Below are 144,179 nucleotides of genomic sequence, written 5' to 3'. Positions count from 1 at the left end.
TGTCATACTATTTATATGACAGCATGCAGGTATTCTATATCCCTGAGAAAACACCGAGTGGACACAGGGGGTATGTTTGAACAGCCTAACAAGTGTCACACAGTTAAACGTTTCACAGTAAGTTTGCAAGACGACGCACATTACTGTTGGCTTGCAGGCGGCGAGGAAAGATAGCCAGCTTCCCGAAGCCGTCACACAGTGTAAGGTATGCAGCAAGTGGTTTCGAGGCAAAATGTCATCAAAAATTATGTTTAAGTGTAGATGTTCCTTGTAAAAGCTGGGAATTTTCTCGTCGTATAGGCATAACTATCTACTGTATGCGTCTATTATAGCAAAACGTTCCCTTTCCTCTGCCGTAGAGACGTCAACCGTAACGATAATTCATTGTGAAAAAAGTCCTTAGCAAGCCCTTAAATCTGTTTCCCAAGGAGTAATATTGTCTGCAAGCTTACTCCTTGGCTTCCCTGCAGGGAGATCCACGTGCTGTCGCGTGACAACTCCGGTGTCTCTTCCCTTGCTAAGTTGTTTGAATGCTATCTGCACTGGCCTGTCAGAAGTGTTATCGCCGCCTGGTGTCACAACCTGGTGGCACTTCAAGAGCAGCCTCTCTAGGAAACCTCAAAATGTATATTATCTGTCATAAATAAATCCACAATGGAGTAATGGAGGCAGTATTGATTTAATCATTGCATTCGTGGAAGTCATTCTTATACGGTGGAAACAATCCCAATGTTCTAGCGAAAATCTGTACTTGAAGGGGACATTTTGTCATGTTACAACTCGCAGCAGACTTTACACCATGTGACTGCTTCACTAATGGAGCTAGCCAACCCCACTCCCGCCAGCCAAGCTTGCTGTCTAGTAAATTTATAAAACTTATTTCGTATGAGAGTGGTTTAATTAAAAGGCACTTTGACGCCAGGTTCCAGACTTGAATCTGCTTGGAATGGCTGAGCCTACGGAGACGCCACAGATTTCAGGCTGTCACATTAGATGACGGAATGACTGATGAGTGGTCTGTAAAGATTGTATTCAAAGAATGATACACACCTACAAACGTACAAGCAGCCTAGAAGTTGACGGAACTTGCTCTGGAGCCGTCACGCAAGCCAGTAAGTTAACTTTGAGCAGGTCTTACTTGGTGTGCTGAGGGATTAAGATGACATCCCGAGAAAATCTCTATGACCACTCATTCGTCTTCGATATTGTGAAACAAATCTTTTCTACCACAACCTCTTTAGTTTCCGTATTCTGGGCGGAGATAGTATGGACCAAAACAAGTAACAATAGTCTGATTAACATGGTCTCAAAAACTCGTATCTTAAGAGCGATGGGCACGTCTTCAGTACAAGAGATGTGTTTCAAAGTAGAGAAGATAAGCTCGTGCTCGTAATTCTTAAGGTATGCACTTTAAAGCGCGTTTTTACCGGACGCTTTTGGTCTTGTTTTGGTCCTTACTACCACCTGTGATATGGAGAGCAAGGACATTGCAATAGATCTGTCTCATAATATCGAAGATAAAGATGTACTCATGGCTGTTAACGTTTTCGTTTTATAATTAATGTTTACTGGACAATATTCCTTCGAATGATCGTTCATGTCATTTCCCAGAATATTGACCCATTTTTCCTGTGACATCCTATACGTAATGCTGAAAGCAATAAGAAACTAATGTACCATTTTTCCATAAACTAACAGTTTCAAAGTTCGTGCTTCTGTTCTCGAGCTCACAAATGAGAAGCTTGAATTACATAAAATGACTTAATTGATACGGAAAATGATCAAATAATAAACATTTTATGGGGCTACTGAGTCTAAACGGATCTTGTTGGTAGCAAAATACACGAAAAGTGTCTGCAGTGTACGACGGTACAGAGAAAGTCAACATTAGAAAATTCGTGTTTCCTCCGGGCTTGGCTGTTAGCGTTATTAGTTAAGTATCTTCGGCCGAGTAGGGCACACATTTTGAAGTATGGAAGCACAGCGCATTATGAACAGGAACTACGAAGCCTCCCAGGGGGTTGCATTTGTCTATAAACACGTGCAACCGCCTGATAGCCTACAGGCAATGTCCCAAACTCTGTATTTTAAACAAAAACCTTTGTTGTTAGGTGTGGACTAAATTGTTGGGAAATAAAAGGAAATAGATAAGTTTTCTTCTGAAAAGTACCTGAACTTTCTGCAGTCAATGTTTCCCTTCATGTAGAAAAGTCACCTTGTTTCCGTGATTGGAGAATGAAATTATTTGGTATTAAAAATACTGTCAAATACTAATGAATAAAAGTTAATTACTGGAACCATCAGATATAACGACAACTGGATCAACAACATCTTTTGTTAGTTCAGCTACGTATTTCCTCTCAACTGTAATGCACTATGTTGGTCTACATACTGGAAATGAATCAAATAATGTGCTATTGTCAATTCAGCAACGGTTTCCATTACGCTGTTGATTTCTGAATTCGCTCACGAGAATGGAATTAGTTATTGCTAAAAGGACTACGAGCAGGCCACATCTGTTAACAGCATATTTAAAATGGCTTTAATATTTTGTACAACGCTTAGATTTGTACGACACGAAATATTACAAATTTATGAGAAGAACACGAGCTCATGGCTATCAACAACAGAAAGAAATGGTGGTCTCTAGCACACATTCCTTCATGTTTCCCTAGATACTCTATGGCCTTGGTGTAATAGACGCCCCTGTATTTACTCATAGAATGTGGTGTAATACAGACATTCAAGAACAATTACACATTATATTTTAAAAATAAATAATTGTTTCTTATCTTGGAGTTGGCCTGAGACCCATGAACAGGTCTGCTGTCAGCATCATTGGCCGTTTCATCACCGTTTCCGAAGTACTACATTAGAGTCTGAGGAATTTTCTTATGTTTCATTATAAATTTGATATTTTTATAAAGAAATTGTATCTTTTACTGTAATAGTGCGGGTGCGCTAGATACTTTGTACAACAATTACCTCGTCCAGTCGTGTTTTATATTTCGTAATGCAAATTACTAATCTATCACGTTAGAACTAGTTTTCCCTTTCAAGAGGATTATATGATTATATTATCTACGTTTATCGTAAGGTAAAGCTATTTTCGAATTTGTTAGCGACTATAGTTTAAAAATGAAAAGAAACCAGTAATTTTCACCGGAGGTTATTCTGCTGCTTTAATATACATCTCGTTCTATACTACTGGCCATTAAAATTGCTACCCCAAGAATAAATGCAGATGATAAACGGGTATTCGTTGGACAAATATATTATACTAGAACCGACATTTGATTACATTTTCACGCAATTTGTATGCATAGATCCTGAGAAATAAGTACCCAAAACAACCACCTCTGGCCGTAATAACGGCCTTGATGCGCCAGGGCATTGAGTCAATCAGAGCTTCGATGGCTTGTACGGGTACAGCTGTCCATGCAGCTTCAATACGATACCACAGTTAATCAAGAGTAGTGACTGGCGTATTGTGACGAGTTGCTCGGCCACCGTTGACCAGACATTTTCAATTGGTGAGAGATCTGGAGAATGTGCTGACCAGGGCAGCAGTAGAACATTTTCTGTATCCATAGAGGCCCGTACAGGACCTGAAACATGCGTTCGAGCATCATCCTGCTGAAATGTAGGGTTTCGCAGGGATCGAATGAAGGGTAGAGCCACGGGTCGTAACACATCTGAAATGTAACGTCCACTGTTCAAGGTGCCGTCAATGCGAACAAGAGGTGAACGAGGCGTGTAACCAATGGCATCCCTTACCATCACGCCGAATGATACGCCAGTATGACGATGACGAATACACGCTTCCAATGTGCGTTCACCGCGATGTCGCAAAACACGGATGCGACCATCATGATGCTGCAAACAGAGCCTGGATTCATCTGAAAGAATGACATTTTGCCATTCGGGGACCCAAGTTCGTCGTTGAGTACAGCATCGCCGGCGCTCCTGTCTGTGATGCAGCTTCAAGGCTAACCGCACCCATGGTCTCCGTGCTGATAGTCCATGCAGCTGCAAACGTAGTCGAACTGTTCGTGCAAATAGTTGTTGTCTTGCAAACGTCCCCATCTTTTGACTCACCGATCGAGACATGGCTGCACGATCCGTTACAGCCTTTCATCTCGACTGTTATTGATACGAGGCCCTTGGGATCCAGCACGGCGTTCCGTATTACCCTCCAGAACCCACCGATTACATATTCTGCTAACAGTCATTGGATCTTGACCAACGCGAGCAGCAATGTCGCGATACGATAAACCGCAATCGCGATAGGCTACAATCCGTCCTTTATCAAAGTCGGAAACGTGAGGTACCCATTTCCCCTCCTTACGCGAGGCATCACAACACCGTTTCATCAGGCAACGCTGGTCAACTGCTGTTTCTGTATGAGAAATCGGTTGGAAACTTCCCTCATGTTAGCACATAGTAGGTGTCGCCACCGTCGCCAACCTTGTCTGAATGCTCTGAAAAGCTAATCATTTGGATATCACAGCATCTTCTTCCTGTCGGTTAAATTTCGCGTCTGTAGCACGTCATCTTAGTGGTGTAGCAATTGTAATGGCCAGTAGTGTATATGCTAACTGCTTCAGTTCTGAAACGTAATTAGTATATATTTATATCAACAGATTGAAAGATAATCGAAGGGTTAGTTTAGCATTATTTGTTTACTGCCCTGTAAATCACTGCACCAGCCTCAATGCAGACTCACTATGAATGCTGTTCTCAAACACGAAATGAGGTAGTTGACGTTTGTAATCAGCTGGAAATAGCTCTGACACTGTGAAATCATATCCTCTGATGTGAACCCTGTCTCCTCTAGAGGAAGTAAGGGATCTGTCACCATTCAATCAGTTGACCGCGGTTGCTACGTCGGTGGTATCATAGGTAACGGCGACCTGGACGTGGTAGACTTGGACCAGGAGGACTCAGGGTCTCTACGTAATCAACAGGTTCGAGGTGCCGTCTTCCACTGGATCTGAAACTGAGCAATTACACTTGCTTCATTTGGTGGTAATCCTGCCTTACACTGTGTTAAACAAGCAGAGAAAGGATAGGTGTACGGGTATATTAATTGTCGGCAGTTTAAATTGACGACGAATAATGATACACCTTAGGGACAAGGCAGCAGGACACAGGATAGAACGACAGGTGCGTATTCCGGCAACCATTGAGAGAACAGTTTGCGACCTACTACACATTCTAGGGTACCCTGGAACAAACTATGTCGGTCGCCTGGCCTCCGATGTCGTACCCGGATCATATCTACGAATGTAGAGAAGGTTGAAAAGACTAGACTTACTCAAAGAATTGTAACGAAGCAAATGATTTGCAGCATTATCATTAGAATTGATCGTGGCCCCTCGGTCCGGAGTCGAGTAGAAGGACTGAACGAGATACCTCGAAGGTTATATGACAAACTAGGCTGCGACTTCCTGGACTTGTGCAACAGGTTTGAGAACTGTAGGGTCCCCGTGAATGGGTCAGGTAAGCATTACACATACATTGGCACGCACGCTGTAAATGGTGTTCACACAAGGGGCTTTTTGACTAGGCGACTGTGCATCCAGTACAGGTGATGACAACTGTAGAACACCTGGAAGTACAAGATGTAAAGGAATACCCCCCCCCCCCCCCCCCCCCCCACACACACACACACACAGACACTCGCGCAAGCGCGCTCGAGTGTATGAAAATCCTAGTAGTGAACTGTTGAACCACTCGCAATAAAGTGCGAGAGTTTGATGCGCTCCGAGTGAAGTTGTATAGTATTAGGTACATGAAGCGGGTTAAAGCTAGAAGTGACAGCAGTGAGATTTGTGAGGAAAACTGAAATGTATACCGAAAGCATCGGCTAATGGGAAATGGAAGTGGTATTTGTCGCTGCAGCCAAGAAGCTCAAATCCATCGAGTTAGAAAATGAAGCTGCATGTGATATTGTTTGGTCAAGAGTCAGTATCGGTGATGGGCATAAAAGTGTAATGAAATCCCTTTATCGGCCACAAGACCCAACTCCTGATGTAGCCGAAAACTTTAGAGAGAACCTCAGCTAACTTGTACGTATGTAAACTCAATCACATTGCAATCATCGATCGAGACTTTCATCATTCAATAACCAACTGAGAAAATTAATTAGTGATGGGCGTGAGAAGAAATTCTGAGAAACATCACCAAATTCCATCTCTGAAAACTACTTAGAACGAAAAATCTGGAACCCCACTTATCATGAAAACAGATCTAATAACAACAAATTGATCTGACCTCTCGGAGGTTCTCCACATCAAAAATAGTATCCGTGATCAAGAGGTGGTTGCGGCAACAGTGATTACCCCAGTACAAAGGGCAGCTAAAGCAAGTAGCAAGATTCATAAGTTTCGTTAACTAGGCAAAGAAAGCAGTAGTGTTATATCTCAATGAGGTACTTGAAACATTAATACAGGACATTGACATGTAGAATACCTACCGATCTAGTACAAAAGAATAGTGTGCCACGCAGTAGATACGTATGAACCCAGCAGAACTGTTCACAATGGGAGGGTCTCTCCATAGGAAACAATCACTGTAACGAAACAATCACTGTAACGAAACTTCTAAAAAAAAAGACGCTATGCATGATAAGTGTAAAAAAAGTGCAGTCTATAGATAGAAAGATGCTAAATGAAACGCGTTTTGCTGTCAGGAGAGCAGTGCATCGAGCCTTAAGTGACTATCGTAGCAGAACATCGTCAAAGGACATTTCACAGAACCCAAAGACGTTCTGGTCGTATGTAAAGACTGATTATGGCAACAAAGTTAGCGTCCATTGAGAGATGGATGAGACTGGAAATAAAATTGAGGGTAGTAGAGCAAAAACAGAAATGACTAACTCCGTTTTAAAATATCACTTTACAAAGGAAAACCCAAGCGAGCTGCCACAATTTAGTCCTCATACCACTGAAAAGATGGGTGATAGAGGCATTAGTTTCAGCAGTGCTGAGAAACTCCTTGCCCGATGGAATCCCTGTCAGATTCTATACTGAATCTGCGGATGAATTGGAAACTCTATTTACTATAATCTATGGTAGATCCCTCGAACAAAAATCTGTGCCCGGTAGTTGGAAGGAGGCACAGGTAACAATCATTTACAAGAAGGGTAGCAGATATGGTTGACAAAGCTACCGTCCAATATCCTTGACAAAGATTTGTTGTAGAATATTAGAACATATTCTGAGCTAAAATATGATGACGTATCTAGGACAGCCATACCAGTCAGCAGGGAATCCGAAAACAACGATCACAAGAAAGTCAACTCGCACGTTTCTCACATGATATACTGCAAGCTTTCGATCAACTCAGTCAAGCAGACGCAGTAATTCTTCACTGCACTAAACATTTGACTCTGTACAACATCTACGCTTATTATTAAATGTCCAATCGTGGGGGTACCAAGCGAAATTTTTGAGTGGTGTGAGGATTTTTTGCTAGGGACGATACAGCAAGTCATCTCGTATCGATAGTCATCGTCAGATGTAGAAGTGAGTTAGGGTGTGACCGGGGAACTATATTGGGAAACAAGGTATTTCTTTTGTATTTAATGACCCTACGGACAATATTAATAGTAACATCAACCTTTTTCAGATGACGCTGTTACCTATAATGACGTACCATCTAAACAAACTACACACATATTTAGTTAGACACTGAGAAGTTGGTGCATAGATTAGCAGTTTGCTTTAAATTTTCAGGAATGTAAAACTGTGCACATCGCAAAACGAATAAATGTATTACAGTATCTTATAATATCTGTGAGTCACTGTCGGAATTATTATACAAATATCTGGGTATAAAACTTTATAGGAATATGAAAAGGAATGATAACATAGTTGCAGTCGTGAGGAAAGCAGGAGGAGGGAGACTACGGTTTATTGGTACAAAATTGAGGAACTGTATAAGCCTACAAAGGCGATTGCTTGCAAGTAACTCTTATAAACCGTCCTAGAATATTGAACAAATATGTCAGACCCGTATTAGATAGGACTAACAGGGAATGTTAAATGTATACAGAGAAGAGCAGCACGAACAGTCAAAGGTTTGTTTGTGTCACGGGAAATATAAATAAACTGAGCAGGCAGACCTTTGAAGCCAGACGCAAACCATCCAGAGAAAGCCTGCTTGCAAAGTTTTAAGAATCAGCGATTATAGACAACTGTGGGTATGTACTACAGCCACCTACACATCATTCCCGTAAGGATCGTGAGAACGAGATTACATTAATTGCGCATGCACAGAGGCATTGAAATAGTCATTCTGTGTCGAACGGAAGAAAACTCTAATAACTGATAAGTGTCATTTACCCTCTGCCATGTACGTCACAGAGGTTTGGAGAGTATAGATGTATAAGTAGATGCAGAAAGCAAATATTCTGTTTGTATTATTATGTAACATAGTTGTATTTGGTGAACTGGGCTTTGCTTGAAAAAAATAAAATAAAAAGAAGTCAGTAGGCTCATCAAGTTGCGAAGGGAAACACACTCAAGCAATCCTAATGCATAAGACAATCTTGCTGTTGTCATGGTTGTTCTTGATTTGAGCCAACGTGCTACTATACTATCATTGTATAATTTTTTGCTTTCCTTTCACTTTGTTTTCAGTATCACAGTAAGTGTTTCTTTGGCGGGATCTGGTTTGTTTCACTGTGGTAGAAGTCTAGTGCTGTTTAAAAGAATTGTAGTTTATCTTTGGTTATTTGCTTATAATTTTACAAGCTAAATTTCCTAATGTTTGAAGACTAAGTATATGTAGTTACACTCGAAAATGTGGATCGAAGAGTATGTGTTCAGTGTTCTAACAGATAAATCGTATTAAAGTGAAAATAGCTGCCAGACGACGTGATAAGCCCTGAGCCCAGAAACTGCCATCTGCTGCTGAACTCAGTCTCACTTTAAATTGTTCACTGCGACATTATCACCACCGTGAGCCATTTGACATCCACTGATGGATAAATATCTCTAAGGTTCTCAATATGTTAAGCTCTTCTACTGTGCATGTAAATGTTTCTGCTCCTTGTTTCCTACGTGATCTACCCGTCCTCATTGAGGATTCAGCTCAGTCTTACCTCATCTCTTGAAATACAGTTAGGAAGTTCCTTGATATCTGCTAAGAAATTCGGGAAGTGCCCTCCATTAAAGACGTTAGGAGGCTTAAGGGTACCGAGTAGCGTAGTTCCCACTGTCCAGTCCAGACACTGACATGTGCAGCTTTTCTTACCCGTAAGGTATTAGTGTTTTGGATCATTTTTCTTTTTATCAGACATGTCAACTGAGGAGCTGCTGCTCACTGATTCGCACTCCCGGCAGCGTAATGGTTAGTCTGACCCCCTCTCGACCAAATGCATTACTTGTCAGACAATGATAATCTGATATGGAAGGTTAATTATGCTAAGTTTATTCTTTATGCTCTTACTCTACTAGCGACCTGTCCCACTTTCGCATGAGCGGCACTGGGTCTCTACGACCGGCCGACTTGTCTGGCGTGGTCCCCGTTAAATTATATGCTGCACAAGTAATCTTCGTGAGTCGATATACCTGTTACTGAAAACCGTATCAAAATCTCTGTTTGATGACAGGAAGTAGCAGTACTAATAATTTTAAACGCGTTTTAAATTGAAGTCCTCTGCCGCGTTTTTTGTATTTACATGATGGTCCAATGAAATAATGTAGGGATTTTGATACTGCTTAAAAGGCTTTCCAACAGTATCATTTGATATGGAAACAACTATAAACATTTTTGAAGTACTCAGTACAGGTGCGCTCTAGGCATTTGTGGTTTTTCGTATGGTCTCCACAATTTGTCGTGAATGCTGCCAAGCCACTCGTGTGGATACTACGTCATCTTCCCTTGCCTTTGATCGTTCATATCGCACTGCCTACCTGCATGTAAACCCTATTCTGGAAATGGTTCCTTTCCTGACTGATCTTGTTAGTTCCCATGCATTTGATGGTCTTATATACAGTATTACAAACATTGCACTCACTCTATCGCAATGTATGCTGCATGCAATGAAAAGAAAAAAAAATGTGAATCATATTTTCATACCTGTTCGCATATGCTTTTCAGTTCGTTGGCTGTAAGTGTCTTTTGAGATATCCAGTATATCAAGAAGGGGACGGAAAAAAATGTGTAGGAGGCTATTGAGAAGAAAGATCTAATCACTGAGTGATACTTGAGGTTTGTTACAGATGCTTTGGTGCTTCAGAAGCCTGTAATTTAAAGATGATACGTACAGCCCATGAGAGATGCTCAGACCACCGCAGACAAAGCCGGCTAATCACATCGGAGGTGGCAGAGCACTGTATTGACACTATGCACTCTATGCTCTATGAAAACGGTGAAGTTTCTGCATCAACTTCATCTTCCTGGGACCAGAAGTGGAAGAAGCAATTTACATTCGGTTGGCGACGAATTTAATGAATAGAGGTACTGGCTTCATCTTGGACAAAACACGAAATCCGGCGCTTTCCGTAATATGTCCACAAATATTTCACAAAGGGGTAGCACGCAGTAATACATCGATACCACCGTGTGCATCGACCGTGCAACCATGGATCTAATTTTATGCGTATGTTGTACCTCTTTGCCGACGATCAACGTCTCTGGTGCTTTGTGTAGCTGTGGCTGCATGCGCAGGGGCGCGATCCGCGGGTTCTTAGGGCGGAGCAAGTGCTGGGGCGTCAGTCGGCCAGCTCACTCTGAAGCTGGGTGGACGGTAGTATCCGAAATATCAGTAGAAGAAGAGAAGTTTATGTGATTGCAAGTACGAAATTCTGTGGAACAATCAATGCGCCGTGAAAATATGAAGTCCAGAGAAGGCGAATAGGTCGAAACTCATGCGAAACACAGGGTGAGAGAGCGAATCACTAGAAAATCAATTCTCACCTGAAAAACTGAACAAAGAAAGTGGGTTGGTCAAAAAAAAAAAAAAAAAAAAGATTCGCTGGCAAGGGTGATGAATAGATCTTTGGGATCATTTCAGATTCGCAAATTGCGGAGTAAAGCATAAATAGGGGCAATATTAAAGTCTGACAAAGAGCCAAACGGGCCAACAAGTTTCCGTCCTATTTCCGTAACCTGCCTCCCTTACAAGAAATTTGAAACAATGAATCTATGAAGAATGGCAAACAAAAATGTTAAAAAACTTGTCCCTGGCCAAGTCGGGTGCAGACCAGGAAAATAATACTATAGTCAGATACTAAATCCCACTCATCACACTGAAGACGGCTTCGAAAAGAAATTAATAAGTGCCGCTGTGTATGTTGACATACCTGTTGTGTGCGATACAGTAAATCGCCGACTACTTACGCAAGTCTATGGAATAACGAAGAACATTCCAGTGACTTATACGTTAAGACGTTCGCAGATCTATAGAAGATTCTACGTAACCATCAAACGGAAGAGATGTGGAACTGCAACAAAATTAATAGAATATCTAAGGGGCTCTTCATTCTCTTATTCCGTATAATACGTAGATAGATGACCAGCCACACTAGCCGGAAATAAAAACGATTCATACATGTAGACGACTACGCCATTACTGCTCAAAAGTAACATTTGAATAGGCTAAAAGAAAAATGACAGAGGCTTTGCAAACTTCAGAAAACTTCCGTAAGGAAAATCTGCTATGACCTCATTCAGGAAAACCGGAAGTACGTGTATTTTTTGTTAGGGTGTTAGTTTGACGTGATATTCTCATGTTTATCTGATCAATATTTAAAAACTGTTACATTTCATTTTATCTGCTGCTAATATCTTTGCTACCGAAACAGGATGCAAGATACCAGTACTTTCAAGGTAGAATCAATACTTCTATACCTTCCAACTTCACTCATCTGAATACACACCGGTATTACGCAGAAAAGTGGGCGCCTCATATCTTCCTGCAGAAAAAGTTTAAAATATGGAGCATGTGATGTACCGATCGCACGTTCAGATTCACAATTTTCTTCCACTAGGATGTAATCTGACTGCATTACATCATGTTAGCAGTGTGAACAACCGGGTCAGCAGGACTGTGCAAACTATTTTTACGTGGCAGTATATTCAAAGACTGTCCTGTAAACTGTTTTACACTAAAGAGACAAAGAAACTGCCGCAACACGACGTGGCATGCGCTCGACTAATGTCTGAAGTACGACTGGAGAGAACTGACACCACGAATCTCTCATGTCTGTCCATAAATAGTTAAGACTACGAGGGGATGGAGATCTCTTCTGAACAGTAAGTGGCAAGGCATCCCAGATTTCATGGATAACGTTCATATCTGGGGAGTTTGTTGGCCAGCAGAAGTGTTTAAACTCAGAAGGCTGTTTCTGGAGCCACTCTGTGGCAATTATGGATGTGTGGGGTGTCGCATTTTTCTGCTGGAATTGTCTGAGTCCGTCGGAATGCACAATGGACATGAATGGATGCAGGTGATGAGACACGACGGTTACGTGTGTGTCTCCTGTCAAAGTGGTGTCCAGACATATCAGGGGTCCCATGTCACTCCAACTGTACACTTCCCACACCACTGCAGAGCCCCCACCAGTTTGAAAAGTCCCCTCCTGACATGTAGGGTCCGTGGACTCATGAAGTTCTCTCCATTCGTACACGTCCATTCGCTCGATACAGTTTAAAACGAGACTCTTTCGGAAACACGTTTCCAGTCCAGGAGGGGCGTAAAGTTTTTTGTCGAGCAGTCATTAAGGATACAAGAGTGAGCCATCGGATCCGAAAGCCCATATCGATGATATCTCGTTGAATGCTTCGCACGCTGACACTTCTTGATTGTCCAGCAATTTGCGGAAAAGTCGCACTTTTGCCACGTTGATCGATCCTCTTCTGTCGTCATTGTTCCCGTTCTTGCAGGATCTCTTCCCAGCCGCAGCGATGTTGGAGATTTGATGTTTTATCGGATTCCGGAAATTGACGCTACACTCGTAAAATGGTCGTACGGGAAGAGGCCCACTTCATCGTTACCTCGGAGATGCTGTGTCCCATTGCTCGTGCGCCGACTGTAACACCACGTTCAAACGCACGTAAATCTTGATAACTTGTCATTGTAGCAGCAGTAACCGATCTAACAACTGCGCCAGACACTTGTTGTCAGATATAGGTATTGCCGACCGCAGAGCAGTATTCTGTCTGTTTACATATTTCTGTAATTGAATACGCATGCCTATACAATTTTATTTGGCGCTTCAGTGTGCTACTGAATATTCAGATCGCAATGGTCAGTCAAGATGAATGACTAATGCTGCATGAAAAGTACAAACAGTATTCACTGCTGCCAATGACTTAATTTGTAATCACTTCTGTATCTCATTTCCTCTTGGTGCGGTGAGGGAGTCTTATTATTTCTACCACTTTGGGGGGCTTTAGCTAGCTCATGAAAGAGAAGCTTACTTTGGGGAACGGAATATTCATAAATTACTTTTTTGCGGAAAGCCATTCTCTATGCTGGTACAGGTCAGCGGAGGATAGTCTTCCTTGACAGTCCAACAGGGGTGTCGAGGAGGCTGGGTGGCTGGCCGTAAAAGTGCATTGTGCGAGAAGCACAAGAAATCCTGTTTTGCTGAGGTACGTATCTGAAAGGCAGAGGAAAACACAAGCCCATGAAGTATGAGAGCAGCAGTTAAGCCGAGATCAGCTAGCTGAAATGTTTGTTCGAATTTTAGCAAAGTGTTTTCCGGTTGGGTCATAGAAAGAACTTTAGTAGCAGGCCGACTTCCTATGTGTGCATATATGTACAGTTTGTTGGTAGCCAGGATTGAAAATCTATCATGTACAGGGAAAGATTTTCTTCCTTCTTCCCCATGCCACAAGAGAAAGACGTTATTTTGCTTAACCACAACAAAATCTGCATGAACAGGAATTTGTTGAATTTGTTTATTAAGCTGTAATTGATCGGAACTCGCAAGGTCCACAGCAATTGGTAACGAGAAAGCTACGGTGACACGACCAACTAAGTTTCATAAAGTTACAGGATACTAGTTTCAGTTGATTCTAGACAGCAACGGAAACTGGCTCCAGGTCGTTGGAGAGAACTGCAGAGAGCGATGTCACCAACTTAGAGCAGAGTACAGAGGCCAAGTTGAACTTTCATTAGCAACATAGTTACATATCGCTCGTGTATGTACCCACTCACTTGTGACTGGGATATATTTGGTGTTAGTGATCTCTTGTCCCCTTGTTAAATGTTTATATTCTTGATTCACTAGGTTAATCATTTTTATGTCTTTTGGCAATAAAAAATTGTTAAAGTGAGCATTAGTTTCCTTTCAGATTCTGGTGGATCTCTTCATAAATATATCTGTGTGAGATCTAGTACCCATATTTTCATGCTTAATTGGGACTACCCCCAGTTATTTTCGCTTACAAAGCCGTTATGCAAAACACGACCTGTTTTCTTTAAATTTTCATGATGCTATGTGGAACTTATCTTTCTTCTAGGTCACCGGGGGTGGGATCTGTAGCATCTTAAGGGTGTGCTAAACAGTTCAATTGACGCCTCACATTTCACGCTACCTGAGGGCCCATTCGATGTTCTTATATCGCTGTAGCAGTATTTCATGGCTGATGCACGCTGAAAGTCCCATAGCGTTGCAGGTGGTCGAGGAAAAATCCTTTGAAAGTTAAGAGATCTATGGGACGACCACTGGTATTGGCCATAAACATAAATATAAAACGGAGATAATGTGACAGAAGAGTGACAGAACCCTAAAGCCGCAGAACCTCACAAGAGAAGGAGTACAGGAAAACTGCAAAGTAGTCACACTCGGCGGTCTGTTAAAAGACATGCGACCATGTTTCCCATAGTTTTATGTGTTTACTGATAAGGCGCATTACAGGAAGGTTTGATAATATCGAATAGCAGATTGTAGCGTACAAGACCTGTTTATATAATCTACTGTAGTGCATCACTGCAGTGGGAACTATGGAGTAATAAGACCAATCACGTGATACTGAATGAAATAAAAACATAAAAAAATAGAGCGCTTCAGAGTGTCACCATATGATCTGTTGCTGGTGTTTTTCGTTGCATGAACCTAGAGTTGAAGTGTCTTGATTGTTAGTATGTGATGCAACATTTTATTGCGTCACCTCATTTTATTCTATGTTTTGTGAATTGTACCAGTGTCCAGCCCCACTAATAAAAATGGGAATGCGAAACTACACGAGAGGAATTCATGGCGGACTGCATAACGAGCCAGTAGACTGATGACACAAAATGGAAGCGACACCGCAGCGACGAGTTTGGGCCGTATTTGACAGAACTGAAATGTTTATGGTTTCTCTTTCTGTTTCAAGAAGTAAATTGGGCGACAGATTTAAAGATTTACGAAAACCGAGTGGAGGCAGGAAATAATAATTTTTTCCCAAGAATATTCACTGACGAATGAGTATCAGTACAGTACTATCATTTTAGATTGACAGGTCATACCATTTAGCAAAGATGAGTTTTGAAACCCAGTGAACAAATATGCAGAGCAAGGGAAACTTAAGTATCCGTTTAGTAAGATAAATACGAAAGTTGGTAAAGAGTTTTACTATCATCTTATGAAAATACATTATAACTTAACGCTGAGGTCAGCTGGATCCACGAATATGAAGCGAGCAACATACACCAGCAAGGATTTAATTGATAGATGATTTGTTAAACTATGTGATCTGAAGGACATATTGAAGTTTGTAACCATTAACAATCATTTAAACCTTTCTTGCAACAAAAATATCATTTTTATATATAGAAGTTGCATTTTCGATACTACCATAAAGAAATTAATTGCCAAAATACGAAGAGAGGAGAAAAATACTGTTGAGGTCCCTGGCGAAGACACATCTGAGCTGACAGGACTGTGCTGCCCCAACTGTAGGGAGTCTTTCAGTGCTAATAAGACATCTCCTAAAGTTGATGATGACCGCGGTGACCCACCGCGATGTACCGCGCTGTCGGGAATCTTGTAGCTGAAAGATCCTGGTCCCACTAGGCACCCCTTCGGAGTGCTTGCAGTGGTGACCATGAACAGAGGCACCGGACTGCCCTCAAACATGGCAGGGACGATGATGTTAATGAGATAAGCAGGCCGAGATATACTATTGTTCGAAGACTCACAGTCTATCCATCGGTGATGTGATAGGCGGTGGCCATTCCAAAATGTCACAGGTGGCAGTTCCTGGTTACTTGGACGTTGCAATCTCGGGAACGGCAAGTGTTCACGAGCAATACTGAAACATTTAACGCATAGATGTAACCACACCATAATAAGCATTGAACGGAGTGCTTCGATATGAGCGCCATCGATCCTAATGATAAACTGAATCCACATCTGAAGAACTGCGTTATTTATGGTGTCGATGATTATGATGATGATGATTGGTTTGTGGGGTCCTTAACTGCACGGTCATCAGCACCCGTACGCATTCCCAGTCTGAACACAGTCCAATCTCGCCACTTTCATGAATGATGATGGAATGATAAAGACAATACCAACACCCGGTCCCCGGGTAGAGAAAATCCCCAACCCGGCCGGGAATCGAACGCGGGACCCTGTGATCCAGAGGTAGCAAGGCTAGCCACTAGCCGCTTCTTTACTGGTCCTCAGCGGTCCTCGGTCCACTGTGTTTGCTTTTCAATTTGTAAAAAGCTATTCAATACATTATCAAGTCCCTGATAGGCGTCTTTACATTAGAAGTGTAATGTGTTGCTCGACATAACAAGAGCTAGCGAATAAATAACGAATACATTCTGCAGAATGTGTAACATCTGATTGGTGTCGACGTCGCGAAGTGTGCTCATGTCCACAACTGACGAGCACTACTGACTTTTTTTTGTCCTACAGAGCCTGGTGTTGCCTGTGGCTGTGCTAGTATGAACTAACAAAAACTTTAATTACTCTCTTTCCTTATATATGGTGTAACAACACCTAAAATCGTCCAATATGTATTCTTATGACATCAGATATTAAAATTATGTTAAGTATTGTATAATAGTATTGTCTAGTCTGAAGAATATCTCACTGAAACTTTCAGAATGTACTACATTCTCGGAAAAGATGACGTCCCCAATGCCACCCTAACTTCCACAACAGATACAAACATTCTTATCTTCAGAATGACGTTCTGTGCTTCGAATCCATAACTTGATGGAGTGAACAGGTGGTACAGTAGACTAACAAACGGTTAGGTTAAAGTGACGGAAGAGTGTTAATGTAAAAAATATTTCATCAACATTCGTAACTGAGGAACATATTTATGCAGTAAAATCTCCGCTTCAGTTGGCAGTAACTGCTTAGTTTATTCTACAACGCACTTCATAGCAAAAAAGCTTCATCTTCAGGTGCCGAGCGGGGTAGCCGCGCGGACTAGGTGCCTTGTTATGGTTCCCGCGGCTTCCCCCGTCGGAGGGCATGGGTATATGTGTTGTCTTTAGTGTAAGTTAAATTAAGCATCGTGTAAGCTTAGGGACCAATGACCTCAGCAGTTTGGTCCCATAGTACTTACCACGAATTTCAAATTTCCATCTTCAGGTGCCAGCAAATAATTATTGGTACATAATGTGTGGCGTTCGGGCCAGTCTGTTAATTCTGTGTCGGGTTGCCCAGGTGGGCGCTGTGGTTGCCGGTTCAACGCTCCCATGCATCTATTTCATGCGGATATGACCCCCGTGACTAACTGGCCCCACCGCAACACATTTATGTTCCTATAATTACTTGGTGGCATCTGAAGATGAAGTTTTATCCTTCGAAACAAGTTGTGGAATAAATTTAGAAATTACTGGCATTTGATGTGGACATCTTGTTCTATAAAGAAAGTGCTACGTATATTTCGTATCCATAAATTCCAAAACCACAATTGTTTTTATGTTTTAGGAAAAGTCAAGGAGAAGCCCACTGATGTCGCTAAAACTGGGACGAAACAGCTAGTTACCGCTTGTTAGCGGATCCTATTTCTCGATCATTGGGGAGATTAATTGACCGTTCGAGAAACAAGCAATTGGCGTTTCTTCTCCATCCCCAAGTACGCCCTGTAACCAATTCAGAAGCGTTTCCTGTGTCGCAGAACAGTAGCTGGGCAGTCACGCGAGCTTGCGGCGGCGGCGGCGGCGGCGACGGCGACGACGAGAGGGCATGAGGCGGGTTGCCTAACTGCAGGCGGGCACGAACACGCGGTTGCCGCCCACCGCCGGCCCAGAGCGACGGCGTCTTATCCCGCCACCCATCGCGCCGACGCCTCCATTAGGCCCCGCTAGGCGGCGGCGCCACCGCGTCCCGACGCTGCAAATTTTAGGCGCGGAGCGGCACAGCGAGCCGACTCGGAAATTAAGCCCGCTCGCAAAGTAAAGAGCACGTAGTGGCGCCAAGCAGCGTGATCTTTATTCATTATGCTCGGCCCCACCGCAGCAACTGCCCGTATTAAAACTTTGTTTTCGGCTATACATAGGCAGCCTGCTCGAGATAACACTCCCATTTCCTGGTGCCAGCAGATTTAACCTGCGAACCAGAAGGTAGAAGAAATTTACTGTGCAACTTGATATTGCAGGTAGTTGGAAGCAAAAATTAACTAAACGATGCTGTCGTATCATGATGAACCAGGTACCATAAATGTATGAGTGTAGCTTGAACTTTTACGTTCCCAGATGGTTTATAACTCTAATGGTTTGTTTCTTGGAAAGTTAAACCAATTTAAGTACTCCTAAATGTGTAAAATTATCTCTGTCGTTGACGTCAAATAGATGCGTCCTAATGTGAAACATGGTGTAAAATCAGCATGCTAAACAAAAGAAAGTGGCTCATAGTGAAACATATTCTTTCTCTCACTGACAGCATATCTTTTCAAATGATCAGCGTTTCTCGAAGTCACAAGAAACCAGAACGATTGCTTTCGTCATTTAATGTAAGTAATTGCATATAGCAGAGAACAAACAGCAGTGGTGCAACCTTTGACCGGATATCGAGGCAGAGCAGGTAATATTTGAGGAGAAAAATGCAGGACTTTTGAGACTCGTACTGCGCAGAAAGGTAACGAAGGTGGTTTAACATCGTATTATTTGGTATTGGTTGTAAAATTTCTGTCTTATTACTATTAACGTAAGCAAAACACACTCCCTCTATCAGGTTTTAGAGAAGGGCCGACCACGGCATGCCAAGATACATGCGCGCAGGGATTGCTGCATCAGTATCTTCACGCCGGCATGCCTGTAAATTTATCAAAAAGTGCTTCTTGATATACTCTATAATGATTCTCAAATGTCGATCGATGTAATTCTGCAAACCAACGAGAACAGTCGTTTTGTTGCCTCTTCCTCCAATGAATTTAGAAATTCAGTTGGAATGTGATCCATCCCTTGTGCGTTATTTGATCTAAAGTCCTACAAAAATCTTTTAAATTCTTATTGTAATACTGGATCCCATATCTCTCCTGAATTATTAAATTTAGCTAAATCTTTAAATTCTTTCTGCAGAGTATTGTAATACCGTTTCCAAGCAAATGTGCAGTACCCTGCCTTATATGACTTCATATTATATACTGAGAAATATCGTCCCATGGGCCTGACGGTTTTTACTATTTTGGTTGGGGATACATGGCTTGGTGTCAATGGTTAGACTTCCATTATTATTTTCCTTGGTGACTTATTTGCTATTACTATGCTGTATAACAGATTCACCCTATTGTATCTGTAAGAAGAATATGTAGTTTATTACCTACGTATTATATTATGTAATTTACTGAGTAATTTTCTGTCCTTGACATTATATTACCCACTTCATTTGACTAGAATAACTCATGATGAATTTTGGGACACTACACTGCTTGGTTTATTTTTGCGTTGATTTCGGGAATCGTCAGTGTCTGGACATTATGTGTCACGCACAAGTTTTATTTTAAAATATTTTATTTTTGTATTTGGTAGAATTTCTTTGGCTCATAAATGTTATCTTGGTTTATCTATATTTATACGCTTTCGTATTAACTCTAGTGCTTATGTCTCTGACTATTATATATCAGGTATTCTACGTTTCTCTCTGTCTGTTGTCTTTTGTCTTCAATTCTTAGTTTGCATGCGCTATGTTACTTAGATCTCAGTTTGGTAGCAATGAATAGTAGACTGAAGTTTCAGGTACATCTACATCATACGCTACCACCATACGTTGTGCGACCGTGTGTACTTCTGGTACCACTAACTGATACCCCCTTTGCTGATCCACTCCCGAATAGCGCGTAGAAAGAACGATTGTGGATAAGCCTCTCTATTAGCTCTAATGCCTCGATTATTTTCATCGTGGTCTTATCTTCGTAATTGAGCTACATCTTCATTTGATTCTTCCTATTAATCTGTATGGCATCTTCTTTTCCTACTATTTGCTTTATGTGGTCTTTCCACCCAAAGTCGCCCTGGATAGCTGCTCCCAGACATTTTACGGTAGATTCTACTTTCAACAATTTATCAAAAATGGTCAAATGGCTCTGAGCACTATGGGACTTAACATCTCAGGTCATGAGTCCCATAAAACTTAGAATTACATAAACCTAACTGACCTAAGGACAGCACACACATCCATGTCCGAGGCAGGATATGAACCTGCGACAGTAGCGGTCTCGCGGTTCCAGACTGAAGCGCCTTGATCCGCTCGGCTACACCAGCCAGCTAACAATTTATCATCAATAGTGTAGTTGGGCGGTAAAAGATTTCTTTTCGTGTGTATGCGCAACATATTACATTAATCATTTTGGATCAAGCTCAACTGCCAGAGATTGGAACTTGTGTTTAACGCGGTGAATGGATACGATTTTCCACATTGCTCACACCTTATACAGCCCCTTTGTATGAATGTGTTCTGTTAGTTTCCTTTTCATATTAATAGTAATTCCATTATATATCTATTCAGTAGTTCTTAACGACCTGAAAGGTACTTGAAGTCCAAGATTTTACTAATGGGCTTACTACACTGCTATACTGTTCACCTATACCCGTACTGTATATCGAACGAAAATTTCAAACGTAAATTTTCAAAGAGATGGCAAAGTACGAGAATCATTGTGTCTCATACACAGCGTGCCAAGGAGTTTATTAGAAGCATGTCGTCGCTTGTGGCGTTAAAGTCAGCGCTTATTCACTGCATTCCGTTTCACTGCGCACTTACGTGCCTTCCATTACAGAGAGATGAGTAGACACACATGTGGAGTTTTTTTGGCGAGGAACGATGTGTTTGCCTGTGCTAGGCTACTTTTTATGTCCTCCTTACTTCGTCCGTCACGGAATATTTTGTTTCCAAGGTAGCAGAGATCTTTAACTTTGCCTACTTCGTGGCCATCAAATTTAATGTTCAATTTATTACTATTTTCGTTTTTGCTGCTACTCGTTAATTGCATACTTCCTCTGTTAACTCTCGCTTCATATTCTGCAATCTTCGGAGGAAAGTTCGTTCTATTCAGTACGTCCTGTCCTGTAATGCTTCTTCACTTTCAGTGAGGATAGCAATGTCCCAGCGACCATCATGAATCGACATCCTTTCACCCTGAAATTTAGTCCCACTCTTGAACATATCTTTTATTTCCGTCATAGCTCCTTCAGTGTAGAAATTGAACAGTTGGAGCGAACTTGGCAAAATTTCGAGCATCTTGTACCATGTTAACTTTTCCATGTTGACAGATCCTCTCAACATCCGGACGGCCTCTCTGGTGCCTTCACCATTCCGAAATGAAAACTGATCTTCAACTAACAGATCTTCAGTTCTCTTCCCTTTCTTCTGCATATAGTTCTTGTCAGCAATTTACGTACATGAAGAGCTAAGCTCTTTGTGCGATAGTTCACGCACTTTTCTGCTGTTTCTATCTTTAAAACTGTGCGGGTGATGTTTCCCTAATATCTCATAGTCGCTAGTTTTATATACTCCGCACACCAACTTGACTAGTCGATTGGCTGCCATTTCCACCAATGATTTTAGAGATTCTGATGGAATGCTGTCTATCCCTTTTGCCTTATCTGATATTAAGTCTTCCAAAGCTCTTTTAAATTCTGATTCTAATACTGGATTACCTGTCTCTTTCGTATCGACTCCAACTTATTCTTGTGACACATCATCAGACATTCCCGCCCCCGCCCCTCCTCACACAGGCCTTCTATCTACGTTTACTGCCTAACAGCTATCTCCTCCGAGTTTAGCTGTGGAATTTGCATTGTATTCTATTGTATTCAGTTTCCTCACTTACTTTTAATTTCATCGATGGTATTTATGATTTTTTCTTTATCCTCAATGAGTCCTACAGGCGATCATTTCTTTTTCGATTTCTTCACATTTTTCCAGCAACCATTTAGCTCTGGCTTCTCTGCGCTTCCTATTTATTTCATTCCTAATGGACTCATATTGCTGCCTTCCTGTCTTTCCTTGAGAGCCTTTTCACTTTCTTCTTATTTCGTTGGTCAACTGAATTAATCTCTTTGTTACCCAAAGTTTCTTAGCAGTTACCTACCTAATACTTATTTCTGTCTTCCCAATACCTGATATGGCTCCTTTTCGAGATTTGAACTCCTCTTCAAATTAATTGCCTACTGTGTTATTTCTTATTACATGTTAATTGAACTATGGACTTGTCTCGTCACTCCTTGGTACTTCGGTATCCCACTTCCTTCCACACTCATCGTTCTGGACGATTCTCTAAGGTCTAAACATAGCTGACAAACAAATTCTGAACGAAGCGAAAATTTGACTACAGCAATAAGAGAGGCATTCAGTGACTCAGAAAGTAAAATTTTTTCAACTGATCTGAGTCCTAAGAAGCTTTCCTCTCACGTAAAATCAGTAAGCGGTCTGAAATCATTTATCCGTTCGACCAGTGACCATACTGGCACAGATACGAAAGATAACAGAGTGAACCCCAAAGTACTGAATTCGGTCTTCCGGCATTGTTTCACCTGGGAAGATCGTAACAGACTCCCTCATTTCACTCTGGTACGGACGACAAAATATCCGATGTTTAGGTAACCGATCGCCGAACAGAAAAACAAGTTCAATCTCGTAGTAGCGGCAAGGCATCAGAGTAGATGAGGTACCCCGGGCCGTTTCTACCATTAGGAAGACTAGGCGGCTGCCTAGAGCAGCAAAATCGTATGGGCAGCAAAGTGCAGAAAAAGTTAATTGGAAATCAAACACCTATAAACTTAAGCAAACGAGGAGAAAAAATGGAAAGAGGAGAAATTAAAATACGAAATTGTATTCAAAAGCGTACGGGACGGTTTCTAAATAAGTCTGTACTTACTTTCGATGAAAGTTAACACATTGCCTCAACCAACGTCATAAAATAAAGCAGCCACTACGGAAACAACAGAAAGAGCCACTGTCTTAGACAACCACAAAATCAGTCCTTCAACAGGATTCGAACTTGGATCGATCTCAGACGAATGATCTGAAGCTGATCGCTTAGAACACTGTGGCTTATAAAATCTGTAGAATTCTGAATAGGAAATGCAAAGAGGGTGACATTTATTTACTCAATCGCAAGGAAATGGCTGCTGAAAAAGCCAAGGTCCATTCCTCATTCTAAAAGTATTCCGATTAAAACAGAAATGAGATAACACGTCGATTATCTAGGTGGAATAGTTTGCTGCTTCCTAATGTATCCCATCAGTATAGCGTAATTTTGTAAATTCAAGGAAAAATTCGTCGTACCAGAAAAAAATTACACACCTTTATTTGTCCATTTCCTCGCAATTAAATAAAAGAAGGAATTGATGCCAAATATGCACTGGCATACTCAGCTGAGGTCTAGTTTAAATATTCAGCAAATTCTTCCTATTACACACATTTTGGGAAATGTTAAAAATTGAGGACAAAGAAATAAGGAACTGATGATTTGAATCAGCTTCAAAGCGGATGATGACAAAACATGAAAACACAAAATAGTCCCAAGACAATGAGGGCGGCTGGTCACCTTAGTTTAATACTGAGAAGTATAATAGAAGACCTGCATTATTGTGCGTTTGGATGTTGGTGTTGGTGGAATGGTGGGGTGGGGTGTGGTGGGGGGAGGGAATTGGGGAGGCGGATGGTAAGATAAAGTGCGTGAGTCATTTTTCAGTGTTCGAGTAAGGCGGAAAAACCTAGCAGCGGTTCTGCAGATATCTATAAGACTCTACAAAGTTTATGCAAAAGAATTTTTATTTCTCTTCCAGCTGCAGTTTGATGACTGGAGCAACTAAAGGCTATTGAAGAAAGCGCAGTCATTCCGGGTTCCAAGTATGGTTGCAGGGCATATACGTATAATTATAGGCCTATATCTTTTACGTCAGTCAACTGTAGAATTTTGGGACATGTTTTTGCTCAATTATGACGCTTTTGATGAACGAAACTTCTCTATGTAAATCAACATGAACTGCACAAACAGAGATCTTGTGAAACTTGGTTGGCTCTGTTCTTCCGTGTCATCTATAGCCCTGCAGACAACGGCGTTCAAGGTCCTGTAATGCTTCTTGATTTCAAGAAGGCATTGGACACAATCTTGCATTGCCGTTCAGCGAAAAAAAAAAATGCAATTCAGGAGTATCGGATCAGATTAGCGACAGGATTCAAGACTTCATTGCTCACAGAACTCAACACGTTGCTCTTGACGGAACCAAATCAATAGATGCAAATGTAACTTCCGAGCTGCCCCAAATAAATGGGACAGGACCATCACTGTTTGCAAGTTTTCCTAGTAGAAGGCTTCGGTAGCTCTCGCAGATGATGCTAATTAGCAACGCCAGAAGACGGTATAGATTTGCAGCTTCCCAACCGAACTGATGAACGGTGCAATCTCTGGCAGTTGAGCTTGAACCAGAATGATTAATGTAATATGTTGCGCATACACACGAAAAGAAATCTTTTACCGCCCAACTACACTATTGATGATAAATTGTTAGCTGGCCGGTGTGGCCGAGCGGATCTAGGCGCTTCAGTCTGGAACCGCGAGACCGCTACTGTCGCAGGTTCGTATCCTGCCTCGGACATGGATGTGTGTGCTGTCCTTAGGTCAGTTAGGTTTAAGTAATTCTAAGTTTTATGGGACTCATGACCTGAGATGCTAAGTCCCATAGTGCTCAGAGCCATTTGACCATTTCTGATAAATTGTTGAAAGTAGAATCTACCGTAAAATGTCTGGGAGCAGCTATCCAGAGCGACTTTGGGTGGAAAGACCACATAAAGCGAATAGTAGGAAAAGAAGATGCCATACAGATTCATAGGAAGAATCAAATGAAGATGTAGCTCATTTACGAAGATAATCGAGGCATTAGAGCTAATAGAGAGGCTTATCCACAGTCGTTCTTTCTACGCGCTATTCGAGAGTGGATCAGCAAAGGGGGTATCAGTTAGTGGTACCAGAAGTACACACGGTCGCACCACGTATGGTGGTAGCGTATGATGTAGATTTACCGGAAACTTCAGTCTACTATTCATCGCTACCAAACTGAAATCTAAGTCTATAGCCGCTCCAGAATACCATTTACAATAGAATATCAGGTTTCGGAATCTCTGTCTGACCATGACTTAATCCAGCTGGAATCTTCCTGTCACCGGGCTTTTTTTCGCATATACCTCCTCCTCTTGTGTGTCTTGAACGGAGTATTTGCCGTTATTGGCTGAAATTTGTTGCTGAAATCAATAAATCTTTGTCCTGACTTATTCGTACTACAAAGCCTTTGTTCCACCGTAACCCTTTCTCCTACCCCTTCCCCAACAAACGCATTCTAATGCTGTTTGATTATTAGATTTTCATCACCCTTTACGTACTGAATTACCCGTTTAGTTTCCTAATATACTTTCTGTAACTCCATTTTTTGCTTGCGAATTCGGCATGATACCTGAATTATAATGCAGGTATACATGCCGAGCAGTAATTATTATTATCAGTGTTGATTGCCGAACGATTCTGATGAGAACAGCTGTATCACTGAACTGCTCATTGTAACTCACTCTCTGCCCTACATCCCTATTCATAACGAATCCAACTTCAGCTTCGCCATTTCCTGTAGCAGTTGATATTATCAATAGTCGTCGGATCAGAAATCCTTGTGGTCATTCAATGTCACTTCTCTGATCCACACCACATCTAAATTGACTCTTAGCATCTTCATTGTAGACTGTCTAGGGTCCCTTCCACGTTCAAACATCTAGCACTCTACGCTCGCGCTAGTAGAACGAGAAGTTCCGCGTACTTCTTCCAACTGAGTTTTGAATTTGCGCAGAATCTGTGCCTCGTTTCCTGCTCTTCTTGGCTTCCTTTCCTTTGCTAATGGCTTAATACACTCGTCCACCAAACAAACCCGCTTGTCCCTGACCTCCTTAGAATTTCAAAGCGGTTGCTAAGCTGGATTTAAGATTTGTCTTCTTTGTGGTGCCTTTGATGCAGTAGATCTCAGTCATCTTCCTTTACTGTTTTGTGAGTAAATCAGCCTAGATCACTTTAGAAGCGACGTCACACAACACCGGTTGTTAAAAATATTCTTTAACAAGAAGTCTTTTTCGGTCAGAGTCCATTTTTCAGCACAGATTTCGTTAACAGCAAATGTTCCATTGGAATATACTAGCGTGAAGAACGGTCAAAGAGTCGGTTGAAACACACATGAGAATTCAAACTGTGGACTCTGTATTCCTTTTTGATATTGTTTTATTAATTTTTTTACTATTATCCAAAAGTACCGAAAAATTATTTTGACGGAAGATAGTAGCTTATTAAGAATACTTTTAACAGTAGCTTGTAGTGTTACATTATGCCTTTTTAAATGTTTACCATTGTTATGGGCCACAAATAATGGAAATTAATTTCGAGTCTCCATCGCGTTTTTTTTAACAGCTATGGCCTGTTTCGACCAAACTGTGCAATCCTCACATTTACCACCAAAATACATGATTACTGCTGCACCAGAGTCAACTGGTGTGCGTCATAACGATGTGCTCGAACTGACATCAGTCGTATCAAGAGTCCTGTATGTTAGTGTTGAATATAAAGATGGCCAAATTCGCCTAAATCTGTTTCGAATAGTTAATAAAATATAATATGAAGTTCTTTATTTGGTAAAAGATTGGAAACTAAAATCGGCCATATCTGTTTGAAAGAGGCGATCCACGAGATAGATTAAATGATTAAGGGAGTCTGCTGAAATCTTAAATCAAGATTGCCAGAGAGATATTTGATACCCCCTCCTCCAAAATACGTATTTCTCAAAAGAAATGAATAAGATTAGGTTTTGACGTCCGGTATTTCTAAGCTACTGCGTCACCTCGCTTGATCGCCACACTGCATGTACAGGGTAATTGAAAAGTGCACATGACAAACATAGTGTAGAAAACACAACTTTACTCGTGTGTCTTTATCCTCCAAATTACAAATTGATTGGAGAACCGTGGTCGCAGGTAAAAACAGTACTACAGACACCTATGAGCAGAAGCTTGACTACTACCTGATTAATAGCATGTTGTTCCGCCTTTGGAACATAATACAGTGTTGATTCAATGTGGGATGGACTCCACATGTCCTTGGTAGTTTTTCGACGATTCATGGCAGTACATATCTATGCACTGGTCACTCAATTCCCAGTCCGTGGCCACGGAACTGGCCCCCGATAAGATTCCAGAATTCTTGCACAGGCTTCCGATGAAGAAAATGCAATGAGCAAGACGTGAGTTAGCTGTCATACTCCTCAAACCACTGTGCCACGATTCTGAGTGTGTGACAGGGGCAGTTATCAAGTGGAAAAAAGACATCACGATCACGGAAGACATCAGGAATAGAGGGATGCAATCGGTTCGCAATAATTTTCACGTAGTCCACAGCTGTCATAAGCCTTCAGTTGTTAGCACAGGTTCTAGTTCAAATGGCTCCAAGCACTTTGGGACAACATCTGCGGTCATCAAATGGCTTGGTGCATATGGCTCTGAGCACTATGGGTCATCAGTCCCCGAGACTCAGAACTACTTAAACGTAACTAACCTAAGGACATCACACACATCCATGCCCGAGGCAGGATTCGAATCTGCGATCGTAGCGGGCGCGCTGTTCCGGACTGAAGCTGCTAGAACCGCTCGGCCACAACGGTCGGCAGCACAGGGTCTGCGGAAGCCTAGGCGAACTTCCCGCATTGCCAAACTGGCTGCGTCCTTGTCACTTCCAAGCTGATGTTCGCCTGGATAACGGGGTATCAGGAAACTGTCAGCGATGTGGTATGTCAATAGTAATGATTCATCCGACCACGCTGCATGTTTCGATTTATCGACAATACGATCGTTGACCCCTTTCCCACTGCAGTCGTAACTGACGTAGCAAAGGCGTCTGTTGTGGATTACCATGTTTAACAATTTGTGCTCCAAAACACTGCCTGCATCAGGACTGCACTGTGTCGTTAGATTGCCGCTCACCCTTATTTACGGAGCGCGCAAACCTCTGACCTGGACGTCAGACACTTTGTTGCATACTTGTGATTTCTCCGTCCTTGAACCACTTTCCGTACACGCTCATAACACGGGTGCGAACAGCTCTTCAGCTTCGCTGTTTCGGAGTTGCTGATTCCCAGACCTCGGACTATAAGCCTCTGCCCTGCGTCATAGTCACGTAAGGCAGTGCACTTCACCATTTGCGCCACATATCACTGAAATGATCGTCCATTCCCTTCTGCCTCGCTGATGTATTCTCATAACCGTTTCATATGGCCGTGAGAACACCATGTGGCATTCAGTTTTGTGGTTGGCAGTGGCATTAATGTTCGGGCTCATCAGTATATCAATAAGTTTATTTTCACACCACTCCGTCTTCCTGGTGGCAGTTAACTTATATTGGGTTCACTCGCGGAATATTACAGTAACATAGTCAGATGTGTACACCGGTTAGTAATATGGCCATTGCATCATCGAAATACAAAGGAGGTGCCAGTTAAGCTCAAGACAGAAATAAGAAATATGTTAATTATTTGAGAGCAATTGAATAAAACAGGTGCTACCAGAGAAGTGGGCAAGTTATAATGTTAGAAATATAATCCCTGAGGTTTTCGGACGGTCAGCTCTCATTACTGCGCTGGCGAGACGTTTGACTTGGATATAGACGTAGCCACAGTTGGTGGCAAAATATATCCCATTCTAAATTATAACCAACAAAGTAATCTTAGTGCAAAGGAACTCCCTGACACACAAAGTAGCTGTATGTACTGAAATATAGCCAGAAAACAACCAAATAAGTAAGAATAATAACACTGCGAATCAAATTACCTCCTGTCGTCAAAAACCACTTATGTGTGTTTATATTTGCTAGCATTGCTTGACGTTTAATGATACGTCGCGTAGACGGAAATACTAAAATCGCTGACTGTAGGGTATTGGTGTGAGGGCAACAGCATGCGTACCTAATACGTTCCAAAAGGCTGGGCATAAAAACGAGATTTTCCAGTGCTCACCTCGGATTCTATTAGTGATAAAAAGATAAGGTCAGGTGTTTTGGATTGATCATGGGTTAGGGATCATTTGTATACCCAACAGGGTCAAAATATGAATGTTGCCCACTTCCCCCTGCTAAAGCAAATGGACCAAATGCGTCGGTTCTCTTTCCATTTTAAGTGGTCTACGGTAGGCTTGACGGGACTCATGAAGGCACCATTAGTTCATGGATTGTTCCTCGGGGAAACCCCCAAAGTTTTCTTAGTATATTTCGTCGTTGCCAGAGGACCAAAGCCCAGCCGAAGATTCCAAAACGGCTATGCACAATAAACGGCACCTTGAAAATGTTATTGATACCTTCATCCGTTTCCAACATGAAGAGGTTCAAAGTTACCCTACTTATACGCGTAAAACTTGGTATCAGGCAAAATCTAAATAGTTGTCCTATTTTTAACGATATATTCTCTAGGAATTCATCTAGAAGAACCATTTCCCATTTTCAAAAATCTTTATCCGTTGCCTAGAATCATTCCAAAAACTTGTTTTTTGGGTACCAAATCCTAGCCCGAGGATTGCGAGAGGGCTACGCAAATGACTGTAATTTTTACACTGGATACCTATGATACCGATCTCCAACAAACTTGAAAGTTTTCTTCTTGTCTTAATCGATTCCGAGATACAGAGTTTCGAAGTTACCCTACATGTACACGCAAAATACGTCAAATTCCGTGTGAGACGGAAACGTAGCTTATAAAATGACGTAACACGGAGAAATATGCTGTAAAGTGTCTCCGTTATCATCTAAGAACTACATGTTGTAGTACTGAAACACAAGAAAAAATTTTTTTCATGTACAATCCAGTTTTAGGTGTAAAACTAGTTCTGTGGTATTTCAGCTTAACATAAGTGAACTATCTAAATTTTGCTGACCGAGACATTTCTTTTAACATGAGTGACATACCCTACTACAGCAGGGATGAGAAGGTAACCAATGGAAAAATGCTCCTATCAGAGCACAAAAAATGTGAATATGTTTCTGTTTATTTTAGAAAGGCAGACTGTAATGTGGGGTACCAGCGCCAAAGGATCTTCGAAGATATTCCAAAAATTTTGGCAAGCAAAAATTTTCGCTCTTTTTCTTCCTAAAAGAGAAGAAGACAGTGACAATGGCAAAGAGACGGAAAAGCGATAAATACTGGTACACAGCAGACCGTTATCGTGTTATAGAAAGAGCGAAGAAGACAACAGCAGTATGACACAGTGGAAAGGAAAAAAGTTGACAGTGACGGGACAGTGCTAGGAAAAGAATGAAGTTAAAAACAGTCCTGGCGGGGGGGGGGGGGGGGGAGGGGGGGAGGGGTTGGCGGGAGAATAGTGGGAATAGAAGTAAGAGAAAGTGAAAGTGGGTGAAACCCAGTGATAATGAGAGACTGATTATATGGCAGTGGTAATGAGGAAAAGAGATGTAGTGACAGTAGAACAAGTGCAGCAACATAAAGAAAGGACTCGGACATTAGCACTAAGAGCGTGCAAGATGGAGAAAGTGAGAGGAGTCTGTAATAGCAGGTAGAGAAAATGACAAAGGTGAATGATTAAAATGACAGAGCTGAATGAATGAGTGAGAAAGGATAACTGGGACTGAATGGGTATGAGCGACGTACAGTGATGGCCTAGTTACAGTTAGGGGAGCTTGGGGGAGTTTGAGGTGTGTTGCGTGTTAAAAAAAAAAGCGCAGATCTGTTCGCATGCCAAAATATTTGAGGAAATTTTTAAAGTGCTGAGGGAGGTAGAATCGGATACCTGGTACCCTATTTTCAGTCAGAGTCTTTTAAATAAACAGAAACATTCCTATTTTTTGTGCTCCGAAAGGAGAATTTTTCCGCTAGTAATGTACACCATAATATTTATTCTGGCGTTGTTTTAACTGTTTTTGTTTTTATTTAGGTAAGAAGCAGAAAAGTTTATGTACTCTCATACCGTCTCTGTTTTCGCAATCACTCTGGTAGTTGACGAGCATAGTCATCACCGACATACCTCTCTTTGAACTATCTATGAATGTGTATTTAATGGTGATTGTACATGACTTTGATTTCGAAAAAACTTCAATATCTTAGTTTTGACGTAGAGCTTATGTAACTGCTGAGACAATGGTGTCATTAGAGGTATTTTAGAACACAAAAAAGAAAAAGAAGCTATTTATTAGCAGGTTCTTCTGTAGAGACACAATAAGTAACTGGAGAACAACACGTCGAATAGGATGCAGCTAAGTAGCAAGTAAAATTAGGTTCAATGTAAAGTAACAGGAAAAACACACAAATTGCAGAGGTTGATGGCAGGCCACACTTGAAAAATAAGGTAAGACGTGCAGTATGACAATCAGCTTCTGTGACTGATTTTTAGAGGAATCTAGTTTAAGGAATCGCGATACAAGGTAATTATCGAAAACGTATTATTTACGATGTAACGCTAGTGGTATTGTGCGATACAAAAGAACGTTCAGCTCGACAGAAAAAGGCGACAATAGCCTGCGGTAGGGAAACTGTAAAAACTAACACGATAAGCCATTGAAACACCAGAGTAGATAGAATGAGATGTAATCCTTTCTGTGTTGACTAATGTCCTGGGAACATGCAGGGGCAAGTACAGAAATAATGCCCTCATTCTGTTTACTGCCTGCAGCCTAATCTATTGTCAGCAAAGACCATTAGTACTGGGTAAATTTACTTAATAAGGGTGTGATAGCGTCGGCACCTATCTGCTTCAGAGATATTCCCGTAAAATATATGTCCCTCGCTTGCCTTTCTCATATGAGTTACCGAATATCAGTGCATATTTTTGTGCCATTCCGAAAAAGTATCGAATCTCTACGCACTTAAATAATCGAAATACTGCAAAATATGGCATCTCCAGAAATTGCAAATAAAATTTCCATGTATGTTATCGACATCTGTTCTTGCTAGGTATCCTCAGAAATCAGAGTTAGGAAGGAATGTTGGCAAATAGTTCCTACGCAACAATTTGCGTTAAGTTTGTCCAGACGAACAGCTCATTGGGAACAACATCAACGTTAGACTTAATAAAATACCACCCAAAAAAAATACAAGGCGAAGATATTATCCTCAAGTAAAAACACTTTCGTACTACAGCAACACCGGTTGAAGTATCCTCAATTAAATGGCTGATATTCCTCAGTTTTCTTAAGCTGGCACAGCGGTACGCTACGCTTAAAATAATGTACTGCAACACTGACAACATCTTTATTATCTTGATTTCTAAATATACTTATTTGCTAAAATACCGTCTCTCTCTCTCTCTCTCTCTCTCTCTCTCTCTCTCTCTCTCACACACACACACACACACACACCTGCGCACACTACGACTGTACCTCTACGCACGGTACTTGGGCGATGCACGCTTATTTATACTTGTAGCTCGATGTAGTCACAGCGTCGAGCTGTAAATATGTCTGCCTAACAGCAATAAGTTTACATATACTGTGATTCTGCGTCTAATTTCTTAGGCATTTGCATATAATTCGAACTACAGCGTAAAACAAGTTGAAATAGAAACTCAATAAAGCAATAAATAATAAAAGTGTTGTATTCTACTGAATAATTGACGTAGACTGCAGCAATAAGTTGAAACTGGATGGATGATTTACTCAGTCAGTCATACTCAGAAACTTGTAAGAATGGTGGTTCAACAATAAATAATTTAAACACGGAATAAAGTAATAATAATAATTATCAAGTGCAGTTTCGCAATTACAATGATAGGAGAATTTCCAAATACCACCTAAAGATTAATGGTACGCAAGGAACATGTGCCCATTCTGTTAACTAAACACAACATGTTCTCCAGTTCAAAAATATTTAAAGCCCACTTGTGGCATCATATTAACAAACGCGTATTCCCGCGTAGACTTCGTATTCCGTCCAATATTAATACCAAAAATTCAACGGAAATAAGTTAATGTTGAAGCGTGCACGTCATCTAATGTTGACGAAATGTTAAAGTTCCAGTCAGTTTTCGGTTCAGTTTGGCTCTGAAATTCCGAAATTCCGTAAGTCCGAACCAATAGAAAAGGTGCGATAGGCTATAATGTCTCTGTCATAATAAGATTCCAATCCTTGTAGTGCTTTATCACTACCTCGTACTACAGCAAGTGTTGACCATGAATTACCAGGAACAAGTTCAGTAGTAGTACATGAAAAATTTATCTTGCACCCAACAAATGTGATTGGACCAGTCAGTAGCTCCTCTTGAGCAACATTATTAGGAACAAAGCTGAAAGTGTCCACTGTGTTGTACACTGGAAGTCTGCTCCTCCTCGTGTATTTTCTGCGACGGTACGGCATGGCTGTGTGCTTCGTGCGGCTGCTTCGAGTCGACTGAGCATGCTGCTGCCTCAGAACGGAGGACTCTCAGCTCGCCAGCAAGTTACCTCGAGACCGATCTATTCCGGCTGACCACCAGCCACAGAATGCCCCGGAGACACAGACAGGTAGACACACGTGACACAAGTGCAGTTGATGCACGATTAATGGAGGTTAATCAGAGCCTGCTGTTCCTGCTTCTGTGAATCATTGCGTATTCGTTTTGTTCTCTTTTCGGCACGTCTTCTTGGTTGTCACTTTGTTGCATTATTCTTCTCTTGGTGCCGGGTTATCATTCCAGGAGAAGGTCCGGCACCTGGTAGCCGGGCCCCAGTGAAGGTGGTTGCGCAGTCCACTGACCAGGAGGTTCGTCGATGTCCGTGTCCATGTATAGAGTCTCGTCGCGAGCTCGTGCAAGCGTCGCTTCAGCGTCAGCATTCACGAGATGTCGTGAAGCTGCCTCGTGCTAAAGTCTCGAGGCAGATTAGGCGCCAGCTGCAGAGCTTTATTCGACACTCCTTGCAGTGTCTGAAGATGGGTTTCTGGCACGTTTCCCCATATCACGGCCTTAACTCAGACCCACTGCTCGCTCGCGCTTTCAAAATCTCGCTTCCCCCGACTACAGTGCGTAACACACCTCTTCTTAAAACACAGGAAATTTACCACCATTCGAAAAATAATCTAGTTACAAGTTTGGAAAATCCTCCTCCTCCCACACAGACCATGGAGGCCCAAGGGTTCCGACTGGCCACGTGTCATTCTCAGGTTTCACTGGATGAGGATATGGAGGGGCATGTGGTCAGCACACCGCTCTCCCGGCCGTACGTCAGTTTCCGAGACCGGAGCCGCTACTTCTCAGTCAAGTAACTCCTCAGTTTGCCTCACAAGGGCTGAGTGCACCCCGCTTGCCAATAGTGCTCGGCAGACCGGATGGTCACCATCCATGTGCTACCCCGACGCTTAACTTCGACGATCTGAAGGGAACCGGTGTTACCACAAGTTTTGCATATGGCTTCAATAAAAGCTTTTGATTCCAGTTCTATTAAGTCCTAACACTGTGGTCTGTATGTCACCGTTTAAGCATAACTGATTAAAGTAAGAATTTTTCGCATTTGAGTTTACGATAAATAACAAATAAATAGTGAGTAAAACCACTATATACTTAGCTATCTCAGTAGAAGAAACCTTTTACACTCTGTCTTCTAGTGATATCATATGTGACACAGAATTTATAACATTTAATTTACGATTGTTACTTAATATTGGCAAAATTAACTTTAAGCTAAATAAATTAGAAATCAGGTAATAACCTAGACATATGCTACATGGTTATCTAAAGACAGACATACACAATGTCATACCGCGTTCATCTTCTGTCTAACTGTGGAGAATACGATAATCTCTCACTTTCACACAGAAGATAAGAAAATAATACTTTAATAAATAAAATCTGTGTAAGTATGTTGCTTACAGGGATGACAGCTGGATTGTTACAGTTCTAAGCTCTCAGCAGATAACTTGTTTGTACAAATTGCATGAAGCGTTTAGCAGTTAGTAATTTTTAAGATTTTTTGTAAGAATAGTATTTTCTGTGACTACCTAACTTTTGTAGTTTTAGTGATCTTTATGACATTAGTATCCCAACAGACGCACTTAAATGCCATGAGTACCCTCATATGATTTTGCGCTACGAATGAACTTCGAATTACTACTAAATTTCGAATTGCTGGGTGGTTATAATTATACTTTCGTTGCTTGAGACAGCCCCAATTCAGACGGGTGATCGTAGGCGAATGAAACTTTGTGGGAACATTTGTAAGGCCATGCGGAAGAGAAATAACGAATAAACAATTGAATGAGACACATTTTAATCTCTACGTGAGAGGGTAATATATGTTAACTGCGTATCAGGTTACAATCGTTGGTCATGATGATTGCTCTACTGCTGCGCGAAACAACGGTGGCCCATTCAATGTTCAGCTGTCGTGGCGTAGCCTGCGCACAACTTGAAAATCGTACAATACTTCAAGTATTCTCAGCCATGGCAACAGTAAATTCTTCAACGATTTGAGGCGCAATGGCTGTCGCCTACTCCTCGCAGCAATTCCGAAATCGTCTGTTAATTTTAACTTCCGAGTCATATTCTTCAACCTCGGTATGGAAAGATCATCCCTCGCTTTTCATTTAATGCGTCGATACACGTCAAGAGCAGCAGCATTTTTGCTGTTGTTTTGATGAAACAGCTTTACGAGCAACGTCCTAATCGTGTTGTTCATACCCACGTTGACTGTCGTAACTTTAAGGCACACTGATGCATACGTCTCACCCGTACATTGCTGCACCAGTGCCGGAGCCGAACTGCACGTCATGACACTAACACTAGTAACAACACAAATCCTGCAGTACTTGTATATCTTACAAAGACGTTGAAAGAACACATGCATATCGAAGCAAATGCTGTACATAAAATACAGAGAAATATTTTTCTTTTGAGGCCACGAATGAACTCAACTACTCACCGAGTATGTTTCGGTACGAAACTGCCCTTGAACAATACATCAGCTTTTCCAGAGTCACTCAGATTGGTTGTATGTTTCTAGACTAACAAAAATAATGGATTTGTAACAGAGCGAAGTAGTTGACCTTTACTGTTGATATATGAGTGTAATTTCGCTATTCTTAGGTAGCACAAAAATTTTCCATTCATTATAATAAAACTCTTAGGAAGAATACCTCGGCAATGGAAAATTGAACTGAATGATAAATAAATTTCCTGAACAAACTTATACTCTGCAGCGGAGAGTGTTTGCTGGACTGAGACACTATCTTGAGACCTTTGAAGTTAGGAAGGTAGAAGAGCGGTACTAGCGGCAGTGAAGCTCTGAATGTGTTTCGCGATTCGTGTTTGGATAGTTCAGTCGGTAGAACAGGTGCTCGCGAAAAGCAAAGCTCCCACGAGTCCTTGTCCGACACCCAGTTTTAATCTGTTAGGAAGTTCTGAGGAATGTTTCTTTTCCTTTTAAGCGTTTCGTATCTCAATCAGTATTAACTGAACTCGAATAGGATCACTTTGTTGTCCGTCTGTCTTTCTGTCTGTCCGACTGTTAAGACCCCTTTTTTCTAAGTAATGGGTGGTGGTATCACGTTGACATTTATGTCAGACATTAAAGACTGTTGTCCCTTGGTGAAGTAAAAAAGGGAAGCTTCTACCCCAATTCCGCCAATAGATACGGCCACTTCTGTCACATATTTTGATAATCGCAAGCACGTTCATCAAAACTAGAAATGAGTTATCTGCGTGTGTGTGTGTGTGTGTGTGTGTGTGTGTGTGTTTGTGTGGGTGTGCGCGTGTGTGTGTGTGTGTGCGTGCGCGCGTGTGCGTGCGTGCGCGTGTGTGTGTGTGTGTGTGTGTGTGTGTGTGTGTGTGTGTGTGTGTGTGCAGGATATGGTGGCCTAGAGGCAAAGCGCCTGCCATGAAACCGCGAGGTCCTGGGATGGATACTCGGTCGGAAGTCGGATTTATCTGTCTTCGTTGTAGAGTAACTTACATGTCTTACAATTGTAAGGCGTCGCCAGAAGCAAGGTGTGGTTCTAATTCCAAGTTAAAATGTAGGTCCCAATTCCTCGGTTGAATAGCTGGGGTTGGGAGACAAACACACGGCTCAGCAAAATAGCGTGCAGGCCATTGAGCCACCCCAACCTTGTCGTAATAAAGAAGCAATTCTTATAAGAAACAATATTTTATACTAGCAGCTGATACTGTGGGGCTCAGATGGAACACTCAGGATATTCAGCTAGGTCTTGACAAATAACTATGAAGTCTGTCGAATTGCGATAGAGATGGTCGTTTGATTCAATATTTTGTTCATAGATTACGGTAACAATTTTAGTTGTACGTTTGAAATCGAGAAGGATGAGGACAGGACCTGCAAATGCTAAGTTCTGAACCGATGTCCGATATGAGCTTTCACGCGCTTTACGCACTGTCAGCCACTTCTGCGAGTGCGGGAGAGAACGTGATGTGATCGAGTACTGTGGGCTGAACGCTAGGGTAAGTTGTACGTAAGGGGGGCGAGCTGACGCAAGTGTACCACTACCTATTACAGGGTGATTACAATGAAGACGCCAGCATGTCCGTTCGACCGCTGATCAGTTGCCGGCTTCGTGTGACAGTCCTTGTATTTACGGCTCGTCTCGAGTATGAATACACCAACTGCAAACAATGCTGAGGAAGGAATGGATATCTGTATGTCGCAAAATGATATCATAGAGCATGTAACCGAAGCTCGCACGATACACATGTCACACTCAGCTCTCTTCTTCACTCCGCACTCATAGCGAGAACATGTTTACAGGAAAATGGCAGTGACGTACTACGAGCCCTGCACATTGGTATGTGTACTGGCCGGCTTCTCTGAGTAATTACATACTGTAATATACAGGTGGCAACTTACCTCTCACATTTGTGTACTTTTAGAACATCTTATGCATTCGAACAATTTTCCCATTATTCGTTCGATTTATTTAACAAGCTTCGTATGCTCCTGAATTTGGGTAGTTTTCACGCAACCTGAAATATTAATTTTTAGTAGTCAGTTTCGTGAATTTAGCTATGTTTATAGAGTCAATGTTGTTAGTACGGGACACAGCATAATTTATTACAGTTTCCTATAATTTAGTCTTCTTCTTGTTAAGGTCCTGAGAACGTAGTAATTTGATACTGTGGTTCCATTTAGCTGCAGTATATTACACTCCTGGAAATGGAAAAAAGAACACATTGACACCGGTGTGTCAGACCCACCATACTTGCTCCGGACACTGCGAGAGGGCTGTACAAGCAATGATCACACGCACGGCACAGCGGACACACCAGGAACCTCGGTGTTGGCCGTCGAATGGCGCTAGCTGCGCAGCATTTGGGCACCGCCGCCGTCAGTGTCAACCAGTTTGCCGTGGCATACGGAGCTCCATCGCAGTCTTTAACACTGGTAGCATGCCGCGACAGCGTGGACGTGAACCGTACGTGCAGTTGACGGACTTTGAGCGAGGGCGTATAGTGGGCATGCGGGAGGCCGGGTGGACGTACCGCCGAATTGCTCAACACGTGGGGCGTGAGGTCTCCACAGTACATCGATGTTGTCGCCAGTGGTCGGCGGAAGGTGCACGTGCCCGTCGACCTGGCACCGGACCGCAGCGACGCACGGATGCACGCCAAGACCGTAGGATCCTACGCAGTGCCGTAGGGGACCGCACCGCCACTTCCCAGCAAATTAGGGACACTGATGCTCCTGGGGTATCGGCGAGGACCATTCGCAACCGTCTCCATGAAGCTGGGCTACGGTCCCGCACACCGTTAGGCCGTCTTCCGCTCACGCCCCAACATCGTGCAGCCCGCCTCCAGTGGTGTCGCGACAGGCGTGAATGGAGGGACGAATGGAGACGTGTCGTCTTCAGCGATGAGAGTCGCTTCTGCCTTGGTGCCAATGATGGTCGTATGCGTGTTTGGCGCCGTGCAGGTGAGCGCCACAATCAGGACTGCATACAACCGAGGCACACAGGGCCAACACCCGGCATCATGGTGTGGGGAGCGGTCTCCTACACTGGCCATGCACCACTGGTGATCGTCGAGGGGACACTGAATAGTGCACGGTACATCCAAACCGTCATCGAACCCATCGTTCTACCATTCCTAGACCGGCAAGGGAACTTGGTGTTCCAACAGGACAATGCACGTCCGCATGTATCCTGTGCCACCCAACGTGCTCTACAAGGTGTAAGTCAACTACCCTGGCCAGCAAGATCTCCGGATCTGTCCCCCATTGAGCATGTTTGGGACTGGATGAAGCGTCGTCTCACGCGGTCTGTACGTCCAGCACGAACGCTGGTCCAACTGAGGCGCCAGGTGGAAATGGCATGGCAAGCCGTTCCACAGGACTACGTCCAGCATCTCTACGATCGTCTCCATGGGAGAATAGCAGCCTGCATTGCTGCGAAAGGTGGATATACACTGTACTAGTGCCGACATTGTGCATGCTCTGTTGCCTGTGTCTATGTGCCCGTGGTTCTGTCAGTGTGATCATGTGATGTATCTGACCCCAGGAATGTGTCAATAAAGTTTCCCCTTCCTGGGACAATGAATTCACGGTGTTCTTATTTCAATTTCCAGGAGTGTATATCCTGTACTCTGCACAGTCCTCCAGTTCTGCCAGTAATATTATTAGTTGGACAGAAGAGATAGAGGAAGCGTGAGATGAAGGACTGCTTACTATAGACGGTTGTCGTGAACTACGCACTGGAAAATTTTGTGGTAAGGACTATGGGACCAAACTGCTCAGGTAATCGGTCCCTCGGCTTACGCACTACCTAATCTAACTTAAACTAACTTACGCTAAGGACAACACACACACCCCCATGCTCGAGAGAGGACTCGAATCTCCTATCGGGGGAAGCTGCGCGAATCCTGACAAGACGCCCAAGACCACACGCCTACCCCAAGCGGCGTACTGGAATTTCCATCAGTTGATAAATTAGTTTCTACACTATGGTAGTCCACAAACGCTCATAATTTAGATATGGTTCGTATTTTTGTCGAAATGAGAATTCACCTTTCCAACCATGATAAACCTAATCGTACAACATGAATACCTATTTTCTAGCATGAGCTTGTATTGCTGGACGATACCACTCCAACACTTAAACCGATGAGTCAAAATGTTATCACCATCTGCTTAATAGCCTGTTGGTCAGCCTTTGGAACGCAGTGCAGCAGCAATTCTGCATGCCAGGGATCCCTTGTTACGTATTCCGGAGGCACTTGACACGAGATGCTTACGCATAGGTCACGCAAATCCAATGATACACGGTCCGGTAATTTTGATTAGTTGTCGCGTGGCAGTAGCGAAACCACAAATTCCTTCCAGACGATCAAATGGTTCATTGCATTCTGCCACAATCACAGAAGCGAGGCTTAGGAAGAAAATTTTTGTTCAAGTTCACAACATACTTGTGGATGGCGAAAAGCAGTGTATGGGTATTACATACAGAAAAATGCAAGATAACTTTAATCCTCGTCTTTGATTCGCATTAAGGAAACATGAACAATATTCCGAACATAGATTTTAATTCGTATGAGTCCCTTTCGTAAGGCAAAGGTTGACAAGAATGACATTTTTCGTGGATCTGCCCTTAGTACTTTTACTTTCTTCATAGCTTCAGCCATGATTTAAATGTCAGTAGTAAATGTCTCTTTTCAGAACGAATGTCGTATCCAATATTTCCAGGTTCCAAATCTGACATATACGTCAATATTCACTTTAAATAAGATGTTGAGAGTAAACTGTCATTTTTCAAAATTCTTTTGTGGTTATCATATAGTTGGTAGAACAGGTTACTGAAAGTGCATTGATATTGCTAAGAGTGTGCCTACAGGTATTCCCAGGTGCTGAACCCTACTTAAAAATCAGTATCTCTGGTGTGTTGGTAACATAATTCAAACGGCTCTGAGCACTATGGGACTTAACATCTGAGGTCATCAGCCCCCTAGAACTTAGAACTACTTAAACCTAACTAACCTAAGGACATCACACACATCCATGTCCGAGGCAGGATTCGAACCTGTGACCGTAGCGGTCGTGCGGTTCCAGACTGTAGCGCCTAGAACCGCTCTGCCACTCCGGCCGCCTCGCCTAGAATCGCTCGGCCACAGCGGCCGGCGGTAATATAATTCCACAACAATTAGTTAATATTTTAAAATTTTTTAGATTGGGCATAAGATACCGTCACTAATTGGTAACGCACGTTATGGTAAAATATCCTTGGTACTGCTAGTTTTAAGGAACATAACATTACACATGCATTGCCAGGTAGCACAGTCAGGAAATTTAACCAACAAAGCGCTTGACTGTCAAATGTTAGTGTTTCACTTTTGGAGTCCTGGAACGGGAGCGCATAACACAAGCCACGAGTATTGGCCGGAGACTCCAAGGAAAGACTTCTCAGGCACCAGGGCAAAACCAGCCGGCCTGTTATCCGTCTAGTCTGCGCCCCAATCGGTATTGTTCTCCCGCTAGGACGCCAGCCGCCAAGCGTTTCCTCATTCAATTGCTCCTAGTGTGCTGGGTCTTTCCCTGCACCTTGTGGGCGGCCATGGACTCCGGTGGCGCTAGCACCGGGCTCATACAACGATCCTGAGCGTTCTTACACATTGTCAGCGAGAAAACACCTACGGCTTTGGCGCCACGTGCTGAGTGATAAACACGGCTCACAACAAAAAATTCCTTCAATAATTTAGTCTTATTAATACACAGTGTAGATTTTTTTCTCCGTATAGGTAATACACACTGTTATTAATTTTCACTCTCAGGTGTTTGATTTTCTTGTGTGGGAACACTCCATAGAATAAATATCCAACTAACAACTTGCAGTGCACCACGAAATCAAAGTAAAGTAATAAATTGAAGACATGAGACACAGAAACAAGCAAACCATTGCTAAAACACGAGTGAGTACAGGGAAACTACACTACCTAATCAAAAGTATCTGGCTACCTGTAAGTGGGCATTAATATGGGGCGTGTCCAGGCTTTGCCTTTGAGACGACCAGAACTCTGCTGGGAATATTTTCAATGAGGTATATGAATGTTTACGGAGGAATGGTAGCTCGTTCTTCCCCAAGAGCCGAAAGCAGAGAAGTTAATGAATTGGACGCAGGGATCTGGAGGGTAGTCGACGTTCCAGTTCGTCCGAAAGGTGGTGCATTGGATTCAGATCGGAATTGTGGGCGCGCCTGTCCATTTCAGGAGTGTTACTGTTCACATACATAGCCTCATGGATCATGTTGCCTGACACGTTGGTTTGTCATGAAGATAAAAACAATCATAGTCTCCGATCTGTTTCTCTGGTATACGCAATACGCAGTGCCGTCAAATGAGTTCGTTTTCTTAAACATTCAGCGTTTTGTTTTCTGATGTCTGTTCCTTCAGGCATTCTAACATGTCTGAAGGAGAATATATAGTAAAAGAGTTGTCGGGGCGAAATGACGATGCTACTAACGTTGAACACGTAGGAGTCATTAAACCAGTTTCCGCAATTTTAGGTAAAGCTGCGAGTACTAGGTGGCTCAGGTATTGTGGCGTATGGAGATTCGGAAGTATGGACTGACAGCCGAGAAAGTTAAGGCGACTGTTCCCGGTAGGTGCGAAATCGGTTTCGAGTCTGTCTGGCACAAACTATCATTTGGCCCCAATAGGTATTCTTTCAATACCTAATACACTCGATGTTAAAATTATTCGCAGTTAAGACTAATATTTCGAAATTTAGCGTTATCTTAAAGAGAATGAGTGGACTACACTCTAACCACGAAAATCACCTCCGTATCATATCACCAACACCCCTATACTCCACTGTTGGCACTAAACATCAGAATGGCACAGAGTGCTTGGCTGGTCACTCCAAACCACTTGTTTCCAGTGAGACAATGAGCAGTGCCGTTGCTCTCTGCCCCACCTCTATCGCCATTTATCATCTAATTTTGAGGAGCTGATAGACCATTGTACCCTATTCCTTTAAACTGCTTGCGCGGACTGCGTGAGAGATCGACTGCTGGAATAACTTTGGACCGAAAGATTCATACCCTACGCTGATTTCTTCCGATTTTTTACAACCGTCTCCCGAAATGCACGACGGTCCCTGTCTGGCAGTACATAAGATCAGACTGGTCTTGGCTTAGATGTGGTTTTTACAAGGCTTTCAAGTTCACAATTACATCACCAACACTTCAGCAGCTTTAAAGGGTTGAATTATTCTTGCTGGATTTGTTACTACGATTACAGCCAGTCATTAATCCATGTTAGAAGTCCCTGACTATGCTGACGGACCCATTACCCTGTCTGACGGAGCCATTCCGCTGACTTTGTTTCTCTTCTGACAATTCTGTAATCTCGGCTTCCTTTCATGCTGCCGCTCCCATCTCTTGTGACATCTAGTAGGATGTTTCGCAATGTGCATGACTGTCCCGACACTTCTGATCAGGTAGGGTAGGTAAACTTCTGGTGTTAGCAGCCGACGACTCCGTTATTCCCCAACCCCTCCAACCCCATCGCACTCCCACATCCTTCTCAACAAACCTTGACTTTAATTCCTGGTCTGTCCTGTCCCATTCCATTCCGTTGGCGAACTGTATGAATGCCTCCATTTCAGATGTGTTCTGACGTACTGACACTGCATTCCGTCCGGCTCCTTTACATCAAGTATCAGTCGACTGTAAGGCGGTAATTCATTCAGTGGTAAATTTGACTGGGTGCTACAGTATACAGGACACCACGCCTTTCATCACGATAACAGTATTTACCTGATGCTTCGTATTTAGTCTCACAATCCTCACACACCTCTGTTGGTTGCTCATTCATGTCGCTTTCGGCAGTTTGTTATGATGGGAAAAAAGACGTGAGGGGTATACTAGCACACTATAGTAGCGGGTGGCATGGGCAACAGCTTGATAGTCGGTGAGAGCTGAACGAAACGACGAGACCAGCTGCCGTCAGTACCCCGACCTCGCCTGCCCTCGACTGCAGTGGAAGTCGCCAGCTTGCCAGGAGGCACGGCGACACGCTTCCGTCGCTGCGAGCGCACGTCTCGGGCGTCGCAACGTACGCCCCCGCCGTCATCTCCGGCGTCCCTAGCCTAACCTACCAATCAATGCAATTTCCGGCGCCGCCGACGCCGACGCCGACGCAGCCGCCCACGGCGCCGCCCCGCGCTCCCGCGCAGCGGCCGCCGCCGTCGTGAGGCAGCGGCGCCCAAATTAGCGAGGCGGCCGTGATTACCGCATCCGCCCCCACCCCCAGCCATCGGCGCCCGCTGTTGCTCTGGGGCCTCCCAGGAGGGTCGTAACCGATTTGCCGCCACAGAGGGAGGCGCTTATTGAGGAAGCCTGTCTTCTGCCCGAGGCTGTAACTTGCTTCAGCGTTAGCGTCTCAGATTTTCCACTTTTGCTTTTGCCTCTGAGCTTCAAAATATACCTCCTCGCCCCTCTCTTCATTTTTTTCCAGCTCTATGTGGTGTGCATCTCATCTGCGTCTTCCGTTGTCGACGCTGATGTGTGACTCATTCAGTGCATTCATTGCCAAGTTCAGTGTTTTGAGTTGTCACTGTTACTATCATCTCATACACAGTGACAGTGACAACTCAAAACACTGAACTTGGCAATGAGTAAGATGACGAATAAAGAAAACTTGCAGGTGACAAACTGTAAATAAACACACAGTATAAAAACATAATACAGCAGGAAAGGGAGATGAAGAAGCTTAAACAGGATAGAGTAGCATGGAGAGCTGCACCAAACCAGTCTCAGGACTGAAGACCTCAACAACAACAACAACCGCACGGAAACCACACCATGTGGTAAGAAGCCATAACAATAAAAAGAATGACTGATGGCGCTGCAACAGAAGTGAAACATGTCTGGGACAAAAACAAAAGAATGTTTTGCTAAAGGCGGCCCCCACTTAAAAACATTTGTTATTGTTTAAGCAAACACAGACAAAAGAGCTTCATCATGAAGATGAAAATAAGGAAGGGTTTTTAAAACAGTCACTTGCATACTCGGTGGATGTTTCCTTAATTTTTTTCTCATTTCTTCATTTTTCTGTTTTTTTTCAGTTAAAGTTTATTTTCTCTTTCTTTTCTCTTCTTATGTGTAAATATTTCCTGTTCCTCACTTATATTTATACCACTTTTAACTCTTCCTTTCTCTTCCGTGAAGAAAGTAAGTGCCCGCATCTCGTGGTCGTGCGGTAGCGTTCTCGCTTCACACGCCCGGGTTTCCGGGTTCGATTCCCGGCGGGGTCAGGGATTTTCTCTGCCGCGTGATGGCTGGGTGTTGTGTGATGTCCTTAGGTTAGTTAGGTTTAAGTAGTTCTAAGTTCTAGGGGACTGATGACCATAGATGTTAAGTCCCATAGTGCTCAGAGCCATTTGAACCAAGAAAGTAAGTATGCTACTCAATTGGACTTACTTCCTCATTTGTAAAAGAACGCAGTTTACTAGCAGAATCGCAAAAAAATATCTCGGCTCACGTTAAATTCGGACAACATTGCAACGTCCATCATCTTCGTCATGGACTAAAACTGACTGTCATGAGATGGTTAGGTATCTTCTTTTATACCCAGAGAACGGCATTTGATTGGTTGGTTTTTGTCATGATGGCGCGTACAGAGGTGGTGGCCTCTACGTCCACAAATTTGCTTGTGCTCTCTACCCAGCGTTGCTTGCAGCACAATCCATCGCATCATCATCTCTATTTCTTCCTCTTACTCAAGTGCACGCTTCCGTACATTGCTAAGTGCATAGACGGTGTCCCTACTGAAGTTCTTTTCATCAAGTCTAATGTCAACTGCTTCTCTGACCACAGAGATACTTTGAAACGTGAGCCAATGTTTTCCTTTGTTCAGACAAAATTTTATGCTTTACCTATCTTGTTATACCGGAAAAAGGATGCTTTGTGTTGGTCCTCTTGCCTTGTTTGAACTGCGGCATGCCTTGGCTTTCTCAATAGCATTTGTATAATTTCACAGACGGAATACCCGTTCTTTCTGAACACCGTCTTCAGATGCTTACTCTCGGAACCGATGTAGTCCACGCACGAAATTGTTCTGGCTCTGTGTAGTAAGATATCCAGCATAGGTCTCTTCTTAGCTGGATGGTGAAAGTAACACCCGCTTCGATAAAGATCTGTTTGCGTCGGTTTCCTGTAAACAGAATGGAGAAATCGTCCATCTATTTCCGTTCGACCAACACATCTCCACCTCCACTGAAAATCTTATGTTGGGATGTAAACCATTCAAATGCTCAACGAACTGCTGCAGCGCCTCACTGCTATGGGCCAGATTAAAACCATATCAACATAATTGAAGATGCAAAATGGATGGAAGGGAGGACGGTTCAACTACCTTCTTCAAAATCTTTAATGAAAAATTTGGCTAACGCTGGTGGCACTGGCGAACCTATAGCTGTTCCGCCAGTCATTTCGCAGTAATTTCCTCCGTACATAATATAAGTGATCATCAAAGTGAGCCGCAATAATTTTAGAATTTCCGAGTACAAAAGCGTGGCCAACAGTTATAATGTGTCTTCCACCGGTAAGTTCGTAAACAGCGAGATCAAGTGGAGGCGAAGCATCATTTCATTCGGGCCTATCCTAATATGCTTTACGTTATCAACAAAGACATTTGAGCTTTTAATATGTTGTCTACAGAGACTAACCGTAGGTGCCAATTGTTACGTCAGATACTTGGCCATCCTGTAAGCAGGAGAGCCGTTAACACTAATAAATGGTCTTAATGCGACGCCGTCTTTGTGTAGCTTAGGCAGACCACACAGCCTAGGCGGCCTCGGTGCTCTGGGCCTCCAATTGTTCACAAGTTAGTCAGAGAAGCCAGAAATCTGAAGTAGCTCCTCTACATTCCAGGAGAGTGCCGATGTGAGATCCCGTCTGAGATTTCGATATGAACTATCTTCCAATAGTAAACACACTTGCTTATTATCCGGAGCATTGAGAATAATCATGGCATCCCCATGTCAGTTCGTAAGACGACTAATTCTTCAGTCTTATTCAAAGATTTCAGTCCTCTTTTCGCTCTGCTATTACTGGACTTAGGAGGCTTGGCTATCGCTAAAATCAGGATAGTAGCTAGTCTTACCTCATCTACCGCTTTCTCAGGAAGATGCTGAACAGCTTGTTCCAATCTACGATTAATCTCGGCCACTGCTAGCTTTTGTAGCAGTCGCTTACTAAGAAGGGAGATGTCAGCTTCGTCAATCATCTGAAGATGGTGTTCAGAAGGAACGAGTATTCCGTCAGTGACATCAGATCAAAGCTGTTCAGAATATTTATCAATCTATCACACTGCCGATTCCGCTTTTTTTTCTTGACACATGAAACACACCGAAATATACACTCAAATGGTAGTGTATTCCTTCAAAAAAACCAAAATATTCTCGTTTAACACTTATTGAAGGCTATCAATTAAAATAAGGCAAAAGAAGTCATTTCGACAGAAACAGAATAGTGAAATCACAAAAACGTATAGGAACGAATGGGGCGTCAATTTTAACGTGCCCACACATTCTTTCTTCCGTCACTTGTACATTGTGGAACATCTAAATCCATAGAAGTGTCCACAAAATAAAAAAAATTAAAAAGGTGGGCAGGGCAACTCATCCAACGCCTTGGCTATGAAAAACAAAATACAACACATTAGAAATAATTCACGATAACGGGGCATCCGGAGTCACGTCCAATGTGCGGTGGCATTATATTGGGAAAAGGCACACGGATCTGCGTCATATCCACTCACCATCACGTAGTGGACATAATAGCCAACAAGCCACATGACGGTATTGTTCTTCGATCGAGGAAAGAAGGTTGAATTGGGACGCACGAGAATCTCCCCCGGGAGGCTGATGTTAGACCAAACAATCTTCCAGTTCCTTTCTGGCGACAGGGCTTCCACAGAGGGAAGACTATAAGAAACTGGCCAGCGGCTTAACAGCATTTTTAGGGAGAGCTTCGTTTGGGAAAGGATATTTACTCCAAAATAACTGACCTCAAGAAAAAATTCCTTAACGTGCCGTAATTTATAACTAATCCTACCAATGTCTACTGGAGGTGTTAAACTCGCCGGTCGGATACAGTCATAAAGGCAAGCTGTAAGGGGCGCGTTGACACGTTAACACGATGCGACGGGGATGAACGAGGCAGAAGCCTTAACCCGAATGTCAGGGAGGCCCAAACCTCCCTGCAAACGGGGCCGCGACATGACCCCATAATGCACACGAAATACAGAGTGGCGCCAGATAAAGCTGCCAGTTAAACTTTGCAACTTTCGGGACATCACCGCTGGAAGTAGAAAGATTTGTGCAATAAAATAAGCCTTACTTTATACATACGTTTCCATGGCCCGAACCTTATGAAGAAGTGAGAGGGAGCGACGCTCGTGTTCAATGATTGCACCCTCAATCTTATCCGTGACAGAATTCCAGTTTATCGTAGCCATATTTAGCGGACTGCTGTCAATTATAACATCCAACGATCGAGATCGGTTGACCTTCCAAGCCCATGGAATTTCAACAGCGTCAAATCCTCGCAAATTGATTAAACGATATTTCTGGTCATTAACCCGCACTCCCGTAAGACGACAAAAGGCATCCGAGACTTCCTTCAGCAGTGGTATATCATCATGGGTACGGAGGAGATCCATAACGTCATCAGCATATGCACGAACGGTAAACCTTTCTGCCAGCAGCGACCAGCCACTCAAACGAGCAGCTATAGTTCGCAATAATGGTTCCAGAAACAGCACGTAGAGCGACATTGATAATGGACTCCCTTGAAGGACGCCCTGACACACTCGATGGGGGAAGTAAGACGGTCTTTTACGTCAATGTACGCCCGAATACCAGTGAGTAGAGTGCTAAACAGCCGTCCTGCAGCATTGTTAAAACCAGCAGTCGTCAATACTCGCATAAGAAATCCATGATTGACGCGGTCGAACGCTTGGTGAAAATCAATGAAAAGCAAAACGCTTGGCACGGGAATGGTGGAGGCAATCGAAATTCAGTCTCGACTTTCAGCAACGGAAGTCAGGAGAGTACGACCCGGAAGACAACTTTGATGACTCGCGATGATGGTAGTCAACAATACCGATAGTCGGCTATTGACCTCTCGCGCCACTATTTTATAATCATAGTTGAAGAGGGTTATTGGGCGAGCCTGATCCACAAGCAAACATCCCGGCTTTTTGGGAATCAGGACTATTTTAGCAACCTTAAAGCTAGGCGGGAGAAGGCCTCCGTGGAACACTTCATTCACCATGGAAGTTGTCGTATCTCCTATTAGGGGCCTAAATCGAATATAAAATTCTTTGGGAAGGCCATAGGGGCCAGGTGATTTATGGGAGGGAGAACGAGCCACAATATCAAGTATATCATCGCGATGGAATACAGAGAAAAACTCTTCCAGGAGAGCTGGTGTAACGACACGATCAAGGAGGGAGGTGAAATCAACAGACGGTGGACCGTCTGAACCCACTTCAGCATAAAGCTCGGAATAGTACTGGTAAATTTCACACATGATATCAGATTGGAAGGACCACTCACGCCCATTTAGAGGACGAATGGTAGAAAGACTCGTCCTTTGGGATCGCTTGTGAAGCCGGAGAAGGTGATAGAGAGAGGTCAACTCATCCTGTACGATTGAACGAGGCTGGGAACGCAGTCGGACCCCATCCATTTGCCTGCGTTTGAGTTGGAGAAGTTTTGCCTTCACACGGTGGACGTCGACGACCCTCAAGGGGGCATCACGAGCATTATCGTAAAGATCGCGAAGGACTGCATAACAAAATTCCCTAGCGCGCCTTATTTCAGCCGCTTTTCAGCGCTAACATGGGTGGGTGTATTTCGAATTTGGGGTTTAGCAAAGGTAATCCACCATTCGAGAAGTGAGGAATAACGCGTCTGGGACTGGGTTGTCCGCCGCCATACGACAGCGATAGAAGCTGACTACATATGGGGTCAGATAAACAGAAGCGGTTTAATCGTCTACTTGAAGTAGCTATAAAAAACGTAAACCGCACCAATGTAGGATATCTGCAAACCCAAGCATCCTGGAGATGCAAGGACGTCACCATATCATTAAGTTCACGACAAAATGTATAACTGGTGGTCTGATCAACACGGTGTAAATCGCTCCCTAACAAAACCTTGCTCTGGTTCCGTCGGGGTAAATAAACAACTTCTTCCTTATAGATCCGCGCGCGATCGGATGAACGACCGGATCCAGACGAAGCGTAAAGAAAAATTAAGGTGAGGTCATAAAAACTACAGCCTATACAGCGACCATTATCTAGCGTTTCGAAGTCCGTCAGCGAGAACCCACGGGAACCGTCTCGTCGACGGGTGAAGTGGGGGACGCAGATTGAACGCACATTTCAACATCAACAGAAGCAGCTACATCCTCTCCGGTAATACTGGGATCACAATTAACATCAGTAGGCAACCCATTACCGCCAGAAGATGCACCCTCTGTCAACGCCATGTCAGAAGAACGAGACTGGAGTGGGGCGTCCTCGCAATCTGTACCGTCGTCAGTCCGCCGGCGTTTGGCGTGTGCTGCAGGAGCCGTCGTCCCATTATGGACAGAGGCCGCACTGGTACGCGTCGGTAACGGTGGAAATTCGCGAGGAGAAGGGGGTAATGTTGCCCCTACATTGCTTAAAGCTGGACACTGACTGACAGTTGACTGCGAAGTTATTATGTCTGCTAACGTTAAAGGAAGACGTTTTTGATAAGACGACGTCAGAACAGTAGTACGGCGCAGGCAATCAGATCTGAGATGACCACTTTCGTTACAGAGAAAACAAGTTCGTTCCTGCCCTGTATACGTAACATGGATGCGGTAACCACAAACAGTGAAGTGGGAAGGAATATTCTTTTTAACGAACATATCCACAGTCCGGATACCATTATAACACTGGAAGCGATGTTGTGCTGACCAGTGTTCCCATCGGATATGCCGTATGACTCGAAACGGAAGCAACGTTGTTTTAAGAAATGAATCGTCCACTTCAGGAGGAAGGTTATAAATTCTGAACGGAGTATCCTCGATTGCCACATTTTCAAGGAGGACTTGACTAACAGAACCATAGCGATGTTTAAACAACACTTTAGAACCAGCCCGGGAGAGAAGCCATTCTACTTGAACGGGATCATAAGACTTCACAAACAATGCATACAATTCAGAATCAAACTAATCAGTATCTACCTGGTTAGGTGTAACACGGATAACATCAGCCAACCAATCTTGGATTTCTAAGGTGCCAGGTTGAACACGACGCGTACTCTTGTCAAAACTGAAACGAACAGTAGCTCGAGGAGGAACATATTTAGGAGACTCGACAGACCCCATGGCGCGGGCAGAAAACACCGCCGCCAAGAGGAAAACGACAAACTCCGCTACGCAACTACAATGTGACTCCGAGCGATACATCAACAAGACTGAGTAGCTTTGACACAAGCGGCGCTGCGGCACAGGCGGAAGTTATCAACAACCTGCTCGCTCGACGCGCAAGGCGACACTGGGATCACGCAAGACAACAATGGCACGAAATGTGGAACGTTTCTCAACAGACAATAGGCGGTTATTACGCAGTGCTACAACCTCGGATTCCTTCACAGCCGTGTTTCATGAGGACACATCTGGACCGATCCACGATTTCTTCCATCATAAGACTCCGCTTCAATCATGCCTCTTTCCCACAACATCTACATCGGATCAACGTTTACAGTTCACCAGCATGTGAGTGTGAGCCTGAGTCGGAAGCTGATGTCAACCACATCTTATTTATGTGCCCCAAATTTGACCGTGAACGGTTGGTCTTTCTGAAGACATTGCTGAGTATGAGCTACCATCTTCCTCAATCAGCTTCTTCTCTTTCGTGTACTAAAGACGTTCGTCTATATAAAGTGATAGTTAACTTCATCAAGAGTACTGGTTACAATCTGTAGGTTTTAATGGTGTACGTAAATTATAAATATGTCTTGCTGATGAAGATATTTCAGAATTGGTGTGAATTGTAAGCCAAGACACTATTAATTATTTTCCAATTCAATTCAATTCAATTTTTAAAACATTATGTACAAAACTGTAACAGTTAAGCTTTTTATTCTTGTAAATATGAATTTCCGTATTTGTTTATTCAATTATGTGTACATTATCACTATGTGTTGCTGATGGCTAAATTGAGTACACACTCGAAGACCAAATAAAAATAAAAAAATAAAAAATAAATAAAAAAAAGGCGACACTGTGAGCCTTAGACCGCTCGGCTAATCCCGCACGGCTACAAGGAATCAAACCAGCCTTCCTGCCACCAAGACTAATTAAAGAAATGTTACGTTCCGTTAAAAGGAATCTCGTCCTACAAATGCCGGGAATTTGTAACTTTCCTTGCAAGTGAGGAAAGAGTTCCGAGGGCCAGTCTTCAAATGGTTCAAATGGCTCTGAGCACTATGGGACTTAACATCTGAGGTCATCAGTCTCCTAGAACTTAGAACTCCTTAAACCTAACTAACCTAAGGACATCACACACATCCATGCCCGAGGCAGGATTCGAACCTGCAACCGTAGCGGTCGCGCGGGTCCAGACTGAAGAGCCTAGAACCACTCGATCACAACGGCCGGCAAGAGGGCCAGTCTATGCGGTAGGTTTCCGATCGTTGCGTCGAGCATTAACGTCACCTTAAAAACAGGCATTTGGATAAATTATCCGAGGCAGAGCATAACCTATTCAAAAATCATAAGATTTTGATTGAATAAATGCAAATAACTGCTCACGTTTCGAACTATTTGGACTCTGTAATTAGAGAAGAGTTGAAATTAGACTTTGTGGAAACAAACAATTTCACCTAGCAATGCATGGAAACGTACACTGGACAAGGAAAAACCACGAAGAATACTTCTCGCAGTTAACCACTTGATGCGATGGATGACGCTGCCGGCAACGCTAGAGAGAGAGCGCAAACAAAATCCATGGACTTAGAGAGCGCCACCTCTATACGCGCCGTCATGTCGTAATCCAGCCAAGCGGATGCCGTTCTATGGGTATAATAGAGGGAACATTGCCAGTTCACGACAGTCGTTCTAGTCCCTTGTTGCAGTTTATGTGACAAAGTCTTATGTTTTCATCACTTTTTTGGGAGTGATTATCACATCCACAAGAAACCCTAAATCGGGCACGGTAGAAGAATCTTTTTACCCATTCGCCACTTGTACAAGTTTGGTGGGTCGACAACATATTCCTGTCATGTGACGCACGTGCCGTCACCTGTGTCGTATAGAATATATCAGACGTGTTTTCCTGTGAGGAATCGGTTGACCTATGACCTTGCGATCAAATGTTTTCGGTCCCCATTGAAGAGGCACGTCATTTCGTCTACTAATCACACGGTTTTGAGGTACGGTCGCAAAACACAGACACTAAACTTATTGCAGTGAACAGAGACGTCAATGAACAAACGGACAGTTCATAACTTTGCGAAAATAAAGAAAGTAAAGTTTATACTCGAGGGAAAACTTGAACCAAGGACCTCTCGTTCCGTAGCTGTTCACGCTAACCATGGGACCACAGCGCTCCGCAGTTCCCACTCTCCTTGATGTTGCCTATCTTGCGCATGGACTACTCAGTTTGTATATTTTGCTTATCTTTTTTCATAGTTCCACACAACTTCTTCCTGTTTTCTCGATTGATCTGTGTTCAGTTTTTCAAGGCCTATCCACTGTGCCAACTTATAACTAAATCTGAGGGGCGGTGCGATGGGGAGGTTCCCTTGTGAGTTCTACTACTTAAGAAGAGTTCCAGCCACTTACATGTCTGGGAACCTATTCTCATTGTCGTACTTCGTTAACAGTCCGCGGAGGTGCTTTGTGTCAAATGGTTTTCGGAAATCGAGAAATATGGAACCTATCTGTTTTCTGTCATTCACAGGTAAGAATAGCGAAAGCTGAGTTTTGTACGAGCAATGCTTTTTGAAATCGAACTAGTTCGTGGACATAAGGTTCTGGGCCTTAAGGAAATTTATTATTCTACGTTTCCCAGGCGGGGTTTTCTTTTTCTGTCGTTCGAAATCACGTCCATTATTTACAGCTATATAAACAAGCCACACACACACACACACACACACACACACACACACACACACACACCAGGATAGACATCGCGTATTCATGCACTGAAGAGCCAACAGGTTGTATTTCTTGCCCACGGCGAGATTTATTACAATCTGGTGGCTTTGCGGGGTCATAGCGCGGGAAGGAAACTACATAAACGGAGCAGAAGCGAATGAGGATTCCTTCTAATGACGGCATGGTCTGAAAACAGGATAATACAATGACATAAATAACTTTGATCAAGAGGATATTGTCACGGTCCTGGCTCCTTGAATGCTCTTCTACGACATGACAAAGCTTGTCAGCTGTTTCCTGGTCGCTGTTCGCTGTTTCTTGAGTACATAAACGAAGTGATCGAAGGAGGGTGAAAACACGAGTGGGTGACAAGGTATTGGACGCCAATACCTCGTGACCGAATATGCAGTTCTAAGACTTCCCCTCGGTACAAAAGAGGATAGGCGTAGATTTGTAGCAAATCTGTCGACAGAGATTAACACTGGTGTTTCATAGCACCCGATTCAACGTACATGGATGAACGTGGGACTCCCTGCGTGTTCCCATGCCTACTCAACAATATCACAAACTGCATTTGCAGTGTACTCAATATTATCGAGATACCATGGATCAAAGGAAACGTGTCTCCTCTTCGGATTAATCAAGTTTCTTGTAACACGTGGTCGATGGCCGTTTTCGAGTACCCAATCGTAAAAGCGATAGGTGGCTCGAACCGACGCCGCGTACCGGCGGGGGCAGTATAGTGCTATTGGGAACATTTACCTGGTATCTCGAGAAAACTTTGGTTTCAATCAAAACCGGCGTGACCTCTGTCGATTGCAAGGTTATGTCCACGAATCAGCATGGCTGTAGAAAGCATCGCTCTTGCGAAACTCAGCTTGCCCTGATGTCCTACAAACCGTGTGTGGAAGGCGATCGCAGACGCCTTATTCCTAGATTTCCGGAAAGCTTTTGACACGGAGCCCCACTGCAGACTTAACAGAGGTACGAGCATATGGACTTTGTTCGTAGATATGTGAGTAGTGCGAAGACTGCTTAAGTAATAGGAACTATTACATACGTCGTCCTCGTCGGCGAGTATTCATCAGAAACAATAGTATTGTCAGAAGTGCCCCAGTTATTTTCTATATACATAAATCATCTGAGGAACAGTGTGGGCAGCAATCTGCGATTGTTTGGTGATGACGCTGTGGTGTATGGGAAGGTGGCGAATTTGAATGAATACTGGAGGACGCGAAACGATTTAGACAAAACTTCTAATTGGCGCGATAAATGACAGCCAGCTTTAAATGCAGAAAAATGTGAGTTAATGCAAAACAGTAGCGATAACATACCCGGAATGTTTAGTAGCGTGCTGCCTGATACAGTCACGTCGTTCAAACATCTGGGCATAATGTTCCAAAGTGATATGGAATGAAACGAATATGTAAAAACTTTTGTAGGTCAACTTCAGTCATTTGGGAGAATTTTAGGAATGTGTGGTTCATCTACAAAGGAGACCTCACGTAAAATGCAGAGGCAACGAAAAAAGTATGCCAAATTCAGAAGAACGCAAAATCCCTAAGACTGGCTAAGCTTCACGGAAGTTCGAAATTTAGTGCGGACGTCAATGCGATACGCTTTTAATAGTTTCCACAATGAAATATAGTCTCAAAACATGGTAGAAAACCCAAAGAGATTCTGGTCGTATGTAAAGTACACCAGTGGCAAAAAACAGTCAATACCGTCAATGCGCAATAGCGATGGAAATGTTACCGATGATGGTGCCATTAAAGCGGAATTACTAAATACAGTTTTGCGTAATTCTTTCACGAAAGAAGACGAAGTAAATATTCCAGAATTCGAAACCAGCACAGCCGTTAGCATGAGTGACCTAAAAGTATATATCTTAGGTGTTACGAAACAACTCAAATCACTTAAGAAAAGCAAGTCTTCCGGTCCAGATGGTATACCAATCAGGTTCCTCTCGGAGAATGCAGACACAATAGCGCCTTTCTTAGCAATCATATACAACCGCTCACTTGGAAGGTCTGTTCCTAAAGACTGGAAAATAGCAAAGGTCACACCAATATTCAAGAAAGGAAATAGGAGTAACCCATTGAATTACGGACCCATATCACTGACTTGAATTTGCAGTAGGATTTTGGAGCATATTTTGTACAGTAACATTATGAATCACATTGAAGAAAATGACTTATTGATACATAACCAACACGGATTCAGAAACACAGCCAGCTCTTTATTCCCATAAAGTAATGAGTGCTGTCGACAAGGGATCCCTGATCGATTGCGTATTCCTAGATTTCCAGAAGGCTTTTGATACCGTCCTCACAAGTGACTATTAAACAAATAGCGTGCATATGGAGTATCGTCTCAGTTGTGTGAATGGATTCGTGATTTCCTCTCAGAGAGGTCACAGTTCGTAATAATATACGATAAATAATATTGTAGAACAGAAGTGATAACTAGCGTTCCGCAAAGTAGTGTCATAGGCCCTCTGCTGTTCCTGATTTATGTAAATGATGTAGCAGCCCCCTTAGATAGTTCGCAGATGACGCTGTAATTTATAAATTCCAATTACAAAATGTTCTAGAGAGAATTTCTGTTTGGTGCGAAAAGTGGCAATTAACACTAAACAAAGAAAAGTGCGAGGTCATCCACATGGGTACTAATAGAAAATCGCGCAAATCTAAGGACTGTCAATTCGACTAAATCCCTAGGAATTACAATTACGAGGAACATAAATTGGAAAGACCACATAGATAATATTGTCGAGAAGGAGAAACAAAGACTGCGTTTTGTTGGCAGAACACTCAGAAGATACGACAAACCCACTAAAGTGACAGCCTATATTACATTTGTCCGTCCTCTGCTGGAATATTGCTGGATGGTATGGGGTCCTTACCAAGTAGGATTGATGGAGGACATTGAAAAAGTGCAAAGAAGGGCAGGTCGTTTCGTGTTATCGAGCAATAGGGGTGAGAGTGTCACTGATAAGATACGCGACTTGGGTTGGCAGTCACTGAAACAAAGGCTGTTTTCTTTGCGGCGAGATCTATTTACGAAATTTCAATCACCAACTTTCTCTTCCGAATGAGAAAATATTTTGTTGACACCCACCTACGTAGGGAGAAATGATCGCCATAATAAAATAAGAGAAATCAGAGCTCGAACTGAAAGATTTACGTGTTCCTTTTTCCTATACGCCATTCGAGAGTGGAATGGTAGAGAAGTAGTATGAAAATGGTTCGATGAATCCTCTGCCAGACACTTAAGTGTGAATTGGAGAATGGCTCTGAGCACTATGGGACTTAACAGCTGTGGTCATCAGTCCCCTAGAACTGAGAACTACTTAAACCTAACTAACCTAAGGACATCACACACATCCATGCCCGAGGCAGGATTCGAACCTGCGACCGTAGCAGTCGTGCGGTTCCGGATTGCGCGCCTAGAACTGCGAGACCACCACATCCGTGAATTGGAGAGTAACCATGTAGATGTAGATGTAGAACGTTCTTAAGTACTGCTCGAGTGTTTGGGATGCCCAAGAGGTCGGATTAAAGGAAGATATCGAATTAATTTAGGGGCGTGCTGTTAGATTTATACCGGTAGGTTCGAATAACACATGTGTATCACGGAGATGTTTCGGGAGCTCCGTGGGTGGAAGGCAACGTTCTTATCGAGGAACACTATTGAGGAAATTTAGAGAACCGGCATCTGAAGCTGACTGCAGAGCGATTCTACTGCCACCAACATACAATTCGCGTCAGGACAACCAAGGTGAGACGATAAATTAGAGTTCATATGAAGGTATACAGATAGTCGTTTTTCTCTTGCTCTGTTTGCGAGTGGAAGACGACAGGAAATGACTAGTACTGGTATACGATTCCTCCGCCACGCACTGTGCCTATGTAGATGTAGATGTAGGTGTATACTTTTTGCTGTTTTTATCTAATCTGCTGACTTCACAATGTGAACGCAAAACTAAAATACACCAGCTTTTTCTTGATAGTCGCATAAAACGACGATACAATTAATTAATTTCTTACGCCTTTTGTAAAAGCGGTAGTAGTACCAGCATCTCACTTTAATGATTTGTGCCACTGCTCACAGTTTCATCAAAAGGAGCAAACACTGAAAATTTAGCCTAATACTAGTAATTTGTTGTGATGCCGTTTCGTTACTTGTCTCCCTTGAGTTATTTTGTCTTTATGTTTTGCGTAGCTATGGCTTCCTGTATAAAATCCTCATTTGCTAAAATTGCGTTCAATATAACTTCCGCAAGACCAAAACCGAATGTCAGAATCGGATTTCGCACCTCAGTTGTTTTATACTAATGGACACGGGATTTCAGCTGTTTCGATTTTTGATATAGTTGCCACAGTGGTTGTTTTTCTTGAGTTATATGTTTCAGGCAGATAATTTCTGGCTTCTTCTTTGCCGTTACTGCACAAATTTCACTCTGGCGAGATTAGGAGCGGTCTTTTAAAAATAATGTGGAACCTGACAATTGAAGTTTGGTTCAAAAACGGTTGACAGTTTACATGAGACGGAATACCGATTGTGAAAGAGACAATCCAGCATCTAAAACCGAATATCCAGAATCATTATTGGAGAGTATACACGAAAACCCGTAGAGATATTAGGAAATAAGTATGGGGAGCCCCATACGAAGATAGCAAATGTAACAGATAGAATGGTCTGAACTCTTCGCCGACAGATTCCTGTTTAGGTGACCTGCGATCTCCTACGCTTCCTGCCTGTCGCCTGCCCTCCGCGCGCTACGTAATGCAAATGATTGGCCTATGAGAATAACAGTCGTCCAGAAACCAGTCGCTGAGTTAGTTGAAAGCGTAATCGTTCTACTGTTTGTGTTACAGATCGGAGTAGCGCTTCAGCATTTGCTTACTGTTTGTGTTGATGTTGGTGCTACCCCACGACGCATAACTCCCGGGCTGTTTATCCGCTGTGTTGCCTGATGCTTCCCTCCTAATTAAATTCATGAATCAGGCGCTTAAGAAGGCGTCGCCGTTCGCGTTGATCCTATCTCGTACGTGGCGGCAATTATGTTCCGCACGAGGCTCAGCCCAGTCGGGCGGTGTGCTCGCTGAGGCATCGTTTCCTGCAATGAATTTGGCTGAGACTTTAATCACGGCCTTCCCGTAAGTTTCTGTCGGCAGCAGCAAGACGCAGGAAGGGAGGGCTGCGTGCCTTTCGCGCCCAAACGGATGCCCTTCGCAGCTTAACACATAGGCAGGCTCAGAGCCGCTTGAATAACAATTAGTTAACCGTTTCTCTTATCTATGCTGATGTCCATGCTTAGCGAAATTGATGACAGAAAATTCAATGACCCACAGGAAGGGATTCAATTAGTCACGGATTGATTCATAACGTAGCGCTTGCTACATGTATTTCAGTTAGACATAAAGAATCACTATATTAATATTTAAGATATTAATGAAGCAAAGACAGTATTAAAAAGAAATTTCCGGTTTATAGTTAGTAGACTTTAAAGTCAGATCCCCGTCAATTTCAGGTCATGTAAGTGGAAGGAAATATTTCACGCGACACTGAATCACACACGAATACAATGTTACGAGAAAGAATTTGACCATACCACGATCTGTACACTGATGGTCATTAATGGATGGTATGCCTTTCGTTACCACAGCATGTAGAAAGAGGTCTTTCCTGAAGCTCCTACTGCAGTTTCATTCCATACGGTGTGAAGAATGACCACAACATTAGTTTCCGGAGCATATAACGCTGTTGGTTACGCATCACTCAAATTGAGTGCGCACGCACAGGGGCTGGTGTTCACGGAAATCTAGGAGAAGCTTTGACAATTCTTACCGTTTCAATTGGTACTTATTTATCTAGATCGCCGTTTACTGTGTCTGTGATTTTAAATCACGTATTTCTGACGTTTTGGGATCTGACCTCAATGTTCTCATCTAGCATTTTGAGGAAGTTGTCAGATATTTTCCTAGTTTTCTTGATGACATTTCTGCAGCTGCACCGCGGTCGTCAAACCTTCAGTCACTCATGATACTCTCGAATAGATTATGTATGCATGTATCTGGGATAGCTAAGAAATTTTCTTCTGTGAGGTTTCTCTCGTTTGTTACTCGAGGCAGTTGTCTGGCAATGTATTCAATATTACTCTCCGAGAATGTGTTCCGTTATCACAAATAATATGCAACTGGAAAATTGAATTTACCAAATGCGAAGGATATTTTTCGTGCTATGCAGATTAGGGGTTCTTCGAATAACTCAGCGACTGACGTGTCTGACCGCAGTGACCAGTGGACCTGTCGCGTAGCAAATTAAGTACGCTTACCCTAGATACTCTTGTCAGTATTAATTCACAGTCGTATTCATTCTGGACCTCGCTAGACCCAATATGTCGTGCGGTAGCGTTCTCGCTTCCCACGCCCGGGTTCCCGGGTTCGATTCCCGGCGGGGTCAGGGATTTTCTCTGCCTCGTGATGGCTGGGTGTTGTGTGCTGTCCTTAGGTTAGTTAGGTTTAAGTAGTTCTAAGTTCTAGGGGACTGATGACCATAGATGTTAAGTCCCATAGTGCTCAGAGCCATTTGAACCATTTTAGACCCAATATGCGTGCTACTTTTTGTAAACACGCCGCCTCCACTGGAGTCTAACTTTTGTGATATATCTCCAAATTTGTAAAATATTTCCTCAATTTCCGAATTTCAAACAATTCTCAGTTCCTGATACGACGGAGAGACGACTCCTTTGAACGAGAGACGTTGCGTCTGTGATTGGTGCAAGTACTCTGTCTGGTAACAAGTTACACTTTAAGAAAGTCACTCTCCGTATTTGACACCACATCTGCTGTAGTAACTGCTTTATCTGATATCTCTACTGAAGGTCTCGAAGCTTAACATAACCTACAACAAACTGTTTTTCACAACTTCTCCACCTACCGAATAGAAGTATCCAGTATACAACCGATCCTGCGGGCTAAGTGTAGCATGTTTGACTAATAATCGAAACGTCCCTGTTTCGATTCCAACCACTGCTTAAATTGTGAACAAAAATTATGAGTAATGGTTGCAAAAGGCTTTCAACAAGCTATGCTCCTTCCGCCAACGACCTTGCCAAAAAAGGGTGAGGGAAAGGACAGGGGATCGTGTTAGTCACTCTATTTTGGGGTGAAAAACTGCACCTCAAATGTGGGTAAACGCACGAGGCAATGGGAACTACTCCATCAAAGACAGACAATGTGTATCCTTAGGCCATGTGGCACTTAGATAAGAAGTGTCACAACTGGCATACTGTTTCACGTTAGTCCCTCATTCGGATCTTCGGGATGAGACTTCCAAGGGGAAAGTAACTACGGCCACTTAAGATCCTTAAAAAAAAGGAAGGCTTTTTGGTAGAATTATTAAGGTGATTGTCACGGAGAACTGGTGTAGCCGACAGTGACCGATTTTACGAAATATCGACAACTGACTGACAACATATAAGAAGGTAGAAGTGAAATGTACCGAATGATTATTGACAAGAAATGCAGACAGTACAGATATACGTTAATTGCAAAGCTCTAACGTCACACTTGATTTACTTTTCGTAAATAATGGTGCGCTTGCTTATATAGACCATCCATTGTAAGTAATAATTCAATTCCTACAAGTCTCGAATATGTAAGTCTAATAGGTTCAAAATGGCTCTGAGCACTATGGGACTCAACTGCTTTGGTCATCAGTCCCCCAGAACTTAGAACTACTTAAACCTAACTAACCTAAGGACAACACACACATCCATGCCCGAGGCAGGATTCGAACCTGCGACCGTAGCAGTCGCACGGTTCCGGACTGCGCGCCTAGAACCGCGAGACCACCGCGGCCGGCAAGTCTAATAGACAAAGGCTGAGTGATACTGTGTGTGTAAATCATGAGGCACGCAAAATACTCTCTCACAAGTTCTTCGTGATATTTGCAGCAGATATCGCATGTATCATGCATATGCGCTACCAGTACAAATATAGAATACCGCTACTATTGATTCAAGACAAAGACCACGTGAATCTACAACAACCAAGTCGGTAAAAGCTCCATTGCTTATTACGTGGGACAACTTAGTGCGTTATTAAATAACATGAAATAACATAAGCAGTGACTTCACATTGCGTCGCATCAATTGGGAGTTCAGATGATATCAATTGTAATTATTTATTGGGATGAAGATAACGTTGTTCTCGGAAGGAAAACCACATATCTAATTTGTATGATCATTTATTTTGAAGAGACCAAGTAATAAACCATAGAAAAATACATTCCTGAGTCTAAAAGATGAAATAACAGACTTCAGTTTCGTCTATGGCCCAAGATACGTAACACTGGAGTTCAAATGTTCAAATGTGTGTGAAATCTTATGGGACTTAACTGCTAAGGTCATCAGTCCCTAAGCTTACACACTGCTTAACCTAAATTATCCTAATGACAAACACACACACCCATGCCCGAGGGAGGACTCCAGCCTCCGCCGGGACTAGCCGCACAGTCCATGACTGCTGCGCCTGAGACCGCTCGGCTAATCCCGAGCGGCAACACTGCAGTAGTCTCACCAGACCAACAATGGATCAGAATTCACGACGACCAACTACAGTGTTCAATGCCTCATGATCAAGTGTTCAAAATGACCTACGTTCTGCGTAACCGGAAGCGTTTCCCAACTTTGTTTTGTTCAAAGCCCAATGGCGAGCACCTATCTGGAAGATTCGCTAAGACGATACTTAGCCTGCACAGCATTATACTCAGCAGCAAAATGTTTTTCTGGACTAAATCTATTCTGGAAAATGGCAGATTTATGGCAGATTTTTCGTCAATTAGACATACAAACCTTCACTACACTAACGGAGAACTAGGTAATCTCTTATGTGCGAGCCCCTCGCAACATCAGTGAAGGCAAATGTTTTCCTCGATGCTTCTGCCGTTACCTTGGTTACTTAAGACGAGCCGTCACATGCATAAAATTGGAATTTTCTGCATCAAAAAGCTTTTCCGCCTCGGTGCATGCAGTCGTGAACAGGAAAAAACTCCTTTGTTCGAGAAAAGTGAGGCAAAACCCCCTAACTCTATCATTGGAGGTCTAAGGCGTCAACTTTCGTTGGAAGTATTCCAAAGCCATAAATCATTACTTTTACAAGTTTGGGGACTGACCTTTGGACACATGCTACATGCAAACGTTCAACTAAACAGCTTCGGGCTGACATTCTTTCTCTGTGAGGGTAAGACGCGTGTGCAATGGGAAATATTACCGTAATACACACATAAAAGAAAGTTTTGCATTACCCCGCTTCCCAGAACTCCTGAAGATAGACGTTGACTGTAGATATTGTATCACAGACACAGTCCCTTTGACTGTTCAGAGATGTGGAAAACCATGCATGAGCAGCGCCTATTAGACGGAGGGCGTCCGACAGCCGATCAGTTCCAGTCATTCCGCCACGAAGGAGGTACACGGCTCATGTTATCTGTAGCTGAACCATGCCTAGATGGTTAATACCGCGGTTCGATTGCGTCCACATTTTACTTTGTGCCAAGAAGGGCTCTCAACACGTAAAATGACCAGGCGTCTCGGTGTGAACCAATGTGATGTTGTTAGGACATGGAGAATATGCAGAGAGGCAGGAACCGTCGACTACATGTCTCGCTCAGGTGGCTCAAGGGCTACTACTGCAGTGAATGACCGCTACCTACGGTTTATGACTCGGAGGAACCCCGACAGCAGCGCCACCATTTTGAATAATGCTTTTCTTGCAGCCACAGGAGGCCGTGTTACGACTTAAACTGTACGCAGTAGGCTGCATGATGCGGAACTTCACTCCCGACGTCCATGGCGAAGTCCACTTTTGCAACAACGACACCATGCAGCGCGGTGCATATGGACCCAAATACATGCCGAATAGACCGCTCAAGATTGGCATCACGTTATCTTCACCGATGAGTGTCGCATATGCCTTCCACCAGAGAATGGTCGGAGTCGTGTTTGGAGGCAACTCGGTCCGGCTGAGAAGGAGAAGTTTCCCTGATGTTTTGGGGTGGCGTTATGTGGGGCCGACGTACGCCGCTGGTGGTCATGGAAGGCACCGTAACGGCTGTACGATACGTGAATGCCATCCTCCGACCTATAGTGCAAACATATCGGCTGAATATTAGAGAAGCATTCGTCTTCATTGATGACAAATCGCGCCCCCGTCGTTCACATCTTGTGGATAGCAATAGCCGGCTGGTGTGGCCGAGCGGTTCCAGGTGCTACAGTCTGGAACCGCGCGACCACTATGGTCGCAGGTTCGAATCCTGCCTCGGGCATGGTTGTGTGTGACGTCCTTAGGTTAGTTAGGTTTAAGCAGTTCTACGTTCTAGCGGACTGATGACCTCAGATGTTAAGTCCCATAGTGCTCAGAGCCATTTGAACCATTTGACAACAATATCGCTCGACTATAGTGGCCTATATATTCTCCAGACATGAACCATATCGAACATGCCTGTGATAGATTAAAAAGGGCTGTTTATAGACAACGTGACCCACCAACCACTCTGAGGGATTTCCGCCGAATCGTCGTTGAGGAGTGCGACAATATGGAGCAACAATTCGAAAATGGCTCTGGCCACTATGGGACTTAACTTCTGAGGTCTCAGTCTCCTAGAACTATTTAAACCTAATTGACCTAAGGACATCACACACATCCATGCCCGAGGTAGGATTCGTACCTGCGACCGTAACGGTCGCGCGGTTCCAGACTGTAGCGCCTAGAGCCGCTCGGCCACTGTGACCGGCTGGAGCAACAGTGCCTTGATGAACTTGTGGATAGTATGCCACCACGAATACAGGCATGCATCAGTGCAATAGGACGTGCCACTGGGTATTGGAGGAGCTGGTGTGTACAGCAATCTTGATCTCCACCTCTGAGGGTCTCGCTGTATGATGGTACAGCATGCAATGTGTTGGTTTCATGAACAATAACAAGGGCGGAAATGAGGTTTATGTTGACCTCTATTCTAATTTTCTGTTCGGGTTCCGAAACTCTTGGAACGTAGGTGATGGAAAACAATTTTTTGATGTGTGTTATTCATTTTCACCATTGTAAATGAGGCTCTTTCAATACGGACTGATGGACCCATCCAATGGTGTACTCCTTTTCTAGACATTACCTTGATAAAAGATGTGTGTTCAACACAATGAAACAGACGAACCAACGTGAATTGAAAGTTCCGTAACTGCAACATCTACTCGCAAACTATGTAGCTGCACTGTGTGGGCCTGCGGGTTGATAATATTATGAAATATTGTATTTGTTTGTTCGTTGTCGTATTTTACGACAGCCAGAAAACTATTTTGCTGTCAGCCAGAAAGCGACGGAGAAGATAATTTCCAGTCTTTAAGTCCACCTTTTTCTTGTACTCGCAGTAAGAAATGTCTCTGCTCTCTGTCTACTCAACGGGATCAGGAACTATGATTAAAAATGAAAGTTTTGAGTTCTAACTGATTCATATATTTGATAAAATTTCACACGCACAACATAGTAGTAATGATGATAATAATAACACACTACCGGTCATTAAAATTGCTACACCACGAAGATGACGTGCTACAGATGGGAAATTTAACCGAAAGGAAGAAGATGCTGTGATACGCAAATGATTAGCTTTTCAGAGCATTCACACAAGGTTGGCGCCGGTGGCGACATCTACAACGTCCTGACATGAGGAAAGTTTCCAACCGATTTCTCATACACAAACAGCAGTTGACCGCCGTTGCCTGGTGAAACGTTGTTGTGATGCCTCGTCTAAGGAGGAGTAATGCGTACCATCACGTTTCCGACCTTGATAAAGATCGGTTTGTAGCCTATCGCGATTTCGATTTATCGTATCGCGACATTGCTGCTCGCGTTGGTAGAGATCCAATGACTGTTAGCAGAATATGGAATCGGTGGGTTGAGGAGGGTAATACGGAACGCCGTGCTGGATCCCAACGGCCTCGTATCACTAGCAGTCGAGATGACAGGCATCTTATCCGCATGGCTGTAACGGATCGTGCAGCCACATCTCGATCCCTGAGTCAACAGATGGGGACGTATTCAAGACAACAAACATCTGCACGAACAGATCGACGACGTTTGCAGCAGCATGGACTATCAGCTCGGAGGCCATGGCTCCGGTTACCCTTGACGCTGCATCACAGTCAGCAGCGCCTGCGATGGTGTACTCAACGACGAACCAAGGTGCACGAATAGCAAAACGTCATTTTTTCGGATGAATCCAGGTTCTGTGTATATCATCATGATGGTCGCATCCATGTTTGGCGACATCGCGGTGAACGCACATTGGAAGCGCCTATTTGTCATCCCCATACTGGCATATTACCCGGCGTGATGGTATTGGGTGCCATTGGTTACACGTCTGGGTCACCTCTCGTTCGCATTGACGGCACTTTGAACAGTGGACGTTACATTTCAGATGTGTTACGACCCGTGGCTCTACCTTTCATTCGATCCCTGCGAAACCCTACATATCAGCAGGATATTACACGACCACATGTTGCAGGTCCTGTACGGGCGTTTCTGGACTCAGAAAATTTTCGACTGCTGCCCTGGCCAGCACATTCTCCTGATCTCTCACCAATTGACAACGTCTGGTCAATGGTGGCCGAGCAACTGGCTCGTCACAATACGCCAGTCACTACTCTTGATGAAGTGTGGTATCGTGTTGAAGCTGCATGGGCAGCTGTACCTGTACACGCCATCCAAGCTCTGTTTGACTCAATGCCCAGGCGTATCAAGGCCGTTATTACGACCAGAGGTGGTTGTTCTGGGTACTGATTTGTTAGGATCTATGCACCCAAGTTGCGTGGAAATGTAACCACATGTCAGTTAGTACAATATATTTGTCCAGTGAATATCCGTTTATCATCTGTATTTCTTCTTGGTGTAGCAATTTTAGTGTCCAGTATTGTAATAGTGACGTCTGTATCAGAAACAGCGCTAAGAGCATTTCAAAAGTCACCACGAAATCGCCTTTCTCCCTGACTTCTAATAATGGAAGTTAATTCTCACTACGAAAGTGGGAAATAATCTCACCACTTACCACGCGGTTTGGTTAACATTACGGGCGGCACACAAGCAGTTACTTCCTTGAAACCTAAGCGATGCAGGATGGTGTGTTCACTTCCTATTTGTACCGAAAACATGCGTTTAACGACAGCATGACTGATGTCATCCGAGGTAGCGCGTAAGCAGGCGTCTGATTGACGTGGACTGATTGATAGCTGGATGTGAAGTGTATGTCGTACTGCCTCTCAGGCCGTTTTTATACATGGGCGCAGCGGACGGCCAAGTGGAACGTCTGCCGACATCTGATCTATCCCCGCGTAGCAGCATGGATTATTTAATAACTCGCTCATGAATCAGTTTACACTCTTCGTAATTTTTATGTGAATGGAGTTGAGTTGACTCTAGTCACAGAAAAAGTCTTAGCTCGACTGCATTTAAACTTTGCAGGCTAGAATTCTTAGAACGGAACCGACTATAACTTCAAGAGACCTTGTATTGATTGGAATTTGCATTAAAGTCTTCAATCTTGTTACATCTTCACTATTTAATCGATGTAATCAAGTTCTGTAAACAGAGCGTCGTACCATTAATATAAATCATACTTAATCTATTTCAAATAAGGAGGTTTTTGTTCCAGATTTAGTTTTTAGTCAGTTACTTGAAAGCTATTTGAGGTAGCTTAATGGGGTCACAAAATTAATGTTTTTATATCAGACTGCAGCTATACTAATTTTCGTCTTTCTGAGTCTAATATTTAGTGCCTTCAATTTTTCGTAAGTTCGCCGATTTTGGGAAAATATTGCTCTGATCAAGTCGAGACTTGTAGCAGTTGATTGTGACATTCATTTGCACATCTTTAACAAATTTCGAGTTTCTAAGTGTATTATTTAGTGCCACGTATTATTTATTTAGAACGATATATTTAGGACAACATATTCATCTAATCACTCTGAGATTTAACAGTTTAAACATCATATACTGAAGCATAAATTGACAAAATTTGGAAAGGCTACTTTATTCAGATTATGGTGCAATACCTCTACGATATGCACAGGCGCGTAATGAGGACCTGGCGCCAGTTGCAGTGAACCGGGCTAAGTTCCGGCACACTCGCTCACGTCTGTATCACTCAAATGATACAGCGCCTATTTCGCCACAATAGTAACTGACTTTCACGCATTTTTTTCTTTTGTAATACGTCTGTGGCTACATCAATAATATCACTATGAGCTGCATGTCATTTTATGTATAGTTACGACCTGAACTGGGTTCTGATGATGGCCTAAGAAAACGAAACCCGTTTGTGGTTAAATAGGTAATAGTGACAGTGCACCAAGAAAATCTTTTTCCTTTTTTCATTATTATTGTCATGTTTTGGCAAGCACTGATGGAGAATTCAGTAACAGTTTTCATTGTTACTTTAAGTAGCAACCTACGAGAGGAATGTGTTGTTGCGTATGGAATATCTCGTACCTCAATCACATGTTTCATTTTTCTTGAATCTGATCTCTCTAGTGTAACATAAAGTATTATTCAGTTGCAGTCTACTATGTTACCTTCTCCCTACGTTTCTTGTTAGGAATTAATGAGGTACAGTTGGTATCAGAGGACTCATCTTACACTAGTATGAATTGTTTCTATCGCATGGGGGAGTCGGGTGACAAGGTGACCGAGCAGAAGTGGCTAGGAGGGGGACCGCAGTGCGAGGCAGCTACGTGTGACAGATGAAGGCAGGGAGATGGTCTGTCGCAGACAAATGGACGCGGACCGTCCTCAAGCTCGCGCATTGTTACTCCTGTGCGTCGTGCATCAGCCAGCGATCAGAAGGTTGTCACCATGTTATCGCAGCGTACCTTGGTTCATTTAGTAACTTTAATCTCGTGCTTTTAATTATCGTGCGTTCGGCCACATCAGCATTAAACTTGCAACATATACCGTCTTCTAGCATCTCTTTGTCTGCTAATTTCATATAAACTCTCGTATCGCAAACACGTAATAAAATCGTTACCGATAATAATTGCGAGCTACAGCGATCTATGTTTTTTCTCTCACCTCAGCACAGGAAATATTATACTACAGTTTCTTTTTGTCAACTCAGATGATACATTAGTTTAAATCGTACCCTGATACGAAGTTACGTAGACTTAAAGGACAGATTTCGACGGATGTTCATAAGACGAAAATTTAACACAGGATACTCAGAGGTAGGACACTATAAAACCCTGATTGTAATACAGTAAGAACTGATGCTATAAGACCCTAGTAGTAATAAAGTAAGAACTGTCAAATTGTCTTTGCTACATATTTGGAATATTCTTAATATAATCCATATTTATCTTTAGTATGATAAAAAATTCTATTGGTTTACCAGAAAAAAATTGTTTCAATTGCTGCGGATATAGAATTGAATATTTATGGAGGGCTATAAGAACCATCTAAACACAATATGAGAACATTATAAAAGAGTTAGAATTGGATATTACAGGCATAAGTGTAGATACATCAGCCTTCAGACACACACAAATAGGTGGTACATGGTGACATACGTTTAAAGGCTGGACGTTCCATAACTTGCAGAGTAGCAGTTGTGGAGAAAGTCACTTAAATTCTGCTTTCGTCTTACTCTGGCAAATTCCAACCACATTACGTTAGCAGTGAATGTAACTAGATATGGATGTTGGCACTGCTGATAAACTCGTACAGAACTTCGTACATATTTGTATCGTGCAGTGCTAATAAGGGTTGAAAGCTGCTGGGGAACTTGTGAACAAGATCACGAAGAATGCTTTCAAGGACTTTGTCATATATGATCCAGGAAAATTGTAGTAATATATGGTTTGAATCTTTCTTCTCTCTGCAAACACCGTGATGTGTGCCTGGGTTGAGCCGATAGAGGTGCAGAACTTCCTATGATTAAATTAGAGTCGAGCTGTAATTCTCGTGAAGCTCCTCTATTTTTTTGTTTTATTATAGCACAGTAATCTTAGAATGGCGGGGTGAATTAGCTTGTAGTGGCTGCATTTGATTTTAGAAGTTCTTGATTATTTATCTTGCTAACCCGACGTCAAGCGCTTTCTGAGTATGGGTATCATATCTGCCGCATATTTTATAGCTCCATGTAGGGATGATCGCTTGGCTCGGCCATCTACTTGTCCATTTCCAGGTATCCCAGTGTAGCCTTTCAGCCATACCATGATGACATTGCTACTGTTCTCCTTAACCCGAAACACATCGTCAATAATTGCCGCTACCAGCTGGTTCTTACAACTGTTATGGTAATTTCTAATCAGTTGTAACTGACACACTATGTGTCTGTAATCGTCATCTGTGTATCAGGGCTTTGAAACTGCCACTGAGCTCTGCTGTCATCATGATAGTTTGGATCCAGTTTGCATAGGCCTTGTCCGTTGCTTTTGTGTACCCAGTGGAGAATATCAACATCGTCAGTAGACTTGAACCCAACTGCATACACCATGTACGCTACGTGGTAGTGAGACAGGAATGCCACTGCCGTTGCGCTAATTGGATACTGGTTTTAAAACGTTAAACTGGCCCTGGCATAAATCTGCAGAGTTCACGTTTCGTATGTTCTGTTGTAGTGCGGTGTGAGAGGATTTTTGCAAGCCTTGTGCCTTAATGGTCGCATCTCCGCATATTCAGCGGACGGGAGAAAGCTGCTTATATTCCAAATATCTTCCATACACAAGTAAACAAACACACACACAAGCACTCTGCAATATGGTAATTCCTAAATTTTTTTCGTCGATAGGTCTATACTCATGAGAACAGAGCCGCATCAGGAATTTCTTGTAGAGGAACATGCTTCGCAGTTTTAGCTGTGGTTCATTCGCTTGAATTAGTAATGCATTCCTTGGGGTTGACGTAAGCGCCCCAGCGACTATGCTCTAGGATTTGCACTGTATAGTGTCGAGCTTTTGGAGCGTTGTGTCTGACGCTGATCCAAAGGAAATGTATCCGTGGTCTAAGTATGTCCTTATTGGGGATCGGTAAATACCACTGCTGTTCGCCGATAGAGCCCTATCACACTCCAATACTGTAATGCAAGGTTTTTCACATCTGTTAGTCATATATCGTATCTGATGAGTCTATCTTAGTTTATCAGTTACAATCATCTCAAGATATTGTGTTACTGTTGCAAATGTAAAATAATGATGTCCCAGTTGCATTGTTTGGGTAAGTGGAATACTGTGGTGAGTAAAGATCAGACTTTCTACCAGATACGTCGAAACCATTTCTGTACACCACCTAGGAAGACGTATGAGAATTGTGTGAGGTGTGTCAGACCACAGGACTCAAGAATACTGTCTTCGACATATACGCATACGTTGTCCGTGTATTGTAATAGTTGGCCCGTCAAGGTCTGGAGTGTAAGATTGAACAACATGGAGTTCTCTACAAGTTTCTTCCAGGCCCACTATAGTTCCATGCTACAAAATTTCATCCTATTGCTCAAGGACCTTACAGTATTACGCATGAGTGGTTTTATAATCTGAACATCGCCTATCTTTCCATAAGACTGACATGACATGGTCTCATACTTTAGTCAAGTCTATAAACGCAGCAGTTCCATATTTATACCACGCTAAATTTGGCTGTTTGTCAATTACTTACACTGAACGATTTCGCTAGTCTCATTTCCTTTTCTGGACCCTGTTTGTTTTTCTGGTAATATTTTCTTTTTTCCCCTTACGTCCAATCTAAACGACGCTTAATAATCCAATCCTTTAGCTTCGACGAATACTGTAATAAGGTTATAGACTGATACGAACCGCGTTTATCACATTTTTGTCTCGGTTTTCGGATGAGAACGACACGACGTTGATCATTCGTGTCCGTAAGCTATTGCAGATATTGAGAAGCAGTAGTTTCCCTTATCTTAGCATCGGGTCGTCAGCGCAATCCAGACCAGGTGCATACTTCCCCCTTGAGAGAGCTAAGTCTGGATTTCTTCCAGTGAAAAGAGTTGTGTATTTACGCTAATGTCCTCTTCACATTCCGTCTCTTCTTTGTTGACCGATACGTCAGGTGAGGCTATCATTCACAATAGCGATGGATGTGTCTGCGTGTCAGATGTGAGACCTTTTTTACGTCCCTTATTACACTACAAATCCCGGTTGCTTGTGTTTCTTTGCAGACTGCAGTGCAAAAATTTTCTACGATATTCTGAGCTTGAGCTTTTTTTAATAGGAATAAAGTGTTTAGTGTTAACGAAAGTTTGGTGTTTCGTTTAGTGGCTGCTTGAATTGGCAAGTGATCCGAACCTAAAGTATCCGGTGTCACCTTTGGTGTTGTTCCAATAGTCAGCGCTAGGCTAAAGTCGTGACTTCATTTGGTCGGACTTACTGTAAAGTTTTCCACATCTAGTAGGGCCCCGACACCCACTAATATTCTTCCCATTTGCTTACAATTTCTGCAGCCCCTCAGCGTGTCGTGGTCATTAAAGCGGTCTAATAGCAGAAAGGGTTTTTCTGTGGAGTCTATTATTGTTGTCAACTTTTGTTTGGAAAGTCTGTCGTTAGGTTCTTTGTACACTGAGGCCAATTTCAGATGAAGATTGTATCTTGCTGAGTGCCTGTACCAACAACGTAGAAGTAGATATAGTGCTTCACCAACACTGACCACCGTCACCGTCATCCCTATTGTCTATAACGACAGTATAGCCTGGGAGTGCGAACGGTTCACTCGGTCATTTCCATGTTTCGGTAATACAAATGTTTATATGAGTACCTAACGGAAGATGTCACAGGATATCTTTGTATGCCCAGAGCGATCCACTGAACTATTTAGAGGCCATTTTGGGATGTATTGAGTGGGCACAACGTATTTTGGATTGACATCTGAATCGAATCTGTTTGTGGTACTGGAGAGGGGCCATTAGTAGCCTGCTGGTGCGATATATCATTCATCACAGCCACGATTATACTGAAAATGTCGTTAAGCTGGTAGTTCGCCACATCACTCCATTGGTGTACTGTGTGGTATTGTGGTGGGTAGGTCTTGGGACACAAGACAGAAAGAGGAGTTATGGTTGGTACATTTACCCAGGCTGACCGCAGTTTGGTGTGGTCCTCTATGGTCTGTAGAATTAAGGCACTGCTTGTGTTACAACTGGGTTTGCTGTAATGCAGGAGGTGGCGCTGGTATCGGCGATGAATTCACTGGACCCACAGTTACAGACGTCTGCGTCATTGTTGTCATGGCATACGTAGATAGCTACAGAACGTAGGTGGCGCTGCTATATTTGAATTGTGGCGCTGTCGGTTTGTAAGGTGTGGGAATTCTGTGTCCTGTCACAGAATGTTTGGGGAAGAGGTAACTGCAACACATAAAGCCTCTTTCCAAACACAGCTGCTGCTTCTCAGAAGGAAATGTTATTAAGAGACATAACTTTATTGGTAATGTCGCGAGTCTAGTTGATAAACTTCCAAACTGAATGTTGTAAGTGTTCCCAAGCTCAGCCAGGCACACACACGAAATATCAGTTGTAGTGCCAGTTCGTGTCAGTCCCAGTGCAGTGCACTTAATTAGAACAAACAGCGGGTGCTTATACAGACTCCTTAAATAGTCGAATCGACACGAATTGAAGCAAGGATAGATGCAATTTCTAAATAAATCTAACTCGAACGGTAACAGCGTAAAGTTCTATATTGGAAAATCAACAGTTACGGAGCGTCGCTCTGCACCAGAGTGAGAGAGTAATCACAGTGTTTCTCGCGGGCGAAGCGTGAAATCGTTTGAGAGCTACCATGAACAAATGAGCTGACGTCTTGTTGGTGATGTGTGCTGATCTGAGGCACTACACCAGTTTCATCTAGAAAAGCGGAGCGTCGTCCACGAATCGGGATGGGAAAGGTACAAGCCCTCCGGAAAGCGTTCGGAGTTCTAGTTGAGTTTCGTCTACCGGTGGAAGCTGCTGTACTGGAGGTGCAGACTGCGACTGGTTACGTTATGCATGTGTTTGTAGTAATTCAGGTTGCACGAAGACTAGTTTAATCCCGTCAACTGAGACAGTAATGGATTCGCCGTTAATCAAACTTTCCATGGTTCTTTAACCTCTGTCAACCAGACGACGAGGTCCTTTGAACTGTGGTGCAAGAGCTACTTTCACTGCATGTGCACGAAGCATAACTTGTGTGAATGACTAACTCACGGAGCACATAGCTGTATGGATTTACATTTTAGTCATCTGTTCTCTTAGGTGAGAAGTGAAATCTGCTCGATTTGGCCGGCCGCAGTGGACGAGCGGCTCTAGGCGCTTCAGTCTGGAACCGTGCGACCGTTACGGTCGAAGGTTCGAATCCTGCCTCGGGCATGAACGTGTGTGATATCCTTGGGTTAGTTAGGTTTAAGTAGTTCTAAGTTCAAGGGGACTGATGACCTCAGATGTTAGGTCCCATAGTGCTCAGAGCCATTTGAATGATTTTTTTTTTTTTGCTCGATTTGTGTCATCCATCCTGACTGCAACCGGGTCAATAACCACTCCAGGAAGTCGCAGCGCTCCGTCATAATCGACCTCAGCTAATGAAGAGTCCTGGTCGGGTTTATAAGTGCTTTCCAAACCAAGCAAGATAACAGAGCCGTTGTCCCTTATGAGTCATGCAACGTACACAGATGAGCCAAAACTTTATGACCACCTACTTAATAGCTTGTTTGGATGTCTTTAGAGCGAAATACACCACTGATTCTACGTATCAAGGATTCGACAGTTCGTTGGTAGGTTTGTGGAAGTACGTGGCATTATATGTCTACGCGCAGGTCATGTAATTCGCGTAAATAAGGGGCTACTGATGATGGTGGTGATGCCGCCAGATAGTGATCCAGATGGGTTCCATAGGATTGCCATCAGGCGAATTTGGTCGTCGCGACACCCACGTGGATTCACTGTAATTCTCCGGAAACCACTGTAGCACCGTTCTGGCTCTGATACGCCGACTGTTATACTGCTCCGTAGTCGTCAGGAAAGACATCAAGTTCGAAGGGATGCAGATGGTTCGCTACTGTGAGCGTGTCTTCCATTACTACCACAGGACCCATGCAAGCGCAGGACAATGTCTCTGAAAGCTTAATACTATTCCCACGAACCTGCGTCCCTAGCGCGCTGCACATTTCGATTCGCCGTTCACATCGATGACGGTGTTTGTGGAGACGACCATCGACCGATTGAAGCAAAAATGTAAGTCACTCGAGGAGCCGACACGTTTCCATTGATTAACCTCTCTCATTTTGCAAGAACTGAAGGGCGATCTGTTTAACAATTAAAAGCTATTTAACAGGTAAGATTGGGTAATATATATATATATATATATATATATATATATATATATATATATATATATATATACTTAAGACAAACGGTTTGAACAGACTATGATGTGTTCTGGTCTCAAAATCTACTGTTGTAAATCATATTCACTTCATACTGACCTCACGCACAAAATTTCTAGTGGATAAAATTAGCACATTACAATAGGTTTGCCATCGCAAAAATATCTAAAAATATAAATTTCCTTGTGGAGCAGCTAATTCCATATACATATTGCGCACGAATGCTTTTTGCGTCATACAAAAATATATGGTTCAAATGACATATGGAACATTCATCTAAGTAACTAACCTATGGAAGGATTCCAGACACCGTTACGAAACTATGATTGATTGCTCTTCGCGAACACTGGACAACTAGAAAGTGTTTACACAGTCGTCTGTCTTATGGTAGCCATGTTGCCTCTTCCATGTTTCGGAGTGAACTGGATCTATGGCTGATGTCCATACCGTGCAGAGGCCCAAGAAGTGGGTGCTTAAGCGATGCTCTCTGCCCGTGTGCCTGTACGAAGCTAATAATCACGTGCTACATTAGGCTGGTTAGTCTCTTGACTTACAGCGTTGTATAATAGTGGAACTCTGTGCCTAGCACGCGACCACCTGGCCTTCAGTTACTGGTTCCCCGTACGGCGCTTGAAACTTCTTTATTTAATTCTGAAACTGCTGAGTGCTTACTTAAACTTCTTAAACTGCTGACTGCAACTGAACCTACAGTCTCTTATCTTGTTTTTATCATTTCAACACTGACCTACAGAATTTTCCCTGGCAAATACAACGCAGACTTATCCTATTCATTCATGACCCACAATGTACAAACGCAATGCAATCCGACTACAAATAGTTAACACGAAAGAATGGCCCTGAATTAGAAGAGAGCCTAACAATAACCCATACATTTCATAAGTCACTTACCTCACAGAAAGTCTTCACGGCACGAAGTACAGCCAATAAAGGAAGCATACAGCCAGCTAAATAAGAAGATTCTAACTACTGTACGTATACGCATGTGGTTATCAAAGGAAAGATGTTGGTGCAGAGCAAAAAACGTATTTAGCAGATTTTACCTTAATCATGTGACATCCAGTTCCAAAATTATATAATCGTCAATAATAACATTTCCGATACATTAACAAATACATCAATCTTCATTCTACAATCCATGTCCAATCAATACTAAATCTCCATTACGGACACACGTCCAAACCGTCCCCTTGCGCTAACACTGCTAACCGCCATCACTGCAAAATATTAACTCCCAACTGCGAGTCCGCCCAGCCACAGTCTCAAAGCGAGGCCGCAGAGCGCTATCAGTGATATTAATGCAGTCTATACAGCTGCCAACATAGAAACACATACAGTATACACAGGCTACTGACACGCTTTGTCACTGTGGGAGGTCGGTGTTTTGCATTAGGCGCATCTCTGTTCACGATCTTGAATACGAACTTTTATCGTGAATTCTAGCCCACTACTAGATTCAGGAGTACAGAAATAGAAGTAGTTTAGGAACGAAATAAACGGTAAGTACGGAGAAGTTAAGAAGATATGGCTGCTGGAAAATGCCAAGAAATCAGAAAAGGAATGGGAGTTGGAAAAATACTTAACGTACAGAAATGTCAAAACTATCTTAGGTGAAATAACAGCAAGGGCATCAAAATTAAAAGTATAATGGAAATTCAGCTGTTGAGCGCAGAGGGGCGAGTGAATAGGTTGAGAGAGTACACTGAAAATCTCTACAAGGAAGAGGACTTGACTGTTGACTTGATAGAAGAAGTAGAAGTCTATATGGAAGACTTCCGGGATCCAGTATTAAGGCATTCAACTCGTAGATGAGAAAAATCATTCTATCGACAGCAGAAGGGCAAGGGGGCACCACCCCAATTTGCGAGTTACCTACATCAAGGGCAAGCACACTTTCAGGGGCAAACCTGTTGTTCTTTTTTGATTGACAGTTCCTTAACCTACTGTTCTACTAAGCGGATTATGACCTCCTGGGTATATTCTTTCCTTAATCTATTATTCGACTGAGTGGTTTTCCATATCACTTCTTCGCCTCCCTCCCCATCCTTCCCCTCTCTCAGAAACCCAGTATCACTTCTGTTATCAAATTAATTGACTGATTAATTAAACTAATTGAAAAAATTGGCGGGAAATAACTCAGTTGTACCATATACGGTAATCACAAGCTATTTCAGGTTATTCGAAAATCCCCTAATACAAACTCATCAATTTGACTGATTTATTATTAAACCGATTTTCCTTGCCCCTCCCTTCTGGAAATATTGATTGATTGCTGGAAATCGTTTCCAGTGTATGGAATACTGTTTGAATAATTTCGACAATGTATGGAATATTGTTTATTTAAATGATTTACGGGATACAATTTGGTGCATGAATATCATTTATTTAAAGAATTTGTCAGGAAATCGATTGCAGTTTGTGAAATATTAGAGCAATTGCGGTGTTTTCTTGTTTTTGTTTTTTTGTTTTTTTTGTTCCAATTGCGTAAGGAAACATTATTACACTCTCACAGGTCACTGAAACGTATCTGAAAATGTTTCTTGCGTTTCGCCACCTGCGTAGGCCTGCCCAGAGTCGGAACGCGCCGCGAGACTTAGAGGCGCCAGTGGGCTTGCCGCACCACCGTCGGCTGTCGGCCGCACCACAGCTCCAAGAAGTACCGGACGAATCCGCGGAATAGCAAAAGAAATCCTGTCAGTGTCCTCCGCCATCTCAAGAGGTCACGTCCTGTTTACGCATGCCTGAACCAACCTGTCGGATACCAGCGTACGCGAGACTCCTTCCCTCCAAATCAAATTCCTGACTGGGAGTCTATTCATAAATAATGCTGAGTTCAATAATGCTCGTGATCAGGGGATGTAAGGCGGACGCGGTAGTTATTACACAAAAAAACTGACGATTTCACAAAACTAGTACCAAGCTGGCTCGAAATACGCGTTAAAAATGATCAGAACCAAATGTTGCATACAAAGAGAGAGAGAGAGAGACAGAGAGAGAGAGAGAGAGAGATAGAGAGAGAGCCGTAGTTTGCCATGCAGATGGGATAGGAATTACTTTGGGATATTTAAACATTACACGTGTTCCTTCCAATATGTACTGTAAACTGCCCCATCCTACGTGGCGCACTTTCGTTCTGGTGCACTTACCATTGAACACGAACCGCTTCAGGAATTGTTACTCTTGGCGTTAGGCAATATACAGAATACTGTCAAACACATACACATCTTGAAGATGTCACAACACTATGTAAATGTTGCTTCAGAGGCTGTGTCACAGGAAATATTAATTAAATTGTTGATGAAGGTTTTCAAACAATTTGCTTCACACACAAACACACACACACACACACGGGTTACTCGCAATAAAGGGATGGACAGTATTGTTATGTTTTTGTCGAGAAATATCATTAAGTAATCAAAACCTACACACATCAAAAATAGTTTTGCATCACTTCGGTTCCAAGAGTTCCGTAACCAGAACAGAAAACTGAAATAGAGATCGAAATAAACATCATTTCCGCCCTTTTTAATGCTCATGAAAACCACAAATTGCATGTTGTACCACCATACAGCGAGACCTTCAGAGGTAATGGTCCAGACTGCCGTACACACCGGTACCTGTAATACCCAGTAGCACGTCCTCTTTCATTGACACATGCCTGTATTCGTCGTGGCGTGCTGTCCACAAGTTCATCAAGGCACTGTCCCAATCCTCAACGGCGATTCGGTGTAGATACCTCAGAGTGGTTGGTGAGTCACGTCGTCCATAAATAGCCCTTTTCAATCAATGGTAGATACCTCAGAGTGGTTGGTGAGTCACGTCGTCCATAAACAGCCCTTTTCAATCTATCCCAGGTTCCCCTCTGGAGAACATGCTGGCCACTGTAGTCGAGCGATGTCGTTATCCTGAAGGATGTCATTCACAAGATGTGCACGATGTGGGCATGAATTGTCGTCCAGGAAGACGAATGCCTCGCCAGTATGCTGCCGATATGGTTGCACCATTGGTCGGAGGATGGCATTCACGTAGCGTACAGCCGTTACGCCACCTTCCGTGACCCCCAGCAGTGTACGTCGGCCCCACGTAATGTCACCCCTAAACAGCAGGGAACCTCCATCTTGCTGCACTCGCTGGACAGTGTGTCTAAGGAGTTCAGCCTGACCGGGTTGCCTCCAAACACGTCTCCGACGATTGTCTGGTTGAAAGCATATGCGACACTCACCGGTGAAGAGAACGTGATGCCAGTCCTGCGTGGTCCATTCGGAATGTTGTTGGGCCCACCTGTACCGTTTTGCATGGTATCGTGGTTGCGAATATGGATCTCGCCATGGACGTTGGGGGTGAAGTTGCGCATCATGCAGCCTATTTCGTACAGTTTGAGTCGTAACACAACGTCTTGTGGCTGCACGAAAAGCATTATTCAACATGGTGGCGTTGTTGTCAGGGTTCCTCCGAGCCATAATCCGAAGGTAGGGGTCATCTACTCCAGTAGTAGCCCTTGGGCGGCCTGAGCAAGGCATGTCATCGACAGTTCCTTTATCTCTGTGTATACTCCGTGTGCGAACAACTTCGCTTTGGTTCATTCCGTGACTCCTGGCCCCTTCCCTTGTTGAGAGTCCTTCCTGGTATGAAGTAACAATGTGGTCGCGATCGAACCACGGCATTGACCGTCTAGGAATGGTTGAATCGAGCCGTGTACCTCCTTCCTGGTGGGATGACTGGAACAGATCGGTTGTCGGACGCCCTCCGTCTAATACTCGCTGCTCATGCGTGGTTGCTTATATCTTTGGGCGGGTTTAATGATATCTCTGAACAGTCAAAGGGACTGTGTCTGCAATAGAGTATCCTCAGTCAACGCCTATCTTCAGGAGTTCTGGGAACCGGGATGATGCAAAACATTTTTGATATGTGTATTATTATTTGACGTCACGATCGGAAGCGGTGATGTATAAAATTAGAGAATTTAAGATGTCGACGTGAATTTATACTTTCAGAGTTATGGAATTTCCGAGCACTGCAGATCTGCTAAGTTTAAAGTAGTATAGATTTCCTATGTTGACTGTTTTTTTTTTCAGTTAATCCATGACGATGAAGGAGGGACGAAAAGATCTGTCACATGATAGGATAGTAAGAACAACAACAGCAAATACCGTTGTGATATACTGAAAAACTTGATTCATTCACGGATAGATGACAGAAAATGCTGAAAACACTCGCACATCACACGTACTCACATGCCGGACATCCACGGGCAGGAAGACCTGGATGGTAGGAGTTCGAATGCTACCAATGCTCCAAGGGAAAACACTTGCCATATTGAATCTTCTCAAATGTCAACGGAGAATACTGTCAAGACACATGATCACCATGGTTGCCCACCACATTGAGTATTAGTTGGGTATTCAGCTATCATAGGGCGAAGCTCGGACTTTCATTACAGCTGTGAGCCAGAACTGACTATCACGCCGGCCGGGGCTTCTCTTTCAACTCGCCGCTTGGGACAGCCCTAAGCCGGAAATGTCATTCGTTCCTGCCACAGGCTACCTCCGCCACTCACCCAAATCCTTGGCAGCCTCGGCGCAGGAAACCAGCCACATATTTATTAGTGTTGTTGCAATTATATATAATCATATCGCCAATCTCGTGAAACTCAACAATAGTGAAGTATCGGATCGGAAAGCAGGTTTCATACCTTTAAATAAGTCCATCCCGTTTAAAAACATCAGGTAACAAATAAAATCTGAGCTATATACACACACACACACACACAAATATATATATATATATATATATATATATATATATATATATATATATATATATATATATGCCAGAGTAATCGTATCAGTTGTTTAAGGAACACGTAGTAATCATAAGCTTTCACCTGGTGTGGCTCGTGATGTATTTCATATAAATATCCGACAGCACACTACACACATTTCTTGATCTCAGCCGCTCAGACACGTTGTAAGCAGTAACATTACCTTTCACCAGCGAACCCGTAGGCCTGAAGGCTAATTTTCGTAACATATGGAGGAAGTAAGAGCTCAAGAATATTTTTTCTAGCGTGTGGGTACGGCTGTGTTGTTGAATAAGCAGAGGTCTGCAGTCAATTCTCCCTATAATAGCGTTAACTAAAGCATGACCATACTTTGTACAACACACTCACTACCACACCTCAGGTTCACTATTAGACTTACGACATTATCTTATTCACAGGTATGCTGCACGCCCTTTAGGTAGAGTAACTGAAGGACGATGGATTTCTAGTGATTATTTTCAGTTACATACACTTGGTATGCAGGAGCGAACAAACAAGTCTATTGTATGCTTGGAATAACGCATACTTCACATTCAAACCTATAGGAGATTTCTACGTAACATGGCACTCCTTTTTGAAAATTCAGCTCCCGTAGCTTCTCGCACTTGTAACAAACAAACTCTTTGTATGACGTTCTAACCGATTCCTTTATTTTTTGTTAATAAACTCAATTTTGTCAGCTGCAACAACTGATCCTGCTCGCAATGATCTTCCTCCTGCCCCAAAGTGTAATGCGCATCGAATGCACTGACACAGACCCCGACTTTGCTGTCTGAATAAACATAAGACGCCACTGAACGTTGGCTGGATTTACAAGTATCAGAAATACGAAAAGGTTTCGTGGAAGAGTTGAAATCGATAAAAAAGAGACTGTGTAGCTTTTTTAAACTGTAATTGCATCTGCAGGCAACCATCTAGGTGGGGTAACCACAGCTACGAGTTTTCATTTTGGGTATTAATAACCACTTCAGATATATTTTAGTCCTTTAGTACTGTATCACTACCGGTTTCGTGGAGTTAAAGCTACATCTTCAGAGGGCATATGATTAAAACATTAGAGAAGAATATATCAGAATTTTTTCAAAAAATGTTTCAAATGGCTCTGAGCACTATGGGACTTCTGAGGTCATCAGTCCCTTAGAACCTAGAACTACTTAAACATAACTAACCTAAGGACATCACACACATCCATGCCAGAGGCAGGATTCGAACCCGCGACCGTAGCGGTCACGCGGTTCCAGATTGTAGCACCTAGAACCGCTCGGCCACCCCGGCCGGCTCAGAATTTTCTCCAAACATATTTTGTCCGCCCGCCAAGGTGACCGAGCGGTTCTAGGCGCTACAATCTGGAACCGCGTGACCGCTACGGTCGCGGGCTCGAATCCTGCCTCTGGCATGGATGTGTGTGATGTCCTTAGGTTAGTTAGGTTTAAGTAGTTCTAAGTTCTAGGGGACTGATGACCTCAGAAGTTAAGCCCCATAGTGCTCAGAGACATTTGAACCATTTGTTGTCCGTCAGTACAAAATACAGCTAAGAGAAGGTTGTCAAGGATTAAAAACTGCCAAATTCCAATATAGTGGATGGGTCCAAAACAAATCTTATCATAGTGATCGCTTTTCCGATCTATCTGGAACCGCGTAGACGGGACGCGGCCGCGTGCTGTCATACAGACGGCACGCCTCGCGCAGTGTGATACGACTTGTTTTGGGCCCTTCCACTATATTGGAATTGGGCAGTTTTAATCCATGAGATACCGTCTTTTAGTTGTGCTTTGTGTTGACGTACAACGAATGTTCCTGAAAAAGATTCCGATATTTTCCGCCCTAATGTGTTAATCATATGTCGGCTGAAGATGTGGCTTTAACGCCACGAAAGCGGTAGTGGCATGTAACTGAAGGACCGATATGTAGCTGAAGTGATTATTAATACCTGAGATCTAATTACATCCTACATTCATCGAGAAATAGGAGATGGCGGGAGACTTTTTTGCTACTGGGCAGTGCGGAAACGGCAACCAGCTGGGGCTTATGTTGCGACATATCACCTGACGTTTTAGGGAAGTAATACGACTACAATCAAGGAAAAAATTATGTATGTCTAATCGTTAGGGGAGGACAGATTTGACGTGGTGAATTGTGTTACCAACTCATTGAGGAGTATATCCTATCGTAAGGAGTGATAGATTCATTTCGTAAACAGTTGTGCAATATAGCAATGCAAGGGTTCAACTGAATGTGCTGGAGTGTACAAACAGAACGAACAATACGGCTACAACATGGATACACAGAACGTCGCCTCATCGGCTCCCCTAAGCAGATATACATGTTGCCTTTGTCACACTAACGACAGTGATGCATATTATAGTATACCATCACATATCGGTGATGTCTTTCCAACAATATCGTCCGCGGGAGCGATGATTAACAAGCAGAAGAGAATGGACCAAGCGGTGTTTATTTATTTATTTTTATTTCGTATGTGCCACGTTTCCCTGCATCCTTTCCCGTATGCGGCTTGGACTGTATGAATGAGACATTGTCTGAAGTTGCAGAAAGCTTTGGTCAGAAGTCGAAGCATTGCATAAGTAGAGTGGATCTGCGGTAGAATAGCACCAACCCTCCAAATGCGAACAAGTTTGGCAAAGATAGGGCGAAACTCAGGTCAGAGAGGTCGCAAAGGCACGGGTATGGGTTCTGTCGGGTTGTCGATCCACCCCGTCCACCACCCTTTGAACGAACAATGGTTAGGCAAGGTGTTCGCAGGCCCACTTGTTCCTGGGTAGCGGTGCTGGACAGAAGTGGAGGCGCAGCTCACGATTTTGGTACTGTTAACAAAGGTATCAAAATGTCTAAAAAATTGCTAATAATGAAGTCCAGATGTTGAAATCAGGTGTGATTATCACCAAACGCCATAAGCGAGTTTAATTTCATAATTTAGTCAAATTTCTCTAAGAAATTTGCGTTTGTGCCTTGGTCAGGCTACGTATCATGAGCCTTAAGCTCGCAGTCTTATTACTGCTCTGTTTAACGGAAGTTCACCATTTAATGTATTTTAACGTGATGTTTCTTTTACAGGAATAATTTGAGGGATTTTTATTTATTTTTCATATGATCTCTCTGTGTACTTGGTTTCCCGCCACTTAGTTGGAGAAACCGCCACATTGGTAAAGTGCAGTTTCGGTCTGAAAATGTATAATAGACGAGTGAATAACCATACGGTAGTAGGCGCTGTATGACAGGGAAGGAATAACCTTGTGTGTCCATATTTTTTGCATTTCTGTTGGCTAGCGCAACTTGGCCACGTGTGTTGAACAGTATTAATGTGATAATTAGCTAATGTTTCTTGTGCCCCAAACAACTATTTGATTTGCTAGCAACGTTGCACTTTACATAAAATGTAAGGGTTAAACTCTTGTATCCAGAAAAGTTCAGATTTTAATGCCTGCTGATGATATAAGGACTTGCAACGCTTTCCCGCCATATATTAGCAAACGTTCTTCCACCCAGCTTAGTAACGTGGTGTTTCTCAAAGCAAGATTCATTCATAGTTAAGTACAACACTTGCTACAGATTCTTCAGCGTTCATTTTAACGAAAATCCAATTATTTAGGCAAATACTCTTCCGCCCTAACCGAGTTCTCTTGTAGTGGTTCAATTGGCTCTGAGGACTATGGGACTTAACTTCTCAGGACATCAGTCCCCTAGAACTTAGAACTACTAGTTCCAGACTGTAGTGCCTAGAACCGCTCGGCCACTCCGGCCGGCTCTCTTGTAGTGTCTTTGCTGAACTTGTTCTGCGTGACCTTCAGTAATCGGTTGTAACAAACATGGGTTTAGGTATAACTGTGTGCCTGCATAAAATTTACATTGAGGCCAGGTCTGCACTTCCCTCTCTCTTTCCATAATTATGTGGCGAAAGTGAATCATGTTAACTAGAGAGACCAGTTGTGATGATGTATATTCCAACAGACACACGGCTAGGTATTGAAATTCCATCAGTACTGAACAAATACCAAATAACCTATACCCTACGACTAATTGTTTCCTCCCTTCATAATAAAGATTAGGTGAAAGGCAGTACCACAGTTCAATGCTGGATAATGACAAGCGATGGTAATCTTCGTACCAGGTCAAGTTATAACTAACTATGCCAACACCAGTACGAAGGTTGCGTTGCACATAGCGTGCCTGTCCAGGATTTCGACTCGCAGTTCCTTCTGATCATTAATTAGGATGTGAGCCGTGGTAAAAAATTGGTGTTTTGAAGAGCGCGCCACAGAGCGTAGTGTGTGCAGCAGTCGCCCTCCGTTTCTGGCGGTGGCGCCGCTGTGGCAATCGCAGCTTTGGTGTCTCCCTCTGCTGGGAAAGGGAAAAGGTTGCCTGTTCACGTGCATTTAAGGGGCGCTATGAGCTCGCCAGTCAGTCAGTCTGGGTCAGTGTCTTGTCCCCAGCTTACTAGTCTGTCTCTCGTCCACATTTGTTAGGCAGTTAGTGTCTGCTGTCGTTCGGAGTTCTAGTATGTTTGTCGTTCGGATCAACCTTTAAAGCCGGCAAAATGAGAGTCCTTCCACTCCGCCAGTAAGAGAACTCAGCGAGTGGTCGCCAAGTCGGGGCTTAGTTCCTGCATCTGAGTCTGCGCGTTAGGCCGCCAGTCTACTCGAGTTTGCTCAGGCAATGGTCCTTGGTGGTCGGATCTATCGATTGGTCGGTCGCCCACTAAGACACAAGATGACTTGTCCGTCTTGAGCGTCGGCGCATTTGAGGTCGCCACGTGAGTCCAGTGGGCCGCGGCGTATAGCGAGGGGTAGTGACTTTAAGGTCGACACGAGAGCAACAGGAGTCAACCCACGAAATCAGTGTGGTCGGTGCGAGCTGCGACGCCTTGAGACGGGAGATCGGCGCGCCTTCCTGCGTCCGTTGAAGTTGCTGGCAGCGGACGGTTCGGGAGAGCGATTTGGGAGTGCTGCGCCAGGTCTTCTCGAGAAATCGCAATTTATTAGAAGTTAAGTGTTTGGTGATATGTTGTTTGATCGCAAATAAGGGAAGTCCTAGTAGACGTCTGCAAGGAGCAAGGAGAGGCTGTTGCCCCTTGTGAGCGAACAAGTGGCTGCTCAGGGTGCACAGATTACGGAGCAAGCAGACGAGATTGAGAAAGTAATCAGGTGGGCGCCCTAACGAGTGTGGTAGAAAAGATCACGCTAACGAATGAGGCAGACTCGGACGGGACGCAGACAGCCTCAAATACGGAACACAAAGAAGTACAGTCACTGCTGCGGTTTAAAAGGGTGCAAGCGGACATTAACAAACGCATTTGCAACCTGATAGCTGGCTTTCATAACAATCTGCGGGAAAACTAAAGCGCAGAGGGCAGTGCCACTATTAGTAACGCAGCTAGAGAAGTGGGAAGCACCAGCGGTAAGCGTAGGCGTGGAGAAGGCGAAGAATACCGTGACTTCGAAGAGAGACTCTAATCTGAGAGGAAATTCAGCGCCACCTGTGCGGATAGCGAACAGCGGTACGAATTTCGATAGTAACTGTACAGTCTTACTCTCTTTTCTCAGACCCAAATCACGACATAGCGTCTTCGATGTAGTTAAACCAATTCGAGCACTCGCTACCTCACTCATGGGGAGATGTGCTCAGAATAAAATTTGCGTGCGGTCACCTGAGAGGTTAAGCAGCTACCTGAATTCAAATAATGCTTCAGGACTGTCGAACGTACGAGGATTTTAAAACGGGTTTCCTCAACGAGTTCTGGTCTCGGAGCACGCAAGAATGGGTAAAGTTAGTCATCTTCATCCGAGAAAACTATACTGAAAGTACATACAAGCATCACGTAGAATTTTATAAACAACTCGTGAACAGTAATCAATTTCTTGATGGAACGTATTATCCTAAGGAACTTAACAGAATTTGTCTGACTAGGCTTCCGAATAAATTGCGCAAATAAATTTCAGTTGCGGGATGAGGTATGGATGACGTTAGTGGTTTTCATAACCTGCTGCAAGAATTAGGCACTGAAAGAAACGTAAATGAGCAGAAAAACGTAATTAGGTTCGAAGGCAATCATGACGGGAATCACGGACAGAGGTGCAACCAGAGTTGGAGGCTTCAGTTTGCTCGCAATAACAATCATGATCGTGGTAATGACAGGCGTGGACGTGGGACCTTGGAGCCATCGGCCCAATGATAGAGGTTGGAGATGATTTAGGGGAGATCGGCCCCGGCCCTATAATGGTAATGTGTTGCACACAACGGACAGGAGGTCAGTGGAGCCACACGATAATTCCCGAGGCAACAATATAAACGAAACTAGGGACGCGCGACTAGCAGGGACAGGAGCGAACACGTCTGCGATGCAGAGATCCGGAACGTGTTATTAGAGGAGACAGCAGTAGTAAACTAATTCAAATGCTCTACCATAAGCATAAGTATTAATGGAATTACGATTCCCTGTCTACGACTTTTCTTGTCAGTCGTGCGACTTTACGTCCGTGTTCCTGATAGTGCCGTCACTTACCAGTTGAGGTAGTGCCTGGTCTGGATTTTCTGAGACATTATAAGGCTGTTCTAGATTTTGATGTTATGTGCGTCCATTGGCGCGTTCATAAAACATAAATGAGTGTTGCTTTCGATGAGGGACACGTAGAAGAAGGAGAGGGATGTGCGTCCCTTAGTATATGTGTGATCGGCAAGGACGATGACGGAGAAGCGCGCCTATGCATGCTAGATATAGAGGAAGGAGATCGGGGTAACGAGAAAACAGTAGAGGTGGTAATGCGCGACAAACGCGGCATTTAGGATTGACAGCGATAAGGGAACAACTACGTGGAATTCTTGGGAAGTACTAAACCGTTTTCTCAGATTCGGCTGGGTCCACAGAAAATTTCAAAAAAGGATGTGCAAAGTAGGAAACGGTGACGAAAGGGACGTACAACACAATTAACCCTTGAAATAGGAGGTAAAGTTCTCGTTAAAACTCTTAGATTGTCCAAAAGATACCAGTTTCTATTCTGAACCCTTTCGGGTGACGCGTGTCGCTCATCAGAACACGACTGAGATAGAAACAATCAGGTCTCGTAGGCCTAGAGCTTTGTATCACGTATCTTATATCAAGAAATGGATCGAGTAAGAATTAGGGGCAGAGGTGTCATCTCTCCTAAACAACGAATTTGATTTGTATAAAAAAATAGTACTCTACAACATCATGTGTAAAGGATTTGGTAATATTTACTGTCTTTGCATGGTCATCTGTTAGGTGTGAATAATTATGAGTGTCGAAGGAAGATATTCATACGTCATGGTCGTGATGTTCTCTGGAGGGGCGATGATCACTTATAAGGGAAACAAGAAGAAATTACGCTAGGAAAGCTAAACCTTTCGAAGTGTATAATGACGGGGAAACGCGACGTGGATGCTCTTATGTGTAGTAATGGCTTGCACCGAAGTAGCGACGGGACCAGTTGTCGGTGGCAAGATGCACCGAATTTTGTGTGTTGCTGTATTTGTGTTATAGTGGTGTGCAGAGAAGCAGCGCTAGGAAGTGCTACTCACTTAGGCAGTGATGACTTTGAGAGACCCCGAGGGAGAGCTGAACTGTATAAAGAGTCCATGACAGACCATAGAGAGGAAAATCAGACGGAGGCAAGTTAAGGATCCTGGAGGTGAACCATCCAGAGGAAAGGAGGCAGGACTAACTAAAGAGAAACCCATGGAGGTAAAAGAAGGGAGTACTGGTTGCAGTCACGAATGACATCTGTTTGGCGAAAGATGAACTTGTAGAAGAAGAAGTAAATGTAAAGTGTGCCCTAGTTTTAGACTAGCTGTATGAGATATGCGGTATTTGTGCTTGATTTTTTCGTTCACAGGGAATAAAAGGCACTAAAGAGGACGATATGCTGATGACGATAGATTGAGATGAATTGCGAGTAACAAGAATTAGTGGAATGACTTAAGTGGAGGTAGAATGTTTCTATGAGAATTTAAGTGAGCAAAGCCCTAGTGGTTCCCTTAACGAACTAAACTGGATAGAACGAAGAGCAAAATGTCAGAATTGGATAAGGTAATAACTCCAGGTGGTATCGTTCCAATGAGCTTTGATTTTGTATATTATTCTCTTGTACTGTGTAATTGTCTACTTATCATTTGATGGTGTGTTATCCTGGTAATACCCTCATGGATGAGACGATATGTCACCTGTTTTGACTGTTTGTTTGCGGTAAATGAACATTAATAAAACATCTAACCTGTTTTGGGAGCAGATTAGAGGAAAGGGTGATAGTAAGACCATGTAGTGATTTGTAAATGTTTCGGTTAATGACAAGTACCTAACTTAGACCCAGACAGCCTATAAGATGTGAGCGTGCCGAATCGTAGGACCTGGACATGTAGATAGTGGTGGTGGGATAGTGAATTACATACCGATTCTCACAACCCATGATACCTGTCCTGAGTGATTCCACAATTTGCTCCTTAATGGGAAATCGACTACCTTTTAAATACTAAATAGGCTAGCTATTGTAAGACGTCTCCAACATTGTAAAGACTGCTAGAGACGTACTTTCTTTATATAATTTTAGGCATCAAAAGACATGTATTTCCAATTCATTTAGTGTTAATTGCCTCACAGATGAGAATGGACATATTTGAGGCCTGTGTTTGTAAGCAAACGTGTAATATGTAGATATTTGGGATTGTTTTACTCGTTAACAACTATTAGCCTTTTATTGTAAAGCTCTGACAGAACCGTAGATGATCAAGTTTCGTTGTACAGTAGGTTAAGTGAAAAATTGTACTTGGTTCATACAGAGGAATTGAGAACACTGTATCTTCAATTCAGTGGATTTTATTTGACGATAGAAATCTTTGAAGCCGAGTCCTTCAGGTCTATTAGTGAGTTTTCATGTGGTATCTCTGTTTACACGTGAGCTGTGTTACTGCTCAAATTACGTGCTAGAGAAACGAAAATTGCAATTAAACCAAAGTTACTCAACGGAGATAGGAAGCTAGGGGTCCTTGCGGATGGACAAACTCGTAGTTGGTACAAATTTTTAATTTCATCTACAGGACAAATTTCATTATTACAGAATTACCAAATCAGGATCACAATGTGATAATTTAATTCGGACTTTTGTCCTCTTAAAGAAATATACAACTGGCTTTAGCCAGGAAAACTATGTGACTGGATCATGGATTAATGTAACAACAGTATTTTAAAAATAAAGGTTAGATCTGATTGCAAAAGGATCGCAGACAGTCACCACCACGAGCACTATTAAGTTCACTGCTTACGCATAAAATGTTTTCGCAACACTGATGATTCACCTTGACTTACTTCAGAAAAGATTTCGTCCTTCCCGGCGGACAGGCCGAATACTTAACTACAGCATGGAAGAGCGGCTTGTACACGGTGGTACTCGGAACAAACGAGTAGGAAGCAACCGCCAAGCAATTTAGAAAGATGATCAGGCTACAAGCCAGGGCAGAAAACACGGCGAACACGCATACGATCTCAGCCTGCCTGCCAAGGCGACAAACCTCATCTACCCCAGCATACCAGACCATTTCTGCAACAACAAATAATTCACGCGGCAGACAAATGCAACTCGTGATTCATCTTTTTCAAGATCATGCAAGGGTTACTAACTACGCGACTATCTGTAACATAACCAAACTGAGACATATAGCAAATAGGAGAATATTTAAAATTGCACTGATTTAACAAAAACTAAGGCTTTCATATTAAAAGAAAGATTAAAACCAAAACTGGGTGAAGCGAGTAGTAAAACTTCCCTTTGCATTTGCCGAAATAACTGAACTGCGTTCTGCGGAAACAGCACTTCGAAGCTTTGGACTTCTCAAGTTCAGTATAACACTCTCTTATTCAGAACCACTCTCAACTGATCGCCAGCAGATACAACATGCCACCATAAGTTTGACAAATCTTCACAGGTTGACAGCAGAATATGAATCACACGTAACTTAATGCTTCCAGTTACGCGATGAGAAGATGTGCAGTGTGAGATGACGGACCCGCCACCGTTCCGCATGCAAACGCGGCGTCTAATCAGCACTGTACACCCGGCGCGCGGCAAAACGGCAGGAACGGCGGGGCCCAGGCACAACGGATAGAGACGAGGGCCTGCTTTCAACACATGTTGCCTCGTTGAACGCCAACCGGAGAGACACCCCGGCCACCCGCCAATCCGGAAAACCAAGATGGAACATTCAGAGATGCAAGAGCAGACGAGTGTCTACATCAGTGACGCAAGTGGAGCCTAACTAGCGCCAGTCGCCACGGCTCAACCTGGCCCTCCCCTTCGAGAACCACCCGCCAGTGGGGCTAACGCCTAAATTCTCACGTCAGCTTAACCTGACTCAAATTTACTCTGGAAACCCTACCCGAGCTAAGCTCCTTTAGCTGGAAATTCACTGCACTAAGAATCTTACAGATTCGGCACGGCCCATGATATCTCGGCTTAAGTTTTCCCTTTACTTCCTGACCCATGCGAGCTGCCAAATTGCGAACAAATACCAAATCGCCAGTTTTCTCCGAAAAGGATTTTCGCCCTCTATTGCACCTCTTTGCCTACCGGCTGTGCGGTAAATATATATTATTCCGTGCCCGCCGGCAATTTTCTCTCAAACCTTCAGGAGTGAGCGATGCTGGCAACAAATCACTGATACTCCACAAGTTAGAGAGGGGAGAATTAACAGAATATGCGAGCGTTAACGCATTGAGTGCGACACCAGTGGCCTCATGCCTCTCGGAATTAAATGCCTGATTAAGCCTGGAAGACTCAAATCCCATCTACTCGGTTGACCCTCTCCGCAGGGGACGCCTTTGTATAATATCGAGTGGTGGTAATATGTTTGATCCTATGGTTGAAACAAAAGGCCTTAAAGATCTTCGATAAGAAGGCCGAGGCATTGTCACTCACCAAGGATTTAGGTGGCCCAAACCATTAAATCACTCTAGCCAAATGGTGAGTGGTAATATCAGCCGTAACCCCACGAGTTGGTAGCAACCACACAAAGCGAGAGAAGGCATCAACTACATCGACTACATATTTGTTACCCCTTCTAGTGCGCGGCAACGGTCCGATGTAATCAATAAAGACTATCGAGAGTATAATCTTCCCTTTGAGATTATAACAGCTCATGAGGAGCGCCCGAGTTGTGTTTCGCCCTTTTACATGCCTGACAACTAGCAATCAAACGACGCACGTCGCGATACAGTGAGGGCCAAACAAATCCTACACGTACCTTTCCTAAGGTCTTATACAGGCCTACATGAGCAACTTTAGACTTATGGAGTTACTTAAATACCATAGGTACCAAACACATCGGCAAGCAAATCTTTAACTACTGGCCCTTGCCCACCTGCTTGTAAAGGACACCACGATTAGGACAATGACCCAGATAAAGCTCCCCTGCCATTAACTTCTCCCTCACTGGTCCCCAGACCGAATACTCCGACTGCTTTTCTTGCAGGTCGCAAAATAGCTCGGTAATATCTGACAATATAGCTCCCACAACGCACTGCGGTTCAGACCTTTCGTCCTCGGAAAGGCTCCTCAGTAAACATACGACTTAACGCATAAGCTTCCGCGATATCGGACCCCTTGATATGTTTGGCATCAAAACTAAATGCTGAAATACGCACAGCCCAACGAGCGATTCGACCGGTTTTTCGTGGCCTAGCCGGAAACCAGCTCAAATTCTGGTTATCTGTCTCCAGGAGAAATTGCTTATGCTCAAGATATAAGTTGAACTTCTCTAAGGCAAATATAGCTGCCAGGGATTCCTGTTCAAAACAGAATAATTAGACTCAGAACAAGATAAACGGCGTGACGCGTAGGCTAAGGGCCTCCTTTTTCTCTCCTCCTCCTGAAATAAGACGGGTGCAATATCCGCATCGGAAGCGTCAGTTTGTACGACCCAGTTCTTATCGAAATTCGATACAGCCAATAAGGGTGGATTAAAACTGGCAGCCTTAAGTTCATGAAAGGCAACTTTCTGGGCCTCACCACAAACGAACTCTCTATCCTTCTTACGAAGATCGTTGAGGGGAGCAGCTAGTTGGGCCAAATTCGGTAGGAACTTGCAAAAGAAATTCGCCATTCCCTCAAAACGGGCTATTTTCTTATTATTCCGTGGAGGGGGGAACCCGCGCCAAACCTTAATTCTTTCCGGATCAATGCTAACCCCCTGAGCTGAGACCAAGTGCTCCAAAAACGAAATCTGAAACATACAAATGATAATCTTAGAGGGTTTGGCAGTCAGCCCTGCCGAACGTAAGCGGCCAAAAACTTGATGGATATGACCAACACGATCCTCTAGGGTTCGACTATAGACCAATACTCCATCAAGGTAATTATACACGCAGACAAATTTCAAATCGCCCAGAACGGCATCTAGTAAACGAGATAACACAGCTGCACCCTCGGTCAAACCAAAGGGAACTCTATTGAATTAGAAAAGATTCCAGTCGGTTCAAAACGATGTTACCGGCTTCGACACTTCCGATAAGGGAATCTGGTAATACATCTGGTTTAAATCGAGGATGGTAAACACGTTCGCACCAGAAATCCAGGTGAAACAATTGTTTAAATCTGGAAGTGGCACAGATTCCAGTACTACCTTCTTCTTAAGACGACGGTAGTCTACAACAGCACGAAAATCCTTGTCTTGTTCCTTCGGAACGAAGAAAACGGGTGCAGCATACGAGGAAGTGGATGGCCTAATTACTCCTTCCTGAAACATTTCCTTAATTTTTCGCTTTAATATCCCCATCTTCGGAGGTGACAATCTATAAGGCGCCTGGAGGATAGGAACACTGTCAGTGAAGATTATGTCGGAATTATAGATACCACGTCTGGTCAATTAGAGGTACCATACTACCGGAATCCACTAAAGCACAAACCGGCTCATCTCCAATCCGAGCTCAAACATATGGCAAGGGAGAACAACTCACACCCTTAATCGACTTACAATTCAAAGGCCAGTTACGGTCTTTGCTGCCCTTACCTCGCTTTTGGCGTCAGCTATTCGGCCTAGGGCTCGTGGACGCGGAATACTGCCGCACTAAGTGATCGGTAGCTTGGCAACGATAGCATCCTAACACGCGACGACTGTGGGACCCCCTTTCTCTATCACCACCAGAATCTACAACGCAAGGTTGCTTAATTTGGCATTACGAACGTTGATCATCAACTAGGGAGACGTTTACTACGTAATCGGTTAGCTGCTGGAACTGTACCAATGAAGTCGGACGCTGCGCAAAAGCTAAACGCGAACGATCTTGAGGACGTATCTTCTCAAGATGTTCAGTATTATCTATTTCTGCTAACGACATGTCAAGAGCAACAACTGCAGTACGCACTCGATCAAAATATTTGGCTAGCCTCTCATCATCAGTTTGTATCCTCCAATAGAAATCACGCTCCAACTGCACCCGTAGTCGATGCGAGAGCTTTCTACCTACAACTTTCAGACGGAGTTCAACCAATGTTCCTGGATTCTGCAACTCATCCGTAAAGGTCATACCAAAGCACCCTCGAGCCATCGGATACCATAATGAGAAAATTACGCAACGCTCCGCCTCCAATGCACCAACATGAACGTATAATCGGACTAACAACCACAACGCCCGCCCGGTTTGCCGTCGGTCTAACGCACGGCTTTCCGGGCGGGCAGGAGCGCCTGGTCCCCGGCACGAATCCGCCCGGCGGATTTGTGTCGAGGTCCGGTGTAACGGCCAGTCTGTGGATAGTTATCAGGCGGTTTTCCATCTGCCTCGGCGAATGCGGGCTGGTTCCCCTTATTCTGCCTCAGTTACACAATGTCGGAGATTGCTGCGCATACAAGTTCTCCACGTCCGCGTACACCACCATTACTCTACCACGCACACATAGGGGTTACACTCGTCTGGTGTGAGACCATCCTTGGGGGCTCCAACAGGGGCCGAAGCGCACAATAACCCTGGGTTCGGTGTGGGGCGGAGGAGGGGTGAAGTGGACTGCGGTGGTCGTCGTGGGGTTGTGGACCACTGCGGCTGCGGCGGGGACGGAGCCTCTCCGTCGTTTCTAGGTTCCCGGTTAACATACAGTACGATACAATGCAATACAACAACCACAACAATTCCTGAATATGATCTAAGGTTTGAATATGTAATTCTGAAGTACCTTCAAACAGTTTTACAATAGGATTCGGCAATTTCAAAAAACAATCAGAATACACTGTTTTATATTGCACTCCCACACTTTTACCGTTACTCTGTACGACAGGCTCGTCTCCCAGACCTCCTCACTCAAAGCAAGCACGACGGTAGAAGCTTGCAAATCATGAAATTAACAAACAATTTGATTTCAAAGTTCCTGCATTGTATCACTACGATCGACAGTCGATAAATCCGTTAAACAGTTATTATAGCGATTTAGGTGAGCTTGCACGAGGCATATTTCCCTCTGCCTGACTTGAGAAGGTCTTAAAAGTCGAGTGTAGGGCCAATGTCGTCCACCGACGCATTAATGCGTGTAAGCCACTCACCCACATCAGCAAGTTATCAACAGGAAGGGAGACTGGAGTACTCGCCGCCGCTCGGAGCCGCGCAGCCAATTCGTCAACATTGGCCTCCACGGGCAAACCGCGTACGCGCAGCTCGTAATTTAAGTGCTGGCGGCGCAAATATGAATTTCCAGGATCAGCAAAACGCATTAGCCAAATTTACCAGACACTGTTATCACAAGTTTTGACCATCAACACCCGGCGCGCGTCAAAACGGAAAGGAGGGTGGGACCAAGGCACAAACTCACGGACGGTGTTTAGAAAGGATAGATTGCATGCAACTGGTGGTGGCGTGTTTGTCGCAGTTAGTAGTAGTTCATCCTGTAGTGAAATAGAAGCGGATAGTTCCTGTGAATTATCATGGGTGGAGGTTATACTCAACAACCGAGCTAGGTTAATAATTGGCTCCTTTTATCGACCTCCCGACTCAGCAGCATTAGTGGCAGAACAACTGAAAGAAAATTTGGAATACATTTCATATAAATTTTCTCAGCATGTTATAGTCTTAGGTGGAGATTTCAATTTACCAGATATAGACTGGGACACTCAGATGTTTAGGACGGGTGGTAGGGACAGAGCATCGAGTGACATTATACTGAGTGCACTATCCGAAAATTACCTCGAGAAATTAAACAGAGAACCGACTCGTAGAGATAACATCTTGGATCTACTGATAACAAACAGACCCGAACTTTCCGACTCTGTAAGTGCAGAACAGGGAATCAGTGATCATACGGCCGTTGCAGCATCCCTGAATATGGAAGTTAATAGGAATCCAAAAAAAGGGAGGAAGGTTTATATGTTGTTTAGCAAGAGTAATAGAAGGCAGATTTCAGACTACCTAACAGATCAAAACGAAAATTCCTGTTCCGACACTGACAATGTTGAGTGTTTATGGAAAAGGTTCAAGGCAATCGTAAAATGCGTTTTAGACAGGTACGTGGCGCGTAAAACTGTGAGGGACGGGAAAAACCCACCGTGGTTCAACAACAAAGTTAGGAAACTACTGCGAAAGCAAAGACAGCTTCACTCCAAATTTAAACTCAGCCAAAACCTCTCATACAAACTGAAGCTAAACGATGTCAAAGTTAGCGTAAGGAGGGCTATGCGTGAAGCGTTCAGTGAATTCGAAAGTAAAATTCTATGTACCGACTTGACAGAAAATCCTAGGAAGTCCTGATCTTGCGTTAAATCAGTAAGTGGCTCGAAACAGCATATCCAGACACTCCGGGATGATGATGGCATTGAAACAGAGGATGACACACGTAAAGCGGAAATACTAAACACCTTTTTCCAAAGCTGTTTCACAGAGGAAGACCGCACTGCAGTTCCTTCTCTAAATCCTCGCACAAACGAAAAAATGGCTGACATCGAAATAAGTATCCAAGGAATAGAAAAGCAACTGTAATCACTCAACAGAGGGAAGTTGACTGGACCTGACGGGATACCAATTCGATTCTACACAGAGTACGTGAAAGAACTTGCCCCCCTTCTAACAGCCGTGCACCGCAAGTCTCTAGAGGAACGGAAGGTTCCAAATGATTGGAAAAGAGCACAGGTAGTCCCAGTCTTCAAGAAGGGTCGTCGAGCAGATGTGCAAAACTATAGACCTATATCTCTGACGTCGATCTGTTGTAGAATTTTAGAACATGTTTTTTGCTCGCGTATCATGTCGTTTTTGGAAACCGAGAATCTACTCTGTAGGAATCAACATGGATTCCGGAAACAGAGATCGTGTGAGTTCCAACTCGCTTTATTTGTTCATGAGACCCAGAAAATGTTAGATACAGGCTCCCAGGTAGATCCCATTTTCCTTGACTTCCGGAAGGCGTTCGATACAGTTCCGCAGTGTCACCTGATAAACAAAGTAAGAGCCTACGGAATATCAGACCAGCTGTGTGGCTGGATTGAAGAGTTATTAGCAAACAGAATACAGCATGTTGTTATCAATGGGGAGACGTCTACTGACGTTAAGGTAACCTCTGGCGTGCCACAGGGGAGTGTTATGGGACCATTGCTCTTCACAATATATATAAATCACGTAGTAGATAGTGTCGGAAATTCCACGCGGCTTTTCGCGGGTGATGCTGTAGTATACAGAGAAGTTGCAGCATTAGAAAATTGTAGCGAAATTCAGGAAGATCTGCAGCGATAGGCACTTGGTGCAGGGAGTGGCAACTGACCCTTAACATAGATAAATGTAATGTATTGCGAATACATAGAATGAGGATCCTTTATTGTATGATTATATGATAGCGGAACGAACGCTGGTGGCAGTTACTTCTGTAAAATGTCTGGGAGTATGCCTGCGGAACGATTTGAAGTGGAATGATCATATAAAATTAATTGTTGGTAAGGCGGGTACCAGGTTGAGATTCATTGGGTGAGTCCTTAGAAAATGTAGTCCATCAGCAAAGGAGGTGGCTTACAAAACACTCGTTCGACCTATACTTGAGTATTGCTCATCAGTATGGGATCCGTACCAGATCGGGTTGACGGAGGAGATAGAGAAGATCCAAAGAAAAGCGGCGCGTTTCGTCACAGGGTTATTTGGTAACCGTGATAGTGTTACGGAGATGGTTAGCAAACTCAAGTGGCAGACTCTGCAAGAGAGGCGCTCTGCATCGCGGTGTAGCTTGCTCGCCAGGTTTCGAGAGGGTGCGTTTCTGGATGAGGTATCGAATATATTGCTCCCCCCTACTTATACCTCCCGAGGAGACCACGAATGTAAAATTAGAGAGATTCGAGCGCGCACGGAGGCTTTCAGACAGTCGTTCTTCCCACGAACCATACGCGACTGGAACAGAAAAGGGAGATAATGACAGTGGTACGTAAAGTGCCCTCCGCCACACACCGTTGGGTGGCTTGCGGAGTATAAATGTAGATATAGATGTAGAATAGAGACGAGGGCCTGCTTTCAAAACATGTTGCCTCGTTGAACGCCGATCGGAGAAAGTCTCCGGACACCCGCCAAACCGGAAAACCAAAGCGGAACGGAGTTATAATAGCAGACGAGTGTCAATATCAGCGACGCAAGTGGACCCTAACTAACGCCAGTCGCCACGGCTCAACACTAGTCCGTCTGGAGGAGTCCTTTGGTTTGATTAGTGAAAAACTGGATGAAGAGCCGGTGAAGTTTTGTTGTCATGTGCTGACATCCATGTATTTTGCATTTAACGGCAACATTTTTGAACAGAATGACGGAGTAGTCACATATCTCCCATAGTCGTCAATTTATTTATGGAAGACTTCGAGGATATGGCACTGAGGACTTTGGCTTTTCAACCAACGTGCTTCTGCAGACATGTAAATGATACCGTTTTCGTCTGCCCACATGGACGTGATGCTCTTAACAGATTTTTGGACCACTTCTACTATATTCATCCCCACATTAAATTTACGGTGGAGGTGGAAAGTGATGGGATGCTCCAATTTTAGACGTTATGGTTTATAAAGAAGCAGATGATACTTTGGGACACAGTGTCCACCGAAAGGTGACGCACACAGATCGGTATGTGCATTCGAAGATTTGTCATCCACCACACCAAAGTCCTTAGGACTTTGGTTCGCAGAGCATATGCCATCTCCGAAGCGAACAAATGGCTCTGAGCACTATGGGACTCAACTGCTGAGGTCATTAGTCCCCTAGAACTTAGAACTAGTTAAACCTAACTAACCTAAGGACATCACAAACATCCATGCCCGAGGCAGGATTCGAACCTGCGACCGTAGCGGTCTTGCGGTTCCAGACTGCAGCGCCTTTAACCGCACGGCCACTTCGGCCGGCTCCGAAGCGAACAGCTCAACCCAAGAACTTGCGCATTTGATAGCTGTTTTTAAAAAAATGGATACTCTGAGAAGCAAATTCGTCGAGCTATGGAGTTTGGACCATCGCTGGAGGTGCATGAAGAGGAACATAGATCGGTAGCCATTCTTCCTTAGGCTGGAGGCATATCATTTTAGATTGGACGAATCTTAAGGAATTTTAACATTAAGAGTGTGTTCCGTCCACTTTCTAGGATTAGGGCACTATTTGGCTCCGTGAAAGATGATTTGCGTCTTAGGAAACCCGACTTATACAAAATTTCATTACAATGTGGGAAGGCTTACATCGGCCGTTCGATTCGCACAGTTCATGACACATGTGTCGAACATCGCCGTCATACGAGGCTACAACAGCCGCAAAAGCAGCAGTAGCAGAACACTTCTTAAATGATGGACGAATGGACAAGGTATGAAGTTTGACGAAACTGTGGTAGTTGATCTTCTGAGGTCATCAGTCCCCTAGAAATTAGAAGTACTTAAACCAAACTAACCTAAGGACATCATACACATCCATGCTCGAGGCAGGATTCGAACCTGCGACCGTAGCGGTGGCGCTGTTCCAGACTGTAGCGCCTAGAACCGCTCGACCATCATGGCCGGCTGTTGCCAAGATTTCCGGTTTTTAGGAGAGTGTCTATAAAGAGGCGACTGAAATTAGGTTGGCGGATAATTTAATTAACAGAGATAAAGGATTTCCTCTTAGCAGGACGTGGAATCCTGTACTATCTCGCATCAAAATTGAACGTTCTTCGGTGCGGCCCTGAGTGCGATATATCGTTGCCCACCAACGGTCTACTAAGGGCGGCGCCACTTCCCAGCAACCGTGATAGGCGGCGCATGCGCCGTGTACTGAACGGTGGCCTATATCGGATGTCGATTTGCAGCATGGTGTCAGTTCTCAGCGGGACTCATCAGCGAAGCAGCATTCTCGTCAAGATGATCATTTGGATCTCCAAAATATCGAGTCAAGTTGATTTTAGTATCCGGCAACAAACCCGAAGAGACTTTCATAAGCCGATATTTAATTTAGGAAAGTGTGTGTGTGTGTGTGTGTGTGTGTGTGCATTCGTGTGGAAATTCACTGATGTTTTGGTGTTTCGTGAAGGTTAGGGATAGGCACAAACAGCAATGCCAGGTTAGAAACTGTTATATACTGTTCATCACAGAACTTAGGCCCGTAAACCAGGGCAGATTCCTGTTAAAAATTTCGGAAGTAGACTGAGGGCAGTAAAATAGGTCAACAACAATTTTAGGACACGTACGTGCAGTAGAGTTGTTCGACTTACGGTTTTATTTGGATCACTGGAACTGATGTACCATTAGTCCAATCCATTCCACTAGGCGAGTTGCGATATTACAAAGTAGGAACCGTTTCTGATAGTGTGTTGACTGCAAATGGACAACTAGTTTGCAGCCATAATTTTGCAGAAAGTAATTTTCTAAGATACATTGAATTTAAGGAGACAGCATGGGATGGAGTGTCGGCAGAGTGTAATAGGAGACCTCCAAGTTCCTCTGGAAGAAAGCCCTCCCTGACGATTACTCTAGATGGTGTGTGTGCGTGACTTCATAGTGGCTTGTGACTAATAAAATACAGGGTGTGCCAAACAATAATCGAACTAGCGTGAGAGCTGGTTCTTCGAGAATGTGCATGGGGACCTTTTCCATCGTATCCTCCTGTTAATATCCTGTGTTTTTGTGTATGACTTTGTTAAATATGTTGAGTAGGATATTAAATATTGTTTGTCTTAGGGTAGTCATTTCAATAGTGTTTCCTTTCTTTGATGAAACGTGCAACAGGACAGTACCTTGTTTACTAAATAACAATTTTGAGCAGAGAGGAAAGAGGGAGTGTTTTGCTTTAATATTAATAATTATCTCTAACCTTAGAAGCGTGATCGAGGGTATGTGGTTTTGTCATTTATCAGCCTGAAAATAGGGCAGTGAGATGGACAAAAGTTTGGTGGGTCAAGGCAAAATGTTGTCTAATAACTCAATGAGAAATTAGGTGGACGGTGTTTCCCTCATTCCTGTCTGACCTGAACTACATTTGTGTATTGACAAGGAGGCGATAGGCAAGGATATAGTAGATATAATGTAGTCAAGCGTTATCTGATCACAACGTTTAAAAGAACTCTCACTCTGTGAGTTAACTAGATATTGATAGTTCATTACCTTGCTTGTGTGATAGACTTAACTTGATTGCTAGTTGGTACAGAAAAAATTAGATAAAATTTAATGTGGCAAAATACAAAGATGCTTTTCGACGAAATTTGTGACCTGCCTAATGTGCTGCTATGTAATTTTGTACTAGTTTAAATTGAGATTTGGAGTTAATCAAATATTAATTATTAAGAGTTTCCTTACGAGTAAAAGGTGTGCAGTAAGATCAGTTTCAAATATTTTCTTTGTCATAATTCCTTATTTATGATGAGGTAATACGCATAACGGTCAATGTTTATGGAGCCATTCAAGGCAGGGTATTTTGTATTATTAATAGCATTGAAAGTTTATTCATTGTCTCGCTGTTTTGCATGATTGTTGAGTAGGTAATAGATATAACAGAAAATGTTTGGACGCCATTGTAGGCTGAGCTTTATATTATTGATTGCGTTGAATGCCTACCCCTGTTTCGATGCTTTGCATAGAACATAATCTGTTTTTGTTGAGATACACTAACGGTCACCCGTATCAGTATTTTAATCTTATGTATTAGGATAATTTTATTTGTTTACATAATAAGTACCAACCTGTTTTGGATATAAATGAGATCAATTGCTTAAGAAGAGTTCATTTATAGAAATTTTGTAATGTTATGAATATTTCTGGCAATGGCCACTGTGTCAGTGGTATTCTGCTTTGTTGTCTTGGCAAGTTAACTATTTCAAATAATGTATCTTGAAACTTCCCAAACATAACAAAAAAAGTTAACGGATTGGTGTAGCGTGGAGAATAGGGTCTCCTCCTCGTGGTACCAGCTTAAAAATATCCTGGACTGTCGTTCCATCGGAAGGAGAGCCCAGTGTCCATTTTCTTCAAAGATACACAAGGTAATGAAACGGAACTTGTCATATTCCATATGTTTCTCAATAAATTAGGGTACAGGAGAATTTGCAGAAGTACGTCTGTGAGTAACAAGCAGAATCGAATGGACCCAGCGGTGTTTATTTATTGATTTTTATTTCGTGTGTGCCACGTTTCTCTGCATTCTTTCCCGTATGTGACCTTAGACTGTACGAATGAGAGATTATGTGAAGTAGCAGAAAGCTTTGGTCAGAGGTCGTAGCATTGCCTGAGTAGAGTGGCTCTGTGGTAGGATAGTACCAAACCACTAAACGCGAAAAGTTTGGCAAAGGTAGTGTGCAAATCAGGTCACAGAGGTCGTGAAGGCAGGAGTATTAGCTCTGTCAGGTTGTCGAACCATTCCCTCCACCACCTTTTGAACGAACAACGGTTAAGTGAGGTATTCGCAAGCCCACTTGTTCCTGGGTAGTGGCGCTGGACATATGTGGAGACAGTTCAGGATTTTGGAAATGTTAACGAAGGTATCAGAATATCTCAAAAGCTGCTAATAGTAAAGTCCAGATGTTGAAATCAGGTGTGAGATTACAACCAAACCCCCATAAGGGAATTTAATTACATAGTTTAGTAAAATTTCGGTAATAACTTTGAGTTTGTGCGTTGGTCAGGCCACACATCATGGGCCTTAGCCTTACCGTCGTATTATTGCATTATTGCTCTGTGTTTAACGGAAGTTCACTCATGTAATGTATTTTAATGTGGTCTTTCTTCTACAGTAATATTTTGAGGGATTTTTATTTATTTGTGTTTGGTTGGAGCAACCGCCACATTGGTAAAGTGCAGTTTTGGTCTGAAAATGTGTAGTAGACGACTGACTAACCATACGGTAGGGGGCGAGTGTGAGATAGGGAAGGAATAGTCTTGTGTGTCCGTATATTTTGCATTTATGTTGCCTAGCGCAACTTCGCCACCTGTGTAGAATAGTCTTAATATGATAATTAGCTAATGTTTTTTGTGCCCCCCCCCCTCCCTCCATAGCTATTTGATTTTATTGCAGTGTAGCACTATACATAAAATACACAGGTTAAAATCTTGTACCTAGAAAAGTCTACTGATGCCTCTTGATGGAATGACGACTTGCAAATTTTTCCGCCATATGATAGTAAGAGTTTCACCTCAGCTCAGTAACGTGGTGTTGTTTCTCAAAGCAAGATTCACTCATTGTTAAGTGCACCACTTCCTACCGATTCTTCAGCGTACATTTTAACGAAAATTGAAATATTTGGGCTAATACTCTTCCGCTCTGACCGAGTTCGCTTGCAGTGGTTCAAAATGGTTCAAATGGCTCTGAGCACTATGGGACTTAACATCTATGGTCATCAGTCCCCTAGAACTTAGAACTACTTAAACCTAAGGACAGCACACAACACCCAGTCATCACGAGGCAGAGAAAATCCCTGACCCCGCCGGGAATCGAACCCGGGAACCCGGGCGTGGGAAGCGAGAACGCTACCGCACGACCACGAGCTGCGGACGCTTGCAGTGTCGTTGCTGAACTTGTTCTGCGTGACCTTTAGTAATTGGTTGTAACAAGCATGGGTTTAGGTATAATTGCGTGCCTGTACAAAATTACATTGAATCCAGGTCTGCGCTCCCTCTACCCTTGATGATGTACGAGTATATTCCAACAGACATACAGCTAGTTATTTAAATGCCATCAGTATTGAATAAATATCGATATCAAATCAAAATAACTTATACCTTATGACTGATTCTTTCCTCCCTTCATAATAAAGAATAGATGAAAGTCAGTACCACTGTTCAATGCTGGGTCATTAAAGTAAATAACGGCTCTGTGCTCCCCAGTAATCCCTGAATAGGTGCCTTCTGTAGTGATTATCCGTTGCATTCAAATTTTTACCGGTTGGTCAAACCCACCCGCTAGAAATAATTTATACCCCAGCAGTAAATCGTAGGGACCTGTAATTTCGCGCCCCACAGGAATTTGTTTAACCAATACTACAGAGATAAGCTTGCAGGAGCTGTGGGACATGACAAGCGACAGTAATCTTAGTACCAGGTCGAGTTACAACTTTAACTGCACAACCACCATTACGAAAGTTGCGTTGCACTCTAGCACATAAAAGTAAGCACACTTAGCAGACCTGTAGCGGTCGGAAATTCCATATCCATGATAGCATAAATTCAGGTCAAAACCCGAAATTCTAACTATCAATTAATACATAACCACCTCCAGTCATGACATCAAATAATAATATATTTGCATTATTGAATGAATTTTCTCGTTGCATCATGAAATCCGAAAACTAAGGAAGTAGGTTACAGTACGCTTGTTCGCCCACTGCTTGAATACTGCTCAGCAGTGTGGGATCCGTACCAGATAGGGTTGATAGAAGAGATAGAGGAGACCCAACAGAGAGCAGCGCGCTTCGTTACAGGATCATTTAGTAATCGTTAAAGCGTTACGGAGATCATAGATAAAGTCCAGTGGAAGACTCTGCAGGAGAGACGCTCAGTAGCTCGGTACGCGCTTTTGTTGAAGTTTCGAGAACATACCTTCACCCAGGAGTCAAGCAGTGTATTGCTCCCTCCTACGTATATCTCGCGAAGAGACCATGAGGATAAAATCAGAGAGATTGGAGCCCACACAGAGGCATACTGACAATCCTACTTTCCACGAACAATACGAGACTGGAATAGAAGGGAGAACCGATAGAGGTCCTCAAGGTACCCTCCACCACACACCGTCAGGTGGCTTGCGGAGTATGGATGTAGATGTAGATGTAGATCATAACACTATCGTATATGCCTGGAAACGACTGCGCAGTGTCCATCTTTTTATTTCAAGCAGTTTCATCTGCGTGTGGGAAGGATACCGTTTATTTGCCTATGTTGAAGATTTAATTAATATTTACTGTAGCACATGTTCTGAAGCAACACTTGCAGAGTTTTGTGACATCTGCAAGATATGTATGTGTCTCACAATGTTCCGCATACTGCCTAATACCAGAGTTAATAACTTCTGAAACAGCTCGCGTTTAACGGCAAATGTACTACAAAGGAAATGCGCCAGGTAGTCTGAGGCAGTTTAGAGTACATAGTGGAATAAAAAAGTGTAATTATTTAAATATCACCTGCTAGTTCTCACGTGTTCTGCAAAGCAACCTATAGCTCTCTCTCTCTCTCTCTCTCTCTCTCTCTCTCTCTCTCTCTCTCTCTCCATCTATCTATCTATTTGTGTACAACAATTAGTTATGATCTTTTTTAATGCGTATTTAGGGCTGATCCGGCAGCCAGTTTAGGGACATTGTCAATTTGCGTTTGTGAAACAGCTACTGCGTCCTCCTTATATCCTCTTATATGTAAGTGGAAATTAACTATTTATTGGCTTCAGCAGTATTACTCAATTGCTCCTCAGCCAGTGGTATCCGACAGGATGGTTCAATCATACTGAATCACGACGTGAATATTTGAGATGGCGGAGGACGCCGACGGGATGTGTGCTTTCTTTCTGCGGCTGAGCGCGGAGTTTCATGAGGCTGTGAGGCAGCCGAGAGCCAACAGCAGTGCGGCTAGTATACTGGCGCTTCCACGTCCCCTGGCACACCCCAATTTCGGGCAGCCAGCACGGCTGGTGACATTAGAGAAAGTATTTCAGATATGTTTAAGCAATCTAAGACAGTGTAACTACGTGTTTCCTTACGCGATCGGAATAAGAAAGTGTCGCGTTGAATATTCCACACATTGTAATATACTTTCTGAGAAATTTTTTAAATAAACTATATTCCATACACTTCCTTGTATCCAGTAAATTGTTTAAATGAACAATATTCCTCACATTGTCCGAATTGTTTACACAATATTTCCATACACTGAATTCTGTTACCAGAAGGGAGGGGGCGGAGGAACCTCAATAATATCGATGTAACAAATCAATCAATGATAGTTGTAAGTCGGTATGTTGAGACTATTCAAATAGCCTGAAACAGCTCTTGAATACCGAAAGTGGCACAACTGAAATACTTACCACAACTTTTTTCAATAAATTTTATTAAATTATTTAACTAATTTGATATCAGAAGTGATGCCTGGTCTCCGTGAGGGAGAGGGAGAGGGAGAGTGTGGGGTAAGTATTACATGGAAAACCATTTAACTGAACGATAGGGTAAGGATGGATTATCTCCAGGGGTCATAATCTGCTTAGCAGGATAATATGTTAAAGACCTGCGGAAACTTAAGTGACGTTGTCATCCGTTGAACAGGTACAAAAATTCTTTGAGGTGTTGAATTACAAAATCATGATGACATACACTGTTTTAAATACAAGAAATGAATTTATCACGTGTTTGTGTAAACACTGATAGAGAAAACGAAAAACTGAAAAATAATTTGATCGTTCCAAAAGTGTTAAAGTGAAGAAACCTTCTGAACTGTACGTACGTATGCACGTATTTATCTTAAAATTAGTGTTAATTAGCGGGAATTGTCACTGACAAACTCCTTGCTATTTCTTTATGAGAAGAAATGAAAGCCCTCTTTCGCTGTCTTCGTCGAGACGAAATTCGATTGGCTCTTTTTCATCTCAGGCAGCATTTCTGTGCTTTCTGATCATTTTCTTCATATATTCTTATGCTGGTTACATACAAATATGCATTATTTGCCGTACCGGATATTAAAGTCTACGGTCGCAGGTTCGAATCCGGCCTCGGGCATGGATGTGTGTGATGTCCTTAGGTTAAGATAGGTTTAAGTAGTTCTAAGTTCTAGGGGACTGATGGTCTCAGAAGTTAAGTCCCACATTGCTAAGAGCCATTGGAACCATATTAAAGTCTATTGTCCAGACAATTTATACATTAAGATTTTCGTAAATATTAGGAAGAGCATTTATCAACAAAATACAAAGAACTGAAGAACTTTTGATGTATCTATTAGTGCTTGTATGGATGTGTTAATACATGCATCGCACTCACAGTTTGATAATATATAAGAAAATAAAAGGGATATACGAAACGCGCATCTAGAATATTAAAACAATCTAAACGGGACGTGCACTGAAAAATGGCCAATAACCACTGCTAGTGTACAATATTTTTTCGCCATACACTTCCACTTGGATTTCGGGTAGTATAGAAATTTGTACGTCATCCTAAGTATGATGTCATAGCTGGACATACAGGTTCAGATCTACTGTTTTGTTTCAAAGTGTCATTTACTCTTATGCTTGTTTAGATGCTGTGCCGTGGCTTCTTCCCATAGGGAATCTTTTTAAAGAACGGTATCTACTTTATGTGCTTGCTAAAGTTTTCAGCAATCACTGTAAATTGATAAAACAGCTGACAATAATTTTTAATGGTGCGTTAATCACCAAACAAAAACCGGTGCGATACTGAAGCATCATCATATGGAAAAAGTAAATATATTATGAAAAAAGTAATTTGCTAACTGTACTTGAACTACAGTTATGTACTGGCCTATGAAAGAGATTTCTAGGCTATCTACTCTCGCAATAATGCAGGTTGTATGGGAATCCTGCTTTGAGTTTCTTGGTTCAGTATGACAATGGGAAGAAAAGAAATAATCAACGGACGCCAGAAAAGCAAAGATGGAATAGATCTTATGAAGCAGGATGTTGTGAGTGATTGTAAAGATGACACATTATAGGGCAGCAGATATTACTATAGGAGCAAATACAAAAACACATATTGAACTTCGGTGATGGGCGGGAACTACACAAACACTTAATTCTTTGTTTTTGTTTCGTACTTCGAAACTTATATATATTTCTGCAATAACGTAGGAGACTACACAGAAAGCAGCACTGAATATTGGCTATCGACTCCATTTAATTAAGTTGACGTTGTATTTAACTGTTATTCTGCAATAAAAGAAGCGGCAGTTACCATGAGCAGGGGTGGTTAATCCCAGAAATCTCCGAGGTATTCAAAAAGTATTATTTTTATGCCCCATAAAATAATTTGGAAGATATACCCCACTCTCATAGCTTAACAGAAACAGTCATACTCATAAGCACTATCATATACGTATTTTCATAAACATGTTCATCTACGAAAATAGGATTGCGTAGCTAATATTTGAATTTTACACAGAGAGTATTGTTCCGTAATGCAGTTAACCAAATTGAACAAGTGTTAGTTTTCCGCCTACAGTTTCGAGCTGTGCTCAGTTTTATAACCACTGGCCTTCGATATAAAAGTGTTTGCAAACCAAGTGAATGAACTTATGAAACCTAAGTAATATCTTTATGTAACATCATAGCAATATGTGAGACCAATCCGCACGATATTTGATAAAACGGCAGTCGTCGAAACAGCATCCATCGACATACCTTTTCTGAACCTGGGTCCTTATGGTATGAAAAGAAAGCTACTTATTACTAATATCTTGTGTAATCGTAACTATACGCCAAATGCCCTAACCATTGTAATAAACTAATCTACGGCAAGCATTTTAAATAGTCTCACCAAATGTTCATTGTAGAATCTCCACAACAGCAGAGATTGCCATCAGAGAGAGGTAGTCCTCTCTCCAAACACGACTCCACGAAAAGCTTTTTCGACTAGGGCACAAAATCGTTGAATCACGGACAGTGAAATAAAACTTCATTAAATTTTTGCTGTCATTATCATTTCTACGCATTTTATGCCTAAAATCGACGAACATAACGGGAAACGGAGACAAAAGAATTTTCCCATCGCCTCTGACCACATGTTGATGTGTAATCGAAGAACCTGGTCCAGCCGAGGCACTCTTTCGTAATGGAAAAGCAAAGAAAGACATGTGTAGTTTACGTGAACCAGAGTGTACAGAAATACGGAAAGACGCTTATTAACACATTTTTGTTGGGAAATATGAAATTTTTGTTGGGAAATATGAAATTTTTGAACCAGTCACTGACAGAGAAGCACGTCCCATTGGGATGACAATGGCGAAGGGTTTTGTTAGGAGATTGGGTCGCAAGGGCGAGTGCGGACAGAATTACATGTGAAAAGTTATGCGGTACGTGATTGTCGCATAGGAGTGATGGATATAACGCAGTTATTTCGTGGTGAAATTCGCTAGAGCTGGACAGGAAAGTGACTTGGAGGTACAATATGTTGAAGACTGTAAGATAGTTATTTACAGATCTAGGAAAGAGAGACAATTGAGGGCGCAATTGGAAATGATAAGGAGTACATGGAGATGCGAAGACGGCAGGTCATGTTGAGACAGGTCAAACAGTATTATAGTAATCAATCATTAAGGACACAATGGCATGTTAGGAGCTGCGTTTACCTCTTTGGCTGTACTAGTAAGTACAGTCGAACTTGCTCCAGACGTTTCAGGAGGTGTGGGAAATTTATAAGCTGGTGGAGTGCTATCGGAAGTATAATTAATGGCTTCCACGTCACTAAAATTTTTAGCCAGAGTGGATACTACTGGAAGCGAAAATTAGATGGGTGAGAGTGTGATAGAGGATATTATACATTTGGGAAGTTATGATGTGGTTTTTTGGTCAATGTATTAAATTTTACAGTTTATCTAATAAAAACAGAGATCAAAACTAGGTCTTACATTGTCTGTGAACATTGTCTTAGGTTGCCTTTTTTCTGGTTTTCAGTGCGGCGAGTAGTTTGATGCAACTCTCTATGCTATGCTATTTTGTGCAAGCATCTCTCATTTCCATATAACTACTGCAACCTACTCCCATTTGAACCATTTTACTGTCGAAAAGCCTTTTTCTCCCTCTATAAATTTCCCCCTACCCTCACCGCATGCCCCCTCCCCCCCCCCCCCACCACACCTCACCAACCGTCATGCAAAAAATCACTCGGTTCTTCCTTTCATTACGAAATTGATGCGACAGTGATGCGACAGGATGTGGTCCCATCCCTTCTTTTATTTACGGTGGGCCACAAATTTATTTCTTCCTGTTTGGATTTGTCATCTCCCCATTGTTTAATCGATCTAGTCATCTAATTTTGCGCTCCTTTTGCAGTATTACTCTTCGTAGTCCTCTTGTTATATTGAAGGGCATCAACCACTGAAACCAGTTGAGACAAAAGATAGTGAAATACATTTGTTAGCATAGTGTGGGATACCTTCACGGACTGCATTATTTTCAATATCTGGTAACAGTTTGATCGGGGTTAAATGAAAGATGTACATTACAGACAAAATCAACAATTTTGGAGAGTTCGGGACTAATGATTATTGTTTCTACGATTTTTCTCAAATTTGTTTTTCCTTTGTAGATACATAACCGAAAATTTTATGAATGTATATACAGCGCCTCTGGTCACTTTATACGTTTATTCTTCAGAAAGTTTTTCACGAATGGCTATGGCTGAGCTTCTGCTTTTGTGGCCGTATCCTGTGTACAGGGATCCGTTAAATAAATCCCAGCCTGAAAGCACTATATTCACTGCAGGCTTAGGCACTGTCGGAATCCTCTCAAACGTGGCCGTCCGTACACCTGCCCACATCGTATACTGGGCGGACCTTGCGACCTTAAACCCATTTAACAAGGTAATGCGTCCGCCCCCCGAGCGACAATATATTGAAAGGATTTCACACGTGAAAGTGCGCTACACGATCTCCGTTTATCGGAAAAATAAATCGCTGCGTACCTATTCGCGCCCACTTGAAAAATTTCCAACGGACGCGCAGTGAAATTTATCGACACGCATGCTGAACGCTAGTGGGATAAAAAGACAAAAAAGTAAATAAATGTAAAGGAACAATCGCAAAACCGAGAGGGAGTGCTCACTCGATTCGAGCGTCAACTAATCCTTTCCAAAGGAAATAAACCAAAGAAAAAAATTACTTTCTGGTCCACTCTGTCAGCAGTAATGTGTCGCTGATTAACACGTACATGTGTGACAAGTGGATAAAACTGTGTAGTTTGTTTCTCGTGGACAATATAATGGAGGGAGAATGAGCTTGAAATACGAATGGATAGAGATTGGGTCACGGTATCTCGTCAGGTACTCAGTTGCGTACGCCAGCTTTTTTTTAATTTATTTTTTTGTGCAATGACATCAGCAGCCAGGTGCTGCTCATACTACCTCGCACCCAAGGGATTAGCACACACGTCTACCAATCTCCTACTTTCTGTACTCCTGTAACGTGCATGATAAGGTTCGAAAAACGCCTGTCAGGCGGGGGTAAAGTACATCGTCTAGTCGCATCGCTGCAATACGTTTTTGGTGGGTAAGCTCTTACTGGTGTGGTGTAGGGAACTGATTATGCACGTGACATCACCGGGTGGAATTGAACAACCATTCATTTGTCTCTGCAGAAATAATCGACAGGTCGCAGATGATATCGCTGTGGTCTAGGTTGCTGGTGACATCTTGTAACTAACGTTTTGTGACTCCATACCGTTTCCCATTGGCGTTTTAAAAGACTGGTGAAGTGAATCCAAGGACTGATGAACGTTTCTCGCTTAGCAGTTAAATTTTGTCGTTAGCTAAAGAAATGATGAGTGTACTTCTTCCAACGTTTTTTCGACGAGAGGTACATGGCATCCTTGGAATATACTTTGTTAGTTACGAAGCTAACCCCTTCATTGGTTAAAACCATTCTCCAGCCTCAAGTCTCCTTAAGGTGCCAAATCAAGAACATAGCGTTAATTTTTCAACAATTTGCGTTTTAAATCACGTAATTCGTACTACCGAAGTACTTTCCTCGGAGGGCGAACTCTCATTAGCTTCCTGTTTTCATTAGTTACCACCTCTCATATATTTATTCACCCAATCGATTTAAACAATTGCTAAATTCACATCAGTATGGTTTCACCCTATGCCAAGTACTGAAGAGAAGCGTCACTTTCACGGCAACTAAAATACTGCCGCTGGTTTTGGTAGACGAAATATCCCACATTTGTCGTTCAAGAACATCAGCAATCATCCACTGTTTTGATATTTTGATTGAGACTGGCGTACAGTGGTGAATCTACATACGGTTCACAGTAACAAACTGATCTAAAATGGAGATTTTCGTTAATAAGGATCTGAGACTATAATAACCTAGTTTATCTCTTATCTTATGATTACCCTTAAATAAGTGTTGATACACGGTAAAAGATGTAAGAACCTCTCTCTTCAATATGTGGGTACATTTGGAAATCTTTCATACACCTCTAATTGCTGATCGTGAAACGCAACGTTGTGCTTTTTCACATTGCTGTAATTGTTAGGTGTAGCTTGAGTATTTCACTAAAGCATTTCACCTCCACAAAAAGTATGGAATCGTTAAATTGATCTCATCATTTTTCTTAAGGCTTACACTGTAGTGTATTTTATTACAATTTCAAACCAGTATCTCATAAATTTCCGTTAACGATCGCAAATGTTATGACGGCTGCATATTCCAGTGTACCATTTTGATGAAATAACCAAGTCTATAAACAGCCACTAATAAAAAACGGTTTCGTGGATGAAATGTGCTCTCGATTTACGTTACTGCACTACGTATACTAACGCATCACATGGCAACAAAAAATCCCCGTCTGTTTCGCAAAGTACTCAGTGATGAGCGTTACACCTTGTACGTTGCAAGTATTGAATATAACAAATTTTAAAAAAATTCTTCTATTCAGTCTGTAAATGTGTAATACATTTCACGGCAAGATTAATATCTTACATATTTCTCTGCAGACAGGGAGCAACAAAAGTGGTTCTGTGGGCAGAAACTATGTTCGTGTTGTTAATTTTCTGGATATCCCAGTGTAAGTATCACCCTGACTTCAGTGCACGATAAGTCATAGATAGCTTTATATTCAATGTCTTACTGAAGAGACCTCTATGTAGCTGGTTGCACAGAGGAGAGAATTATTGCTACAAAGCAGATGCAAGGCCGCGCGGTTAGAGGCGCCATGTCGCGGACTGTGCGGCCGCTCCCGCTGGAGGTTTGAGTCCTCCCTCGGTCATGGGTGTGTGTGTTGTTCTTAGCATAAGATAATTTACGTTAGTTGAATCAGTGTGTAAGTCTAGGGACCGATGACCTCAGCAGTTTGGTCCCTTATAAATTCAGACACATTTGAACAATTTTGCGGACGCAAGTTAGCGTTGAACTCTATATCAGGAAGTTACATGAATAAAAAAATTATTCCTCTCCAACCACTGACTTCAGTGTAACACCTTATAGCTCATATAAGTTTAGAAGTAACTTTCATTTTGAAGCACCATTCATGAAACCCAAGGAATGTTCCATCAAATGTTGTGTTGCTGATAGTTCCTAGCGTCACTCAGTTTCTGTACTGGGAACTGAGGATGGTATTCATCACACAAGGAGATGATTAAATGTGTGAAACAGGCAGTCTATAGAAGCACATATTTTTAGGTCATAACTTGATATATCTTATCTTAAATCTCTTTCACCAAAAAGCATTTGTTATAACAACATAGTTTTTGTGGAAATGATCCTGAATGAATGCCTCATGGAATTCTTCTTGCATCAGATTTGTATTCAGTCTCAGGCATGCGACGATCTCCTCTGTCCTGAAGATCGGGAAATATCAGCAGGCCGCTAGGTGCCAGTAGTGAACCAGAGAGAATCTTCTTATCTCAAGACAAGACCCCTCCCCTCTTCGACTTCTGATAAGTGGTATTCTCACTGGATTACAGTACCAATACTGGATCGAGGTCACGCCATCCACATCCCCTGACATGTGGACAGTGGGAGTTACGTCCATCTCTCTTCTCCTTTTTTGTTATTTCCCCTGTGTGAGTTTCATCATTCGTTTAAGGTCTGTGCTCCGCAGCGAAAGTATTACTATGAAATACTAGCAGCAGCAGCGGCAAAAAATTTGGAAATTTGTGGTAAGGTCTTGTGGGACCAATCTGCTGAGGTCATCGGTTCCTAAGCTTACACACTACTTAATCTAGCTTAAACTAACTTACGCTAAGGACAACACACACACCCAAGCCGAGGGAGGGCTCGAACCTCCGACGGGGGGAGCCGCACGAACCGTGATAAGACGCCTAAAACCGTGCGGCTACACCGCGTGGCAGCAGCAGCGATCGGCCAATAAGAAGAGGAGTAAGTGATTGTCCATATTTTATTAGTACTATTAAAGTATAACCGCACAAGAAGTATTTGATTCACATCGGCCCTCTAAACGTGCATTTACCTACCACATTTGGACCGAAATGTCTAAAAACACAGCATGATACATATACCGACCCATAAGTGATCAGTTTAGTGTATGCATCCTGCTCAAAATGTTTGGCAGGTTAATAGATGCATAATCATGGAAGTTCAACAGGAGCCATTTATCACTCGAAGTGCTACGGATGCACACGTTAAGAGTGGCAAGAAGAGAATAAAACTTTGTTGGATATATTTGTGCGGGAAATGTTGCATGTGCGTGTAACACACGAGGAGAATCTGACACTTTTATGTGAGTTGAATGTATATATTCCGTTGCCAAAAAGTATCCAGTAATGAGAAGTTTATCAGTGTGAAATTCCTCCCAAGACATCAAGACAGTCGTCGGAATCAAAAGAGCAGTTCGACTTTATATGCTCGATTCATTTTTCTGGCGCTACAGACAGTAGGAGAAATGAGGAAAGATATGTCAGCACATTCGACAGTTGTAAACTATCCAGTGCTAGAGTTTACTTGTATTCTTCATGTTCCTCATGTGACAATAAACAGTTCGACTGGAACAATTACAATCTTGGTCTATAGCATGACATGTACACGAAGTTCCGCTCTTCTTACTATGCGGGTGACGAATTTGAATGCACGCTCTGCCCATAGAAATTTACAGAATTACTGCCTATCATCTTGATTGAATGCCTGAAGGCAAACGATAGCGTGATATTGGGACTAATAGGCATCTTTATGGAGTTTGAATCATCAGACAGTTTCCCCTCATATACCGCAGAATATGAATTAGTGGTGCATGATTATGTGAGAAAATATTGGCCTCTCACAGGTACTGCAAAGTAACTATTATAAATGTAGCGGTGCTGTATTGCAATCAAAATATTCCATAAAGACTCCTCAAAGTGTAACCTCATTTGGAAACACAACATATTTTCAGTGAGTATGAACAATTTGTGGTTAAGGATGTAGTGTTCATCACATTCGTCAAAAGTGGAAATTTACTAACGACGTTTCCTCGATAGTACCTCCACCTCAATAGAACAATAGCACATGCCAAGAGAGGAAAAAGAGTGGCACGACTAACGTGCCACAGAGAATGATGCTATGGTGATGGAATTGTATATATGAATATGCCTCAATGGCGACATCACTTGGAGAAACTTTGATAATACAGACAGCACTGTTTACGACAAGGTACATAAGGAAGTATTGGGTTGCATGGGATCTTCAAGAATTTGGCTGTTCTGAACGTATTGTGAAGAACGCGAAAATAATGGTTTCTAGTGAGTTTCAATCAATGTGCAAATATTTTTGATTTGATTTACCAAAAAATAAAATTTTATTAAAAAAATTAGTATTGATTCAATCCTACGTAATCAAGAATGAAGGATATAATTTTAGATACCGCTTCTGTATGAAGCTGGGGCTGGCAGCAATCAGGTGTAGCCTCTTTCACACTGAGACTAACGGTTATTCCAAAGTGGATAGAATATTAAAACCCATTAATCCGAATGATGATAATAACGTGAAGTTTTAATGGTCGGCTCAAACTGATGTGGATTTTGATAGTGATTCGAGGAAGACCCCTACTAACATAATTATTTAAATTTTAATACAAGGTGCAAACATAGGAAGGTATAATGAGGAAAAAATGTATCGTAATTATTTAATGTATTAATTATACTACAAAGGTATAAAAAAATAGGACTATAGCGCAAAAGTAAGAACATGCATAACTGTTCAACATAAAGCTTAAACAGATTGTCACCTTCACGTTAAGAAACAATATTGTGAAACAAGCACATACTTTCAGCATGTACTGGATTGCGTATTACAAACTGGTATAAAAGAGTTACATCGAACATAACAAGACACAACATGCACTGAAAGTCAGAGCAAAAATGTTTGATAACAAACAATTGATAAAATAACAATGTCTATAGTGCAGCAAGTTCTTTCAGACAGAAGACATGATTCTAGCGTTAAACAGGAATTAACATCCAAATGCAGTATATATTAAAGCAACAGTTGAATTTTGTAGCAGTCTTTATATTAAGAAATATTACAATATTCGTGTTTTAACATGTAAATGTAAACTGGTAGTATGTTGGAATCAAACTGTACGTTTTTGAGAGACGAGAGAGAGAAAATGTGCTAAGGAAATTGGCGAGCTTACCGAACATTAATACCGTTGGAACAGCGACTATGGGTTCACAGCAGTCGTTTCAACCGTCGTCGGGGGACTCACAAGGCGGGTATTAGAGATATACATATGTCAGTATCCCAGAGGGGTAGCGATACAGGGCTTAGCTTTAACGACAGCCAGATTAACTATGTCTAATTAGTCTGTTAATGGTAGTAATGGAGTATTTGGATATTTCATGAACATGTATTTCCCTTACAAAATTACCGCATGGTTACATGTCTGTAATTAGTAGATTTGCTGCATTTAATAACCCTGAATGATATATCTGGTGGAATAATGAGAGACAGAGAGAGAGGACAGAGAGCTGAATCACTGAAACGATACAGCATTATCAAGGGAAGAACCTTAGAATAAACTTTGATTCTCTTAACTGAAAGGTGCTTCCGTATCTTCGTATCATCATCTCAGATGCGGCAGCTCTACATATAAGAATCCACGGCTTAGAGTTATCTTGTGGCACTAAACTGATATCTTCATAAAACGTCAGGTGATTTCTAGACAAAAATATTTGTATGAACCTGACACAGCGTATCTTCAACTCCAACCGTCATATTTGTGGCTGGGCTTTTACAACCAGCCACGAGGCAGGGTTCTTATGGAGTGGAAGTGGTGTAAGGTATATCCGGAGAAACCCTCAAGAGGTGGGAGGATTCCAGTTGTATTACATAATTGTCAGACAGAGTTTCAGAAATCTGATGAAAGATTAAGAAACCTGCGTGGGAACAGATGTAGACTGGGATCACAATTTAGTAATAGTGAAGAGAAGAACGACATTTAAGAGAATCGTCCAGAAGAATCAGCGGTGCTTAAATAAGACGCTAAAGAACTGAGGAAGGGCGAGATGCGGCTCAGGATCTAGATGTGGGTAATGCGAAAATGGATACCACCGTAAACAATTCAGATGAAGAAAAGCGGACATTACAAAGAGCAATCACATAGACACAGGAGAAGGCCTCTACAACCGTGACCGGAACACAGGTTTTACCAGTGTAGGTTTTTTTTTTACGTTATGACGCGGTACAATACTCAGAAAACATTTATGTTAACCAGCTGTGGCAGCAGGAACCTATGCAATTAGACTATCAGTCACATAAATTGGACATACAAACATTGGTACAAGAAAAATGAATGAAGAAACCTTACACTAGAAAATAAATACTTCAGTTGATTGAACGAAAGCGAAAGACAGGTATAAAGCAATACGTATCAGTCAGAAATGGAATGCACTGACGGCAAAAAAATTGCAACGCCAATAAATAATAAATGTAGAGTAATGAAATTTCGGGAATATATATGTCTAGGCAACATACACTGATCAGCCAGAACATTATGACCACTGACCGAGTATCGATATCAATACATCCTGGCGATAGCAGCGCCACTTGGCGAGGACTGCTTGCTAATCGGAAACTCGTACAGTGCGTGTACTATCTGTGAGCGTACCAAAATTCAAATGACTGCAATCACTATGGGTCATCAGTCCCCTAGACTTAGAGCTACTTAAACCTAACTAACCTAAGGACATCACACACATCCATGCCTGAGGCAGGATTCGAACCTGCGACCGAAGCAAGCGCGTGGCTCCGGATTGAAGCCCCTAGATCCGCTCGGCCACCGCTACCGGCAGTGAGCGTACCGTCCATGTCTATAACAGGGGAGGTGCGCGATCTATCTTTGTTTGACTGAGGGAAGACTGTGGTGGCCCCGAGGCTCGGCACGCGCTTTTCGGAAACTGCACCACCTGTCGGGTGTTCGAGGAGCGCTGAGATGAGTGTCTCTAACACGTAGGGAAACCAAAGTGAAACCACGTCCAGACGTCATGGGGCTGGGCGGTCACCCCTCATTACAGATGTCAAAAATCGTAGCTAGGCAGATTGGGGAAACAGGTGGTGAACTGCGGCGGAATTAACATCGTACTGTGGTGCTGGGCAGAGTACAAGTGTGTCCCAACACACAAGGTGTCCAACACTCCTTAGCGATGGGCCTTCGCAGCCGTCGTCCAACAAGTAATTAACGAAGAGATAGAATTTTCGGGAATACGTAGATTTAAGTAACGTCCACCCCATATTCCAATGTTAACACCACGAGGTCGGCAATTACAACTCAACTGAGCACCTGATCATCGACACTGTACGTTGGCTCAGTGACAGAACAGTGCATGGTCTGATGAATCGCTATACCTTCTTCGTCTTGCCGATGGGAGGGTGAGAATCCGTCATCTCCCATTGTAACCGCTCTTTGACATCTGCACTGCGGGACGAAGATATACTGGCGCCGGGTCCATTATGCTCTGAGGAACATTCGCATGGGCATCCATGAGTCAAGTGGAGCTTGTGAAAGGCACCATGATGGCCAAGTATTATCGTACACTGGTTGTAAAGCACGTACAACCCTTATGGGGGATCGTGTTTCTTGAGGGCAGTGGTATTTTTCAGCAAGAAAATGCGCCATGTCACAAGGCCAGGAGTGTAATGAAGTAGCTCGAGGAACACAGTGATGAGTTCTAATGGAGGTGCTGCCCCTCCCCCCTCACCTCCCCTCCCCGCCCCTGTAACTGGCCATATCTGAACCGGATGGAACACATATGGGATATGATTGAATCAACCTTCAGAACTCATCGTCCCTCTCTTCGGAATTTACGGGAGTTAGGTGACTTGTGTGTGCTGATGATGTGCCATCTCCCTGCAGTAACCTACCAAGGCCTCATTGCTTCTACGCGACGACTCATCGTTGCTTATCCGTGTCAGACATGCACATATCTGCTCTTGAGTACACGGTCATACGTTCTCGCCGATCATTGTATTTAAGTGATTATCACTGCAAGGTCACACGTTAATATAAGCGCGAGGTAAACCATTTCAAATCCGAAATACTGCTACATTAACAACCGGTGTAACACCCAGAATGTTGAATATAACCATGCAAACGTGCATGCATTTTGTGGTTCCGGTGCTGGATGTTTGTTTGAGGGATAGAGTTCCATGCCAGTTGCAGTTCGTCGGTCAAATCGGAGACTGTTAATGCTGTTTGTGGATGCACCTGAAGTTATCATCAGGTGATGTTCCAAATGTGCTCGACTGGATGGTTCAAATGGATCTGAGCACCATGGGACTTAACTTCTGAGATCATCAGTGCCCTAGACCTTAGAACTATATAAACCTAACTAACCTAAGGACATCACACACATCCACGCCCGAGGCAGCATTCGAACCTGCGACCGTAGCGGTGGCGTGGATCCAGACAGAAGCGCCTAGAACCGTCGACACACTGTAGAGCATGTGGGTTACAACAGCGGTGTGGAATGCTGTTCATCAACGGCAGAACAACAGGGCGAATCACTAAATTGATATACAAATTTGTAGTCAGGGCGCGTAGGATAATCACGAGAGTAATCGTGCTGACGTACGAAATCGCACCATGCACACCATAACTCTAGTGTGTCTAGAACGGTGACAAGTTCGTTGTAGGCCCTCAACGGGCCTCCCTCTAATCAACGAGCGGCCATTTCTGGCACGGAGGCTCAACCAGCTTTTATCAGAAACCACAACAGACCTCCACCCTGTCCTCCAATGAGCTCGCTTTTGACACCACTGACGGCCCAAATGGCGGTGGTTTGGGGCCAGTGGAATGCAAGCTACAGGGCGTCCGATTTGTAACAGTTCGTTTGTCAGCGACGTGCCAACAGCTCCTAAAAGTGCAGCAGATGAAGTACGACGCGTCAGAGCCGTACGCTGAACACGACAGTCTTCTTTCTCGGTTGCACCACATGATCGTCCAGGGCACAGTCGTTAAGCGATGACCACAGCTGCCAGCAATTGTGTACAGTTACCATACCCCTGCTAAGTCTTTCTGCAGTATCGCAGAAGGAACATCCAACATCTCGTTGCCCTATTACACGACATCGTTCAAACGCAGTCAGGCGTTGATAATAACGTCTTTGTCCTCTTAAACCCATTCCCGATTTAACATCAACTCATCACATCCTGCCCCAAAGGTAACTAAAGTTCACGACCATTACTTAGAGTATTTAAAACAAACCTGAATTGCTTCATCATAGAGGCGCTACTAGCGCCACTCTTAAGGGACTGGCGTAAAACTTCAATAGATGTAATCTCGTGAAACACGTCCACGAACTTAAGTTAATGTTGTACATCACTATCGTGGTGCTCATATTTTTTTCCGTCATTGTAATCAGGAACTGCAAGGAAGCCAAGATCGAATGGCTGCAGAAAAAATGCCCGGGAATAGAACAATAGACCGTTGTCAGAGATACAGGCACAGCATTTAGTAAATGTAAATCAAAAGAGCCGCTCTCAAGTTGCCAAGGTGGTTTCGACTATGCTGGAGAAGTTCCACCGGGAAGTCTTTACACAGCCTCCACATATGACATCCATTTTATTGGAGCATCGAAGAAAGACGTTGGTGGCTGTCTATTTGCTCTGGACGAAGAAATGCATACCTGGGTGTAATCATGGTTCCTTAAGCAAACGCAATCATATTTCCATGAAGGTATTGACCATCTTGCCTCGTAATGGGACAAATGTATTTGAATTTATGGTGATTAATTTTGAAACAATAACCTGTTTACTTACTTTTTCCATGTGTCTTGTTTTCATTTGTATTCCCCTTATTTATCTGCTCGCTGGTTCTCCAAACTACTTTAGATGAGAGACGTTTTTGTTAGTAACCACGGCGAAACTCAATCTCAACATTTGACAGAAAATATAAACAGATTCCCTTAGAATGTAAAGTAAAGTACGCCAGTGGCAATGCGATGATAATGTAAATAAAGCGGTCTTATTAAATACGGTTTTCTGCCTCTCCTTCTCCAAAAAAGACGGAGTAAATATTCCTGAATTTAAATCAAGAGCAGCTGCTAACATCGGTAACTTAGTTGATATTCTCGGTGTAACGAAGGAGATTTATTCACCTGTTAAATGTAAGTCCTCCGGTCCAGATTGTACACCAAAAGGTGCCTTCGAGTCTGATACAATTGATCCGTACTTGGAAATCGTAAGCAGCTGCTCGTTCAATGAAAGAGCACTATGGGACTTAACATCTGAGGTCATCAGTCCCCTAGAACTTAGAACTACTTAATCGTAACTAACCTTAGGACATCACACACATCCATGCCCTAGGCAGGATTCGATCCTGAGACCGTAGCGGTCACGCGTTCCAGACTGAAGCGCCTAGAACCGCTCGGCCACACCGGCCGGCAATGAAAGATCGGCAGCTAAGAACTGGAAAGTAGCACACGTTACTCCACTAGTAAAGTAAAGAGTAATGCGCTGAACTACGGACCCATATCACTGGTGCCGATTTGCGGAAGGATTTTGGAACATGATCTCTGCTCGAACAATATAAATTAACTTGAAGAAAACAATCTATTGGCAGACAGTATGGACACACAAAATAGTATTCTTGACTTGATCTTTACCCAAACGAAGTAATGAGTACAGTCGAGAAGTGATCCCAAATTGATTCCATGCTCATGGATTCCCAGAAGGCTTTTGCCACCGTTCCTCTAATTTCTATGAAGTTTCGTCTTAGTTGTGTGACTGGATTCGCTGTTTCCTGCGAGAAACGTCACATTTCGGATTACTGACGGAAAGTCATCGAATAAGATAGAAGTGATATCCGGCGTTCCCCAAGAAAGTGTTATAGACCCTCCGCCGTGCGCAATCTATACAACCGATTTAAGAGCAATCTGTGCAGTCCTGTTAGATTGTTTTCAGATCATGACGTCATTTACTGTCTAGTAAAGTCATCACAGCATCAAAACCAATTATAAACTGCTTTAGAGAGTGTATCTGCATCGTGGAAAAGTGACAGTTGACTTCAAAATGGTGTTAGGTCATCCGCAAGAGGACAATTAGGAATCTGTTAAATATGAGTTACACGATAAATCACACAAATCTAACGGCTGACAATTGAGCTAAATACTTAGGGGTTACAGTTTCGAATAATTTAAGTAGGAACGATCGGAAAGCAAACCCAAGACTGCGTTTTATTAGAAAAGCACTTAAAAACAACGGTTCTACGCAAGAGACTGCCTAGACAACGGTTGTCCGTCCGTTTTGAAATACTGCAGAGCTGTATGGAGTCCATGTCAGATCGGATTGACGGAGGAATTAGAAAAAGTTCGAAGTAGGACACCTAGTCTTGTATTATCGCGACAAAAGGGAGAGTGCGTCACGGATGTGATTTTTGGAGTCGATGGTTGAAAGAGAGACGTTTCTGGTGGTAGGAAGGTCTTTTCAGTTAATTTCGATCAGCAACTATCTATCTCTTTCGAAAGCTAAAATATTTCTTCGGTGGTCACCTACATAGAGAGAAATGATCATCGTATTAAATAAGCGAAATCAGAGCTCTCACAGAAATATTTAATTGTTCGTTTTTCCCGCGCGCTTTTAGAGAGAGGAACAGTAAACAAGTAGGTAGGAGATGATTCGATGAAACTTCTGCCAGGTACTTAATTTTCCCACCTCCAACCCTCTCCCCTCCCCACCCCCCCTTCACATCCCACCCACCTATCCTTTTACAATACGTTGGTAGTCACATTAAGCTCCCCGATTTCATTGTTGTTTACCGAACAAAGTTCTCGGCTTTTTACCCATCTGCCAACGGTCCACAAACAGTGCACCACCCCCGCCCCCCTTCCAACGTTTGCATGTTACTCCCCCCCCCCCCATTTCCTATTTTCTCTTAACCCCTGTTGCATAAATGTGTTGCATGTATTTCCGTTTAGAGTTCGGTTCTTGCCCTTTACATAGCTTTGTCGCGTACTTCCGTTCATGATCGTGTCCCATTCATTCTTATTTCTGTATGCACTATTATCTGTGTTGGCTATTGGTTGCTGCTGATTGGATAATAAGATTTCTATTTTTGTTATACCTTCACGCACATGTGTTGTATGATGTATATGGCACTTTATGATGGTCGTTTCACTAACTGAACATGTTGTCTTCACAATTGCAGTATTTTAAAAATTTTTTGTATTATTTATTGTTAGAAGATATTATGTTATATGTAGGACTGCTCTTGAGTAGCATATATGTATTGTTTCCCTCTTGTCTCTGTTAGTCTATGATAATTCTTTTTTATTCGAACATCAAAATGGCAAATAATCATATTTGGTGCTGTTCTAATCTGTTTTTTTAATACTATTGATTATAAATTATTTACTTTCTCTTGTCTTGTTTTCCCACTTGACCTCCCATTTGGGCTTCTTCACCTTCATGTTCCCCACCTTCCTTTGCTCAGCCGTCCATACTCCCCCCTCTATTTCTTTCTCTTCCCCGCCCTCTACTTGTTCCAATCCCCCGCTCTATCTCGTATGCCAGACACTGTGGCTGTAATATGCCTTCTAACAGGATGGCCAGTATCATTTGGCTGTAACCTTTGATACACCTTGTGTTTCTAGTGACTTTTATAGTTATTTGATTGCCGGCCACTGTGGCCGAGCGGTTCTAGGCGCTTCAGTCCGGAACCGCTCGATCGCTGTGGTCGCAGGTACGGATCCTGCCTTGGGCGTGGATGTGTGTGATGTCCTTAGATTAGTTATGTTTAAGTAGTTCTAAGTTCTAGGGGACTAATAATCTCAGATGTTAAGTCCAATAGCGCTCAGAACCATTTGAACCAAGTTACTTGATTAGTAGGATACGCGTCATTTTAGTGTCGTTAGGGGCCTAATTTATGGTGCTTTGAAGGAAACACCCTTGCGGTTTCATATGTGTTTTTTCCCGTAGAATATGAAAAAAAATTATGTTCATATAATTATGTAAATGATGTAGATATTTTTACCTCCTTCATTTCTTTTCTTTTAATACTAATGTTGTGGTTCATGTTTAATGATTGTCATGTCCTACAACTGCGTCATAATCACCGTATGTGGCATTGCTGTGCATTACTGTTCGGAGATCTGAGATGTTTCACAGTGTTTAGGACAAATTTTAAAAAAATTATAAGTTTTAGTGTTATTGTTGGCTTATACTGTTACCATATTAATTTCTGATGATTGGCGAATACTGTAACAAGTATAAAGGATATTCCTGTATCATGATTTGACGCCCACTTCCCCAGGTGTACTTGCTGCAGCGGGAGGAGTAGACGACCAGTTACCTCTATAATCCGTAACTGTTTATTTACACTTCGTTGTACGTTTATGATTGTTATCTTGATACGGTTCTTATATTTTTGGAAATACCATTTTGACTATCTGGTAAGTATATCCAGAAACGAAACGTTCAGTATTTTTGACATGTCCTTAATAATTTGGCATCAGCTGCGTTATACATGATTGTAAATTCGTTTTTCTGTACCGCAGGATGATTTGGAAATGAGTCTAGATCCAAAACTAGTGATGAAGTATGTAGAAGCGAAATTTGCAACTCTGGCAGTTTTTCCGTTGAACTGACGTAATTGTGAATTGCTGAGTATTCACGTAGTAGACATAGATGTAGGGGGCTGGCTGCTCCAGGGATGCGTACCCAACACACTTAAGACAGGGCACGACAGGTAACAGATTACACTGGAGAGGTTGACCTGACCAGTCCAAAGGCGCAACTAGATGGCATCAGGAGTGACGGAAGTGACTGACGGAACTGCCTGTGCTATTTGGTACGACATGGAGTTTCTGACGATAACAGGGAGTGATGTTGTGAATATGCAATGTCACAAAGACACAAGAAACTGTCGAGGGAACACGTAATGCGTGATTAGCGTAGCATGTGAGAACAGGCCGCGCGGGATTAGCCGAGCCGTCTAGGGCGCTGCAGTCGTGGACTGTGTGGCTGGTCCCGGCGGAGGTTTTCGAGTCCTCCCTAGGGCATGGGTGTGTGTGTTCGTCCTTAGGATAATTTAGGTTAAGTAGTGTGGAAGCTTAGGGACTGATGACCTTAGTAGTTACGTCCCATAAGATTTAACACACATTTGAACATTTTTTTTGTAAGAACAAACATGAATTTAAGCTTGGCATGTATAAACAAATATGACATGGATGGTGCATGATAAGCGCGGCAAGTATGAACAAACATGAGTTGGCTGGGAAAAGCCTCACTAAGTGTTGGTACATCTGCTTGTATTTACTCCCTGCGCTAAGGGTGACATACATTGAGAGTGAATTGGCTCCATGTATCACAGTTACATTAAAATTCGATATTATAATCTGATCTCCAGGAGTTTTACGACGCCAGTAAAACACAAACACTTGTAAAGTCTTTAGGAAAGAATCAGCACAGCACTGCAAACGTCAGCTCATCTAAATCCGATATTAGACGACAGACCTACCGTATACAAGTCTGCGCCAGTGACCCAAGCATACAAGACACGAACTGTCACATTTTCGTTAACCCTACTACACGATAAACCTTAAGTATAAGTCTGCACCAGGGCTCCGAGACTGTAGATTCGGAACTGCAAGCTTGTTTACGTCGGCTACGTCTTTGAGTGAAACAAGTTGATATATTTATCAGTCCACTGTTCACTCCTACTGAAATTTCTGCGAGGTCTGGCTTCGTATTTATCAAGCACATATTGTTATTTTATGTATCCAGAAAGAAATTACGTTATGACTCTACAGAATTTGGGACTGAAGTGTTCATTCTATGTCCTGCTGGAACAAGCAAATGATCATCTTTGTTTACGTTTCACAGCATTTTAGACATGAATACGCAATTATCAGTGCAGTATTTGCCATGACAATGATCACGTTAATCATTAGGAGAAGCGCAGAATAAACGATGTAATGCCGGGAGTAGGATTTTGCTTCCGCCCTGGCTGTGAAGAAGGGGTGAGGCAGGGATATATCCTCCATGTTAATGAAGGAATTGACGCCTAAAGATTCAAAGGAATTTAGGAACATGGTCAGAATGGATGTGCCCTGTCCGTCGTATATGACGTAATTCGTGCAAGTGACAGTAATCAGGGAAGTCATTTTACAATAGTGCTACCGCAAACAACACCGCTCTGACTCTTGTGGCTATGCACTCAATACTGTCCTTCCCAACATTACGTGAATAATAAAACAAATGCAATCAAATCAAACATATGTGTTGCTTTCACCAGTTAACGTGATACGTACACATATGACAAGTAAAATTATAAGCACATTTACGTGACAAGCGTAAACTGAGAACTAAATATCATAATGATGTAGCTTATCTGGAGGATCGTATAGACACCATTCCTTGCTTCATGCCTCAATAAGCACGCTTACACTTATACATTCATTGTTTCATTTCTTTTGTACAGTAAGAAGCCATCATTAAATGTACTCCTTTTCTCAACGGTAATATAAAAAAGACCATTTTTATTTGCTTTATTACTGTACTTATAAATAAATTACTCACTGACAAATGTGTAGGATATCTCGCGCAATACCCAGAAGAATCCTCAAGAGATGACCTATTTCTCGTCTTCTGTCTATTAGTAAAAAAATGAAAAGCAGAAATCCCGCTCTAAATGCTGTAGTATGCGTATTTGCGCCTGCACGTCTTCTGTTGTGCATGTGCAGATCCACTTGGGCCAATGTATGACCTTCAGAGTGCTAATTTCCGAGAAAGAGTGGTGTCTTTAATCTGGTAGTATCACCGAGAGACTCTAAGGACACCCACGCTGCACACCATAGGAAACTAACTCATGGAACCCAAGTACTTATTTTGAAATTATTTTATCAGGCTGATGGGAGGATTGTATCATGAGACTGTATCATGAGATTTTATACCTCAGATAAACTCGGAACGTTATGAGACCAACAATGGACGATAGACTCCTTAAAAGACTCTAAAACTATCATCTTTTCTATTAACAGCGTTAGTAACATGGAAGGATAGGTGGAGAGGTTTGAATAATGCACTATGTCAAATGAAGGAAAATCGTTTGAGATGAGACACTTATGACTGTGATCTACCGTCTGTGAACAAATTACAAAAACAACCTTAAAGAAAATGGGCAAAGCCAGATTGCATTTCAGGTTTTAAGTTACAAGTCGTATTGAAAGTAATACAGGCGTAGACGAAGATCATCACTGCAACACAGACACTGTCACCAAAATAAGGAATACGTTTGCGTGATTATGTATTCAGGATATATAGTGCTCCCTACCTGCCTTCGACGCAGTTATCTCGACAGCAGACATTCAATAATCATCCTTTCTGGGACCAAATCCTCCGTGTACATCATACAGCAATATTTTGAGAACGATTTCTCTCTTAGATTACAGGTTTTCATCCATCTGCCACAAAATTATGCAAGATACTAGTAATAATGTGGCATAAAAACAATTAATGTTCCTCTACCTATCACAATCCCTTTTCCGAATTCTTATCTTCACCTAAAAACAGTTAGATTACTATTACTCGTCTACTGTTTATGCTTGAGCACTTCACTCGTCTTCCTTAAAGACCAGTTTCTCCACTATGTCGATCTTCTACTCTGTTGTCGAGCCGGGTGGTCTTAACACATTAAGAGATGGTCTTTAGTTACTAGTAGGTATGTTAATGTGAATGTATGCTTTCCCGGCGTATACAGCTGGCGAAGAGTTCTCGGGCTTCCAGCCGGGTGGCGGTGTCTTCAAACTGCCACCCGGCTGGAAGCCCGAGAACTCTTCGCCAGTAGGTATGTTATTTCCGTTTTCTACTGTCGTGTCTCGTGTTGTTATTACCATTATATATGTTGTTGGTGTGGTCGTCAGTCCTAAGACTGGTTTGATGCAGCTTTCCATGCTACTCTATCCTGTGCAAGGTTCTTCATCTCCCAGTACTTACTGCAACCTACATCCTTCTGAATCTGTTGAGTGTATTCATCTCTTGGTCTCCCTCTACGATTTTTACCCTCCACGCTGCCCTCCAGTACTAAATTGGTGATCCCTTGATGCCTCAGAACATGTCCTACCAACCGATCCCTTCTTCTAGTCAAGTTGTGCCATAAACTTCTCTTCTCCCCAATCCTATTCAATACCTCCTCATTAGTTATATGATCTAACCATCTAATCTTCAGCATTCTTCTGTAGCACCACATTTCGAAAGCATCTATTCTCTTCTTGTCCAAACTAGTTATCGTCCATGTTTCACTACCATACATGGCTACACTCCATACAAACACTTTCAGAAACGACTTCCTGACACTTAAATCTATACTCGATGTTAACAAATTTCTCTTCTTCACAAACGCTTTCCTTAACATTGCCAATCTACATTTTATATCCTCTCTACTTCGACCATCATCAGTTATTTTGCTACTTTAAGCGTCTCATTTCTTAATCTAATTCCCTCAGCATCACCCGACTTAAATCTACTACATTCCATTATCCTCGTTTTGCTTTTGTTGATGTTCATCTTATATCCTCCTTTCAAGACACTGTCCATTCCGTTCAACTGCTCTTCCAAGTCCTTTGCTGTCTCTGACAGAATTACAATGTCATCGAACGAACCTCAAAGTTTTTATTACTTCTCCATGGATTTTAATACCTACTCCGAAATTTTCTTTTGTTTCCTTCACTGCTTGCTCAATATACAGATCGAATAACATTGTGGAGAGGCTACAACCCTGTCTCACACCCTTCCCAACGACTGCTTCCCTTTCATGTCCCTCGACCCTTATAACTTCCATCTTGTTTCTGTACAGATTGTAAATAGCCCTTCGCTCCCTGTATTTTACCCCTGACACCTTTAGAATTTGAAAGAGAGTATTGCAGTCAACATTGTCGAAAGCTTTCTCTAAGTCTACAAATGCTAGAAACGTAGGTTTGCCTTTCCTTAATCTAGCTCCTAAGATAAGCCGTAGGGTCAGTATTGCCTCACGTGTTCCAATAAATCTACGGAATACAAACTGATCTTCCCCGAGGTCGGCTTCTACCAGTTTTTCTATTCGTCTGTAAAGAATTCGCCTTAGTATTTTGCATCCGCACTTATTAAACTGATAGTTCGGTAATTTTCACATCTGTCAGCACCTGCTTTCTTTGGGATTGGAATTATTATATTCTTCTTGAAGTCTGAGGGTATTTCGGCTATCTAATACATCTTGCTCACACATACATATTCGTAAGTGGTAAGGTGATCTAATTAATTCATACAGTTTCAGTTAGTTTATGTGACAATAACATCAAAAATCAAAAATAACAAGAAGTCGTAGCGCTCTTAGTGTTCCAGGCAGAAATTTTAGAAAATCAATTTACACCCTATCAAATTTTTCACACTGGTAAACACTTATAATAACTAGGGCTCTAGTAATAAACTGTAAAAAGCAGCTGTGGCTGTTAGCCGCATTAAAAGAGGAATAGAATAAAGAAACACAGCAAATAACTATTTGCCTTTACGGCGACCTATGTGTTGAAACACAATTACAAAACACAATTAATAGCTCGCCTTTGTCAGCAACCAAAACACGCTAAATAAAAATTAAAAAGGATTTGGCAACTAACCAAACAAGATGGAAATCAGTATGAAAGGAAACTAGAATCTAAATGTAAATACCAGTTAACGCAGCAGTGACGCGCCAGCAATTTAAGGTTCAATATTATTAAATTTATTAATTTGGTTCTTAATTTGAGTTCGGAAATTGAACACAGGCTTAGATAAGAAAAGTTCCGTGAGTAAATTGACTATCATCAATAAAAATTAAGGGAAGAGCTCATGATTTGAAAGGTACTGAGAAGATCATACATTTCTGTATGTAAAAGTAATATTATTTAGCATCGCTCAGATATATATTTATGATTAAAGCAAGCGAAACCTTGCAAGAGGATTTGGTAATACTAATTGTCTTGGGCTACGTGAATAAGACTAAGAAAAGTCTTTCTCAACCCGGTGGTGGTGGTGGTGTGTTGGGGCTTATGGGCGCTCAACATCGAGGTCATCAGCGCCCTGACACATATTAAAAGGAACGAACGTGGACAGACCTAAGAAAACTAAAGCACACACTCAAAGAAAGCAGGAAAAGAAGGAAAATGCTACATAAGAAAGTAAAACCTAAGGAAAGGGGAAACATAGCAACAAGAATGTCACAGGAAATTGTTATTGGCTGGCCACTTACATAAAATACGGGCGAGCTTGCACACAGTGAGCAAATTAAAATCCTCTTTGTAAAAACATTTGACAGGGCACAGAACTTTAAAACTTTAACCACATTCGTCCGAGTGTTGCCTAAAAGAGATGGCAGGTCCGCTGGCAAGTCAGCCGCGACCCGCTGGTCAGAAAATAAAACACAATCCAATAAAACGTGGCGCACAGTGACCTGGACGCCGGAGTAGGAAGCCGTGCGTCATAGGGCTGTGGCCTATCCGAAGCCGACCGAGGAGAACCTCGTCCCGTCGATGGGGCTGAAAGGAAGTACACCACACACGTGTTGTGGGCTTGACTATACGGAGCTTATTGTCAGTCACTTCCAGCCACTCATCCTCCCACCGACGCATGACCCGTGAGCTCAACAGCGAGGGGAGTGTGTGCAAGGGGATAGCACACTGAGATACGTGTGGGGCGAGACACGCCTCCTTGGCTGCGAGATCTACCCTTTCATTCCCAGCAATGCCGACATGCCCCGGAACCCAGCAGAAAGCTACAACCTTCCCCAGTCGCTGTAGTCGGAGAACTCGCTATTCAAATGATGAATTTGTTTTTGCAGAGGGCTTCAGTATGTTCTGTTCTACACAACCGTTTCCATGTCGGCATAACACCTGCTTACTGTAGTTATATCTTTGTCTCAGTCTAATATTTACACCTGCAACACTTCCCTACATTACTGAGCAGATGATTCTTTGCTGCCTCAGAATGTGTCCTATGAACCTGGCCTCTCTTTCCGCCAGACTATGCTTTTCATCTCGGTTCCATAAAACGCTTCCGAATGAGGTATCTACGGCATTCTTCAAGAGCATCACATGCCAAAAGCTTGAAATCTCCTCGTGTCGTCACTGATTATCGACCACAAGTATCTACAAGCAAGGCTACAATTCTGACCAATAGATCCTGGACTGACTTCGCACTTTCGAAGTTTTAATCGATGTTTATAAATTTCTTGTCTTCAGAAACGCTTTAGTTGCTTTTTCCTATCCGCTCTTTTATATTATCTCCATTTACGCCACCATCAGTTATTTTTCTGTCAAACATGGAAGATCGTCTACTGCATCCAGTGCCTCATTAGTTAATATAATACTTTTGGAACTATCTGATTTAGTTCGATCATCTATTTACAGGGTGACTTCGCGACGATTACAAACTTCCAATTGTGATGGAGAAGTATAAATGCATCGGTTTTAGGTAAGCGACCCTGGTGCGGAAACTATCGAGTAGGGAATTATAAGTGAAACTCATGATACGTCTGACAGCGGAAAACATGTACCGGTACTGCCTACAGAGGTCACTGCTACTTGCTCCACTTGTTATTAATCAACGGACACGGTTGCAGCATGATGAAGCCCCAGTATGGACTGAGGGTTTGTGAACACCAAAATCAGATATCCCTGAAATGTGGATAGGCAAAGGAGATACTGTTTTGTAGGCAGCACGTTCATCTGGTTCGATGCCACTTGGTTTCATATGCAAAATGTTGTATACCAGACGTTTGTCGAGATTGCTATGGATTTCCCGGCAAGAATTTTCTCTGCCTGCGTCACTGTTAGAACGGGTACGACAGCACTTTGTGGAACGTTGCCATTGTTTTAAACAACTATTGTAAATGTAGCAGCTTGTGAAACTTGTGCAAGTAAACGAAATTGATTATCACACTACCGTAGCCATAGGAGATTCAGTCTCTGCAACACTAAGTAACGTGCGCCTTTACTAGTCTATCAGCAGAGGATATTATATGATCGTATACCTTTCTTTCGGGACTAGGGTCCCTTACCTCAAAGTCATACATCTTTCTCCATCATCCCTGATTATTTGTAACATCATCACGGAATCACCCTTTGTATTCAACTTACAGCCACTTTTCAAGACATTATCCATTCCATTCAACTGATATTCCAGGTATATTGTCGTCTGTGATGGAATTAGAAAGTCTTAGGCAGACCTCAAAATTTTAATTTCTTCTCGCTGAATTTAAATTCTCTTTCCAAATTGCTTCTCGGTTTCTTTTTTCCTTGCTGAATGTACAGACTCAATAAGACATTTAGAAATAATTACATACTCCTGAAATTTCATTTAGGACGTTAAGTGGAGTGATAGCTATTTATTTGTTTACGTATTTAACGACCCCTTACAAGTTTTAGATAAACAAATTGTTCATTTGCGCTTCCCTTACATTCAGTGGTTTAACGGAAGATACTTGTAGCCTGTGTATTGCCACTCCATTTCCCTTGGGGGTAAATGTAATTCACTGGAAGCTTTTTTTCCCCCTGCCTCGTATCTGCCTAGCATGGCTTTACGACAGCCGTAAACTCGCCCCTGCCCTGGGAAGAGGCAGGCAGGCCCGCGAAACAAGCGGACGGCAGACTGCGGCTTTAGTGGCGGGTAAACGGGCGCGGTGGGCAAAGTGGCAGCACAACCACCCCGTAAAAACGATGTACGCAAACTGTTCAACGCGACGACGTTTGTAAGTCGTTTTACGCGTTTAGTGGCTAGTAAAGACGCCAGGGCAGCATCAGCAAGATCGGCAATGCTGGAAGTATGATAGCTAACAAAAGAACCACTACCTATAATGCGAGCTCAGGGGTGTGACGTAGATCATCTACCAAACATACATGTAATAATGATTCTGGAGCCCATACAAAAGATGAAAGAGCTCATTGGACAGGGACTCACAACGAGAAGGGCTGAAAGTTAGAAAACAATCTAGAACTTAAAATTATTCATATAGACTGTCAACAGGCTTTCTGGAATTAGATCGGACTTACGGTACCTTATAATATTGCTCTCTAATGTATCTCGAACAGTCCAAACACGTGAATAACAATTTCGCAATACTGTGATGAACCAGTGCTAGTCATAAATGCTATATTGGCCAGGAGTCCCCGTCTGGGGAGTACAGACACTTGGTGTAAGTCTTTTTATTTTATACCGGTTAAGCGACCTGTGGATCGATGATGATGAAATGATGAGAACAACACTACACCAAGTCTCTGAAAGGATAAAATCTCCAATCTGACCTGGAATTCAACCTGGGACCCTTGCATTGCATTAAGTCATGCAGACTACCCAGTTACGGAAGCAAGCATGCAACACGGTAAAGAGTCTATTAATTTATTAATTTGCGGAAATTCTCCGTTAATATTTAAATTAAAGTTGAGTGTCTTCATACTTTTTCTAAAGTCACTATCTTAGGTACACTCCTGGAAATGGAAAAAAGAACACATTGACACCGGTGTGTCAGACCCACCATACTTGCTCCGGACACGGCGAGAGGGCTGTACAAGCAATGATCACACGCACGGCACAGCGGACACACCAGGAACCGCGGTGTTGGCCGTCGAATGGCGCTAGCTGCGCAGCATTTGTGCACCGCCGCCGTCAGTGTCAGCCAGTTTGCCGTGGCATACGGAGCTCCATCGCAGTCTTTAACACTGGTAGCATGCCGCGACAGCGTGGACGTGAACCGTATATGCAGTTGACGGACTTTGAGCGAGGGCGTATATTGGGCATGCGGGAGGCCGGGTGGACGTACCGCCGAATTGCTCAACACGTGGGGCGTGAGGTCTCCACAGTACATCGATGTTGTCGCCAGTGGTCGGCGGAAGGTGCACGTGCCCGTCGACCTGGGACCGGACCGCAGCGACGCACGGATGCACGCCCAGAACGTAGGATCCTACGCAGTGCCGTAGGGGACCACACCGCCACTTCCCAGCAAATTAGGGACACTGTTGCTCCTGGGGTATCGGCGAGGACCATTCGCAACCGTCTCCATGAAGCTGGGCTACGGTCCCGCACACCGTTAGGCCGTCTTCCGCTCACGCCCCAACATCGTGCAGCCCGCCTCCAGTGGTGTCGCGACAGGCGTGAATGGAGGAACGAATGGAGACGCGTCGTCTTCAGCGATGAGAGTCGCTTCTGCCTTGGTGCCAATGATGGTCGTATGCGTGTTTGGCGCCGTGCAGGTGAGCGCCACAATCAGGACTGCATACGACCGAGGCACACAGGGCCAACACCCGGCATCATGGTGTGGGGAGCGATCTCCTACACTGGCCGTACACCACTGGTGATCGTCGAGGGGACACTGAATAGTGCACGGTACATCCAAACCGTCATCGAACCCATCGTTCTACCATTCCTAGACCGGCAAGGGAACTTGCTGTTCCAACAGGACAATGCACGTCCGCATGTATCCCGTGCCACCCAACGTGCTCTAGAAGGTGTAAGTCAACTACCCTGGGCAGCAAGATCTCCGGATCTGTCCCCCATTGAGCATGTTTGGGACTGGATGAAGCGTCGTCTCACGCGGTCTGTACGTCCAGCACGAACGCTGGTCCAATTGAGGCGCCAGGTGGAAATGGCATGGCAAGCCGTTCCACAGGACTACATCCAGCATCTCTACGATCGTCTCCATGGGAGAATAGCAGCCTGCATTGCTGCGAAAGGTGGATATACACTGTACTAGTGCCGACATTGTGCATGCTCTGTTGCCTGTGTCTATGTGCCTGTGGTTCTGTCGGTGTGATCATGTGATGTCTCTGACCTCAGGAATGTGTCAATAAAGTTTCCCCTTCCTGGGACAATGAATTCACGGTGTTCTTATTTCAATTTCCAGGAGTGTATATAAGCAATTTCTGTTCCAAGAGTATAATGAACACACATCTTAGGAGTGACTGCGTGTGAGATCGCTCTCCAAGTTTTTACATATTTTTAGGTTTCAGATACATATTTAGGCGGTTTTTGTGATAATATTTACTATATAAGTGACTTACTAGTGGTTTCTTCATTCACCTCTGCCTTTCTTGTGTTGTGACCTGATATTTGTGAGTGTTTCGTATCGAGCAACTTAACCTCTTGCCTGTGTTTACATGCCGCGCTGGCCAGCTGCAGCTGTAGCGGCGCATCGAATGTTAAGTACTAATTAATTGTGTGTGTATAGTGGTTTATTTAGGAACTTTAGTAGCCTACAACAGGTGTTCTTGGTGTTTTCTGGTGAAATAATTTCAGAGGAACCTTTTGGGAACTGTTTTCAGTTTCGTTACTGTGTCATCAGACGTTTGATTCTCTTTTTTTATTAGTCTTTTGTTATATTCTCATTTGTTGTTGATTACTGCTGTTAATAATAATAGTTACTTCCCTTGTAGAGTAATTTTGTGATTATTGTAGAGAATTTTTTAACATCTTCTTGTTGTAGTAGCGGAACTTAGATAAAGTAGTTTTCTTGTTTCAATAAGTGTAAAATTTTACCATGAGTGAGATGTGTGGGCTTTGCCATAGGTTCGTGGGTAGTGGATTGCGGTGTGAGACTTGTTCGAAGTATTTTCACTGGGGAGAATGCAGCGGGGAAGCCAGTGGACATTCTGGTGAGATCCCCTCCTGGAACTGCAGGTTATGTAGCAAGAGTAAGCCGATAGAGGAGCAGGAGCGTTAGATCTGTGCCCTTCAGGTGCAGTTGAAAAACGCACAAGAGGAGCTAGATAGGATGAGGAGGGAGAAGGGGGTTGGGCAGTGGCAGCTGGCTGTTCGAAACAGATCTGCTAGGAGAAGAAGATTTTCAGATAGTTTTACTATTGGTGTTTGCAATAGATATGACCAACCGTCAGAGTCTAGTGGAGAGGAGTCTCTAGTAGCTGTAGATGTAGGAAGTATGCAGCAGACCTCAGCAGTTGCAAAGTCGAAGAGGAAGAGGAAGGTTCTGCTGTTAGGTAGTTCTCATGGCAGAGGTGTAGGGCAGCAGTTGCAGGAAGTGTTGGGGAGTGAGTACCAGGTCACCGGCATTGTGAAGCCTAATGCCGGATTGGCTCAGGTGACTGTTAACATAGGGGGGTTATGTAGGGATTTTACTGAAGAGGATCAGGTAGTGATTGTGGGTGGGGCTGGTAATAGTATTGATAGGGATGGGGAGTATGACGTAGATTGTGACCTTGAAAACATAGCCACTCAGACTGGCAACACGAATGTGCATTTCGTTGAACTGTTTCAGCGTCACGATCGGCCTCATCTTAATACAGCCGCCAGGCGTAATAACATGAGACTTAGAGGTGCGCTGATGACAGAAAGCATGGGTCACATTTCAATGGTGTCGGTGGAGTCTATCAGCAGGACGGGGTTCACTAGACACGGCCTGCACCTTAACATGTATGGGAAGGGGAGGTTGGCAAAGCTTATAGGTGACAGCATAGGTGGGGGTGGTGGGATCACTTATGAGAAAATTCCTGCAGTAGTGGGTGTTAGAGCTGCACCGTTTTTAGATTGAAGTCAATTGATAGGTATTCCTGCTTAAGGGAAGTCCCTCTAACAAAGGAACCACTTTTGACAAAGCTTAGGTATCTGAGTAATAAGGGAATTAGTATATTTCATCAAAATATAAAAGGTATTAGAGATAAAGTTAGTGAACTGCTTATAGATGTTGACTCTGAAATTATTGGTATATCTGAACTCTTATTAAATAAGGAGATAATTCAGAGGCTTCCTTTACCAGGATACAGGTTGGCTGGCAGCTTTTCTAGGAGCTCTTTGCGGTGTGGGGGAGTAGCCATGTATGTGAAAAACGGCATCCCATTTGAGTCAATTGACGTTTCAAAGTACTGCCCTGAAAAGGTGTTTGAATGTTGTGCAGATGTGGTTAAATTTAATGGAGCTAAACTTCTAACTGTTGTTATTTATAGATCCCCAGATTCCGATTTCACAACACTTCTGCTAAAGCTAGAGGAGGTTCTTGGTTCACTTTATAGGAAATACAAAATGTTAGTTATATGTGGTGACTTCAACATTAATTGTATAAGTGATTGTGCAAGGAAAAGGATGCTGGTAGACCTCCTTAATTCATATAATCTTATGCAAACAAGATTCTTTCCAAGGAGAGTGCAAGGGAACAGTAGAACAACCATAGACAACATTTTTGCTCATTCCTCATTAATAGAAGGCCATTCTGTTAGCATAAAGGTGAATGGCCTTTCAGATCGTGATGCACAAATTTTAACTCTAAAAGATTTTTGTGCTGCAACACATGTTAAATATAGTTATCAACTGTTTATGAAAGCTGATCCAGTTGCTGTAGAGACCTTTGTATACCTTGTCAAGGAACAAGAGTGGCAAGATGTTTATAGCGCTGATAGAGTAGATGATAAATATAATGCTTTTCTCAAGACTTTTCTCGTGCTCTTTAAAAGTTGCTTTCCGTTAGAACGTTCTAAACAGGGTACTATCACAAAGAGGCACCCTGAGTGGCTGACTAGAGGGATAAGAATATCTTGTAGAACAAAGTGGCAGTTATATCAAAACGTTAGAAACAGGCAAAATCTAAATGCAGCAGCCCATTACAAGCAGTATTGTAAGGTGCTTAAAAATGTTATTAGGAAGGCAAAAAGTATGTGGTATGCAGATAGAACAGATAAAATTAAAACCATATGGTCAGTCGTAAAGGAAGTGGCTGGTCTGCAGAGACAGGTCGAGGATATAGAATCAGTGCGTAGTGGGAATGTCCGTGTTACTGATAAGTCGCATATATGTACAGTATTTAATAATCAAATGGTTCAAATGGCTCTGAGCACTATGGGATTTAACTACTGTGGTCATCAGTCCCCTAGAACTTAGAACTACTTAAACCTAACTAACCTAAGGACAGCACACACATCCATGCCCGAGGCAAGATTCGAACCTGCGACCGCAGCAGTCGCGCGGTTCCGGACTGCGCGCCTAGAACCGCTAGACCACCGCGGCCGGCATTTAATAATCACTTTCTGAATATAGCAGATGGACCAAATAGGAACCTTGTCCCAACAGGGAATCATATAGCGCTCTTAGAAAAAAGTGTTCCAAGACTGTTACCTGAAATGCTCCTTCATGATACTGACAAGAGGGAGATTGAGTTAATAATTAAATTACTAAAGACCAAGAACTCTCATGGATATGACTGGGTATCTAGCAGAATACTGAAGTATTGTTCAATGTATGTTACCCCAGTACTTAGATATATCTGCAACTTTTCCATTAGGAGTGGTCGGTTTCCTGACCGATTAAAGTACTCGGTAGTGAAGCCACTTTATAAAAAGGGAGACAGGGATAATGTTGACAATTTAGACCTATTTCTATGCCATCGGTGTTTTCTAAAGTTATCGAGAAGGTTGTATATACAAGGTTACTGGAGCATTTAAATTCACGTAATTTGCTGTCTAACGTACAGTTTGGTTTTAGAAATGGTTTAACAACTGAAAATGCTATATTCTCTTTTCTCGGTGAGGTTTTGGACGGATTAAATAAAAGGTTGCGAACGCTAGGTGTTTTCTTTGGTTTAACGACGGCTTTTGACTGTGTTGACCACAAAATATTACTGCAGAAGTTGGACCATTATGGAGTAAGGGGCGTAGCTTACAATTGGTTCGCCTCGTACTTTAAGAACGGAAAGCAGTAGGTAATTCTCCGCAATATTGAGAGTGGTAGTGATGTTCAGTCCCAATGGGGCACTGTTAAGTGAGGCGTTCCCCAAGCATCGGTGTTGGGGCCACTGCTGTTTCTTATTTATATAAATGATATGCCTTCTAATATCAGAAGTGATTCAAAAATATTTCTGTTTGCTGATGACACCAGCTTGGTAGTGAAGGATCTTGTGTGTAATATTGAAACAGTATCAAATACTGTAGTTCATGAAATAAGTTCATGGCTTGTGGAAAATACACTCCTGGAAATTGAAATAAGAACACCGTGAATTCATTGTCCCAGGAAGGGGAAACTTCGTTGACACATTCCTGGGGTCAGATACATCACATGATCACACTGACAGAACCACAGGCACATAGACACAGGCAACAGAGCATGCACAATGTCGGCACTAGTACAGTGTATATCCACCTTTCGCAGCAATGCAGGCTGCTATTCTCCCATGGAGACGATCGTAGAGATGCTGGATGTAGTCCTGTGGAACGGATTGCCATGCCATTTCCACCTGGCGCCTCAGTTGGACCAGCGTTCGTGCTGGACGTGCAGACCGCGTGAGACGACGCTTCATCCAGTCCCAAACATGCTCAATGGGGGACAGATCCGGAGATCTTGCTGCCCAGGGTAGTTGACTTACACCTTCTAGAGCACGTTGGGTGGCACGGGATACATGCGGACGTGCATTGTCCTGTTGGAACAGCAAGTTCCCTTGCCGGTCTAGGAATGGTAGAACGATGGGTTCGATGACGGTTTGGATGTACCGTGCACTATTCAGTGTCCCCTCGACGATCACCAGTGGTGTACGGCCAGTGTAGGAGATCGCTCCCCACACCATGATGCCGGGTGTTGTCCCTGTGTGCCTCGGTCGTATGCAGTCCTGATTGTGGCGCTCACCTGCACGGCGCCAAATACGCATACGACCATCATTGGCACCAAGGCAGAAGCGACTCTCATCGCTGAAGACGACACGTCTCCATTCGTCCCTCCATTCACGTCTGTCGCGACACCACTGGAGGCGGGCTGCACAATGTTGGGGCCTGAGCGGAAGACGGCCTAACGGTGTGCGGGACCGTAGCCCAGCTTCATGGAGACGGTTGCGAATGGTCCTCGCCGATACCCCAGGAGCAACAGTGTCCCTAATTTGCTGGGAAGTGGCGGTGCGGTCCCCTACGGCACTGCGTAGGATCCTACGGTCTTGGCGTGCATCCGTGCGTCGCTGCGGTCCGGTCCCAGGTCGACGGACACGTGCACCTTCCGCCGACCACTGGCGACAACATCGATGTACTGTGGAGACCTCACGCCCCACGTGTTGAGCAACTCGGCGGTACGTCCACCCGGCGTCCCGCATGCCCACTATACGCCCTCGCTCAAAGTCCGTCAACTGCACATACGGTTCACGTCCACGCTGTCGCGGCATGCTACCAGTGTTAAAGACTGCGATGGAGCTCCGTATGCCACGGCAAAGTGGCTGACACTGACGGCGGTGGTGCACAAATGCTGCGTAGCTAACGTCATTCGACGGCCAACACCGCGGTTCCTGGTGTGTCCGCTGTGCCGTGCGTGTGATCATTGCTTGTACAGCCCTCTCGCAGTGCCCGGAGCAAGTATGGTGGGTCTGACACACCGGTGTCAATGTGTTCTTTTTTCCATTTCCAGGAGTGTAATTTGATGCTAAATCACAGTAAGACTCAGTTTTTACAGTTTCTAACTCACAATTCAACAAGAACCGATATTTTGATCAGACAGAATGGGCATATTATAAACGAGACGGAACAGTTCAAGTTCCTAAGCGTTCGAACAGATAGTTAGCTGTTGTGGAAAACCCATGTTCAGGATCTTGTTGAGAAACTAAGTGCTGCTTTATTTACCGTTAGAACAGTATCTAAAGTAAGTTATAGTTCAACACCAAAAGTAGTCTACTTCGCATATTTTCATACGCTTATGTCGTATGGTATTATTTTTTGGGGTAGTTCTTCTGATTCAAAAAGGGTATTTTTGGCTCTAAAACGGGCTGGTCCAGTTATATGTGGTGCAAGTTCAGTATATATTTTCTTTAATATCGTTTGTTGTTAGCAATATTAGCTTCTTCCCAAAAGTTAGCAGCTTTCACTCAGTTAATACTAAGCATCTGCATGTGGAATGCACTTCCTTGACTCTTGTGCAGAAAGGAGTGCAGTGTTCTGCTGCATCCATTTTCAATAAGCTACCACAAGAACTAAAAAATCTTAGCAGTAGTCCAAACTCTTTTAAGTCTAAACTGAAGAGTTTCCTCATGGCTCACTCCTTCTACTCTGTCGAGGAGCTCTTGGAAGAGCTAAAAAATTAAGCAAATTCCAGTGTTACACTGTTGATTTTCTTTATTTAAACTTACGACTTGTCGCCTGAATATGTTTTTTATATTTCATTTTATCTGTTTCTACTATCGTGTTATAATTTCATGTATTGACTCGTTCCATGACCATGGAGACTTCCCCTTAATTTGGTCCTACGGAACAATAAATAAATAAATAAATAAACTACTTCCCGCTTACGGGAAAGAATGACGTGATGTAACGATCACGATATTATCTGATACTAAGTAATAATAGTTAGTGGAAAGATACACGTAAAAATTGCAGAAATAAGGAACACCAACAGTCGTACTTTAAAAAAAAATGCATTAAATTCGTAGCCAAAGACTGGAAAGTTGCACAGGTCACACCAATATTCAAGAAAGGTAGGAGTAGTAATCCACTTAATTACAGGCCCATATCGTTAACGCGAATATGCAGCAGGATTCTGGAACATATATTGTATTCGAACATAATGTGTTACCTCAAAGAAAACGGTCTTTAGACACACAGTCAATATGGGGTTAGAAAACATCGTTCTTGTGAAACACATCTAGCTCTTTATTCGTATGAAGTGCTGAGTGCTATTGACAAGGGATTTCAGATCGCTTCCGTATTTCTGGATTTCCGGAAGACTTTTGACAATGTACCCCGCAAGCGGCTTGTAGTGAAATTGCATGATTATGGAATATCGTCTCAGTTATGTGACTGGATTTATGACTACCTGTCAGAGAGGTCACAGCTCGTGCTAATTGACGGAAAGTCTTCGAGTAAAGCAGTAGTGACTTCTGGCGTTCCCCAAGGGGAGTGTTATACGCCCTTTGCTGCTCCTTATAAACGTAAACGATCTGGGAGACAATATGAGTAGCCGCCTTAGGTTGTTTGCAAATGACGCTGTCGTTTAACGACTAATAAAGTCATCAGAAGATTAAAACAAATTGCAAAACGATTTAGAAAAGATATCTGAAATGTGCGAAAGTTGACAGGTGACCCTAAATAACGAAAAATGTGAAGTCATCCACATGAGTGCTAAAAGGAATTCGTTAAACTTAGGTTACACGATAAGTCAGTCAAATCTAAAGGCCGTAAATTCAACTAAATACCTAGGAAATACAAATATGAAGAACTTAAACTGGAAGGAACACACAGAAAATATTGTGAGGAACACTAACCAAAGACTGCGTTTTATTAGCAGGACACTTAGAAAATGTGACACATCTACTAAGGAGACTGCCTAAACGAAGCTTGTCGTTCTCCTTTAGAATACTGCTGCCGGGTGTGAGATTCTTACCAGACAGGACTGACGGAGTACATCGAAAAAGCTCAAAGAAGGGCAGCACGTTTTGTATTATTGGAAAATATGGGAGAGAGTGTCACTGAAATGATACAGGATTTGGGCTGGACAACATTAAAAGGAAGGCATGTTTCATTGCGACGGCATCTTCTCACGAAATTCCAATCACCAACTTTCCCATCCGAATGAGCAAATATTTTCTTGACGCTGACCTACATAGGGAGAAACGATCACCACGATAAAATAATGGAAATCAGAGCTCGTATCGAAAGATATAGGAGTTCGTTCTTTCCGCGTGCTATACGAGATTGGAATAATTGACAATTGTGAAGGTGGTTCGATGAAACCTCTGCCAGGGACTTAAATGTGATTTACAAAGTATCCAGTAGATGTAGATGTATATTTGTTTCAGGACTACATGAGTATTATTTTTAGGGCCTCTGTACGTCGTAAATCATAAGACATGTAACACATAAAAAGTAATGCACAACTATTGATGATG

This window comes from Schistocerca serialis, chromosome 1 (assembly GCF_023864345.2).
Source record: "Schistocerca serialis cubense isolate TAMUIC-IGC-003099 chromosome 1, iqSchSeri2.2, whole genome shotgun sequence".
In the NCBI taxonomy this organism is placed as follows: domain Eukaryota; kingdom Metazoa; phylum Arthropoda; class Insecta; order Orthoptera; family Acrididae; genus Schistocerca; species Schistocerca serialis.
Note: the sequence above shows the minus strand (reverse complement) of the source record.